General features: G+C 45.0%; 4 protein-coding genes across 8 annotated transcripts in view; 3 read left to right on the top strand and 1 right to left on the bottom strand.

The window, feature by feature from the left end:
* Window positions 1–5,116: 5,116 nt before the first annotated feature.
* Window positions 5,117–34,365, bottom strand: LOC116471103 (acyl-coenzyme A synthetase ACSM5, mitochondrial). Of its 3 annotated transcripts, none has more exons than XM_032157040.2 (14): window positions 34,234–34,365; window positions 32,249–32,467; window positions 28,370–28,580; window positions 27,207–27,414; window positions 25,199–25,342; window positions 22,462–22,615; window positions 18,659–18,738; window positions 16,412–16,535; window positions 15,165–15,245; window positions 14,918–15,019; window positions 9,381–9,508; window positions 9,193–9,292; window positions 6,542–6,661; window positions 5,117–6,108 (listed from the first exon to the last, which is right to left on the bottom strand). In XM_032157040.2, exons 2-14 carry the CDS (start codon window positions 32,450–32,452, stop codon window positions 6,025–6,027), a joined length of 1,740 nt encoding a protein of 579 aa, XP_032012931.1. In that variant the 5' UTR covers window positions 32,453–32,467; window positions 34,234–34,365; the 3' UTR covers window positions 5,117–6,024. The 3 variants fall into 3 exon arrangements, with proteins under 3 accessions (XP_032012931.1, XP_032012930.1, XP_032012932.1); XM_032157039.2 differs by having other exon boundaries at window positions 5,117–6,092; XM_032157041.2 differs by lacking the exons at window positions 5,117–6,108; window positions 6,542–6,661 and adding an exon at window positions 6,673–8,869 and having other exon boundaries at window positions 34,234–34,348.
* A 4,569-nt stretch (window positions 34,366–38,934) lies between these two features.
* PDILT (protein disulfide isomerase like, testis expressed) lies at window positions 38,935–84,220 on the top strand. Its single transcript, XM_032155919.2, has 12 exons — window positions 38,935–39,177; window positions 44,344–44,552; window positions 59,477–59,683; window positions 67,413–67,546; window positions 68,671–68,808; window positions 70,499–70,609; window positions 70,694–70,819; window positions 73,976–74,173; window positions 77,927–78,047; window positions 80,818–80,996; window positions 82,741–82,830; window positions 83,831–84,220. Exons 2-12 carry the CDS (start codon window positions 44,351–44,353, stop codon window positions 84,074–84,076), a joined length of 1,752 nt encoding a protein of 583 aa, XP_032011810.1. The 5' UTR covers window positions 38,935–39,177; window positions 44,344–44,350; the 3' UTR covers window positions 84,077–84,220.
* Window positions 84,221–92,954: 8,734 nt separating this feature from the next.
* On the top strand, window positions 92,955–110,576 carry UMOD (uromodulin). 2 transcript variants are annotated; one of them, XM_032755912.2, is made up of 11 exons: window positions 92,955–93,042; window positions 94,491–95,267; window positions 95,374–95,481; window positions 97,402–97,610; window positions 99,416–99,564; window positions 101,009–101,149; window positions 102,220–102,465; window positions 106,117–106,279; window positions 106,902–106,983; window positions 108,114–108,155; window positions 110,252–110,576. In XM_032755912.2, exons 1-11 carry the CDS (start codon window positions 92,955–92,957, stop codon window positions 110,311–110,313), a joined length of 2,067 nt encoding a protein of 688 aa, XP_032611803.1. In that variant the 3' UTR covers window positions 110,314–110,576. The 2 variants fall into 2 exon arrangements, with proteins under 2 accessions (XP_032611803.1, XP_032012927.1); XM_032157036.2 differs by lacking the exon at window positions 101,009–101,149 and adding an exon at window positions 93,818–93,916.
* Window positions 110,577–117,206: 6,630 nt separating this feature from the next.
* The window catches only part of GP2 (glycoprotein 2), a 15,236-nt gene continuing 6,430 nt past the window's right edge, over window positions 117,207–126,012 (top strand). The window contains exons 1-6 of one of the 2 annotated variants that reach the window (XM_032157035.2): window positions 117,207–117,300; window positions 119,386–119,826; window positions 120,690–120,800; window positions 123,184–123,395; window positions 123,899–124,047; window positions 125,234–125,479. In XM_032157035.2, coding sequence (XP_032012926.1) covers window positions 117,207–117,300; window positions 119,386–119,826; window positions 120,690–120,800; window positions 123,184–123,395; window positions 123,899–124,047; window positions 125,234–125,479 — 1,253 coding nt within the window. The remainder of the gene's footprint in view (window positions 117,301–119,385; window positions 119,827–120,689; window positions 120,801–123,183; window positions 123,396–123,898; window positions 124,048–125,233; window positions 125,480–126,012) is intronic. The other variant, XM_058440275.1, reaches the window with a different exon arrangement.

The raw sequence follows: 126,012 nt of genomic DNA, 5'->3' as shown, positions 1-126,012 counted from the left end.
GGAATCCTTTCCCCATTTCTTGTTTTTGTCAGGTTTGTCAAAGATCAAATAGTTGTAGATATGCGGCATCATTTCTGAGGGCTCTTTTCTGTTCCATTGATCTATATCTCTGTTGTGGTACCAGTACCATGCTGTTTTGGTTACTGTAGCCTTGTAGTATAGTTTGAAGTCAGGTAGCGTGATGCCTCCAGCTTTGTTCTTTTGGCTTAGGATTGACTTGGCAATGCGGGCTCTTTTTTGGTTCCATATGAACTTTAAAGTAGTTTTTTCCAATTCTGCGAAGAAAGTCATTGGTAGCTTGATGGGGATGGCATTGAATCTATAAATTACTTTGGGCAGTATGGCCATTTTCACGATATTGATTCTTCCAACCCATGAGCATGGAATGTTCTTCCATTTGTTTGTATCCTCTTTGATTTCATTGAGCAGTGGTTTGTAGCTCTCCTTGAAGAGGTCCTTCACATCCCTTGTAAGTTGGATTCCTAGGTATTTTATTCTCTTTGAAGCAATTGTGAATGGGAGTTCACTCATGATTTGGCTCTCTGTTTGTCTGTGATTGGTGTACAAGAATGCTTGTGATTTTTGTACATTGATTTTGTATCCTGAGACTTTGCTGAAGTTGCTAATCAGCTTAAGGAGATTTTGGGCTGAGACAATGGGATTTTCTAGATATACAATCATGTCATCTGCAAACAGGGACAGTTTGACTTCCTCTTTTCCTAATTGAATACCCTTTATTTCCTTCTCCTGCCTGATTGCTCTGGCCAGAACTTCCAGCACTATGTTGAATAGGAGCGGTGAGAGAGGGCATCCCTGTCTTGTGCCAGTTTTCAGAGGGAATGCTTCCAGTTTTTGCCCATTCAGTATGATATTGGCTGTGGGTTTGTCGTAGATAGCTCTTATTATTTTGAGATACGTCCCATCAATACCTAATTTATTGAGAGTTTTTAGCATGAAGGGTTGTTGAATTTTGTCAAAAGCCTTTTCTGCATCTATTGAGATAATCATGTGGTTTTTGTCTTTGGTTCTGTTTATATGCTGGATTACATTTATTGATTTGCGTATGTTGAACCAGCCTTGCATCCCAGGGATGAAGCCCACTTGATCATGGTGGATAAGCTTTTTGATGTGCTGCTGGATTCGGTTTGCCAGTATTTTATTGAGGATTTTTGCATCAATGTTCATCAAGGATATTGGTCTGAAATTCTCTTTTTTGGTTATGTCTCTGCCAGGCTTTGGTATCAGGACGATGCTGGCTTCATAAAATGTGTTAGGGAGGATTCCCTCTTTTTCTATCGATTGGAATAGTTTCAGAAGGAATGGTACCAGTTCCTCCTTGTACCTCTGGTAGAATTCAGCTGTGAATCCATCAGGTCCTGGACTCTTTTTGGTTGGTAAGCTATTGATTATTGCCACAATTTCAGAACCTGTTATTGGTCTATTCAGAGATTCAACTTCTTCCTGGTTTAGTCTTGGGAGGGTGTATTTGTCGAGGAATTTATCCATTTCTTCTAGATTTTCTAGTTTATTTGCATAGAGGTGTTTGTAGTATTCTCTGATGGTAGATTGTATTTCTGTGGGATCGGTGGTGATATCCCCTTTTTCATTTTTTATTGCATCTATTTGATTCTTCTCTCTTTTCTTCTTTATTAGTCTTGCTAGCGGTCTACCAATTTTGTTGATCTTCTCAAAAAACCAGCTCCTGGATTCATTAATTTTTTGAAGGGTTTTTTGTGTCTCTATTTCCTTCAGTTCTGCTCTGATTTTAGTTATTTCTAGCCTTCTGCTAGCTTTTGAATGTGTTTGCTCTTGCTTTTCTAGTTCTTTTAATTGTGATGTTAGGGTGTCAATTTTGGATCTTTCCTGTTTTCTCTTGTGGGCATTTAGTGCTATAAATTTCCCTCTACACACTGCTTTGAATGTGTCCCAGAGATTCTGGTAGGTTGTGTCTTTGTTCTCGTTGGTTTCAAAGAACATCTTTATTTCTGCCTTCATTTCATTATGTACCCAATAGTCATTCAGGAGCAGGTTGTTCAGTTTCCATGTAGTTGAGCGGTTTTGAGTGAGTTTCTTAATCCTGAGTTCTAGTTTGATTGCACTGTGGTCTGAGAGACAGTTTGTTATAATTTCTGTTCTTTTACATTTGCTGAGGAGAGCTTTACTTCCAACTATGTGGTCAATTTTGGAATAGGTGTGGTGTGGTGCTGAAAAAAATGTATATTCTGTTGATTTGGGGTGGAGAGTTCTGTAGATGTCTATTAGGTCCACTTTGTTTAGAGCTGAGTTCAATTCCTGGATATCCTTGTTAACTTTTTGTCTAGATGATCTGTCTAATGTTGACAGTGGGGTGTTAAAATCTCCCATTATTATTGTGTGGGAGTTTAAGTCCCTTTGTAGGTCACTGAGGACTTGCTTTATGAATCTGGGTGCTCCTGTGTTGGGTGCATATATATTTAGGATAGTTAGCTCTTCTTGTTGAATTGATCCCTTTACCATTATGTAATGGCCTTCTTTGTCTCTTTTGATCTTTGTACAACTATCTGATCTTTGACAAACCTGACAAAAACAAGAAATGGGGAAAGGATTCCCTATTTAATAAATGGTGCTGGGAAAACTGGCTAGCCATATGTAGAAAGCTGAAACTGGATCCCTTCCTTACACCTTATACAAAAATTAATTCAAGATGGATTAAAGACTTAAATGTTAGACCTAAAACCATTAAAATCCTACAAGAAAACCTAGGCAATACCATTCAGGACATAGGCGTGGGCAAGGACTTCATGTCTAAAACACCAAAAGCAATGGCAACAAAAGCCAAAATTGACAAATGGGATCTCATTAAACTAAATAGCTTCTGCACAGCAAAAGAAACTACCATCAGAGTGAACAGGCAACCTACAGAATGGGAGAAAATTTTTTCAAGTGTAATTCTTGCTTGACGCCTCTTCAGCTCCCTATTCCCCTCAGTTAGTATCTTATTTTTCATTCATTCATTCATTCAATGACTATTTACTGATACCTGCTAGGCAGCAGGTCCTGATATTGGCACTGGGATGACAGACAAGACTATGATCTAGCCCATGATTTAGAAAAGTCCACAATCTACTAGGAAAGACAGGCAAAACCAACCTAAAATAATAAGCAATAGCAATGAGCTATGACGCCCATGAAAGAGAATGTTAAATGGGACTTCCTCTGTTGTCTCAGAATCTTGGCTGAAGCTCCAAGTGGAGACCAGGGTAACAGATAGCCACAGTTTAAGGAGAGGGTGTTACGTGACATGCTCAGAAGTAATCCCAACTTGACTTTGGAGCTTCACTCACCTCCAGCCGGTGTATGACAAAAGGCTACTGATAAAACCAGCAGGTGGACTTGATGGAAGGGAATTGTAACTGCCCAGTGGGTTCACCTTGCCCACTGTCTAGACAGAGCCGATTTATGAAGTCTCATTGTGTCACCTAGGCTGGAGTGCAGTGGCGTGATCTCAGCTCACTGCAATCTCTGCCTCCTGGGTTCAAGCAATTCTCTTGCCTCAGCCTCCCGAGCAGCTGGAATTACAGGCGCACACCACCACACCAGGCTAATATTTGTATTTTTAGTAAAGGTGAGGTTTCACCATGTTGGCCAGGCAGGTCTCAAACTCCTGACCTCAGGTGATCCACCCACCTCAGCCTCCCAAAGTGCTGGGGTTACAGACATCAGCCACTGCACCCAGTCCAGGGACTTTCTTATAGAAGCCTCCCTGATACCCTCAATCCCTTGAAGTCTTGATCAGTCCCCCCAGTCTATGTCTTAAATGTATTCTTTTCTTCATGGCATTACAATTGTACATTTATTTGCATTATTCTGTGATAAATAATAATGACCTTCCTACTAGACTAAACTCTACAAGGGTTTGGGCTGAAATGTGTTTCCCCAAATTCTTATGTTGAAGTCCTAACCCCAGATACCCCAGTTCCTCCCAGTACCTCAGATTGTGACTGTCTTTGGAGACAAGGTTTTTAAAGAGGTGATTAAGTTAAAGTGAGGTCATGAGGGTGGGCCCTAATCCAATGACATGATAGGTGTCCTTAGAAGAAGAGGAGATTGGGCCCCAGACACATGTGCACAGAAGAAAGACCACGTGAAGACAAAGGGAGAAGTCGGCGATCTACAAACCAAGGAAACGTCCTCAGAATGAAACCAACCTTGCCAACCCCTGATCCTAGACCTCCAGCCTCCACAACGGTGAGGACATTAATTTCTGTTGTTTAAATGGCCCAGTCTGTTGTACTTTGTTATGGCAGCCCCAGAAAACTCACATAGGTAGGGACTAGGCTGGCTTTGGTATATCACTGCAGTCTCAGAGCTCGGTACTGAGTAGGTGCTCACTGAATTTTCCCTGGAGGATGTGGAGGTGCTGGGGGTGGGGTCAGCAGCACTGGGATTCCTTCCGTTTCCATCTGCTGCTTTTCCTCCAGGGTTGCTCCCAGAACCACCCTTTCCTGTTTGCAGGCCTGAGCCGTGGCTGCAGGTCCTTACGCCCCTCCTGGATAAGACATTGTGATGGTTAATGTTAGGTGTCAACTTGACTGGGTTAAGAGTCCCCAGATAGCTGTGAACATTACTTCTGGGTGTCTCTGGGAGGTGTCTGCAGGTGATATTAGAGATAGAGCCATAGACTAAGAAAATCTGCCCTCACCCATGTGGGCAGGCATCATCCAATCCATTAGGGCGTGAAGAGGAGAAAAAGGAGAAAAGAGGAATTTGCTCCTTCCTTTTGGGCTAGAACATCTGTCTTTTCTTGTCCTCAGACGGTGAAGCTCCTGGTTCTCGATCCTTTGCACTCGGACAGGGAGTTATACCATTGGCTCTTCTGGTTCTCAGGCCTTTGGACGCAGATGGAAATATACCATGGGCTTTCCTGGGTCTCCAGCATGCAGATGGCAGATTGTGGAACTTCTCAGCCTCCAAAATCGAGTGAGCCAATTCCCGTCATAAATCCCCTCTCCTATGTCTATATATGTCCTATTGCTTCTCTTTCTCTGGAGAATGCTGACTAATACAGACATAATACAGCAGCCTTTGGGGATGATGTGTGAGTATGTGCAGGAAGAACTAGACATGAAGCAGAGTGTGCTTTCTTTAACATAACTTTTTCATTAAAATAGTTGTATGTGCTTAGTACAAAAACTTGGAAAATACAGAAATGTAGTGGAAAAAGGAAGAAGAAAAACTACCATCCATTATTTTCTTTCCCTCCCTCCTCAATCTCCAGGAAAATTACAATTAACCACAGTTTTCCCTTTATTTTTCAGAGTTTGGATTCTCCAGTATGCAAATATTTTTATTCTGATTTTTAAAATTAATATAGCTTACACTTTTCCCAAGACTTACCAAACTACTCTTAAATATTTTAATGGCCACATCATATATTATTGAGTTAATCTACTACAATTTTGTTAATCATTTCTTTGTTGTTTGGATGTTAATTTGTTAATTTTTTTTTTTTTAGTTTTAATGCTGCGTGATCATCTTAGTGCACCACACATTTTCTGCATTTGGATTTTTTTTCTTTTGTGATGATTCCCGAAGGTAGAATTTCTGAGCTAAAGGATATTTTATTTTATGTTCCTGCATACTTTTACCAAATGGTTGCATACAAAGGATGAAGCCTTTACATTCCCACTGGCAGAGAATGAGTACCCACAAGTGCCCCAAGGCTACAGTAACCTGTTCTATGGAGGGAAATCTGAAAGCTCTTAGTGAGACCAGTGGGCAGATGCTAAGCCTGCCCCCAGACAGAGGGAGAAGTCAAACCACCAAGCATTTGCTAGGCGGTGCAGCATCTATGTGATCAGGGCCAATGATATTCTTTTGCTCTTTCCAGCATTGCCCAGTGATCCTGGGGATGCCGTTTGGAAGCTGCACGCCTTTGACATCTTTAGGGTTGAAGAGATGATGCTCCCCATGGGGGCTGACCAGTGATCCATTAGTTTCTCGTGGAGTCTTCAGAGGTCTATGGGGCCTTCCTGGGGTTGCACCTCATTTCCCCCACTCCTGACTTCGCAATTTACTCCTTTGGATCTTTCCAGAAACTGTCTTTGGCAGTTCTGAAACAAAGACCACCTAGAGACCAAACACAAAACAAAACAAAACAAAAACACTTGGAAATCATCATTTCTCAAACAGACTTTTGTTTTGAAAGAGACATTACTGTCTGCCTGTCCTTGGAAAGCGTCCCCGATTCAGGCTTTCCCCCTAAATGGCCAGTGGCAAAACAGCTGCAGCCTGGAGCACAGGATCATTTTGATAGCATTTGAGCACCACCTCTTGTATCTGATTTACGGTAGGGATTAGGCTGTTCTTAGAGCAAGAACAAAATGTGCTTTGGGGAGAACCCAAGTGAAGAAATACAGAAAAAAGCTGAAGCAGCAGCCAGGGTTACAAGTTTCTCCTTATATCCAGTGCCTGGCACAGAGCCTGGCCCTGAGTGGGAGCCCAGGCAGAGCGTGCCCATCTGATTCCCAGATCACTGTGCCCTGGAAACCCTGATGTTTACCTTCCTGGGGTATTTGTATGGAGCAGTCACCCTTTTCACATGCTCCTGGAGTTCCCGCACTAGTGCCTCTGGGTCATGAGAGGAGTAGGCTGGAGTAAGGACTATAAATGCCTTAACCACCTGCAGGAAAACAAAATACCCAGAAAAGATCAGGCCTCGTATAACAACTCTTTTCTCCTTAAGTGAGCCTTGAATAAGTGCCTACATTTATCTTTGCACCATGAAAGTTCTACTAGTTTTTTTGGGGCACAGCCAGTGACACAAACAACATCAATTTTTCTTTTGCTGCCCTTTCCAGGTGTGACTATTAGGAAGATTGACCTTTCTGGGATGATTTCAAACTCCTACCTATTTCTCAAATTACTCCCCATACTTGGAATGACACCATTTGAAGCCAACATCGCTTCTCTTAAGAAGCAAATATTTTGGAGAAAAGAGGTTCATAAACTCCTGGGGCCATTTTCTTCCATATTTTCCTAATGAGAAAGGTAGGTAGGCATGAGTTTGAACAGGTGGGATTGAGGAAAATGCAGTCACTTTCAAGGGGAACTAGGTCTTTGGGGGTCTGCACGGATGAACATTTGCAATCAGCAGACCCTGAACTGCACCACTTCTGTTCCAGACATCCCAAGGGACATTCTGCACCTTGGGTCTCTCTGCCTACATCTTTCCTGCAGGCTGTCTTATGCCAGGCAGGAGGAGGAAGTGTCCCAGACTCAAGCACAAACAAACAGAACATAGTTTCTGTTAGGAATGGAAAGTCACTTGGATGCTTATTAATTCCAGCATTCCTATCTGTTAAGAGTATTCTATTAAAGGGGTAGCTCACTGTCCTTGCATACTTCCCACAGGGAGGAAGGCCATTATCATTTCATGTTCAGACAGATACGCTTTTAGAAAGAGCTTCCTCTTACTACTGTAACTACTAAATATTTGTTGGACACTTTTTCTTTTTTTTTTTTGAGACGGAGTCGCACCCTGTCGCCCAGGCTAGAGCTCAGTGGCGCGATCTCGGCTCACTGCAAGCTCTGCCTCCCGGGTTCACGCCATTCTGCTGCCTCAGCCTCCCGAGTAGCTGGGACTATAGGCGCCCACTGCCACGCCCGGCTAATTTTTAGTATTTTTAGTAGAGATGGGGTTTCACCGTGTTAGCCAGGATGGTCTCCATCTCCTGACCTTGTGATCCACCCGCCTTGGCCTCCCAAAGTGCTGGGATTACAGATGTGAGCCACCGTGTCCGGCCCATTTGTTGGGCACTTTCTACACACCAGACTCAGTTCTAAGCACTATACATGGATTAAGTTTGAGCACACAGCCATTTGTCACAGTCCCAGTTAACTCACGGCATGCAGAACTAGGCGTACGTTTGAGGTATGATTTCTTCAGCACATCAGTGGGACTCCACACCTCCCTTATTCTATATTAATGGCTTTGGGTTTTAGAGGGGAATCACTTGGCCAAGAATGGCTGGCTAAAATGCACATTCTCTGGGCTGCATTCCCAGTCATTATGATTCGGTAAGTCTGACTTTAGGTCTACAAATCTATATTTTAAACAAGAATCTCAGATGATACAGTTACAAGCAGTCCAAGAACCAGACTTCAATAATCTCTCCTGCGGTCCTCATGCTTCTGAGAATGCAGGCTGCTACCGCACTAACTTTCAAAAGGTAATTGTTGTGCTTTAGGATTATGTTGGATGTAAGCCAGTGAAAAGTACCTAAGTCTGCCTGTAAGCTGATCTTGCCCATACTATGCATTCCTCTAGGACCCACAGAAAGATTTCTCCTGGCCAGGCACAGTGACTCATGCCTGTAATCCCAGCACTTTGGTTTCTCCTGGCCGGGCACAGTGACTCATGCCTGTAATCCCAGCACTTTGGTTTCTCCCGGCCGGGCACAGTGACTCATGCCTGTAATCCCAGCACTTTGGGAGGCCGGGGTGGGTGGATCACCTGAGGTCAGGAGTTTAAGACCTCCAGCCTGGCCAACAAGGCGAAACCCTGTCTCTACTAAAAATACAAAAATTAGCCAGGCGTGGTGACACGTGCCTGTAATCCCAGCTACTGGCGGGGGTGAGGCAGGAAGATCGCTTGAACCTGGGAGGCGGAGGTTGCAGTGAGCCAAGATCATGCCACGGCACTTCAGCCTGGGCAACAGAGCAAGACTCCTTCTCAAAAAAAAAAAAAAAAAGATTTCTCCTATGAAAGCCCAGCTTATTAAATTTGGCCCATCTTTCTGGTATATCAAGGTCATTTTGGATACATATTCTATCCCTCTCAGGTTACAGCCATCAGCAGCCATGACTGGTGTGCTCGCTATGTCCTCATCTGCAAATAGAAAATGACTTTTTATTAGACAGGATGGATAACAGAGGCTGCACCTCCCCCTAAGATCTCCTGCCCCATAGCCAGCCTCTTTGGGATGCAGTTGTGTCCACTTAAAAGCAAAGTGTTGGTGTTTTCCCATTATGTCCCTTTAGAGAGTAAGTATCTCTAAAGACATGAAGGCAACGTGTGTCTGATGGTGGCATTTCAACTTTGTGGCACATGAATGGAGGCGAAATACAGGACAATCTGAGCCTTCCTGCTTGTTCTGCTGGGTGCTAATATGTACAGAAGCAGGAGGCCATGTTCTTGGGTGCACTGGTTACCTCTCCCCTGATGGGGTCTGGGCTGCTGACCACGGCCGACTCCAGGACGGCAGGATGCTCTGCCAGGGCGCTTTCCACTTCAACAGGCCCGATCCGGTAGCTGGAAGGGAAAAACAAACTCTTTCAAGTGGGCTTCCCTCAACCCCCATGAAACTTCAAAGGGAGGAGGAAAGTGCAGACAGCTTGACCTTGAAGAATTGATCACATCATCATTTCTTCCCACGAACCAAAAGTAGCCATCCTTGTCCATGCGAGCTCGGTCCCCTGTGATGTAAAAGTCCCCTTGTTCTGATGCAGCTGTCTTCTCAGGATTGTCCTGAAAGACAAAGAAAACCCATGAAGGACCTCTGAGAACAGCTGCTAAGGCCAGTTACTGCCCCAGTAGCCCCCTGTAGGAAGCTGGAGACCACTCAACAGAAAGTTCAGCAGTTCCTAAAGTCCAGGCTGCCCAGAGTTCCCCAATGGACAGGGAGCTATGGCCCTATTTAGTTGTGGGATTTCCCGCTTTTGATTGGAATCAAGCTGCCAGCGAATGGTTAAGGGCAGCCACCCACCACTATCCTTAGAAGGGGGTCTAGAAAGCATAGTTGAAAGCAGGAGGGTGGGCACAGGGCCACTGGCTGTGTTTTTTAGGACAAGAGAACACATGAATACTCTTTGCATTCAAGAATCACTGAGGGTAGAAAGTGAAGGGCTAGGCCGGGTGTGGTGGCTCATGCCTGTAATCCCAGCACTGTGGGAGGCTGAGGTGGGTGGATCACTTGAGGTCGGGAATTCAAGACCAGCTGGCCAACGTAGTGAAACCCTGTCTCTACTAAAAATAAAAAAATTAGCTGGGTGTGGTGGTGCATGCCTGTAATCCCAGCTACTCAGGAGGCTGAGGCAGGAGAATTGCTTAAACCTGAGAGGCAGAGGTTGCAGTGAGCTGAGATTGTGCCACTGCACTCCAGCCTGGACTATAGGGCGAGGTTGCGAGATTGCACTACCGCACTCCAGCCTGAGCTACAGGACGAGATTGCATATTGTGCCACTGCACTCCAGCCTGGGCTACAGGGCAAGACTCCAAGTAGGAAACAAAGGAAAGGAAAGGAAGGGAAGGGGAGGGAAGGGGGGGGGGGGGGGAGGGAGGGAAGGGGGGAGGGAGGGAGAAGGGCTCACCAAAAAGCTCATTGGTGTGGGGCAAGAGTAGAGGAAAGAGAAAAACAATCAAACTCTGATTCTCAAAGTTTCAAAGAAAAAGCTACTACTCAGCAATAAAAATACATGAAACCACACAGATGACTTACAGAAACATCATACTGAGTAAAAGAACCCAGACAGACAAACTGGAATAGTTTGTGATTCCATTTGTATGAAGTTCTTTTTTAAAAATGCAAAATTATTATATACTGACGACAAACAATTTATCAATTGCTGGGTCTGGAGTGGAGAGGATTGCCTGTCAAGGGAGTGAAAAATGTTCCATATTCGACTGTGGTGGCAGTTACACAGGGGCGCACATGTGTTAAAAGTCATCGACTTACACACTTAACATGGGTGAATTTTACTGTAGGTAAATTATATCTCAATTGAACAAGGACCTTTTGAGAAAAAAGAAAAAATATAAGCTACCAATACCTAAAAATACATCTAACACAAAATCTCTGAGATGTGTATGGAGAAAACTTAAAACTCTACACAACATTAAAGAAGATATAAATAAAGTGAAAGAAAGACTTAATCAGCCTGGTGCAGTGGCTCATGCCTGTAATTCCAGCACTTCGGGAGGCCAAGGCGGGCGGATCACCTGAGGTCAGGAGTTCAAGACCAGCCTGGCCAACATGGCGAAACCCCATCTTTACTAAAAATACAAAAATTAGCCAGGTGTGGCAGCAGGCACCTGTAATCCCAGCTACTTGGGAGGCTGAGGCAGGAGAATCACTTGAACCCGGGAGGCGGAGGCTGCAGTGAGCCAAGATCACACCACTGCACTCCAGCCTGGGTGACAGAGCAAGACTCTGTCTCAAAACAAAACAAAGAGTTAATTAATAGAGATGTCAATTATCCCTAAGTTGTTTTATAGACAATACAGTTCTAATCAAAATGCTAGCAAACATTTTCCAAGGAACTTCACAAGTTGATTCTAAAATGTAAATGAATGAGCAAAGGGCTAAGAATAGGTAAAACACTTCTAAATAAGTTGAATAACAAGGATAGAATTGTTCTCCCACATACGAAGACTTGTGGTAATGCTTTTGTGGATAAGACTTTATGTTATCAGTGCAGGGACAGAGTAAGTGATCAAGGAAATACAAGAAAGTGCCAAAACCTATGTGTGACTATATCAAACTTTTAAAAATTTATTTATTTATTTATTTACTTATTTGAGATGGATTCCCACTCTATCTCCCAGGCTGGAGTGCAGTGGTGTGATCTTGGCTCACTGCAACCTCTGCCTCCCAGGTTCAAGCAATTCTCCTGTCTCAGCCTCCCAAGTAGCTGGGACTACAGGTGCCCGCCACCACACACAGCTAGTTTTTGTAGTTTTAGTAGAGATGGGTTTTCACCATTATTGGTCAGGCTGGTCTCGAACTTCTGACCTCAGGTGATCCACCCGCCTTGGCCTCCCCAAATGCTAGGATTACAGGGGTGAGCCAGCACACCTGGCCTATATTAAACTTTTATATCTGACAAAATTAGCATGACAGATAACTGGGAAAAGGAGGATTTATTCAACAAATTGGCTTTTCATATAGAAAAAAATAAAATAGACCCCTATCTCATACCATGCATACATTAACTACAGATGGATTATAAACTTAAATGTCAAAAGCAGAACTATAAAACTATTGGAAGAAACTATTGAATATGTGTATTTTCTATCCCAAAGTTGAAAATGATTTTATAAGACACAAAAAGCACTATCCTTAACATTTAAAAACTTAATGATTTGATGACATGGAAATAAATGCTTCTGTTCAACAAAAATAGCTTAAAGAAAGTGAAAGAAAGTGAAAAGATAAGCTACAACCAGGGAGGAAGATGTTAGCAACTCTTATAACAAACGAAGGACTGACATCAAGAATATATTAAGAACTCCTATAGGATGGGAGTGGTGGCTCATGCCTGTAATCCTAGCATTTTGGTGGGCTGAGGCAGGTGGATCACGTGAGCCCAGGAATTCAAGACCAGCCTAGGCAACATGGTGAAACCCCATCTTTACAAAAAATAATAATAATAATAATACAAAAATTAGCCGGGTGTGGTGGCGTGTGCCTGTAGTTCCAGCTACTCGGGAGGCTGAGTTGGGAGGATCACCTCAGCCCAGGAAGTCGAAGCTGCAGTGGCCATGATTGTGCCACTGCACTCCAGCCTTGGTGACAGAATGAGACCCTGCTTCCAAAAAAAATTGTATTAAATAGTTGCATAATATTTCTGTGTGGTGGTGATATTATATATTTGAATAAATTCCTGTTGTTAGAAATTTGGGTTCTTTTTTTACATTTTTTTCTCTTCTTTTTCTTTTTCTTTTTTTTTTTTTTTTGTTTTTTTCACAATTCTATAATATAATCCTTTACATAACTAATTTCTGGTATTAGAAATGTAGATAGTCCCTCCACCTTTTTTATCTGTTATAAACAGTCAGCACTATAACAAATATTTGTGCATTTGACAGTTTGTTTCCCTAGGAAAATAAGCACATTCCTTATATGGGATACAAAATTGATATGGGCATATTCATTTAACTGACGTGCAATTTCAGCTAAATGAGAATGACCAACATGAATCTGAAATGTTTATGTTTATTGTGGGGGGAGTATGAGCTTAGCTTATCAAAAATCACAGAACAATTTTGGTCTGAGATCCTCTATAATAATTTTCACGTTTCCTGATTCCCACGAAGAGATTTAATATTTTTCTCTTAATTAAGAATGAGCTGGGCTGGGCACTGTGGCTGATGCCTGTAATCCCAGCACTTTGGGAGGCCGAGGCGGGCAGATCACTTGAGGCCAGAAATTCCAGACCAGTCTGGCCAAGGTGGCGAAACCCTGTCTCTACTAAAAATACCAAAATTACCCCCGTGAAGTGGTGTGCACCTGTAGTCCCAGTTATTCGGGAGACTGGAGCACGAGAGTTGCTTGAGCCCAGGCGGCAGAAGTGCAGTGAGCCAAGATTGCACCACTGTACTCCTGGGCAATAGAGTGAGAAGACACTGTCGCAAAAAAAAAAAAAAAAAAAGAGGAATGATCTGGAAAGAAAACTAACTGTTGGTACAGGTGATGGAAAGAAACAGTCAAAAAAACTAAAGATTCTTGTCTAGCAAATAACTTTTCAAATTACTTTAGTACACTCAGTGGAAAAATCTCACAACCAGAAAGAAAGTGTACAAGTGCAGTAAGTACCAGAGTCCTGTTCCACACCCAGCAGCACAAAGTCCACAATAAATAATGAATGAATACATTTTTTCAGTGGGGTCAAAGATTTACTGATGTTTCCAAGACTGATTAGCAGAAAATACATTAAAATGTTAACATAATCTCAGCTTGGCATGATTACTGTGTTGTGGGTTTTTGTTAAGTTTCTGTGATTTTAAACAAAATAAAGTAGAAGATTATTTCTCTTGTAGTGACAGAAAAACCACTAAAATGCAACATTCCAAAAAGAAATGGACTGATTTATTTCTGCTCCTTCTAATTCTGTAGCTGATTGACAGCTTAGTAGACACATGAGATGGTATTTCTATTAAGCAGTGGTTCTGAGGCTTGACATTCGAATTGCCTGGGAAACTGATCCACACCATCAGAAATGTTGATTTTAATTAGACTGAGGTGAGGCTCAAACATCAGCAATAACTGAGGCTCGCCAGATGTTTCTAATGCACAGCCAGGTCTGAGAGTTTTATAGAGAAAGCTGTGAAGAAAAGAAAGCCCAACATAAACACCAGCCAAGGTGAATACAAAAGAGAAGCAGTTACTGAATCATCCCAGAAACTTGGACTGAAATCCCAGGTTTGTGCCCTGCTAGCGAACCACAAAGAGAATCCTGAAGACAGCTCTGACAATAGTGCAGTTTGACCTTATGTATTTATTTATTTATTTTATTATTATTATTATTATTTGAGACGGAGTCTCGTTCTCTCACCCAGGCTGGAGTGCGGTGGCGCGATCTTGGCTCACTGCAACCTCCTCCTCCCCAGTTCAGGCGATTCTCCTGCCTCAGCCTCCCAAGTAGCTGGGAATAGAGGCGCACACCACTATGCCTGGCTAATTTTTGTATTTTTGGTAGAGACGGGGTTTCACTGTGTTGACCAGGCTGGTGTTGAACTCCTGACCTCAGGTGATCCACCTTCCTCGGCCTCCCAAAGTGCTGGGATTACAGGTGTGAGCCACCGCAACCGGCTGCAGTTTGACCTTCAGAAGCTCCTTTCCTTTACTGCACCTCAATTTTCTCCTCATTAAAACCACGATGCTGCCCTCATGTCACATGTTTGCTCTTTCAGACACACCCACGTGTAAATCCCATGTCCTGCCTGTACTAGTTGCATGATGCTGGATAAGTCACTTCACCTTTGTAGTAGCTTATCAATAATAGTCTTCCTTATCAATAAGAGAACTTTATCAATAACAGTAGCAACCTACCTCATGCAGTCATTGTAAGGCTTAAACAAATAGATATTTACAAAGTGTGGTGCACAATGCTTAGCACACAGTCACTGTCATGAGAACGGCTGTTCCCCATCTCTTACCAAATAGCAATTGAAGAAACAGAAGGGCCGGGTGGGTCTGATACGGATGGCAACATTCCCCTCTTCTCCAGGAGGCAGGACGTTACCCTCATCATTCACAATCTGGCAAGGAGATCATCACAGAGGTGCATATATGAGTGTCTACACCCTGGGCCCCTCCAGCAGCCCAGCAGCCCATGACAGCCAGGCCTGTGTGTCTTCCTCCTCTCCACGCCAGGCCTTGCCAGAAGTTGGGGGAGGCTGCTACCTGCACATCATAGGGTGGGGATGCCTTCCCCATGGATCCAGACTTGATTTTCATGCCTTTTGGATTGGCACAGACGACAACCTGGGGAGAAAGCAGTATGGATAAAGAAGAGCCTTTCCACTTAGCTTCTTTCCTGGGCCCTGCCTTTCTCTCACCCTGCCTGATAACTCTTTCTCTCATCCTCTTTTTTCTCCTCCCTCACTTTCTTCTTTCTTTCCCTTCTCTTCTCTCCATTTCTCTCCTTTCTTCCTCCCTTCTTTTCTTTTTTCTTCCTCCCTCACTCCTTCCTTTCCTTCTTTCTTTTCCTCTTTCTTTCCTTTCTTTCCCCTTTCTTGTTTTCTTCCGGAAGGAAGTTTTTTCATTCCTTTCCCAGTTATTTCGTTCTCCATTTTCCTCTCTCCTCTCTTCTTCTTTGTTCCCTATTTCCTTCCTTCCTTTCATCTTTTTCCCCTTCCTTTCTTCCTTTTTCCTTTATTTCCTCTTTCCCTTCCTTCTTCATTTTCTTCCTATTTTCTTCCCTCTTTCTTGCCTTTCTTTCTTCTTTTCTTTCCATAGTCAACAAACAATTATGGAGCACTCCAGTGGATACTCAGACATAAAGAATTTAATGCATCTCTAAGCCAAAAGACTCGGTTGATCCCCAGATCTCTTCCTAGACGACTGTAGAGGACACTGCTTAGAATCTTGGGCTCTGAATAGCGGCAGATGTAGGCTGTCTTGGTAGAGATAAACAATGCCTTCAGCAGTGAGGGCTGGTTTGCTGGTCATGGTATAATTGTAAAAGTACTTTAAATTACCTTTTTTAATTTTTAAGAAGTGTGTGTGTGTGTGTGTGTGTGTGTGTGGCTATTTCAATAGCTTTTTGGGTACGCGCGTTTTTTGGTAACACGGATGAATTCTATAGTGGTGAATCCTGAGATTTTAGTGCATCTGTCAACTGAGTAGTGTACATTATACCCAATATGTAGTTTTTTTTTACGCTTACGCCCCTCCTCCCACCTTCCTCCTTCTGAGTTTCCAAAGTATTTTATACCACTCTATATGTCTTTGCATCCTCATAGCTTTGCTCCCACTTATAAGTGAGAACATATGGAAATCAAAAGGGAAGGAAAGCTGATGGAATTTTGTTATCAGCTTCTCCCCTGGGGGCAGGGTGGTCCCTGAGAAGCTTCAGGGAGGTGACAACCGGAGAGGCAGGAGGCTCTCGAGGGGACCTGAGGCAGGGACCTGGCCCCTCCAGCACTCACCGTTTCAGACTGTCCATAGCCTTCATACAGCTCCACGCCTGTCTGGCGTTTCCACTTCTCCCTCACGTCAGGGTTGAGGGCCTCTCCTCCAGTCAAACAGTGCCTCAGGCTCTGAAACTGGTACCTTTCTCAGGCAGGAAAACAAGGCCACCTATGGTCAGGATCTTCATACCACCCCGCCCTCTGGTGCCACTGCCCAGATGCAAACACCCACAGGCACTAGAGGGTAGATGCCCCTACTTTTTAATCTGCTCTAAGTGAGTCCATCCTCTGGCTTTGCAACCACGCTCCTCATGGACAGATAATTTCTCAAAGATCCATCCTATCTGAGTGTGGGATAAAATCAGAAGCTCATATAATAGGTTTTGGCATAATACAGTGAGTTCCAGGTAACTTGGCCAAAATAATTTAGTTGGAAAAAAATTGATTGATAATAAATTGGTTAGGACAATAATCTGATTGAAAAGGATAGATAGATCAATTAGAAATTGAAAAGATAGGCCAGGCACCATGGCTCACACCTGTAGTCCCAGCACTTTGGGAGGCCAAGGTGGGCAGATTGCTTGAGCTCAGGAGTTGAAGACCAGCCTGGTCAATGTGGTAAAACCCCGTATCTACCAAAAAATACTAAAAATTAGCCGGGTATGGTGGCACATGCCTGTAGTCCCAGCTACTTAGAAGGTTGAGGTGGGAGGAAAGCTGGAACCTGGGAGGCGGATGTTACAGTGAGCCGAGATCATGCCACTGCACTCCAGCCTGGGCGACAGAGCAAGACTCTGTCTCTAAAATAAATAAATAAATAAAAATAAAAGGAAAAGGAAAAGAAAGGAAAGAAAATTGAAAAGATAAAAATTAGCCCCCTAAGAATCCCAAAAATTCCTACAGATATTATGTTGCAAAACGCCCTCTCTGTTCAACAAATCATCCAAACTACAAAAAAAAAAAAATCAGTGATTGCAAGTACATTTTTAATCTTAGAGGAGAGGGGAGATCAAATTGGCTTGATTAAGTTACTTATTATTACCAAAGAGCATTCAACGACATTGTTCTTTTTTTTTTTTTTTTTGAGATGGAGTCTCACTGTCGCCCAGGCTGGAGTGCAGTGGCACGATCTCGGCTCACTGCAGGCTCTATCCCCCAGGGTTCACGCCATTCTCCTGCCTCAGCCTCCCGAGTAGCTGGGATTACAGGCGCCACCACCTCGCCCGGCTAATTTTTTGTATTTTTAGTAGAGACGAGGTTCCACTGTGTTAGCCAGGATGGTCTCGATCTCCTGACCTTGTGATCCGCCCGCCTCGGCCTCCCAAAGTGCTGGGATTACAGACGTGAGCCACTGCGCGCGGCCCGACATTGATCTTAACAAGGTACTTGGAGCTTGCTTTCAGCCAAAATCATCATGTGGAGATGCACACATCAGATCAATGAATGGGATGATTTTCTTACATTGGAGAAGAATTCACTTTTAGAAGCATGTAAGAACTCCCTCTTTTGGACACTTGGTGGGTAGATTCATGTGATTAGAAAAGACGAGAGGACGACTCCTCATGACTTGGGGGAGGACAAAAGAGGGAGAACAGGTCAGGGTTGGTGGATACTGAAGGACGGTGGGCCTCTCTCCATATATCCCAGCAACTAGCCTTGTTCTGCCAGAAGATGTTGCTTTGGCTTCACCCAGGATGGAGCCATCATCAGTGTCTTGTCCCTTTCTCTTGGGTGCCCAATGGCATGTGCTCAGAGAACAGTTGGCTGGGGTTAGTCTGAGGCTGAGAGTTGGGGCAGCTATTGTGGTGCGGGCTTGTTAGTTTCACCAGACCTGAGAGCCCTGGCCACAAACCCCACTCCATAGGTGGCTAACAACTGTCCAATCATTTCTCTCGCCTCACAGAAGTAGCAGACACACTGCTGACAGAATAGCCCATGGGTGTATGGTGTGAGGAGAAGCCTATCTCAGGTGCTAAAATTTCAGTCTGCCTTAAATCTATTTAGTTCCATCTGGATGCAAATTTTGGGGGGCCAGAAGCTTGTTCTTGAGGGGCATCTGTGAGATTTACAGGTATGTTGACTTGTCAATGTGTATGTGTATAAATGTGTGTGCGAGAGAGAGGCAAAGAGAGAGGCAGAAAAATGTATAGAGGGAGAGACAGAGAAAGAAAGAGAGTTGGAATGAGAGGGTAGTTGTGTGTGTGGATACCCATGCTGTGTATTCACATACTTAGGCCCTCAAAGCACCAAATAGATGGGCTGTACCTGGTCAGATCCTCCTGCACAAGCAGCCGAAAGATGGTTGGGACACAGCAGAGGGTGGTTATCGGGAATGTGGAGAGAGTCTAAACAAAAACAAAGGGTGAAAGATGTCCTTAGAATTACTGGGGTGAGACCATGAAGATGGAGCCAAATGCATCTTTATAGTCTCAGTACCAAAGCAGAGAAGCTGAAAACTATGTGTGGAATCCAGCAGCCAAGATGGTGCCCAGTGACCCCTACTTCCTGGCATTTGCACCTCTGAAGGAATCCCCTCTCACCTCATACCAAAGTGGGTCTGTGACAGCAATGGTATACTGCCAATGTGATGAACACCACTTTCAAGATTCAGTTATACAAAGACTATGGCTTCTGTCTTGGATGTTCTTTCTCTCTCCCTTTCTTGGATCCCTTGTTCTGGGGGAAGCAAGCCACCATGTTTTGAGTATGCTCAAGCCATCCTATGGACAGGTGCACACGGTGAGAAACTGGAGACTCTAGCAAACGCCCAGTGAGAAATTGAAGTCTACTAAAAACCACCAGTGAGGTTTTTGTTTTGTTTTGTTTTGTTTTTTGAGATGGAGTCTCACTCAGTCACCCAGGCTGGAGTGCAGTGGCAAGATCTCAGCTCACTGCAACCTCTGCCTCCCGGGTTCAAGCAATTCTCTGCCTCAGACTCCCAAGTAGCTGGGATTACAGGTGCCCGCCACCACGCCCAGCTAATTTTTGTATTTTTAGTAGAAATAGGGTTTCACTGTCTTGGCCAGGCTGGTCTTGAACTCTTGACCTCATGATTCACCCGCCTTGGCCTCCCAAAGTGCTGGGATTACAGGTATGAACCGCTGCGCCCGGCCACCAGTGAATTTTTAGGCGATTTTCCAGCTTCAATCAATCCTTAAGATGATTGCAGTCCTAGCAAATATCTTCTTTAAAATTATTGTGCTAAAATACACACAACATAGAATTTGCCCATTGGAACGGTTTTTAAGTGTATAGTCCAGTGGGATTAAATATTTCCACAGTGTTGTGCAAGCATTGCTACCATCCACCTCCAGAACTATTTTTATCTTCTCAAACTTAAACTCTGTACCCATTACACAATAATTTCCCATTACTCTCTCCCCTAACTCCTGGTAAACACCATTGTACTTTCTGTCTCTATGAATTTGACTACTCTTGGTATCTCATGTAAGCGGAATCATACAATATTTGTCCTTGTATGACTGGCATGTTTCACTTAGCATAATGTCCTCAAGGGTTATCCACATTATATCATACAACAAGACGTCCTTCCTTTTTAAGGCTGGGTAATATTCCATTGTACATATACACCACATTTTGTTTATTCATTCATCTGTGGATGGACACTTGTGTTGCTTTCACCTTTTAGTTATTGTTAATGCTGCTATGAACATGAGCATACCTTGCTGACCTCTTGATTGCAACCTCATGAGAGACCCTGCTCCCAAACCCCCCTCATTAAGCTGCCTCCAGCCTCCTGACCATCAGAAACTGTGAGATAAATGCTTGTGTGTAAAGTGCTAAGTTTGGGTATAATTTATTACATAGCAATAGATAATGAAAACACTATATGAGAGCTGGGGGCAGTGCAAGGAGAAGGTACATACATTGGCTGATCAAGCACTACATGGATAATGGTGGTGATGCGTTTGATCATGATGATAACAATCAGTATGGGTTAAGAATCTACTATATTTGGTCCACCATGCGATACCAGCTTATTCCTGCAAGAATGACCATAATCAAAAAATCAAAAAAAAATAGATGTTGGCATGGATGCAGTGAACAAGGAACACTTCTACATTGCTGGTAGGAATGTAAACTAGTACAACCACTGCGGAAAACAGCGTGGAGATTCCTTAAAGAACTAAAAGTAGAACTACCATTTGATCCAGCAATCCCACTACTGGGTATCTACCCAGAGGAAAAGAAGGCATTATATGAAAAAGATACCTGCACATACATGTTTATAGCAGCACAGTTTCCAGTTGCAAAAATGTGGAACCAACCAAATGCCCATAAATCAACAAATGGACAAAGAAACTGTGGTATATAAATATATATAATGGAATACAACTCAGCCATAAAAAGGAATGAATTAATGGCATTCGCAGAGACATGGATGAGATTGGAGACTATTATTCTAAGTAAAGTAACTCAGAAATGGAAAACCAAACATTTTATGTTCTCCCTCATAAGTGTGAGCTAAGCTATGAGGATGCAAAGGCATAAGAGTGACACAATGGACTTGGGGACTTGGAGGAAAGGGTGGAAGGGGGTGAGGGATAAAAGATGACAAATTGGCTGCAGTGTATATTGCTCAGGTGATGGGTGCACCAAAATCTTACAATCACCACTAAAGAGCTTACTCATGTAACCAAACACCACCTGTTCCCCAATAACCTATGAACATTTAAAAAAAAAAAAAAAGAACCTACTATGTTTTGAAGCAACCTAAGTGTCCATCAACAAATGAATGGATAAAGAAAATGTACATATACACAACGGATCCATAAAAAAGAACGAGGTCCTGTCATTTGCAGCAACATGGGTGGAACTGGAGATCATTATGTTAAGTGAAATAAGCCAGGCACATAAAGACTAACTTCACATTTTCTCACTTATTTTTGAGATTTAAAAGTCAAAACAATTGAACTCATCGAAATAGAGATTAGAAGGATGATTACCAGAGGCTGGGAAGGGTAGATGGGGGCTGGGAGAAAGATGGGGACGGTTAGTTAGTACCAAAATAATAGAATGAATGAATAAGAACTATTATTTTAAAGCACATCAGGGTGATTATAGTCAATAAAAACTTAATTGTAAATTTTAAAATAACTGAAAGAGTATAATTAGATTGTAACACAAAAGAGAAATGCTTTGAGGGGATGGATACCCCATTCTCTATGATGTGATTTTCATGCATTGCATGCCTACATCAAAATACCTCATGTACCCCATAAATATATACACCTACTATGTATCCACAAAAATTAAAAATTATTTCAAAAAAGAACCTACGATGTGCTGGCCCCTTTGCCTTGTATCATTTCATTCTCGCAAAACTCTATAGAGATATGTTATCCCTTTCTTACAGGTGAGGCTGAAGCTGCAGCTCAGGGAGGTTAGGCAACTTCCCCAAGGCCACACAGCTAGCGAATCAAAGGTGTAGGATCAGAGACCAGGTCTGACTCTTTGACTGATGGCACAGCCTGTGCAGTTAGCTACCATGTGATACAGCTTATCTCAGTACAAATAATAACAGCAGAAGGGTCCTCTGACATTTTAAGGAATGACAGTTAGGATGTGGGGGGCGGAAGAAAGGTGACCTGTGTCTTGAGTGGGGGCACCAATCTCCTCCTTCCCCATGAGAAGACCCTGGGAGGCTGAGCAGGAGTCACCAGGACTCTCTAGTTGGGCCAACTACTCATGTTAAGCACCATGGACAGTAGCATTTGGAGTTGAGGCATAGACTGATTTTGCCTAAGGGTTTGACAAATACCTAGGGTTTTGGCAGGAGCATTGGGAAGAAAGTGGTGGAGACAAGGGCACCCCATGCAGGAGAAATAGCAATGAAATAGTCTTACATCTAGGAATCTAGCTAGAGCATAGGCAATGATTGAAGGGAACCAGGTGGTCAGGAACCAGATTATGGAAGGCCAGGGAGCCACACCAAAGAAGCCTTAAATTCACTAATTCATTTGTTTTCTCCTGCAGCCTGAAATCTATATTCCACTCATCTCATTTGTACCCAACACATATGGGGTATTGTTGGTTTTTCCTCTTACATTCAGGATAACTTTGGCATCAACTCGGGGCAGCTCATGCACAAAAATGCAAGACCCATTAGGCCAGGCAGAGAAGAGAGTCCAGGCTGCCTTCACCCAGCCAGTGTCAGTCGTGTTCCAGAAGATGTCCGATTCGGTCAAAGCCACCCACCGCCTGCCAAAAATTAGAGAATGTCAGTACCCTTGGCAATGACTCTACCTTTAAAAAGGATTGTATTATCTATATCACCACATTTGGAGCCCTGCTCAGTGGGTACTCACTTATACTTGTGAAACCTGAACAAGAACCATCAAGTCAACTGTTGTCTCAACCAGCATTTATTGAGCATCTTCCATGTACCTATGCCCTAGGCTAAGAATACAGAAGCAAAAAGAGTTTCCAGAAAGTTCACAGTCCAATGTATGTGACACATAAGGGAAAAAAATTAACCTCAATACTCTGTGCTAAGGTCACTTTGTTTAGCCAACATTTATTTAGCATTTAGTCTGGACTTAGCACTAGGGATATAGAAATGAATGATTAGTCTTGCTTTGAGGGCCTTATAGTTTAGGAAGTATAAATATCTAGGAAGCCCCTGGAGAGCATGTTTTAATAGAGCTAAACACAAAGCCTTGTGCAATTATAGAGAATAGGCACCTAACCCAGAGCAATGATGGACATGGGTTTCTGAGAAATGCTCTGGTAGAGGAGGTGACACTTGAGTTAGACATAAACAATACATAGGGATTATATAGGTGAGGTAGAGAAGCAGGAGCATCCCAGGAATAAGAAACAGTGTCTGCAAACATGGAAGACAGAAAAGCGGTCATGCACTTGAATCCTGGGACACACGCACTCCTCATTCTCCCCCTTTCATTGGCTGTTCCCTTCTCAGTCTCCTCTGCTGAGTCCTCCTGGTCTTCCCCTTCAGTGCAGAAATGCCCCAGGCACTCAGTCCTGAGACCCATTGTCTTTTCAGTTTATATTGCACTTTGCTGATCTCATCCCATCTCATGGTATTAAATACTATCTTTACACTGATAAGTTCAGCATGAATCTTTCTCATTAACTTCAGACATGTGTATCCAAATGCCCACTCAACATCTCCACTTTTAACAAGGGGATAGAGATGTCTAAGAAGACTCTCGAATTGACAACTCCATAAACAAACTCTGTTTTCTTCCCACCGGACAGCTCATCCCACAGTTCTTCCCCAATCATTTAGTGCTTCCAGTTGTTCAGGCCATTCCTCTTAGAGCCATCCCTGACTCCTCCTTCTCATTCCACACTTATTCTGTCAGCAAGTCTTATTGGGTCTAGGTTGAAAACACATTCAGAATCTCATCTCTTCTCCCACTACAGCCCCTGGGGCAAGCTACCATGCTTGCCTCTTAATGCACCGGTCATCTTCTTTACCTGTTTCCCCTACAGTGTCATTGCCAACCCAACATCCTGAGTGAGCCTTTAAAAAACATATTAGATTATGTCAATCCTCTGCTCAAAATATCCAACGCTTCTCAAAAAAAATTAAACATAGAATTACCATATGATCCAGCAATTTCATTTCTGCATGTTTACCCAAAAGAAGTAAAAGTAGAGACTCTAACAGATACTCGTATGCCAGTGTTTATAGCAACATTATCGACAATAGCCAAAATGTGGAAGCTACCCAAGTGTCTATCAACAGGTGAATGGATTATTTAAAATGTGGTCAAGGCCGGGTACAGTGGCTCATGCCTGTAATCCCAGCACTTTGAGAGGCCGAGGTGGGAGGATCACAAGGTCAGGAGTTCAAGACCACCCTGGCCAACATGGTGAAACCCCATCTCTAGTAAAAATACAAAAATTAGCCGGGTGTGGTGGCGGGCACCTGTAATCCCAGCTACCTGGGAGGCTGAGGCAGGAGAATTGCTTGAAACCAGAAGGCAGAGGTTGCAGTGAGCCGAGATCGCACCACTGCACTCCAGCCTGGGCAAAAGAGCAAAACTCTGTCTCAAAAAAAATAAAAATAAAATAAAAAATAAAAATAAATAAAATGTGGTCTATCCATACAATGGAATATTTTTCAGTCTTAAAAGGGAAGGAAATTTTACACATGCTATGACATGGATGAACCTTGAGGACATTATGCTAAGTGAAAGAAGCCAAATTGCAAAACAAAAGGACAGACTGCATGATGCCAATCACATGAAATACCTACAGTATCAGATTCACAGAGATTGAAAGTAAAATAGAGGTTACCAGGGGTGAGAGGAGAGGGTAATGGGGTGTTATTGGGTAATGGGGTGTTATTGGGTAATGGCATAGTTCTCATTTGGAAAGATAAATTCTGGAAATGGATGGTGATCCTGGTTGCACAACAATGTGAATGTATTTAATGACATTAAACTGTACACTTAAAATGGTTAAAAGGGTAAATTTATGATATATGTATATATATGTTTGTATGTGTATGTATATATATGTATACATACACATATGTTTATATGTCTATGTGTATATATATATGTGTGTGTGTGTATATATATAGAGAGAGAGAGAGAGCCACGATTTAAAAAGAAACCTCCCGTGTCTTTTCACCTCACTCAGAGTAAAATCCAGAACCATCAAGATCCTTCCTAAGCTGCTCCTATTGGCTTCTCAGTGATTCTGTAGGCTCTCTGACCTCAGCTCCTGACACCTTTCCCCTCACACCACCCCCTCCAGACCACTCCCCACTTTCTGTTCTTGGATCCTCTAGGCAAGCTGCTCTGGTACCTTCCACTGGCCACAAAACCCAGTCCGTAGCTGCTCTGGGAGTGCTCGACCATCTTGGGGGCCCCGGTGGTTCCGCTGGTGAAGTAGATGGCCAGCGGGTCTCGACTCTTTGTCTTCACGCAGTTGTGCTCTGTAGATGCCTCCCTGTAAAACATAAAAACACTAGGTGGCACTACCGTGGTAAAAACAGTTAGTAGCACCAGTAATATGTATAACAACAATATGACTACCGTTTCATAAATACCACGTGTGAGGTGCTGTGCTGAAAGCTCTGGCTTGGGTAATCTGCAACCACCTCATGGGGTAGGTACTATCATTATAACCCTTTTGCAGACAAGGAAACTGAGGTTCAAAATGGTTAAATAACTCACTCAAAAGTGCTTTCTTACCAAGGTATGAGGACTTTCTGGTAGAACACACACATGTCCATGTCTATAATTCTGCACATTTAGGCACAGCTTCCACCCCCATCCCAATTTCTAGTAATTTAGAACTCTTTTCTAAAGGTTTTCCCCAATATGGGGTTTTGAGATCTGGGTAATTCCCAAAGTTCTGTGATCTGGATGATCAGCTAATCCACTGGCTCTCATCTCATCCCTGGCTGCATCATGAAGTCCCCTGGTAAATTTTTGGAAGAAACTTGTCTGTATCCACTCTGAATAAAATAAAATCAGAATCTTTGATGTTTTCTTAAATGCTTCTCAGTAATTCTAGTAACAGTCAAAATTGAGAACCACTGATCTAGGCCCACCTGACAGCTCGTCAAAATCATATGAGCTGATTTTTTTTTTTTTTTTTTGAGACAGGGTTTCTCTCTTGTTGCCCAGGCTGGAGTGCAATGGAGTGATCTTGGCTCACTGCAACCTCTGCCTCCCGGGTTCAAGTGATTCTCCTGCCTCAGCCTCCTGAATAGCTGGGATTATAGGCATGCGCCACCAGGCCCAGCTAATTTTGTATTTTTGGTAGAGACGGGGTTTCTCCATGTTGGTCAGGATGGTCTCAAACTCCCGACCTCGGGTGATCTGCCTGCCTTGGCCTCCAAAAGTGCTGGGATTGCCTCCAAAAGTGCTGGGATTGCCTCCAAAAGTGCTGGGATTACAGGCGTGAGCCACGGCGCCCGGCCCTATGGGCTGATTTTTTTAAAAAGCTCCCCAGGGCTCTTGCTCAGCTATGTCTGGTTAAGTAGGTCAGATGTGAGGCCTTGTCATCTGTATTCAAAACAGCACCCAGGTGAATCTGATGCAGCTGGTCTGTGGGATGAGCATTCGTGACTCAATGGTTCAGGCCCCTGAGAGGCTCCTTTTGGGTTCTGGCTTCCAATCAGGACAAAGTCTCAAATTCTGAGAGGGGTTTCCACCAGGCCCTTGCTCCAAGGCAAATATGGTCTCGCCTCTGCCCACTCCTGACTTGACTACTTTTTAGCACCTTGGGCAAGTCACTTTAGTTTTCCAAGTCTCAGTTTCCTCATTTGTAAAACTGGGTTAAAGGGCCCATCATAATGTCTTTTCCAGGGATTAAATTAGATGATGTTTTATCCATTATGGCGTTCTGAACACCAAACACAATGCTTGTCATGAAACAGATGTTCATTAAATCTTTGCTGCATGAATGAATGAAGGTGAAGGCTTACATAGCACAGTATCTAGCAATACACTAAGTACCCAATACATGGCCACTAGTTTATTATTAATTGACCACCTGCTATGTGCTAAATGCACCATATAGGTTATTTCATGTACTCTGAATGGTAGCTCTAATAACTACTACCACATTATAGAAGCAAATGAAGCACAGAAAAGCTGTTGACAAATCCAGCACTGACTGAATGAGGGACTTTGAACATTAAGGTAGGGACCAGGATTATGCTCAGGTCAATCTGGCTGCCAATGGGAGTGTTCCTCTCTGATTCACTCTCTATGTGTGAAATCAGCAATGCATTTCATCTTTTGTTGCTTAAAGGGGAAATGACTTCATTTTTCTGCTGTTCTCCTGGAGAGCCCCAACTCACTGGAGGAGTTCCCTGAAGTTCAACCAGCCTGGCCGATTGCTGTCTGACACCAGCAGCTTGATCTGGAGGGAGGGGCATTCGGCGCTGATGGCATCCACCCTTGGAGCTAGGGAGTCACTGGTGATAATGGACTTGGCCCTGGATGCCTGCAGCCGGTACTTGAGGTCCTTCTCCGTCAGCTGAGTGACACCCGGAATCATCACTGTCCCTGGCATAAAACAGAAGGGGATGTTGACTGGATAGTGGGGAAGACCTTGGGTATAGAGGTAAGAGATGAGGGCAGGAAGGGGCTGGGGAGGGTTGGAATGTCTGAACTGGAAGAGGTAACAATAATAATAACAACAGCCTAAAAACCCTAGCCTTCTGAATAAGTGCATGATCGCTTATTCACTCAGCATCAGCAGAGGCTTGCTAGGCTCACTGTGGCCTCTTTCCTCCTCTGTTTCTCTGCTGAAGGAACCATTCTAAGAAGATGTTTCACTGCCCTGGACATTCGTGACAACAGGAGGACCTGTCCCCCTAACCTCCTGCAAGGGATAATATCACTGGTTCTTTTATTTCATCTTTATCTTCCTTCCTTTGGGAGCTGGATGATGCTGTGATAATGAGAATCATAAAGTCTAAGAATGAAACTAACCTAGATTGGTTATAAGCGTCCCTCATCTATAACTGCATTGTTCGGGTAAAATTCTAGCAACTAAAGCAAGGCTCCCAAACCACAACTAGCAGAAAATATGCTTGATTTGTCCCAGTCAGGACTTTTTAAAATGATAGATGCCAACATTAAAAGACAGGAGGATTTTTCATAAAAATCCAGAGTTTTCCATTACAAGTCAGAAGTTCTGATAACACTGGTATTAATTCTGTAATGGGAACATTTGCTTCAAGTTGAGAAGCAGCGACCCCATTTGATAAAGCATGTGATCTCCAGTTTGCCGCAGTCGTCATCACTCCCTACTGCCTTGCACTGGCCTGCTTTTATCAATTACATCATTGTCTGGCCCCTATTATACAATCAAGTCTGTGATTGTTGGGCAAATAGGAAGTAAACACAACTCCACATAGGGTTTATTTTTGCTCCATCTTCAAGACCCTGTGGACACTGCAAAGCTCTGGCAGGTTGTGTCTGCCCCCAACTAGAATTCCCAGCCCTGCTTACTGACCTGTCCGCATACAAGCCACACTGACCAGCCACCACTCCGGGAGCCGTGGGAGTACCAGCATCATTCTGTCCCCAGGCTGCAGGCCGCATGCACCCCCCAGCACATTGGCTGCCTTCCTGGACTGCTTCCCCAGCTCCTCAAAGCTCCACTTGATCTCTGCTCCTGTGCCATTGACCCACCAGAAGGCAGGATTTGGGGGGCGGTGTCCAGCCTAGATGGCGGTACAGGCAGAAAAAAAATAGAAGCAATTTACTGAGAATTTTTGTTTGCTTGTTGCTGTTGTTTAATGTTTTATAATAGTTAATATAAAATTCACAGGGTTCAAAAAGCAAAGCAATATGGAAAGACATGCATTGAAAAGGCTTGCTCCCCTCCTTGTACCTATCTGCCCTGTTTTACACTTCCTCTGCCTCACTAAGTAACCAATTTTATTAGTTTTTTGCATATCCTTCCATAGTTTCTTTAGGCAAACACAAGCATATATATTTTTTTCTACTATCTTTTTAATGCAAAAGGTAGCACATGATTTGCACTGTTTTCTGTTTTTCCCTTTTTTACTGAAATATAATTCAGGCACCATAAAAATCAACATTTTAAAGTGCACAACTCACTGGTTCTTAATATATTCACAAGGTTGTGTAACCATCACCATTCTCTAATTCCAAAACATTTTTATTGCCCTAAAAAGAAACACTGTACAAATTAGCAGTCCCTTCCCTTTCCCTCCTCCTCCAGCTCCTGGCTACCGCTTATCTGCTTTCTGTCTCTATGGATTTACATCTTCTGGATATTTCATATGAATAGAATCATATGATATGTAGCTTTATGTTTGGTTTCTTTCACTTTGTACAATGCTTTCAAGATTTATCTATATCATAGCATGAATTGGTATTACATTATTTTGATGACTGAATAATATTCCACTGTATGGATAGACCATATTTTGTTTATCCATTCATCAGTTGATAGACATTAGGGTTGGTTCCACTTTTTGGCTATAATAAATAACACTGCTATGAGGATTTATGTACAAGTTTTTCTGTGAGCACATGTTTTCTATTGTCTTGGATATATACTTAGAAGTACAATTCCTGGGTCAGTATTATAATAACTCTATGTTAACCTTTGGAGGAACTGCCAAACTGTTTTCCACAGCACTGCACCATTTTACATTCCCATCCAGCCATGTCAGAGGGTCCTAATTCTCTGCATCATCTCCAACAGTTGTTATTGTGCCTTTTTTTTTTTTTTTTTTTTTTTTGCCATGCCACTGGTTATGAAGTGGTATCTCCTTCTGGCTAGGATTTGCATTTCCCTAGTGAATAAAGATGTTAAGCATCTTTTCATGTGTCTATTGGCCATTTGTTTATATTCCTTAAAGAAATGTCTCTTCAGATTCTTAGCCCATACTTTAATTGGGTTATTTGTCTTTTTCACTGTCTGGTTTGAGTTCTTTATGTATGGTAGATACTAGACCCTTAACCAATATGTGATTTTTCAGATATTTTCTCCTATTCTGTGAGCTTTTTACTTTGATATATAAATACTATTAATTTTCATGAAGTCCAATTAATCTATTTTTTATTTTGTTGCTTTTGCTTTAGAAACCATTGCCTAATCAGAGGTCACAAAGATATACTCCTATGTTTTCTTCTAAAAATTTTCTTATACTTTTTGTTTCTTCACTTAGGTCTTTGATACATTTTGAGTTAATTTTTGTATTTAGTGTCAGGTAGGAGACTCAATTAATTCTTTTGCATGTGAACACACAGTAGTGCCAGCATAATTAGTTGGAAAGACAATTATTTCACCCATTTAATTGTCTTGGTACTCTTGTTGAAAATCAATTGATCATAGATTTGTGGATTTATTTCTAGACTCTGAATTCATACCTATTTATCCAAGTCTATCCTTATGCTAGTGCCACACTGTCTTGGTTACTGTAACTTTGCAGTAGACTTGAAACAAAAAAGTGTGAGTCTCCTTTTTTTTTTTCAAGGTTGTTTTTGTCCCTATGGGTCCCTTGCATTTCCATAGGAGTTTTTGAATCAGATTGTCTATTTCTGTAAACAAGTCTCCTAGGATTTTGATAAAGTTTGCATTAAATGTGCAGCTCAATTTGGGGTGTATTTTCATCTTAACAATATTAATTCTTTTAATCCATGAGCATGGGGTGTATTTTTATTTGTTTACGTCTTTTCCAGTTTATTTCAGTAAGGTTTTGTCATTTTCCATGTACAAGCCTTATACTTCTTTGGTTAAATTTATTTATATGTATTTCATTCTTTTTGATGCTACTAGTAAATGAAATCGTTTCTTAACTTCATTTTTTATTGCTCCTTACTCGAGTATTGAGTATTAAGTTATCTGCTCTTAAAATACAATGATGAAGTAGGGATACCGTAATAGTCACAGACATATCCATTCAAACAATGAATTAAAATAAAAGGAAAACAATGAGTCACCAATCCCAAGCAACTCTGAATCCAACTGAGAAAACTCTATTATGTTTCAAAGCCCTTAATCCTCTGTGGTTGTGGCTTTGCTTTCTAGTTGCTCAGCTCCACCCTCTGGGCTCCCAATTCCACATTCTTGATTAACAACTCTGCCCTAAATCATCTTTTCTTTTACAAGAAGGGTAACACATGTTTGCAGCTAAGTAGATTTAACCACCTGTTTCCTGCCTGCAGAATTTGGGGAGTCCAACAGCCTTCTTTTATATTTTCCTCTCTCTGTCCAGTACAAGATGGCAGTGTTTCTGCTGATAAAACATTCTCAAGAAACTAGTGGTTCTCTCGTGTATGTCTCAGTGACTCACCCCATTAGGGAAGTGGCTCCTCCACAGATCTTTTCCAGAGAATCCCATCTCTATTGCTGGTTTCTGCCTCCATGGCTGAAGGAACTGAGGAACTTTGTCTAATCTCTTCAAAAAGCTCTCTGTGACTTTTTGATACTCAGATTGCTAGCAAAAGATTGTCCAACCACACTCTTGGATTTCCCCTTTGCAGCATACTTTTCTGACACTGAATATCCTAACTTTAATGTCTTTTATAATATAGGAAGGCTGAGAATTGTTCAAACCACCAGGTTCTGGCTCTATTTTTGCTTAACAATTCTTTCCTCTATCTATTTCTTTCCTTTAGCATTGTAATATAACCAGCAAGAAGAAATCAGGCCACATCTTTAACACTTGGCTGGGAAATCTCCTTAGCTAAATATCCGAGCTTATCCCTTATAAGTTATTCTATCCATACAGCTCTAGGACGCCATTCATCCAAAATTTCTGCCACTTTATAATAAGGATCCACTTTCCTTTGGTTTCTGATATTACATTTTTCATTTCCTTCTGAGTTTTTATCATCTGTGCCTTTAATGTTCATATTTCTACTAACAGTCTGTTCATGGTTCATGATTCTTTAAAACAATACAAGTCTCATCTATCATACTCCTCCTTTCTTTGTGAGGTCACACTAGCAAAATCATTAACATCTGCATTTCTACTAACAGTCTGCTCAAGGCAATCTAGGATTTTTTCTGTGCTCCTCAAAATTCTTCCAGCCTCTACCCATCACCTAATTCCAAACCTACTTTCACATCCTTTGGTATTTATTACAGCTCTCATTACTACTCTTGGTGCCAAAATCTGTATTGGTTTTGAATAATCCCATCTATTTCTGCTGTAATAAATTATCACAAACTTAATTCTGACTCAGAATTTTTTTCCTAAGTCTCAAATGCCAACAGTTTACATTTTAGAACTAGCAAAATTCCCAGGTCCAAATTTCCTCATCAACATGTCTTGGAGCCTTGAGTCTCATTGTGGTACGTGAGGGCAGCCTCAGATGCCCCAGATGGACTCTAGGATAGAACAGGCTTCACCTCTTCCAGCCGACTCCACACATCCAGCACGTCATGGGCAAAGTTGAAGTACTCAGGCACCGGCTGCCTTCCCAGGCTGATGGCTTCCCAGGTGGCCACGATCTTCTGAGGAACAGGTAGATGTGCTGGCTGCCCGCGAGACCCACAGAATGCCCTGGAGTTTCTCAGTGCCTGGAGGACTAGGTGTCTCAGCCATGGTCTCATGCCGTCGCCTCCTGTCTGTCACCAAAGAGAGGAAAGAGGGCAGTGTCATAAATTCTGGGCTTTGGGGACAACATGGAGGTTAGGAGAAACCTGTGGTCAATGCTGATGGTGACTGTGGTCCCTACTGACTTGTAGAACAAACTCTCCACCTTCAGTCTCAGTTCTGCTGTGTGATGGTCATTTCTCTCCTCTGACCCTGAGGTCCGTCCTTTTGACCTCTCACTGACTTGTGGGTCTCTGGGTCTGAGGTCAGAACTCAGAGCCCACTTCTCAAGGCTCAATACTTCAAAGGGAATCCCTCAAAAAGCTTTTGGCCAATCCTGAACTGACCTTGCAAAGCTGAGGACAGCTCTAGGGCAGCACCGTCCAATAGAAATAGAATGTGAGCCACCTGTGCAATTTACAGTGTTCTAGTACTTCCATTAAGAAAAGTAGAAACAGGTGAGATTTATTATAATAATCCATTTTATTTAACCAGATAGAGCCAAAGTATGACCATTTCAATGCATAGTCAATAGAAGAATAAATTGTTAAAGAGATATTTTACATACTTTTAATTATTTTTTGTTTTTTTGGTACTAAGTCCTCACAATCTGAAATAGATTTTACCCTTACAAACACATGTCAATTTGGACTAGCTACACTTCAAGCGCTCAAAAGCCGCAAGTGGCTGCTGTATGGCATGATGTGCTTTTAGTGTCTTTTTAATTTTTTTATTTAATTTTATTATTTTTACAATTTTAATTATTGTTGTTTTTGAGACAGAGTCTCACTCTGTTGCCCAGACTAGAGTACAGTGGTGCCATCATAGCTCACTGCAGCCTCCAACTCAAGCAGTCCTTCCACCCCAGGCTTCCTAGTAGCTGGGACTATAGGCACTAGCCACCATGTGTAGCTAACTTGGTTTTTTTGTAGAAACAGGATCTCACTATGTTGCCCAGGCAGGGCTTGAACCCCTGGCCTCAAGTGATCCTCCTAACTCTGCCTCCCAAGTGCTGGGATTACAGATGTGAGCCACTGTGCCCAGCCCAGTTTTAGTGTCTTTCTACTCAAAGTGTGATCTTGGGACCAGCAGATGAGACCCCACCCTACATATGTAGAATTAGAATCTGCAAGTTAACAGGATCTTCAGATGAGTCATATGCACCTTAAAGTTTGAGAGGCACTGGCCCGGGAGCTGCATGTGATCTCCGTTTCAGTTTCCTTGCACTAAATTCCACTTAGTAATAATAATAACAAAATATGATCATAACAACCAACAATAATAACGTGGCACAACGAGAAAAACTGTAACAGCTTCAGTCTATCGAAGGCCTACTGTGTACCAAGCATTTTAAAAGTGCTTAGAGGCATTATTTCTCATTAAATCTTTGTAACAACTCTATGCTGTAAATGTTATTTTCTCCATTTACAGATAAAGAAAGTGAGTCTTAAAGGGGAAAAGTGACTTTCAGGTTTCACTTCCTGGAAAAACATAGGCCCCAGCCTCTGCAGTGGCCACCAGGCCTAGGCCTGCAGCCTCAGAGACTTCCTTTCTCTGACCCACCTCTCCTGCCCCTCACCTCTCCTGCCCCTCACCTCCCCTGAACTGAACTCTGCCCGAGTCCTTTTCCTCAGTCTCCCACCCCTGAATTCCTCAGGCACCTAAACAGCTGATAATTTAGAATCCCCAGGCCTCCTTCCCATTCCCCGACACCATTTCAGATGTCACTTCTTGGTTTAATCAGCAAAGGCCTCAGAGGCAGCTGACACCTTCGTCTGAAAAATTTCTTCCAAATTACCTTCCTCTTGAACGAAAGCACTGCAGAAGGTCTCTGTTTTCTGCTTCAGCTGAGCGGAGCAGGCCTGAGTGCCTGTAAACACTCGGCTCCCTCAGAAAACAGCCTCCCACAGAGAACTTCAGCCCCAAATGCAGCCAAGAGTGGGCGGAGCCAGAACCCGGCAGCTGACACAGTGGCTTCAATTGGTCAGGGTGCGTTGAGCCAGTGACAGTGGCCCCCTGCCAAGTTTTCTCAGTACTCAGAGTGGCTGGAAGATCACACCTCAACTGTCGTGCCTGGTGGGTGCACCCAAACTGGTGGATGTATTCCCTAAAAATTCAGGTCGCCATCTAATCAGAAAAAGCAACAGGAAGATTATGATGTTTTAACAGAAAAGGTGCAATAGTGATAATAATATGGCAGACTTTGTTTCTTTTCTGCTTCGAACCCTCCAGTAGATACAGAGAGAATAGAGGAGTGATTCCAAGGAATGGCTCTAAGGTATCCCTTTGAAGTCATAGAATTGTTCTAAATTTGGATTGTGGTCATGACTGCACAACTCTGTAAATTTACTACAAAAAAATAGTAATAATAATTGCACACTGCCAAAAGAAGTTTTTCGGGTTTTTTTGTTTTTTTGTTTGTTTGTTTTTTGAGACAGGCTCTTTCTCCATTGCCCAGGCTGGAGTGCAGTGGCACAATCTTGACTCACTGCAACCTCCGCCTCACAGGTTCAAGCGATCCTCTTACCTCAGCCTCCCGAGTAGCTGGGACTATAGGCACGCACCACCACGCCTGGCTAATTTTTGCATTTTTTGGTAGAGATGGGGTTTCAACATGTTGGCCAGGTTGGTCTCAAATTCCTGACCTTAGGTGATCTGCCTGCTTTGGCCTCCCAAAGTGCTAGGATTATAGGTGTGAGCCACTGTACCTGGCCCAAAGGTGGTTTTCTGAAAAAGCTACCTACAGCTCCCTATCTCACTCACAGTCCAAGCCAAAGTCCTGACAATTGCCGGGTGGGATGTCTCACGCCTGTAATCCCAGCACTTTGGGAGGCCGAGGAGGGTGGATCAACGAGGTCTGAAGATTGAGACCATCCTGCCTAACACAGCGAAACCCCGTCTCTAGTAAAAATACAAAAATTAGCCAGGCATGGTGGCCCCTATAGTCCCAGCTACTCTGGTGGGTGCCTGTAGTCTCAGCTACTCTGGCAGGGGCATGTAGTCCCAGCTACTGGGGAGGTTGAGGCAGGAGAATGGCATGAACCTGGGAGGCAGAGGTTGCAGTGAGCCGAGATGGCGCCACTGCACTCCAGCCTGGGAGAGAGTCAGACTCCCTCTCAAAAAAAAAAAAAAAAAAAAAAGTCCTGGCAATTGCCTACAGGGCCCCACAGGAATTCCTGCAAGCCTTTCTCCTCAAACCTCCTGTCTCACTCTGCTGCAGCCATACCGGTCTTTTTGTTGTTTGTTCTCTGAAGTTCTTTTTAAATTATTTTTAATTTTTGTGGGTACATAGTAGGTATATACGTTTATGGGTTGCATGAGATATTTTGATACAGGCATGCGATGCGTTAGAATCACATCAGGGTAAATGGGGTATCCATCACCTCAAACATTTATCCTTTGTGTTACAAACAATCCAATTATACTCTTGTAGTTACTTTAAGTGTATGGTTACATTATTTTTGACGATAGTCATCCTATTGTGCTAGCAAATACTAGGCCTTATTCATTCATTCTTAACTACTTTTTTGTACCCATTAACCATCTCCACTTCTCCTCCAACTCCCTGCAACGCTTTCCAGCCTCTGGTAACCGTCCTTCTACTGTCTCCATGAGTTCATTTGTTTTCCCGTTTAGCTCCCACAGGTAAGTGAGAACACACAATGTTTGCTTTCTATGCCTGGCTTACTTCCCTTAATGTAATGACTTCCAGTTCCATCCGTGTTGTTGCAAATGACAGGGTTATGAGTGTCCTACAGAGAGGATGCTGAGCCATTAACTGCCTATATTTGCAGTGATTCAAACATCACCCTGGATTTTTATCCATCACTGTATGTTGTTCCCCCGTGACTCTGTCTCATTTCCTGGCCTGGCCAGTTTGGCCCATTTCCACACAGGCAGCTCCTCTCCCTTGCCATCAAGCTTGGCCACAGGGAACCATCTTCTGAGCCCTCAGTGTCCACTCGCTCAGCATTCAGTCCTCTACTGCGACCCAGGACACAACCTCATCTCTGAATCTGCAGCCAGATGTAAAGATACAATCTCTACCCTCAGAGGGGTGGACGGACTGTTGGACATTATTTTTCCGGCAGTCTAATCTCAGTATCACTACTCTCCATCAGTACTTTTTAGAAGAATATATAATCATAAGACATGACAAATGTTTCATAAATGTTCAATGAAAGAACTGGATACATTTTATAGACAATATAATCATAATTTTATTTTTAAAAAGTATATATTAATCCCATACATAATAAAATATGAATGTTTCTCTAAGTAAGATGATGTATGATTTTAATTAACTCATTTTTTCTGTATGTTCTATGTTTTAGAAATTAAATCCTGTTCTCTTCTAATCAGAAAGAAATTAATGTTATTTTATAAAAAAGCTTTAAGCTGGGCACAGTGGCTCACGCCTGTAATCCTAGCACTTTGGGAGGCCAAGGTGGGTGGATCACCTGAGGTCAGGAGTTTGAGACCAGTTTGGCCAAAATGGTGAAACCTCGTCTCTACTGAAAATACAAAAATTAGCCGGCCGTGGTGGTGCATGCCTGTAATCTGAGTTACTTGGGAGGCTGAGGCAGGAGAATTACCTGAACTCAGGAGGCGGAGGTTGCAGTGAGCCAAGATTGCACCACTGCACCCTAGCCTGGGCAAGAGAGCGAGACTCTGTCAAAAAAAAAAAAAAAAAAAAAAAAAAAAGCAGCAGCAGCTTTATCGGTAAATGAGTATCATCATAAAAGTGCCTATGTTATGTCAAGAAACAACTAACTGTGTGCAAGAGTGAAGCAAAATGAATGAAGGACATTTGGGATAATAACCCAAGTGTTTTAGTTTGTGATTAACAGTTGACAAGCGTGACAGATGTCAAAATAATATATGCCAGAGTAGATTGTTGATTTGGGCCTGGGAGAAAAAAGAGTCAAACACATCCCAGGAATTATTTGCAAACACAGCATCCAGAAAAGGAATAATTGGCAAGAAGAGTTGAAAGGGACATGATGAGTTGAAATTAAGACATTCAGGTATTCAGTGAGTGTGGTTCAACCAAAAAGAGTTTTTCTAATTGGCAGATGGAAAACGATCTTAATAGTAAATGTAATCAATTGATCAAATCCTGGGGAGTAAATGAGGGAGTAACTTATAAAGGGGTATATTTGAACTCATGCATTTAAACAAGCCAACAAAAGTATAGAAGTTAAGTATGGGAAGAGAAGAGTGGGGCCGCGTGCGGTGGCTCATCCCTGTAATCCCAGCACTTTGGGAGGCCGAGGCGGGCAGATCATTTGAGGTCAGGAGTTTGAGACCAACCTGGCCAAAGTGGTGAAACCCCGTCTCTACTAAAAATACAAAAATTAGCCAGACGTGGTGGCGCATGCCTTTAGTCTCAGCTACTCAGGAGGCAGAGGCAGGAGAATCGCTTGAACCCTGGAGGTGAAGGCTACAGTGAGTGAAGATCGCGCCACTACACTGTCTCAAAGAAAAAGAAAAGAAAGAGAAGAGCAAAGTGCTAGGACTAAAACCCACAGATGTTAAAATTTAGTGAAATGAATGTTAGTCATCTCCATCAGTATTTAATAAGAGTTGGGCAGCAGATAACCAAAGGCTGCAAACTCTGATAGTAATAACGATGCTAATAATATCAACAGCCTTTTCTTTATTCATTCAACAAATATTTATTGGGCACCTATCACCAGGTAAGCAAAGTAAATTATGTGGAGTTTAGAAGATAATTAATGCTATAAAGGAAAATAAAGCCTGGACGGATGATGAGGAACGCCTGAGAGGGGGATGGGGCATTTACAAGTTTAAACAAAGTGGCCAGGAAAGGCCCAACTGTGGAAGTGACACTTGGGCAAAGACTGGAAAGAGCTAAGAGGGTGAACCCTGAGTCCACCTGGGTGAAGAGCCTCCCTAGCAGGGGAAACCACAAGTGTAAAGGCCCTGACGTTGTATCGGAGGACTTGCAGGGACACCAGTGTGGCTGCAGCAGGGTGAGTGGAGATCTTTCTCCCCTAGGAGATGAGGCCAGGGTGGTGATGGGTGAGGGGGCTCCTGCCTTCTAGGTACTGAGCTGCTCATTTTTGCGTAAATCATCTTATTTTATCCTATCCCCCTCTCAGGCGTTCCTCATCATCCTTCCAGGTTTTATTTTTCTTCATATCATTAATTATCTTCTAAATTCCACAAAATTTACTTTGCTTACAACACCCCTATGAGTTAGATGCCATGTTACAGGCATGGAAACTGAACCTCAGAAAGAGTAAATGACATTCTCAAGGCCATACAGCTGTTCAAGACAGAGCTGGGATTCAAATTCCAATCTATAGGCACTGAGTTCAGAGCCCTCCTGGGCCATACCCAGCACCCCACACTGAGTTTTGTTTCTGGCCCTTCAAGCGATCTCAGCAAGGGCTACCAGGCAGGGCCCCCTCTTACTCAACAATGGCCCATTCTTCTCCAGGGTCACCCCTGGTCCTCTAGAACCCCAGAACTCAGAACTTTGCTGCTGAGGCTGCTGTGGCCTCTGTGTGCCCAGGAAGGGACTTCATTTCTGCCTGTGGATTTCTTTAGAATGCCCAGTCGTCTGCGGGTCCTGCCCTGATCACAAGGAGAAGCCAGGAGCCTCCTCTTCAGGCTACAACCTCCCTTCTTAAGGGCCACAGAGTTTGTGGCCCCACCCCCAGCCCAGCCCCAGCTTGGCCCCAGTAACCCGGGGAGTGGCCTTGGCTTCCTGCAGGTATGAGCTTCAGTGAAAATGGGAAATCTGACTGACGGGCCCTGCCTTGGGAGGCTTCTCTCTGCCAGGTGTCACCAGTTTAAGTTTTAAGTGTGGGTTTTGGTATAGATGGCTACAGATTAGGATCAACTTGAGGACTTTAAAATAATAATAATAATGCCCAGACTCACCCAACCCCAGACCAATTAAATTAGAACCTACTGGGTTTGGGTTTGAACATCAGTATTTTTTATTAAACTCTCCAAAGACTCTCAGCATAGTCATGGATGAGAACCACTGAAATGAACCAATTGAGGTTTGCTGTAAGAGTTAAATTAGGACATTCATTCATTCACTTATTCAACAAACATTCATTGAGCTCCAAATCTGGTACAGGCACTCTTCTGGAGGGGAGAAAACAGCTGTGAACAACGGCATTTACATTAAAAAGTTCAAAAGGACAACAACGACAAAGTACACTCAGAAATAATAATACCAAATATGACGCAAACAATGGTGTTATGGCAGAGAGTGCTGAAAGCTGAGATGGGGTGAGACAGAGCGGCCCAGGAAGACCCTTCTGATGATGAGCGTGGATTTGAGCCAGGACCCAGAGAACCAGAAAAGGCTGATGATGTGAGGGAAGGGTGCCCCAGAGAGAGGCAAAGGCCCCAGGTAGGGTGTGCTTGGGAAAGGGAAGAGGCCAGTGTGGCTCCCCAGAGTGCAGGAGGAGAAAGAGAGAGGAGGGCGATAAGGTCAGATGGATCCAGAGCCAGTGGGGCCTGGTAGACCACAGAGAACACTTTGGCTGGTGTGCGGTTTTGTGAAAGGATTGTAAAAGAAAAAAGAGGCAGAAGCTTTTTTTGCACAATATATAAAAGTGAGCACCCTTTGATAGGCAGAGTGGTGTGATGGAATTCCTGTGTCGAAAGGAAATCTCTGCTGGGCGTGGTGGCTCACGCCTGTAATCTCAGCACTTTGGGAGGCCCAGGCAGGTGGATCACCTGAGGTCAGGAGTTCAAGACCAGCCTGGCCAACATGGTGAAATCCCGTTTCTACTAAAAATACAAAAATTAGCTGGGCACGGTGGTGGGCGCCTGTAATCCCAGCTACTAGGGAGGCTGAAGCAGGAGAATCGCTTAAACCCAGGAGGCGGAGGTTGCAGAGAACCAAGATCATGTAATTGCACTCCAGCCTGGGCAACGAGCACAAAACTCTGTCTCAAACAATAAAAATAAAAATAAAGGAAATGTCTGATTGTTGCGTGGGGAATGGGTTGAGGTGAAGCACAAAGAGTAGAAGCAGAAGCAGGATCAGTGAGGAGGTTACCGCACCCTCTTGGGGGGAAACCATGGTGGCTGGGACACAGGGTCTCTCCACAGCATACTGGTGGAGGGAATGCACACAGTTGACACTCAGCACAATATGGCTGGTGACCAGCCCCTCAATTTTGGCTATTCTCATTAATAAAAGTTTCCCATCACAGCCACTCTCCTCTGTAGGGAGCTGATGTTGGAGCTGAGCTTGGACTTTGTGAGGCTGGGAAGATTGGGCTGGGAGACACAGCGGAGCCACAGTGGTGTCAAGCTAGAAAGGCAGGGGCCAGCAGAACCAAGGGCCAAGGCTGAGAGAATAAAGGGGCAGATCAGGGCAGGCTGCAGGCAGGATGGCTGAGAGCACAGTCCCAGGGCTGGACAGGGTGGGTGCTACAGTCTCAGGGGAGCCCTGGGATGCTGCAGAGCTGAGCCAGGTATTGTGGGGACAGATTGCGAGAAAAAACAGGAGCAGGGCAGAGAGAGACTATTTCTCCCACACTCCCAGAAATGCAAATACATTAGTTCACTTCTTTGCCTCCCTTAGTCAAATGTCAACTTCTAAATGAAGCTTTCCCATGGTCACCCTATATTAAAATATCAGCCAGGTGCAGTGGCTCATGCCTGTCATCCCAGCACTTTGGGAGGCCGAGGTGGGCAGATCACCTGAGGTCAGGAGTTCCAGACCAGCCTGGCCAACATGGCGAAACCCTGTCTCTACTAAAAATACAAAAATTAGCTGGGCATGGTGGCATGCGCCTATAATCCCAGCTACTCCAGAGGCTGAGGCAGGAGAATCCTTTGAACCAGGGAGGCGCAGGTTGCAGAGAGCTGAGATTGCGCCACTGCATTGCAGCCTGAGTGACAGAGCAAGACCCTGTCTCAAAAGAAAAGAAAAGAGAAGAGAAGAGAAGAGAAGAAAAGAAAAGATCAACACTCCTCCCTGACTCCATCCCTTTTGAATCTTCTCTTATCTACCTTTTCTCCTTTGCATTACCATCATCTGACACACCATTGATTGCATCTATTTATCTCACTGCGTTTCCCTCTACTAAGATGCAAGGAATATTGTTTGTATCCCTAGCACCTAGAATGGTACTTAACATGTTTTAAGACTTCAAAAATATTTGATGAATGAATGAGTGAGCGAGTGAGTAAAGAGGAGCTGTGGCTGGCTCCGTGGAGCCAAAGGGAAGCCTGGTGGCCAGAGTCTGACCGACTATGGAGGGCTCTCCTCGCCAGCCGGTGGGGCTTGATCTCCATCCTGTTGGACCTGAATCACTGGAAACATTTGAGGCTTATGATCCAGCCCGCCCAGGTTAGCAGGAAACCTGACACCTCCCACTGCCCCTTCCTTGATCAGGAACCCAGGGCAAACACTCTCAAAGGCCTGGGAGGTGAGGGCGTGAGGGCGGGCCCACTGTAGCCTCTCCCGCCTGGCTTTTGCTCAGATGCTGAGCCCTCCACAGTGGCTGAGCTAGGCCCATGGTTCAGCTCTGTACCCTGAAGGTGTCCAGCTGACTCAAGGTCACTGGCTCAGTCTCCTCTGTCCTCCAGCAAGTGCCATCCAGACCCCTCAGAGAGGGTCTCACAACCTTGAATTTCAAGGTTTCTGCTCTGAAGTCCCCTTGAGGCTTTTGCAGATCTGGCCCCCTCCTGCCAGGCAAGGGATTCTGGGCACCGAGGAGGTTTGGAAGGTTTGAAGGGACTGTTAGGCCTAGGATGGTTCTGGGTGACCCTCCCTATCTTACATTTATATCACAAAGAAGGGGTTATTCAAGTGATTTTCTGTAGAATAAAAACTAACTCTCTAGTACTTTGACGTCTCCAGCTGGGCAAAGAATTCTTAGGCAGCCATTTCTCTCACAAGTAAGTGAATCAATGAACAAATAAACAAGCAAGTAAATTATTTCTAAGAACAAGGGTTCTACCTAATAGTCATCATGCTGTACCAGACTCAGTCCAGGCTGACAAGTGGCATGACACCTGGTGAATCCTGAGACCTTGAGATCATCAGGGACTCAAGGCTGGGCTGACAGTAATGAGCCCTTTGGCCAAGACACAGATTTAAATGGTCTGTATCATTCAGCTGTCCAGAAAACCAGGTGCCTTTCTTCCTTTTCTCCACTTGCCCTTTGTTGGTTTCATTTGACCATGTGCTTCTCAAGCTACAAACTGAATGATAGATTTACCTGGGAGAGGGTTAGGAGACAAAACAATCAATGACAATTCATGGATTTCATTTGGGTCCTGATTTAAACAGAGTTAAAATTTATGAGGCCATCAGGGTAATTCGCACACTGTCTAGATATTTGATGATATGATGACATTGTTGTGCATTTCATTAAGTATGATAATAGTATTGTGGTTATTGTGTTGTTTCGAAAAATCTTTATCTTTTAAATATTTATAATAAAATATTTATGGGTGAAGTGACATGATTCCTGGAACTGGATTCAAAATAATCCAGGACAGAGAGTCAAGAATATAAATAAAATAACATCAGTCATGACAATAAGTGAAGATGAGTGACAGGTACCTTGGGGGCACATTGTACCATCTCTCTATTTTTGTACATGTTCAAAATTTCCCAAATAGAAGTTGAAATAAAACAAAAGAATCATCTGGGGAGCTTTTGAAACATGTAGGTATCCAGACCCCATCCTGGGCAATTCTGAATTAATTGGTCTGGAGTGAGATTGAGTGTCAGTACTCTCCTAAAAGCTCCCCAGAGGATTTTCATGTGTATCCAGGGTTAAAAAGAGCTAATCAAGCTGCAAAAAAAAAAAAAAAAAAGTATCATCTGATTCCATTTGTATTTAAAAATATACATTCAGGCTGGGTGCAGTGGATCATGCCTGTAATCCCAGCACTTTAGGAGGCTGAGGCAGGCGGATCACTTGAGATCAGGAGTTCGAGACCAGCCTGGCCAACATGGTGGAACCAACCCCATCTCTACTAAAAATACAAAAATTAGCCAGGTGTGGTGGTGGGCATCTGTAATCTCAACTACTTGGGAGGCTGAGGTGGGAGGATCACTAGAGTGAGCCTCTGGAACCCAGGATGTGGAGGTCGCAGTGAGCTGAGACTGTGCCACTGCACCCCAGCCTGGGCGACAAGAACAAAATTCCATCTCAAAAAAAATATATATATATAGATAGATAGATATAGATATATTGAAAAGTATGTTTACATAGGTATTTTCAACATCTATAAGGATTCATTCCATACTTCTAAGAGTCACTTTCTCAGCAGGGAGAGAATAGGAGAGATTTTTACTTTCTTCTTGACATTTGCATTGTATTGCTTGAAACTTTTACAAGTGTGTATTATAATTACGACTTTTTAAATATTTACACTGGATAAAATTTGTTCAAAAATTAAACAGGTTACACTGCAAGGTAGTGAGCTTCCCTTCACAGAGGCATTCAAGCAGGAGCTGGAGGAGGGTGAAGCGGGGGCATTGTAGGCAAGGGGATTCCTGGGGGGCTGTGATGGGGGATTGAACCAGCTATCTCTGAGATCCAGAGGCTCACCCTAGGACTCTGAAATGGTACCTTATGTCTGCACAAGTCTCACCTCGTGGCTGGGAAGTCAGTGGGCTTGAGTGGTCTGCGTTTGCTTCAGCATCCAGCTGCTCCCAGTGGGTTCTTGCTGCTTTAAGCTTCCCCCATACAGTCACTACTGGGCCTGAGGTCGACCTAATACTTTGCTTCTTCTCCAGGGCTGCTGCCAAGCTGCAGGCATTGCCAGGAGGCAATGCTCAGGCCACACTCACCCTACATGGACCGGCTGGACAAGGAAGTGGGGGTGATGACGTAGGGCTCCACCACTTGTATTGATAAGGTCTCTGTTCCTTCTCCGGCCCCTGCAGGGCAGCCATGGACCTACTCTGGATGCCTCTGATGCTGGTGGCCGCTTGTGTCTCTGCTGTCCACAGCTCACCAGAGGTTAACGCTGGTGTTTCCAGCATCCACATAACCAAGCCTGTGCACATCCTGGAGGAACGCAATCTCCTAGTGCTAACGCCCGCTGGCCTGACCCAGATGCTGAACCAGACCCGCTTCCTCATGGTGCTTTTCCGTGAGTGCCCCCATCCTGGGTGATGGATGATAGATGGGATGAGGCCTGCCTCCTTGTGTCTGGGGACCAGAAGAGTTTTATATATTGCTAAACACATAAGAACACATATTATTTAAAACAGACATTTAATATATATAGACAGCATCATCTCCAATCTCCAGATGAGAATACTCCAGGGAGTTTAAGCAAATTATAATATATTATGCCATCCCTCTACTCTTGGATTTGTATGTGGCTCCTCTGTCCCACTGAAGAGGAGCCAGGCTTTAACCCCAGGTGTCTGTATCATTCTGAGCCTCAGTCTTTCTCCTCTGTAAAATGGGTGTGAACCTAATGACACACTGGATTACAGTGAAGATTAAATGAGATGTGATAAGTTCCTGGAACACAACTAGAGAGAAATAAATGATGGCAGCCTGGGGCAAGCTCTGGAGACAGTTTTTAGACCGTCACTTTTTTGTTTGTTTTGAGACAGGGCCTTGCTCTGTCTCCCAGGCTGGAGTGCAGTGGCATAATCCCAGCTCACTGCAACCTCCACCTCCTGTGTTCAAGCGATTCTCATGCCTCATACATCCGAGTAGATGGGACCACAGGTACCCCCCACCACACCCAGCTAACTTTTGTAATTTTTGTATTTTTAGTAGAGACAGGGTTTCACCACGTAGGCCAGGCTGGTCTCTAACTCCTGGCCTCAAGTGATCTGCCCACCTTGGCCTCCCAAACTGCTGGGATTACAGGTGTGAGCCACTGTGCCCAGCTGAGACCATCACTTTTGCTGTCGGATTTGCATGGTCACTTTTGTTCTTTGGACATTTTGCATCAGCAGACTTTTTAGGGGACAGAGCAGGCTGCTTCTTCCTGAGGCATTGGGACCAAGCCATGCCCTGGGACAGAATGTAAGGGATTTTCCTAACAACTTCCCCATAGTGAGAATTCATGGTGTGCCAGGCACTGTCCTAAGCACTTCATTAAATGTGACATCATTTGATCCTCACAACTCTGTGTGATGGGTGCTATTCATCTCCCTATTTGACAGTTGAGGAAACAGAAACTCAGAAAGGATCAGCAATTTGCCCACGGTCACACAGCACAAGTGGGGACCACAGACCCCATGTTGTACCATGTTCTCTGTGGCAGGATTTGGAGAATTAGACCGCAGGTGTGAACACTGGATTTGGAATCCTGTGTTCAGAGCCACTCCTGGAAAATGGCTGGCTCCGTGTCAGTGCCCAAGGCCTGCTTCCAGGACGTGCCTGACCAGCACCAGGTTCCCAAAGGCAAGGCAGAGCCCAAGGTTCCAGGGAGGAGCAGGGCAGGGGAGGCAGGGGGGAGAGGCAGAGGCAGGGGCAGGGGAGGCAGGGGCAGGAGGCAAGGGGGCAGGGAGGGAGGGGGGCAGGGAGGCAGGGGGCAGCGGGGCAGGGAGGCAGGGGCGGAGGGGCAGGAGGGGTGGGGGGGTGGGGGTGGGGGGTGCAGGGAGTGGGGGCAGGGCAGGGGCAGGGGGGCAGGCATGGGGGGCAGGGGCAGGGGGGGGGGCTGTGGCAGGGTGGGTGGGGGGGGCAGGGGCGGGGGGGGGGGGGCAGGGGGCAGGGCAGGGGCAGGGCAGGGGCAGGGGGGCAGGGGGGCAGGGCAGGGGCAGGGGGCAGGGGGGGCAGGGGGGCAGGGGGGCAGGGGGCAGGGGGGCGGGGGGGCAGGGGAGCAGAGGGGCAGGGTGCAGGGGCAGGGCGCCTTTCCCTTCTTGGTTTTCACCCGCTTCCCAAGCTGCCCCTCCACCCACACTCCCCTTTGCTCCTCCTCTCGGCTGCTGTTCTGAGACAGCCCTTTCTCCCTTCTCTGTGTGCTGCCCTCTCACCAGAACCATTTACAGAGTCCCTGTTACTTCTAGTCCAACCGGTGCAATGTAGTGTGATAAGGTCAGCTTCAGGGCTTCACAGTCCTACGTTCAAAGGCTGAGTTCTGCCACTTATTGGACTGGTGGCCTTGGGCTGGTGACCTTGAGCATTCTGAACTTCTGTTTACTTGACTGTAAAATGGGGAATTTAATAACATTTATAGGCCGGGCATGGTGGCTCATGCCTATAACCCTGGCACTTAGGGAGGCCGAGGTGGGAAGCTCTCTTGAGCTCAAGTGCTCAAGACCAGCCTGAGCAACATGGCAGAACCCCATCTTTACCAAAAAGACAAATACAAAAGTCAGCTAGGAATGGTAGCACGCACCTGTAATCCCAGCTACTTGGGAGGCTGAGGCGGGAGAATCGCTTGAGCCCAGGAGGTCAAGACTGCAGCGACCCGTGATCGTGTCACTGCACTCCAGCCTGGCTGAAAACAAACAAATAAATAAATACATACATACATACATACATACATACATACATAAAATTTATAACTCCTAGGGTTACCGTGGGGATTAAGTGAAATAATGTGCCTAGCACAGTGACTGATGCGTAATAAGAACTTAAGAAGATGTTGGCTTCCACTATCATCATCCTTGCCAGTTTTCTCATCTGTACAACCAGGTTAATAATTCGTCCCTTGCAGGTTGTTGTGGGGATGAAAGTGGACTCAGATATGCAGTCCCCTGTCACAGTGGGCACTCCACAGGCAGAAGCTATCACCAATGGGTTCTTGTTCACCCCACATTTATGCAGCTCAATGCCGGGCCATGGATAGGCTCTATGAGTGTCTTGGTTTCTGCTCTGAAGGACTTTACAGTTTAAGCCAGGAATGTCACAAGGCACGAAAAACACTTTAAAACAAAGTGTGATAAAGTCACGCAGTTAAAATAGTCTAAAGTGTATACTTTGGGTGCTCTGAAGTGGAGAAGTGATGGTTTGAAATTGTCCTCAGAAGTGGTTCTTCCAACTGCAGCAGCTGAGCGACCTTCTCTGGCTTGGTTCCTGCTCCCTCGTGTCTTCAAGTGCACGAGAGATTCCCAGGCCAATGCAAACGCATGTGGAAGCTTGAAGTTTGCCTTGAAGTGAGAGACGTCATCTGTTGGGCTTCCCCTTAATGCCCAGTGATAGATAATCAAAGCCAAAGAGTTAGTAGAAGTCATTGAAATTTAAGGTTGTTGATGTCAATATTTAATCAAAGACTTCACACCAAGCACTGGTAAATTCTAAAGAATCTCGCTTAACCTGAATCACTCATGCATCTTGGTTCTTATGCAACATCAAGGTTTGGTGTAATGTACATTGGGATCCAGGTAAGCCTGAATGTAAAGCCGAGTTCTTCCATAAACTGGATATGTGGCCTTGGGTGAGTTTCTTTCACCTGTAAAGCGAGAATATTGAAAGTGGTATAGTCATTATAGGGATTAACTGAGAGGCTGTCTATTACCTGACATGTGGAAGTTGCTCAATAAACATGAGTTCCCATTCTCCCTTACCCTGTGGCACTGAGGCAAATGCAGTTCATCAACCCTGTGTCAGTTAAGACAGAGTTCAACTGCAAGTAATTAAGAATCTGCTAATGGTGATATCTTTGTTTGTGTTGCTACAAAGGAATACCTGAGGCTGGGTAATTTATAAACAATAAAGGTTATTTGGTTCACAACTCTGCTGGTTGGAAGTTGGGCATCTGGTGAAAGGTTCAAGCTGCTTCTACTCATGGTGGAATGGGAAGGGGGAGCTGGTGCATGCAGCAATCACATGTGAGAGGGGAACATGAGAGAGGAGTAGCGGCTGCCAGGCTCTTTTTAACAACCAGCTCTTGCAGAAACTAATAGAGTGAGAACTCACTTGTTACCTTGGTGACAGCATCGAAACATTTATAAGGGATCCACCTCTATGATCCAAACACCTCCTATTAGGCCCCACCTCCAACACTGGGGAACAAATTTCAACATGACATTTAAAGAAAGTCAAACTAACCAAACTATAGGAGGTGGCTTAATTCAAGAGTTGATCTCACACACTGTGTGAAGGGGGATAGGCAGTCAATGCCTGGCATAGCAGCTCCATAGTGTCAGGGACAAGGCTCCGTCTATTTTCTGACTCTCTCATCCTTGACACATTAAAACTCATGGTCACAAGACGGCTGCTGTGCTTCTTGCATTGCACTGCATGTTCCAGCTAGAAACAAAAAGGGATGGGCAACAAGAAAGAGATAAAATACGTCAGCCACCTATGTCCCTTTAAAAAAATAAAACTTTCCCGGAGCTGCACCCAGTCACTTTGGTAACATCTTATTGGCTAGAACTTGGACCCGTGGATGTTTCTAACTGAGAAATCTGGAATGGAGAATGTTTTAGGTTTCCAACCTCTTTAGTTGAGGAAGCAAAACAAAAGGAGGTTATAAATGGCTGATTTTCAGTATTTGCCATAAGATCCAAGGTTATAGGCTAACTTAAATGTCCCAAGCATCTTATTAGTTCTTTACATATCATGGGGTCAATTAATACGAGATCAATGAAATCCCTTGAAGAAATAAATTCTAGAATGTATTGCCCACTTTAATACTCAAACTTCTTCTTTGCTCTAAGTTTGACTAGTTATCTTAAAGATCACTGTGTTTACTGGGAAAGCTAACTGCTATAACAATCACCAAATCTAGGTTCATAAGGGTCCATATCATCTTAGTCCCAGGTGGGTCTGCAGAGAAGCTCTGCTCCATACAATCATTCAGGCAACCAGACTCCTTCTACCTAGGGCTTCAGCTATCCCTTAGGGCCTAGAGTACTCCACAGAAAACTCTGCCTCCAGCCAGCAAGGGGGGAGGGGGACGAGGATGTGCCTCTGGGTCAGGCTAGGCCTGGAAACGACGCCCATCTGTGCTACTCAATGTGTAGGCCATAAGCCAGCAATGTCAGCTTCACTCAGGAGCTCACAGAAATGCAGACTCCCAGGTTTCATCCTAGAAGCACTGAATCGGGATCTGCATTTTAACAAGATTCTCAGGTGATTCACATACATTAAAATGTGAGAAGCACTGGTGTGCATCCTTTCTACCCACATTCCATTGGCCAGATCACTGCCCTATAGCTGTGCTTATCTGTAAGAGAGGCCGGGAAATGTAGTATGGCTGTGTACACCAAGAGGAAAAAGAAACCAGGCCTGGAGAACCCACAACATTGCCTTCCTTTAGTCACATTGCACCTGCTTTTTGCTATAAAAGCCTTGAAATGACCTTTGTTCAGAAACAACTCAAAGCTGGGCAGGCTGAGAGGCAGCCTGGGGGAATAAGCTCTTTAAGACAGTGAACCACCAGAAAAAGATTTCTCTTCTGGGCAGGAATATCAAAAACTATTTTTTCCAAGAGATTGCCTTGGCTCAGGCTAACTTTCAAGGGACAGCTAGCTGTTTCTCAAATCCCATGGACACCTGACAGCCCTCACCTTCCTTGACCTTCTTTGCATATTCATGCCAAGACCTCCTAGTGCCTGGTTTCGGTGAACTCAGTCTCTTCTGGATCCTGTGTATCTCTCTGGCTCCTTTTTCACAGTTCTTTTCTATGACTTCTCCTCTTTCCCATAACATTGAAACTAAGGATATAACAGGAAGCCCAGGAACTGAGACCATGAGCTGGCAGCTGGCCCATGCAGTGTTTAAAAGAAATGAAACATGTCACAATTAAAACTGAATTTGCATCAGCTCTTCAAAAAATCAGAAGATCTGGAAGCACTGGCCCACAGTCCTGCAAGGTGACAATTGGCTGAAGCTGAGTTGTGATTTTTCCTTGTGGTCAGAGAACATGCTTATCAATTTGCCATATTCCTATCCAGCCAACCTTACACTGTCACACTCTCTGATTTATCCTCATGACATTTGAGTCTACGTCCCCTGCCAGAAATTCGGTCTTCCCAAGCTCTTTCCTCAATCCTTGTCCTTCTCATTTGAGGTATACTCTGTGAGTGGTGCCACTTAAATGAGGAAATTCAGGGACGTGGGAGCATCAACAACTCAGTCCCCCTGAGTCCTGGTGCCTCCCCAGCTGGGTTATGCTGTCACTTCATAGAAGCATGAATCACCTTCTTTTTGTACCCTTAACACTTATAGTTCCCACAAGGAATGTCCAAATTGGGTCATTTTTGCCTCCATCCAATATTGAACATGCCTGTTGCTTGAAGTTTCATCAGTGTAGTTCCAAGCTTGTGACCTCCCTCTAACTCAGGCTGTTCACCAGGATGCCAGCTTGATTTTACTTCAAAGCCCTTCGGGCAATACATTGTAAGACAAATCCAGCCGAGGCCATTTTCTTCACATGAGCCTGTGGGCAGGGCAGGCATTTCCACTTTGCTGAAAGACTCCTCCAGCTAGTTCTGCACATCCCTCATCCACACTAGAATTCAGGCCAGCACTTGTGCATCTGTTTCATGGTTACTTTTACAGGGAAGAGCAGAGAACCTTGCAGTCTTACTCCACTTGCTGTGGATGTGGTAAACTAATGGTTTACATAGATAAAACATCAAAACCATCTCTTTTGCTGTAGCTCTAATTTCTAATCTGAGACCCTCAATGGTGGTGTTGAAAGCCTTAGAGCCATACATTTACACAAACACTAAACACACCTCAACACATTTCCCTTCCAAAAATGGTGTAGTGGATGGATAAGACTGGGAAACTTGTCCAGTCCACATGAGAATAGAAGGCTCTGCCCTGTTTTAACCAGGGCAGAAGGCTGAGTTCATGGTTCTTTAATTCTTATGACTTAAGAACTGACACTAAATCTGGGGCTACAGAGGGAACCAATCAATTTCACATTCTTCAATTGCATTCGACACAACCAATGTGCATACTTTAAACCTAAAGCCTTTCCACTAGCAGGTATTCCAAAGCAGTGAACTCAACGACAGCAGAAATATTCTTATCTAAAAGGGACACTCAATTAATCTCATTACATTTGAATCTTTGATTCCTGCCAATACACAGTTAAATTCAAAATGAGTTCTCAAAAAAACTAGCCGGCCTTCTAAAGTGGCCTTTGGAAAAACAAATCACTTGGGGAAAGCACCATGAAAGCTTTCTTCAAGGGTAAATGGACTCTTCGCAAAAGAGATTATTTTCAGACACTGCCCCCAGGGACCGCCCCAGTCACTCAGATCCTTAACAGGTGACCAGCTTTCTCTTCTCTCTGAGAACTCCAGGCCAAGAGCCAGTGGTTGAGGGAGCTTTCCTCTCAATGTTCCTCGCAGTCCCAAATGCCACATGTCCACAACAGATCTCAGCATCTTTGATTTGGTCCCAACAATCTGCTGCTTTTTATGTCCTGCCTTCACTGACAGTACCACCATCCACTCAGTGTAAAGTCAGTACCCTCAAGGTTGTTCTTGATTCCTCTACTCTCACATGTAATCCATCACCACGTCCTGTGGACGCCACTTTCTAAATCCCTTTGCAATCTCTGTTCTCTCCATCCCACCACCACTACCTTGGTTCTGGCCTCATTATTCCTCACCTGAACCACTGCAGCAGCCTCTGAGATGGTCCCCTGCCTTCTCCAGTGCTGTCCTGCAATGCACCCAGAGAGACTTCCTCTAAAATGCAAATCTGATCAGGTCACTCAGTAGCTAAGGTCTTCTGCTTGATCTAGCCCACGGCTACAGCCTCTGGGCCTTTGCACTTGCAGCTTCCATAGTATCCTTCCTACACTCCTTCACCTGGATTGTGAAGTTTATGCCCCTCGTTGGTAGGCTGTGCCCACCTTCACTCCCACTTAGTCTGGCTGGGAGGCCTTCCTATGTTCCCACCACCTCCTTTTTACCCTCTCTCTCTCACAGCATTTGCCATATGGTATCAAAACTGCTTTTCATCGTGTACATTGCATAATGTTGGGGGCCAAATCTTATTTATTTCCTGATTCCTAACATTTAGCATTGTGCTTGGAGCATGGTAGGCTTCCATAGATGTTAAATGAATGAATAGATGAATGAATGAGATTTCCTTTGGCCCATAATTTTCTTCATCTACATTAACTTGAATGAATCAAGGAGATAAGGACTAACTAGATTAGTGGAGAGAGGTCAAGATAAAATTCTGAGCTGTCTAGGGTCCTTTATCACTTGTCCCTAAGGCAGAGGTGATAAGATTCTGTCCTGGGAGTAGGTTAGATGATGATGGTGAGCATGATGTGGAGATGGTAATGTGGATGGAATAATGATGAAGATGATGATGATGACAATGGTGATGATGGTGATGGTAATGATTATTAGCTGTGGTGGTGATGATGACAATGGCGATGATGGTGCTAATGATGATTATTAACTATGGTGATGATGACAATTTCGATGATGGTGCTGGTGATGTTGATTATGATGATGATGACGATGACAATGGTGATGATGGTACTGGTAATAATGATTATTAACTATGCTGATGATAATGACAATGGTGATGATGGTGCTGGTGACGATGATTGTTATGGTAATGGTGATGACAGTGGTGATGGTGCTGGTGATGATGGTTCTGGTGATGATAATGACAAAATGGTGATGATAACAAAGGCCATTTATCAAGCACCTGTGTTTCAGGCACTGCACTTGAAAACCTTGTCCCCATCTTGTATATGAAGCACATAAGTGTCAGAAAGGTTAGATCATTTGCCCAAGGTCACACAACTGGTTAGTGGTGAAGACTGGATTTGAGACTAAGCTTGACACCAAAACTGGTGCTAAATTCATCTTCTTGCACTGTGCTGATCATTGGAACCTTCATTCCTTCAGTATTTATTGAATACTGGTTATTTGCTAGATATATTGTAGGCACTGAGGTTATAGTGGTAAACAAAACAGGTGATCATCCTTGCCCTCCTGGAACTGCCATCCTGGAGAGAGAAGACAAAAGATAAATAAATAAGTAAAATATGTAGTATTTCCTATGGTTAAAAGTACTATGGAGAAAAATAGACAAGAATGATAGGGAATGCATGGGGTGGATGGAGATGCGGCTGTAGTGTTAAATAGGATGGCCAGGGACAGCTTCCCTGGAAAGGTAACACTTTAGCAAAGATCTTAAGGTGGTGAGGCAGTGATCCATGCAGATTTAGGGCAGAAGGAACAGCGAGTAAAAATACCCTGGGGTGAGGGAGATTGTGCCCATGTGGCTAAAGATATAGGGTTTCTGAAGAGAAGAGGAATAGGAAATGAGGCCAGAAAAATAGGGAGGTACAGATCTTTTAAAAACGTAAAGGCCATTGCGATGGTCAGAACAAATTGGTGGCTGGCCCCTGAGAAACAAGAAGAGATTGATGACAATCCTGAAGTCCCTATCAGCTGTGAGCACCTCTGTATACTGTACATGGCCCTATGGAATGGGGAGAGGGTTATTCTCAGAATATTTTTTTCATGTTTGTTCAGAAGTTGGATCTAAAGTAGGGTTTCTCATCCTAAGCCCTGTGGACATTTGACTAGATGATTCTTTGCTTGTGGGGCTGGGGGCTGTCCTGAGCATTGTAGAATGCTTAGCAGCATCCCTGGCCTCTACCCACTAAATGCCAGTAGCATCTCTTTTTCCAATTGTGACAACCAAAAATGCCTCCGGACCTTGCAAAATGTCCCCCATTGAGAACCACTGGTCTAAAGAAAGGCAGACTCGGCCAGGCGCGGTGGCTCACGCTTGTAATCCCAGCACTTTGGGAGGCCGAGGCGGGCGGATCACGAGGTCAGGAGATCGAGACCATGGTGAAACACCATCTCTACTAAAAAAATACAAAAAATTAGCCGGGCGTGGTGGCGGGCGCCTGTAGTCCCAGCTACTCGGAGAGGCTGAGGCAGGAGAATGGCGTGAACCCGGGAGGCTGAGCTTGCAGTGAGCCGAGATTGCGCCACTGCACTCCAGCCTGGGTGACGGTGACAGAGCGAGACTCCGTCTCAAAAAAAAAAAAAAAGAAAGGCAGACTCAAGTTCCTTGTGCTGGAATCAAACTCCATTCCCTATACTCATCACCTCCCCATCACCCATCAGCCCCTCCTCTGACTCACATTCACTGCTCAGAGAAGGAAACCTGGGGTTTTCTACTAAAGACCAGGCAAACATTAATTCTAGGTCCATTAGCCATTAACACATCTACACACCAAGCAGACAGTCACGGAGCCACTGCCTATTCTAACATGGCCCTGAGTCCCATGTGCTTACATTGAAACCCACGTGAGAACTCCATAATAGGCCTAGAACTTGAGATGGATGGTTTGGTGATGGTCACTGTTGTTCCCTCTCATCAGTAGCCGGAAGACCTTTGGGGTTCCTGACATCACCATGGGACCCTCCTTTCCCAGAGAGAATCTGGTCAGAGCAAGACCAAAGAGTCTCCACCTATGTCATCAAAATAGCTAATGTTTATTTGTACCAAAGTTTTGCACACCTTGTCTTATTTTGTAGGATCACTCTGAGATGTAGGATCTATTAATAACCCCACTTTTTATGAATGAGGAAACTGAGTCACAGAGACTTAAAAAAATAAAAACAACTTTCCTGGGCCACAGGGAAAGTAAACCACCATAACTGCCTCTGTTTGATGAGATAACCTAAGGAATTCACGTTCATTGAGCATCTAGTATATGGCAGACAATGAGCTAGGGCCTGAGAGCTCAGGGCCTGAGAGAAGTTGGGTCCATGGGCACTCTTGGCCTCTGCCTATCTACAGCCCACTGGGCACTGCCCAGCCTAAGTGCCAATATACACGTGAATTGTCTCCGTACCCAGCCAAACTGGCATTTCCAGTTGACCATGGCAGAATGTAGATGCTGAGACCTGAGGGGTGTATGCATTCATTTCACACCTACAAACTTGGAATTCAAGATTCCAGAGCCCAGAAGGAAAACCAATTTGCAATTTTTTTTTTTTTTGAGATGAAGTTTTGCTCTTGTTGCCCAGGCTAAAATACAATGGCACAATCTTGGCTCACCGCAACCTCCACCTCTCAGGTTCCAGCAATTCTCCTGCCTCAGCCTCCCAAGTAGCTGGGATTACAGGCATGTGCCACCATGCCAGGCTAATTTTGTATTTTTTGTAGAGACAGGGTTTCTCCTTGTTGGTCAGGCTGGTCTCAAACTCCTGACCTCAGGTGGTCTGCCCGCTTTGGCTTCTCAAAGTGCTGGGATTACAGGCGTGGAGTCACCACGCCTGGCCCAATTTGCAAAATTTTTAAAGAAAGAAGCCAGAAAATCGGACTCTAAATTTTAAAGAGTGGCGTTGGCTGTGTAGGTTGTCTCTGCTCTGATGGGAACCACCTGGAACAGAAGAAATGAAAAACATGCCCCCATCAATCTGCTCCAAGAAAAAGATTTTTCAGACCAGCTGGCCAATTTGGTCATTTAGAGCATGAACCTTGGAGCCAGTCAGCCTTTGAGTTGACTCTCAGCCTAACTGCATACTAGCTGTAAGACCGCTGGGCTTCCATTTCCTCATCTGTGATATTCCTGCTTGTAATCATAGATAACTCACAGGGTTGTTCTGAAGATTAACCAGGATAATGCATGGAACACTAAACAAAGTACTTAGCACAGTAAGAGATCAATATGTGTTATTATTATTACTATTCTCATTATCAACATCGCCATCAATATCATCATCATTATGGTGATGATAGTGACATCGTCATCATTATGGTGATGATAGTGACATCATCATCATTATGGTGATGATAGTGACATCGTCATCATTATGGTGATGATAGTGACATCGTCATCATCTTTCCATAGGAGAAGATCCTACATAATCCTAAGTCACTCAGATCAAAACCTCAGAGACACCCTTGACTCTTCTCTTTCACCATGTTCCATATCCAAACTCCTCCTCCCAAATCTCTCTAGCATGGAATCACTTCTCAGCTCCTCCATTACCACTCTCCTAGCCCAAAGCCATCACCATCTCTTGCCTGGATTACTGTAGTGGCCTCCAACTGGTTTACCTGCATCCATTCTTTTTCCCTTTTTGTCTAATCTCCATATAATATTCAGAGAAATCCAGTTAAAAAGTAGCTCAGATCACCACCTGAGGTCAGGAGGTCGAGACCAGCCTGGCCAGCATGGTAAAACTCTGTCTCTACTAAAAATACAAAAATTAGCAGGGCCTGGTGGTGCATGCCTGTAATCCCAGCTACTCAAGAGGCCGAGGCAAGAGAATCGCTTGAACCTGGGATGTGGATGTTGCAGTAAGCCAAGATGGTGCCACTGTACTCCAGCCTGGGCGACAGAACGAGATCCGTCTTAAAAAAAAAAAGAAAAAAGAAAAAAAAAAGTAACTCAGATCACATCCACCTCTGCTCCAAACGCTCTGGTACCATTCCATATTCTGGGAAAAGTCAAAGTCTATTCAGTGGCCTGCAAGACCCTACATCACCTGTCACCTGGCCCCAGCTCACTCTGCTCCAGACCCAATGGACTTCTTGTCATACCTTGAACATGTCACACATGCCCCACCTCAGGGCCTTTGCATACACTGACCCTTTACCAGGAATTCCCTCCTGCTAGATGTCTACATGGCTTGTGCTCTCATTTCTTTCCATCTTTAGTAAAACATTGCTTCTCAGTGAGTCATCTTTAGCCTCCTACTTTAACTTGCAATTTCCCTAATACTCCCAACCTCCAACTCTCCTGGTCTTTTCCAAAGCACATATTCTCTAACAGCACGTATTTTACTTTGTTATTCTGCTTATTTTCTGCCTTTTCCAGTGACAGCAGGGGTTTTTATCTGTTCACTGTTATATCCCCAATCCCCAGGACAGTGCCTGGCAAATGGCATATCCTGAAAGTTTCGTTGTATGAATGAATAAATGAATGAATGCATAAAATGAATGAATGAATCTCCATTACTATTACCATAGGCCCCATCAATCTAGCTCTCAGAACCCAGCACTCCAGTTGCCACAATCTCTTTCTGTCCCTTCCATTTCAGACACCCAGGGGCACTGGGTTGTGTGTGGAACCTCTAAAATTTGCTTTACCATCTGGACAATCATTCCAAGTGTTTCTCTTGCCCTGAGCTTCCGCCCTCAGAAACTCAGATTCGTATTCTACGTCAATCAGCAATCCTGAGCCCAGCATGGCCACATCCACGAGGAAGCCGGGGAGAGCCCCACAGACCAGAGCAGCCAGCAATTGGCCAGTGCATGCTGGTGATGATAGATGGGGGATATGGAAAGCAATGACGGTGACAAAGCAGGCAGTGGAGGGGCATCGATCCAGCAGGGAGGCACAAAGTCCCCGCTTCCCGTCCATTGACAGGGAGTTTAATGAAAGCGATCATTCACTTTCTGATCCCATTGCAGGAGCAGGCGTGCTGACCAGCAACGGGGCCCGCGCCAGCTGTCCCAGGGCCCTGCTTTCTGAGCGGCACTTTACAAAAGACCTCTCTATTGGACTTGGAACTTGCCCTCCGCAGCAGAGGTCATTTGCACTTTCTCCAAGTGCTCCAGATGGACCGAGGGGGTGGGCGGCAGTGAAAAAGATAAAATGTTCTGGCTTGAAAGGAAACCAATGACCCCCTGCCCTGGCTCAGCCCCCTTCCTCAGTCGTGGGGTAGCGAGGGACCTGCAGCCCCACAATGTTATCAGGAGGAAGAAAGGCAAACTTGGGCGCCTTTTAGTTCCCTCCGTTTAGCCAGAAAAGCCTCTTCCACTGCCAAGGTCGCGTGCCAGCTCCCTGATACTGCTTCCAGAAAAGGGCTTCCCCACTTGCTCCCCACTGCCCAGCAACGTAAGGGGCCAAGGCGTCCAGATCAGATCGCTTAATGGAGAGTTTCAGGTCTCTTCGAGACAAGAGGGTGGACTCGGGGAACACCACAACCTCCCCTATCCCCCCGCTTCCCACACCTGGTTTTCCTTACCTGCGAAAGTCCCCTGTCCAATTACATGCAGGGCAACTGCAGGGGCTCAATTTGGCCTGTCAGCTCCAGGACGTTCCACCAGATGGCGCTCATGAGCGCTCATGCTTCCTCTCTGTCTCTCCATAATTTCTGACCACAGAATTTTTTTAAAACAAAAAATTTTAATAGTTTGGAAAATTTCCTTCTAGACTTCTTTTGCCCTGTGCATACACTTTTTAACAATTCCATAAATGTGATCATCGTGTCTATGCTATTGAGTGGTTTGTTTTTGTTTATTTCAATAGCTTTGGGGGTACAAGTGGCTTTTGGTTACAGGGATGAATTGTACAGAGGTGAGGTCTGAGATTTTAGTGCACCCATCACCTGAGTCATGTTCATTCTACCCAATATGCAGTTTTTTTTAATCCCTCACCCTGCACCCAGCCTCCCCGCATCTGAGTCTCCAATGTCCATTATACCACTCTGCATGCCTTTGTGTAATCATTTCTTGGGTCCTGCTTTGAACAGAAATTTTACAATAATAATGGAAGCAGCAGTAAGAATGCATCATGTACTTAACTTGTGCCAGGCATTATGCCAAGTGTTTTACATGCCTAGTGGAGGTTAGAAAAGAAGAACTCTACAGCCAGACGGAATGGGCTCTTATCCTGGCCATACCTCTCACTGTCATAGGGCTTTGGGCAAGTAAGTCATTTGCTGTCCTTCAGTTTCCTCATGTATAAAATTGAGATAATAATAATACCTATCCCACAGAGTTATAGAGAGGAGTAAATGGCTTAATGCACATAAAGCTCTTAGAAAACAATAAGCAATTATAGACGATTGTGACATAAATCTCATTTAACTCTGACAATTCCTTGAAGTAACCACTATTATTTTCCCCCACTTTACACAAGAGAAAAGTGGAGCTCAGAGAGATGGAGTAAAGTTGTCCACGGTTGTATTGTTTCCAATGCTACTGAATCCAAAGAACCTTGATAGACATCTCCCAGGTTGTCCAATTTCATGAACCATTGTGTCTCACATCCTGTCACATTTATGAAAATTCAGCCATTAACAGCTGAGCAAAAGGAAGGTTCCGGGAGCTAAGCAGGCCCAACAAATAATCTACCGTTGGAGATGGGGAGCGAGGAAGGCTCTCTCGAATTTTGTCTTCATACTCTTTCAGACAACCCATCCTCAAAGCAATCCAGGAACTTGGCGGAAGAGCTGGGCAAAGCTGTGGAGATCATGGGCAAAGGCAAGAATGGGATCGGCTTTGGTAAAGTGGACATTACCGTAGAGAAGGAGCTTCAGCAGGAGTTTGGGATTACCAAGGCCCCGGAGTTGAAGCTGTTTTTTGAGGGCAACAGGTCAGAGCCCATCAGCTGCAAAGGTAATGGTGCTTGTGTGTCACACTTGTTTCATGCTCATGGGAAGTCCACTTAACAGCCATAGGGTAAAGGTGGGAGGCTCTGCTCCATGCAGCCTCTCGGGGACCCAGGCTTCTCCAGCTTGTGACTCTGCCCTTCTCTAGGGCCTTGGAGCCACCTGCTCTTTCCTCTGTGTCCGGCCAGCTGTTGAGGTAACGGGTAAGAGGTCACCATGGGTACTGTTCATGGCCCTGGCCGGATTCAGTGTTATTTGCAAGAAACACACATCCAGGGGCTGCAGGATGCTTTGCAGTTCTCAGAATGGACACAAGAGGGCATGAAAGACACAGGCTAGACCCAGAGCAAGGCGCCACAAGAAAACCTCGGAGAATCACCTAAGGGCAGGACTGCAGCTCCCAGCAGGCTTGTGGGAGGGTGGTGGCTGCGGTGGCGAGAGATGGGGAGGGAGGGCGGAGGCAGTGAGAGAAGCAACAGAGGCTGCTGTTTCCTATAGATACCAGGGGATGACCCTCAACAAGGGGTACTCTGTGACACCAGCAAGGAGCCCTTTGCGATGTGTTTGCTCTGGGGAGAGCTGTGAGGAAATGAGAGGCCCTAGGTCATGGGAGCACATGACTGCTAATGGAGTGGCCCAGGAGCTGCAATGACCTTCCCTCCTGAAGGGCAGGAGAGACCTGACTCCACTCAGAGGCGACAAAGTAACAATATGGCAACTTCCAGACTGTGGGTGAAACTAGCAGAGAAGGTCCCCAAGGCATTTGACCTCTGAGCCCCCTTCATCAGGGAAACCAGTGCCTGGGACCTCTTCTGCCATACGGTGCTCTTCATCGTCACCCCCTCTAGGAAGTCTCCCCTGACTACACAGGCCAGGGTGCCTGCTCCACCTCTTTGGCCTCACAGCATCTGTGTTTTCCCCATCAAGGCCCTCGCCTCAAAGAACTACATCTGCTACTTATTGCTTGTTCTCTACAGAGAGCATCACAAGGGCAGTGGCTGATCTCACTTGCACTCCTGGGTCCTCTAAAGAGACTGCCAGAATTGATAGCACTCCCCTCTGCATCCGAATCCTTACCACAGGCTTAAGAAACAATCACTGCCTCTCGTCAAATCTCAGTTTTTTCATCTGTTAAATGGGGATGGTGAAAAGATCTACCCTTCTACATTGCTGGGAAGATAAAATGATGTTTGCAAGGCACAGGGCCTGACACATACCTGTAGCATATACTGTGTTCCAGGCATTGTTCTAGACCCTTCTCCTATGTCATAACACCCCAATATAAGAGGTGCTTTTACAGATGGGGAAACTGAGGCACAGAAAGGTAGAATAACTTTCTCAAAGCTCCCCAGCCAGTAGTGGTGGAGTCAGCAAATGTTTTCTGCAAAGGCCCAGATCATTAATATTTCAGGTCTTAAAGGCCAGGCAGTCTCTGTTGTAACTACTCAGATCTGCTGATGCAGTGTGAAGGCAGCCACGTGTTAACAAATGGGAATGATTGTGTTCCAATAAAGTTTTATTTATACATTCAAACAGCAGGCCAGATTTGGACTACAGGCTGTAGTATGTTGAAATCTGCTTTACATTGCGCTGTACTCTAAGCAAGTGGCAGATGTGTTCGTTATTATTATCAGACTATTAGTTTTCTGATTCTAGTCCAATGCCTGGAACAATTAAGTTCTTAACAAATAGTTTTTGAGCCAGGTGCAGTGGCTCACACCTGTAATCCCAACACTCTGGGAGGCTGAGATGGGAAGATCACTTGTACCCAGAAGTTTGAGACCAGCCTGGTCAACATAACAAGACCCTGTCTCTACAAAAACCTTAAAACTTAGCCAGGTGTGGTGACAGATACCTGTATTCTCAGATACTCAGGAGGCTGAGATGGGAGAATTGCTTGAACCCAGGAATTTGTGGCTGCAGTGAGCCATGATTGCACCACTGCACTTCAGCCTGGGCGACAGAGTGAGATCCTGTCTCTAAATTTTAAAATGATAATAATAAAAGTGTTAGAGTTTGAATACAATGGAATTGGGAGCACCCACTGCAGGCAGGCATAGGGTAAAGTACCTACGCATATTTCTGCTGGGCTTACTTCCTCAGTATTACTTCCAACCATGGAAAGGGGAAAGGGAATGCCAGGATGAAGCTGGGACAGGGATTGAGGATGCCTGGATTTTAGGATGAGCAGTAGCCATGGGAACTCCAATGAGCATTTTACAACCAGGCTTCCAATTTCTCTTTTTTTTTTTGAGATGGAGTCTCGCTCTTTTGCCAGGCTGGAGTGCAGTGGTGTGATCTTGGCTCACTGCAACCTCCGCCTCCCGGGTTCAAGTGATTCTCTTGCATTAGCCTCCTGAGTAGCTGGGACTACAGGCATGCGCCACTACTCCCAGCTAATTATTAGTATTTTTAGTAGAGATGGGGTTTCACCATGTTGGCCAGGATGGTTTCAATCTCTTGACTTCGTGATCCACCTGCCTCGGCCTCCCAAAGTGCTGGGATTACAGGTGTGAGCCACCGCACCTGGCCCAATTTCTCATTTTCTAAACAGGATGAATAAGGCCAGTTCTGCCTACTTGCCAGGGCTTCTCTGAGCTGGGAGGAGATAGTGCTTTACACATCTTCTGCAATGTGACTTCGATGAAAACTCCTCTTAGGATGCTGGTGGGATTTAGTCCTTGCAGGGTCAAAGCCCCAGTCCCGTTCTTATCTAATCTCCAAGGATTGATGGCGGGAGACTTGGCCATGGCCACCACCCTGGAAGGAGGGAGACTTAGGTTGCCTCTAGGCCTCTATTAATGATGCAGCCACAGTTTGTGCCTAGAAATATGCAGCCCAGCAGCGGCCCTAGTCAATCATTGACATTGCATTCACACCTCAGTTGTCACCGTGTCCTCTGGCACAGAGCTAAGCACCAAAGGAAGTCCCCGACAAGGGCAGTGCCTGATCTGCAGGCACAAAGGAATCAACAATTTGCAGAGTTCATAGCTACCTTGGTCCCACAGGGGCCAGAGGGGCAAATGGAGCTCACACATCACCAAGAAGATAGCCCAAGATCAAGTTTCCTCAAGCCAAGTTCCCTGATGATTCATTCAGCCCATTCATTCATTCTAGAAAGATTTCTTAAGCATCTACTATGTGCCAGGCATTACAGGAGCTTACTGGGAGCTCACACTGAACAAGCTAGCAAAAAATCATTATAATTTTTTATAATTTCAAGAAAGGACCGACTCAATGAAGAAAATAGAACAGCTCGGCCGAGCACGGTGGCTCATGCCTGTAATCCCAGCACTTTGGGAGGCCAAGGCGAGTGGATCACGAGGTCAGGAGTTCAAGACCAGCCTGGCCAAGATGGTGAAACCCCACCTCTACTAAAAATACAAAAAATTAGCTGGGCGTGGTGGCAGGCACCTGTAATCTCAGCTACTCTGGAGGCTGAGACAGAGAATTGCTTGAACCCAGGAGGCAGAAGTTGCAGTGAGCTGAGATCACACCACCACACTGCAGCCTGGGCAATAGAGTGAGACTCCATCTCAAAAAAAAAAAAAAAAGAAAAGAAAAGAAAATAGAACAGGTCATAAGACAGAGAGTGACTGGCTAAAAGAAAAGAAGAACCAATTGAGAATTGAATAGGCAGAAGAAGGCACTGCCCTTGAAGAGCTGAGGAAAGGGCAGCCCATCAGGAGGGACGAGCCAAGGCTGAAGCCGGTGTTCTGGAAGATAATTATAGCGTTGGAGTGTGGACAGGGCAGAGGGTGGCACAAAATGACATCAGAGCAATGGTTCTGATGACCTGAAATTTAAATTCATTTGGCAGGTTTTGTTCTCCTTTTTTGGATATTTTCAGATTTTGTAAATCAATTCCTTTTGGATCACTTACAATATGCTTTTGCCAGACAAATGCATATAAGAGAAACCATTTGTTTCCATGTGTGCCTTATTTTTACCTAAAGATGGCTAGAAACACCGTAAAGAAACTCAGTGTTGAGGCTGATATCTCAGAGGAGGGAATTACAGCAGAGGTGGGATACCAAGATCTGAGAGTGGCATGATGCCTCCTCCTTCTCTCTTCTCTTGAAGCCACCATATCAGCCTCACATGAATTTCCACAGGCTTGACTCATTGTGGCTTTTAACATGACCTTAACTATATCTACTAAAGTTGAACATGGCATCTGCTATGACCAGAAATTCTCCTCCTGGCTATACACCCCACAGAAGTGTATACAGTGTGCCCCAGAGACATGCATGAGAATTCATTCAGAATAGCCCCAGCCGGGCATGGTGACTCATGCCTGGAATCCCAGCATTTTGGGAGGCTAAGGTGGGAGAATTGCTTGAGCCCAGGAGTTCGAGACTGGCCTGGGCAACATAGCAAAACCTCGTCTCTACTAAAAATAGCTTAAAAAGTAGCCAGGTGTGGGCTGGGTGTGGTGGCTCATGCCTGTAATCCCAGCACTTTGGGAGGCTGAGGTGGGAGGATCACCTGGAGTTTGAGACCTGCCTGGCCAATATGGTGAAACCCTGTCTCTACTAATACTAAAAAATTAGTGGGGTGTGGTGGCACATGCCTGTAGTCCCAGCTACTCGGGAGGCTGAGCCAGGAGAATCACTGGAACCCGGGAGGCAGAGGTGCAGTGAGCCAAGATTGAGCCCCTACACTCCAGCCTGGGCAACAGAGCAAGCCTCTGTCTCAAAAAAAAAAAAAAAATAGCCAGGTGTGGTGGTACATGCCTGTAGTCCCAGCTACTCAGGGGGCTGAGGTGGGAGGATGGCTTGAGCCTGGGAGATCGAGGCTGCAGTGAGCCACGACCACACCACTGCACTCTAGCCTGGGTGACAGAAGGATAAACTGTCTCAAAAAAAAAAAAAAAGGCCCTAAAATGAGAGCAACTTAATGCCCATTAGCAGAGAATGGACAAATAAGTTATGGGATATTCACAGCAGTGGAAATGAATCTTCAAGTACATCAAAAACTGTGGCTGAATCTCACAAACATAATGAAACCAGAGCCAAGAACATTTATATGAAGTTCAGGAACAGGCAGACTAATGTAAGCTGTTAGAAGTTAGGGTGGCAATGGAATACTACACAGCCATAAAAAGGAATGAGTTCAGTGTCCTTTGCGGGGACGTGGATGAAGCTGGAAGTCATCATCCTCAGCAAACTAACACAGGAACAGAAAACCAATCACTGCATGTTCTCACTCATAAGTGGGAGTTGAACAATGAGAACACATGGACACAGGGAGGGGAACATCACACATTGGGGCCTGTCTGGGGGTGGAGGGCGAGGGAAGGGAGAGCATTAGGACAAATACCTAATGCATGCAGGGCTTAAAGCCTAGGTGACGGGTTGATAGGTACAGCAAAGCACCATGGCACATGTATACCTATGTAACAAACCTGCGTGTTCTACACACGTATCCCAGAACTTAGAGTAAAATAAAAAGAAGAAGAAGGAGAAGGAGAAGAAGAGGAAGAGGAAGCAGAAGAAGAACAAGAAGGAGAAGGAGAAGGCAAAGGAGAAGAAGAAGTAGTTGGAGTGGTGGTTACTTTTGGATTAGGGGGAGTAGAGGCTGGGAGTGGGCACAACAGGGACTGCTGAGGATCTGGTGATGTTCTCGTTCTTGATTTGGGTTGTAGTTACACAGATGTGTTCATTTTGTAAAAATCCATCTAACCATACATTATCATTTATGCACCTTTCTGCATGTAAATATACTTTATTATAAGTTTTTGAAAAGCCTTCATGTTCTCATGAAATAAAACAAATATAACGAAGGTAGAGCCTTTGCAGTTGATTTAGTAGCTCAGGGTGCATTCATCAAGCCTCAGGTAGCAATTTGTCCTGCTGCAGGACTTTGTATAGGCTGTTTCTCCTAGAAGACTTTCCCTCTCCTTAACACCTCCTAGTTAACTCCAGAGCATTCTTTTCTTTCTTTTCTTTTCTTTTCTTTCTTTTCTTTTCCTTCTTTTTTTTTAGACAGAGTCTTGCTCTGTCTCCCATGCCGGACTGCAGTGGTGCAAACTTGGCTCACTGCAACCTCCACCTCCTGGGTTCAAACGATTCTCCTGCCTCAGCCTCCCAAGTAGCTGGGATTACAGGCGTGTGCCACCATGCCTGGATAATTTTTTGTATTTTTAGTAGAGATGAGGTTTCACTGTGTTAGCCAGGATGGTCTCGATCTCCTGACCTTGTGATCCGCCCGCCTCGGCCTCCCAAAGTGCTGCGATTACAGGCATGAGCCACTGCGCTGGGCCCAGTGCATTCTTTATTTTACAGCTCATCCATAATTTCCTCCAGGAAGTCCTCCTTGACTTCACAGTCTAAGTCAGGCATCTTTGCTACAGACTGGCAGAACTTTGATTTCAAACATTTCCTTTGGGTGTAATGATGCCCTTGTGCATGTATTTATTTGATTGTTGTCTTCCTCAACAGAATGAGAGCTGTGAAATGGTGGTAATGTGTTTGTTTCTGTTCATCCTTATATCTCCAGGGCTGAGTACAGCACTTGATAGTAAGCACTCGATACATATTTGCCAAGTAAATAAACGAGGGAAGAAATAAATGAGTGAGTAAATGAATAACAGTCTGTGGATGTAGTTCAAAGCTACTCACAACGAACATTGCTTTATCTCATAAATTTATTTATTTATTTTAGAGACAAGGTCTCACTGTGTCTCCCAGGCTGATTATAGCTCACTGCAGCCTTGAACTCCTGGGCTCGAGCAATCCTTCTGCCTCAGCCTCCCAAGCAGCCAGGACTACAGACACATGCCACCATGCCTGGCTAATTTTCTTTTGTTTTTTGTAGAGCTGAGTGTCTCACTATGTTGCCCAGACTGGTCCCAAACTCCTGGCCTCAAGTGATTCTCCTGCGTTGGTGTCCCAAAGTGCTGGGAAATAGGCATGGGCCACCATGCTTAGCTCATAAACTCATTTAAAATGTTCAATTTTAATGTTCTATAGCAAATACAAATATATAATATTTTACATTATTTTCCATCATGTGGAACTGATAATCCTAGAAAAACACACGTTCACCTGTGTATAGCCTTCTGTACTTTCTGGCTCACCAATTTGTCTTCCCAGATATGATATATGTGTCTTAATTTTAGAAGCTAAGACTTTTGTGTGCTTGACACCAACCATGTGATAGCTGAGAAATGGCAGTCAGGAGTGAATGACCTTAAAGGGCATTTGGATCTCAGCTGAGGAATGGGGGATGCAGGAAGATAATAGGATTTTCCCAAGGTTACAGAGCTATGTGGTCTTTCCAGTTATATTTTATTGAGATTTTAAAAAATAAATCAATCTTCCTGTCACCTTGGAGAGTTCATAAGAAAAGAAGTCTGGAAATGCCTCCTCCTAAATTTGATCTTCAGGTTCTCTAGTTGGGTGCCTGTTGGCAGTTGAACCTTGGTTTCTTCATCTGCAAAATGGGGAGAGGAAAAGTGTCTATTTCATAGGATTATTGTGAAGATTTAATACATGCAAAACGTTCAGCACAGCATCTGGGCCTTGGTGAGTGCTCAGTAACATTTAGCTGCTGTTGTTAATGTTCGTGCTTGGAGCTTGGGGAAGAGGGGAATGGAGGAACTGACTTTGGCCTTCAAGGGGTGGGAGCCTGAGACAAGAAGCTTCTATGCATTAAACTTGAGAAAGACCAGCTTCTTGCTTTGGTTCAAGAGGAAACTTCTCTGGTATCTATTTGACTATGTCTTTCTCCAGGAGTTGTTGAATCTACTGCCTTAGTCGTTTGGTTGAGACGACAAATTAGCCAGAAAGCATTTTTGTTCAACAGCAGCGAGCAGGTGGCAGAATTTGTGATATCCAGGCCTGTGGTCATCGTTGGCTTCTTCCAGGTACTGGGACCAAGAGGTGGGAGGAGGCTTTCAACTGGTGAGAAGTGCTGTGTCTGGGAGGGGGTGGGGTGAGGAGACTCTTCTGTTTTGGTTGCCCAATTTTCTCCATCCAGTGAGCTGGTTTTTAGGGGAAGCTCCAAGGGTTCAAATGAACAGGAATGGAGAGAAAAGAGAGAAGATTGGCATCTGTATTTAATGGGTTTTAACAGTATGGCTAATCATTTTAGGGGTCCATTTAGAACATCACTTAATAAAAGGATGTCTTAGTTTCTGGTTTCAGAGCCATTGTTCTCTATGAATCTGAAGGCCACCAGCCATGCTTGGGCCAGGCCAGTTTCTCTCCCTAACCTCTTTCCAAGCATCCTCATGTATTAAAACTGATAGCACAGGATAAACATGCACTTATTCGAAAATACACCAACCCTTAGAGATGCAGTAGGAGGAGATATTTGGGGAAGAACGGAAGTAACTTAGATATAATCATGAAATGTCTCATAATAGCCTTACATGTAGATTTTTTTCATATTTATAAATAACTTGCTAATTGTTTTTGCTTTGGGAGAATGAGTTTCTCATGTGTCTTAATTCTTTTGCTATAAGTTGGTGACTTCTCTCCTTCTCCCAGTAGAAGGCAGAACTTGGGCATTATATTTAACACAGAGAGACTATCTGCCTCTCTCCCTCACCCCTTGTTACTTCTTTGAGGGGTGTTTGGCCTTGATTTTCTCTCAAGCTAAAGAATGAAGGCTGAAATTCTTGATATTAAGTTCACATTTTGCATTACATGTGGTAAAATCAATTGCCTCTTCTGAAAGTAACTAAGGAATAAATGTTAAAAGTCTCAATCATTGGGTTAGAACAGCCTTTACTCTAGTGATTGGAAAAGGTCACATTTATCAATTCTCTCCATTGATCTCTGAGGACTTGCCTATTTTGGCTTTATTCATAGCCAGAGAAGCATTTTTAGTATGAAATACTCATGAAAGAGGATTTGGGTGACCCAGCCAAACCCCAGAACTTGAAAAAGTGAAGAGACGAATCAGCCAGCACTGCCGTCTTTCCCTTATATAAACCAGGCACCTTGATTTCTACCAAAGCCTTTCCAAACATCCTTTCCCAAACAGGATTTAGAGGAAGAAGTAGCAGAGTTGTTCTATGATGTGATCAAAGACTATCCAGAGCTAACGTTTGGAGTCATAATGATTGGCAATGTCATTGGGCACTTCCATGTCACCCTTGACAGCGTCCTGGTGTTCAAAAAGGTAGGATTTTGATCCTATTGCTAGTGAGGGGTCTCTAGTTCAAAGTAGTGGAATCGTATGAGCTTTGGGTACAAATTCTGGTTCTGCCACTTGTGAGCTCCGTGGCATTGGACTAGTTGACTTCTGTGAAGTCACAGTCTCCCTGTGTTGCTCCAACCTTTCTAGCCATTTACCATCTTAAGCTTCTTCTCTTTATTTAACTAGTAAATGCAGTTCATCAAGGCTCAATCCTATGCCCTCTTTTCTTCTACTCCATGCTACCCCTTCTACCCTTCATCAGCAATTACCACCTATGCTATACACACGTCTTATAAATATCCATCTCCAGTGAGATTTCTCTAATCTGCAGACCTTTATGTGCAACACCAGATATCTCCAAATGGCTAAGCCCAAAGTCATAATCTCCTCTCCAGGTCCTCTCCCAGTGTTTTCTCTTGCTCAAGGAATGATGCAACCACCACTCCCATCCAGTTAAACCAGCCAGAAAACCCAGGCAACATTCTAACACTTCCCTGTCCTTCACCTCTCATAAGCAATCCATCACCACAACCCTACTGATTTTATAACCAAAATATCTCTTTAACCATTCATTTCTATCTTTATTGATACTGTCCTAGATCAAGAGTATAAAATGAGGGAAGAAACCTTATGCGTAGGGTTTGAGACCAGCCTGGGCAGCATAGTGAGACTACATCTTTTAAAAAAAAAAGTTATTCAGGATGGTGGCAAGTGCTTGCAGTCCTAGCTACTCAGCAGGCTGAGGCAGGAGGATTGAATCTGGGAGGTTGAGGCTGCAGTGTGCTGATTAAACCACTGTACTCCAGCCTGGGCAACAGAACGAGACCGTCTCAAAAAGAAAAACAATACATAAAAAGAAGAACAATGATAAAAGAAAAACTTTAAACAAGTTAAATTGAAGAGCTTAATTGAGCAAAGAGCAATTCATGAATCAGGCAGCCTCCCAAGCCAGAGTAGGCTCAGACAGACTCCAGCAAAGCCACATGGTGGAAGAAGATTTATGGACAGAAAAAGTAAAGTGATGTACAGAAAAGAGAAGTGAGGTTCAGAAACAGCTGGATTGGTTACAGCTCAGTGTTTGCCTTATTTTAACAATGATTGAACAGTTGGCCACCTTTGGCCAAAACTCAGTGATTGGCACAAGTGTAGGCTATGATGGTCTATTTACACCTCCATTTAGGTTATAGTTCACTATGTATAGAGAAAAGTTTAGGCTGAACTTAAAACATGTAAGGAAGCAGCTTTATGCTAAACTTGATTTAACACCTATCAGAGAAGTCCTGAATCTCCTGGGACTGGGTTTGTCTTAATATGAATGAGCCATCAATCATTAGTTGGAGCAGTATGTGAGAAATTGCTCAGCCCTGGCACAGATATTTTAATATTTGATGGATTACACAGCATGACAATGGCTGGGGCCATTAAGTCAATTACACTCCTTGTGGCCTGCCTTAGATCTGAGATTTTCATGGCTGTCACCTACCCAGATTCTACCCACCAACTAATCTGGCCAGCCCCTCCTAGTTATTAACTACCTAGATTACAGACTACACCTGATACCATTCCTCAGTGCTTTCCTTTTATCCAAGGAGAAAATTGTGCTATTTATATTTATTAAGTGGCTATATCATGAAAGCTACTGTCCTCCAGTATGTTTCTCCTTTTGTCCAAGGGAAAAATTGTGAACCGCCAAAAGCTTATTAATGACAGTACCAACAAACAGGAACTCAATCGTGTCATAAAACAGCACCTTACAGATTTTGTGATCGAATACAACACTGAGGTCAGTGAGTAAAGGGTCCCCAGAGGAAGGGGAGCTGGGGCCACTGTGTGTGCTTGGGATGACATATTTTCCTGGTCATTTCAGAATAAGGATCTGATTTACGAGTTGCACATCATGAGTCACATGCTGCTCTTTGTCTCCAAAAGCTCCGAGTCATATGGTATCATAATTCAGCATTATAAGCTGGCGTCGAAGGAATTCCAAAACAAGGTTTGTAGCATGCGCCATTGCTTTCTGGGACTCCTGGATGAGGATCCGAGACATGCAGACCCTGAGCCCATTTGCCTGCCCTGCTTATTATAAATTGAATCAGGAAAGATTGGCATGTGCAATTGCCTGTCAGTTTTCTGATTTGCATGTCAACGCCACATATCATTTACTATTTAATTTTAAATATGCCTTCTCCATTCTTCCTGCCCAGTGTCTCTTCCATGCCAAATCTACACTTCTTCGCTCTTCTTTGTAATAAGTCTACTCTGAGAACATGAAGGTTTGGCTGCTTTTTTGATGGACCACTAAGTGGACTCCATACACTAAGAGTGGCATCATTTGGCCTGGAGGTGGGGGGAGGAAAGACCACTGCTGTCTGAGGTCAAGGACTATGAAAGCCTGAAAGTGGGGAGCAGCACAGATTGTCTGGCAAGAAATTGCTAAGATTCTGGGCTTTAACATTGTGCAGACCCAAGTTCAAATTCTCTTTCTCTGGCAAACTACACTGTCTTAGGTGAGTTTCTTAACCCCATATTGAGGTCTCCTCATGTATGAAATGGACAGTTGTCATAAGAATTAGAAAATATATATGTAAAGCAATGAGCTTTACAATCAATGGTGCTTTTTATTATCATCATCATCATCACCATTAGAAACAAATGTTTCCCCTAAGAGCTTATTCCTGTATTTAAGGTAGTTAGAAGTACCTGAACTACAGAAGCTATTTGATTAATTTTTCTCTCCATCTTTATAGGAAGTATAATCATGGCAGGGTTTTTTTTCTCTTTTGAAAAAAAAATTAATCTGAAATTAAATAAAACAATGAGAACTTTGTAACCTAAAATAAAGAAAGCCACTAGAGTATAACACATGTGATGGTCATGCTACATCCCACCACATTATTTTCAAAAAAGATGGTTCGAATCACAGAAATAATTCCTCTTGTTAAATATATTTCTTGGGGGTCTTTTTTTTTCCAATTTTACTCTAAGTTTTTGGATATAGTTAAATTGATTGCAACCTGATTGCTTTTTCTCTGTTTCTCCTATTTTATAGTAGTCAATGCTTAGCCATTATTTTCTTCCATTTTTTTTAACTCTTTAATCTTCCTGGTATTTATTTTGGCTTACATCAGAAGACGAAGTTCTAAATTTCAGTCACCCTAGTGAATTCCCCAAATGCCGTTTATAGACTGTGATCCATTTCACAGCCAATGATAAACAGTTGAATTAATACTGTTTCAACAGATTGCACCTCTTATCTTGTTCACCTCTGTGCTCCAGTGCCAGCAGAAGGTAGTGAATATTTGTTGAAAGTACACAAGGATGGTTTTAATATGTTTGCTGTGTTTTTCAATTTCCCTGGCACCTAGAAGAGGAGCACACAGTGAGGCCTTTAATATTCTGATGAATGAATGAACTGCAAGTATCTGACCATAGGTGGCTGCAGTGGCCTTTAACTCATCTCCCTACTTCCACTTCTGCTTCTTCTCTGCAACCAGAATAACCTTCTTAAAATTATTATCCTGTCACTTTCTAGCTTACCACCCTTCAGTGGCCCACCATTATATTCAGACTAAACCCAAGCTCCTTACTGGACCTCTGACCTCATCTTCGACAGTCTCTGACCTTGTCCCCTTTGTCTCTCTCCCTCATGGTGCTGAAGCTGTTACTGGAAAGGGGTCCCGATCCAGACCCTAAGAGAGGGTTCTTGGATCTCGTGTAAGAAAGAATTCAGGGCCAGTCCGTAAAGTGAAAGCAAGTTTATTAGGAAAGTACAGGAATAAAAGAATGGCTACTCCATAGACAGAGCAGCCCCGAGGGCGGCTGGTTGCCATTTTTATGGTTATTTCTTGATTATATGCTAAACAAGGAGTGGATTATTCATGCTTCCCCTTTTTAGACCATATAGGGTAACTTCCTGACATTGCCATGGCATTTGTAAACTGTCATGGTGCTGGTGGGAGTGTAGCAGTGAGGATGCCCAGAGGTCACTCTCGTCACCATCTCGGTTTTGGTGGGTTTGGGCTGGCTTCTTCACTGCAACCTGTTTCATCAGCAAGGTCTTTATGACCTGTATCTTGTGCTGATCTCCTATCTCCTTCTGTGACTAAGAATACCTAAACCATTTGGGAAAGCAGCCCCGTAGGTCTCAGCCTTATTTTACCCAGCCTCTATTTAAGATGAAGTTGCTCTGGCTTAAACACCTCTGACAAAGCCACACTGACCTTTCTTTTCGATTTCCAGAACACTCTAAGCTCTCTAGGTGTTTGTTTTGTTTTCAGGCCTTTGCACTGGCAGTTTCTACCTCCCAGAATACTGTTCTGTGACTTGTTACTATCAACCATGTCCCAGCTGAAATGTGACCTCTTCAGGTTCTCCTCTTGACCACCCTACCTAATCCTGAGCCCCTACCTTACCCCATCTGGGCAGTTACTCTCTATCACATTGCCCTGTTTTATTGTCTAATTGGCATTCACTGCTGTTTGACTTTATAAGTTCATTCACTCACTTGTTGCCTGTCTTCTCCACTAGAAGGGAAGCTCCCTGAGGGCAAGGATTTTGTCTGCTTTGGGCAGCATTGTGTCTTCAGTGCTTAGTAAAATGGCTCACACATAGTAGGCACTCCATGAATGTTTGTTTAATGAATGAGTGAATGAAGTCATGAATTTCCTTGATAGAATAATTTTGAATAATTATTCAAATAAAAAATAATAAGAATTGTCATGTATTGAATACTTTCTACCTGCCAGTCCCTGAACTAAGCCTTTCCATACGTTGTCCTGTAATTCTCACAGCAACCCTATGATACAGTTGTTTAATTCTGTTTAATTCTCACAGCAAACCTAAGATAGGCACTATGATAATCATTTTACAGATCAGGAAACTGATGAAACAGTTTGAAACAGAATGAAATCTCAGGGCTTCCTGACCTCCTGAAATTGTATGCATGGAGCATAGCACAAGGAGGCTGAAGCCAGGCTGGTGGCTACTGCCTGCCATGCATTTCGGTGCAGAGCTGCACCTGCCTTTGTTATATTTTGCAGAGGTGCTCCACAGACCCCACCGTGTGCATCCCCTTAGTCCGCAGCCTTTCAGCAGTTTTTCTCCATTGGCAAAGGATCCAGAGAGACAAGGGTTTTGTTTTCTTTGGTAGATCCTTTTCATCCTTGTAGATGCAGACGAACCCAGAAATGGACATGTCTTCGAGTACTTCCGTGTCACAGAGGTTGATATCCCATCTGTCCAAATCTTAAACTTGAGCTCTGACGCCAGGTACAAAATGCCTTCAGATGACATAACCTACGAAAACCTCAAGAAATTTGGCCACAGCTTCCTGAGTAAAAATGCCAAGGTAGGTTTGTTCTTGGACAAGGTTTGTCCAGAACCTCAAAATCATCTCCTTCTCATAATTCTGCTGGCTATGATAATTCTCCTCATCTGTATGTGGAGGCAGAATAAAGATCAACTTTGTGGCTCGATGTGGGGAAATCCCCCATCTCCCCACCTCAAATCTATCCAACTTCTGACCTATCCCAAGCCTTTAATTCCTCCACTCATTCTTAGTTGTAAAGTGGAGGCATTTCCTTTGCAGGAATTCACAGTAGAAATGCGGGCACTCAGTAGGGTTAACTTGCACTCTGAAAGGAGGCTCTTCTTCTCCTATCACCTCCAATGTGAAAGATCTACTTGGTCCAAGAGTAGATGCTTGCTTTGAGGAGGAGAAGGGGGATGCAGCCACAGGGCAATCAGGATGCAGCCTTAAAAGCTTTAGGGACCTTTTGGTTGAGTGGGGTTAGAAGGGGCCTAGTCTATTTCGCTGACAGGGAGGAGAGGCTGCAGAAACACATGGAACACGTAGTCTATGTCTCCACAGCTACTCTGCTGAGTAAGGTAACCATATTATTTATTTTCCAAATTGGGACATTATGGGAGTAAAGGATTCTGGAATGGGCCAGGTGCAGTGGCTCATGCCTGTAATCCCAGCACTTTGCAAGGCTGAGGCGAGAGGATCACTTGAGCCCAGGAGTTCGAGACCAGTCTGGCCAACATAGCAAGATCCCATCTCGACAAAAAATTTAAAAATTAGCCAGATGTGGTGGTGTACCTCTGTAGTCTCAGCTACTTAGGAGGCTGAGGCAGAAGCATTGCTTGAGCCTAGAGATCAAGGCTACGGTGAGCTATGATCACACCACTGCACTCCAGCCTGGGCCACAGAAGAAGACCCTGTCCACCACCAACCCCCACCAAAAAAAATCTGGAACAATTGAAGTAAATCAAGACTCTCCAGACAAACCGAATTGATGGTCCCCTCACCTGAGTCTTCTACTGCCTTTTGTCCATTCCCCCAGAGACACAGCTGCCCCTGCAGCCTTCTCTGCGGAAGCTGTGTCGTGTGCACAGCATTTTCATGGGCCGAGCAGTGACGCTGCTATCCTTCATTCCACTTCCAACCCATTTTCCTTCTTTCACCTTCAGAAACCCCAGAGGCCTTGGATCCCATGCTTTTTAACCCTGTGCTCCCACCCTCTTGTTGCTGTCCTCTGACTATCTCCCTTCACTCTCTGAGGACTTAGGCTCCTGATGGCAGCCTTTCCCTAAGCCCCAACTCTGCCACCATTTCCAGAGATGTCAGTGTCCACAACCCTGGTGTCTCTTCTCCAGTAGCTGATGTGTCCGTGCCATGTAAGCTCCCTGCTCCCATGCCTACAACCTGGAGATTGCAGCACCTCCCAATGCCTGACTTTTCCCTCCAGGATCCACATGGCTATGATTCCTCATCCTTCTCATTGTCCCCAACCTCCTGATCCCATTTCTCTTTAGTGCCTCCTCTGTGAACTTGCATTCCATCATTCATTGCTCTGATGATGATTCCCTTAACTCTTTTATCCCCTCCATCTTCCACCTCCTCTACACCCCATAGTACTCACCAGACAAAGTTCCAACTCTGGTTGAACCCCCTTAACTTCCCTGCTTCCAGACCAACATCGCCACGAGGGTGCTGGCTTCATGACATTGCAAACAAGCCTCCCATGGACCCTGAGAAATGTCCTGGCATCCATATGGAAATTTCTATTAGTGTGTTCATTTTTAAATCTCAGAGTCTCTCTCTCCTCATATCCCATTCCCACTCACTCTCAGCTGAGTACTCTACCCCTAGATCACCAAGAAAACAGATGTCTTCACATTGGGGCCTCCTGACTTTCCATCACCACATCTAAAATACTACCTGGAATACTACCCATCCTCTCTCTCTTTTCCTTGCAGTTAGATCTGAGGTGGTGTCTGTCTCCCTCTCAAAGGCCAACATGTCTTATGCTGTTAGAGCAGAGATGGGCATCCTCTACAAGATCTATGAGATCCACCTAATCTGAGCCATTCCCAATTCCCGACAATTGTCACCATTTTCTATCTCCCATGCCCCATGGCTGCCCCATGTGTGCTCCCATTGAAAGAATCTTTAAGTGCTTTCCAGAGGCTGGAGGGGGTGCGGTGAGGGAAGACGCTGTGGAAGAAGAGTCTGTGAGCCAGACAGAGGCTGCACAGCAAGGGCCAACATGGTGAAACCTCGTCTCTACAAAAAATACAAAACATTAGCCGGGCATGGTGGCACGCACCTGTAGTCCCAGCTACTCAGGAGGCTGAGGCAGGAGAATCGTTTGAACCCAGGTGGTGAAGGTTGCAGTGAGCCCAGATCCCACCACTGCACTCCAGCCTGGGTAACAGAGCAAGACTCTTGTCTCAAAAAAAAAAAAAAAATAGAATTTGGTTTCCTAAGAGCAAGGATAGAAGCCAGATTTGCACGGTGAAAAACAGAGCCCTGCTTATAGAGAATAAAGGTGTGCAAGGATTGGGAGGAGACACAGGGAGAACATCTGGAGGCTCTTCTGGCAATTGAGGTGAGAGAGGGAGGCTCACCTCAACTGGATTCAGGAGACATTTGGGAGGCAATGGCTGTAGATAAAAAATATGTTTTGAGATTTCCAACACTTACTTCAAAGAGAAGCAAAAGCTGAGCTCATTTTTTGTTCTTTCATTTGCGAAACATTTATTGAGGATCTACTATGTACCAGGCAGTGGATACTCAATGGCGAGGAAAGAAAAATCTCTTATGACATTTCCATCTAGTATGGTAGAGACACATTAATCAAATAATTAGAAAAATAAATAGTAAATGTGAATAAGTGATATAAGAAAAAGTGCTGAGTATTATGAGAATTTATGGCAGCGAGTCCTCATCTAGACTGGGGGAGGGTCAAGGAAGTCCTCCCTTGGGTCATTCTGAGGCATACATTTTGAGTTACCCAGATGAAGAAGGGAGGGTAGGAATCAGGAGCGGAGAGGCCTGTCAGCCAGAGGGAACGGCATTAACAAAGGCCTGAGCTGGGAGGAAGGTTGGCCATTTGGATAAGCTGAAGACCAGCATGGCTGAGGAAAGAAAAGAGAAGACTTCCTTTATTGCAGGGACCAATCAAAGTGTGATCAAGGTTTTATAGGTCATGTAAATGGTCTTGATCTTGATTCTTAGAGTACTTGAGGACTTTTTTTTTTTTTTTTTTGAGATGAAGTCTTGCTCTGTCAACCAGCCTGGTGTGCAGTAGCACAATCTTTGCTCACTGCAACCTCTGCCTCCTGGGTTCAAGCAATTTTCCTACCTCAGCCTCCCGAGTAGCTGGGATTACAGGTACGTGCCACCATACCCAGCTAATATTTGTACTTTTTCTTTTTTTAGTAGAGACGAGGTTCCACCATGTTGGCCAGGCTGGTCTCGAACTCCTGACTTCATGATCCGCCTGCCCCGGCCTCCCAAAGTGCTGTGATTACAGGCGTGAGCCACCGCGCCCAGCTTAAATCTTCTTTTTATAAAATCTGAGAATCCATCCCAGTTTGAAGCTTTGTCTGCTTCTCAGTCCCCTGACCCCAAATTGCCCTGAACCATCCAGGGTTGACATCAAGCTCATGATCCATGTCAGTATTTCAAACCCTTTCCTAAGGCTCTTGTGAAAAAACACGAGAAAATCTTTAGTGGTTTCCAATCAGGGTGGGGAGCCCCACAACTTCGAATCTCTTTCTGAAGATTCTTAGGCCTCTCAAATGTGCTTCCTAGAAACATCAGTCCAGTGAAGAGATTCCAAAATACTGGGACCAGGGACTGGTTAAGCAGCTCGTGGGGAAGAACTTCAACATAGTCGTCTTTGACAAAGAAAAGGACGTGTTTGTGATGTTCTGTAAGTACCTCCAAGAGGGGTTCGGAGGCAACGGGTGCCAAAATTATGTTTCAAGTGTTTCTCCTGAATTGTTGGGCACTGAAATCTCTAAAACCCATCGATGCACCATGCCAAGGATGGTCTTCAGATACCCAGAGACTGACTCAAGATGTTATCAGGGACAATGCAACTCTGTCCCCCAGAAATGTAATTATTGGAATGTATGCAATGCCTTCCACATAACCCAGGCCTATGGCTGTTTGTAAAAACAACAATGCTGATGGCTGACAATGTTTGCTTGGATGCTGTAGTATATTGGGCTTTATTCTAAGCCATTGCATACATTATCTCATTTAATACGACATCCTTTTGAAAGTAGCTACTTTTATTGCTCTGACCTTGCAGATGACTAAATAGAGTCTCAGGGAGGTGAAGACATTTTTCCATTATCTTGCAGCCAGTAAGTGCTGGAACTGGGATTTGAACTTAAGCATCTGACTTCAGCACCTACACTCCTAACTGCTGTACAGGATTTCTTTGCTTCTGGCTTTAGATGACTTATCAAATGGCCCATAGGAGGTGGGGACACCAATCCTCCATGTACAGTACTTAGCACAGCGTCTGGCATATTGTAAGCACTTGATACGTGACAAATTGCTACTGCTGTTGTTATTCCTATTATTATAATTACTTCCAGGGCTCACCTAAGGACTATTGCCCTTTTCCCATTGTTTCTGATTTGCACAGGGGAGACAAAGCCGGAGATGTTCTCTCCCACCCTGAGACACAGAGAAAGGTGACACTGAAGTTCCCTCAGACATTTCTTTTAACATTTAATGAGCCCTTACAATGAGTCAAGCATGAGTTTGCTGTTGACACACCTGCTCTAATGAGTTGTGTAACAAGTTTTTGAGGAAGGTATGGTGGTTTTCCCCATGTCACAGATTAGGGAACCCCACCTCAGAGAGGTTAATCATCTTACCCTAGGTCACACAGTAAGTAGCAAGACAAGAAGTTTAACGCAAGCTCTGGTGCTATTACTTTCTGGAAGGTAAGACAAGGGCTACACTGCATCATGTAGGCCTTTTACAATCACTCTGAAAGGGACTCCTATTCACAGAGCAAGGCGCTTAAGGTCTGTGGCTGAATCACCAAGATCTGCTGCCTTTCAATGAGAGGCTAGGTGCAGCTCTTCTGTACTTACGTCACACCCAGAGTTATGAGACTGTCCATTTCATTTTGATAAAAGGCAAAAGCAGCTTCATTTTCTTGGAAGTAGGGCCACGAGATTGGCCCCCTGGGGCTGCAGCCATTATGCCCCCTCCTGTTCTGACTCAGGACCCGCTGAGTGCTAGGGGGGCTGCCAGAGATGCTGCAGGCAGGGGGCATGGCCATGGAAACACTTGGCTTATAAATGGGATATGATCATCCAAAGCTGGCGTGTCTGGGGGCTTTTGAGGCCATTTCTCTTACAGAGCCAGAAACTGAGCTTTGAGCTCTAGTAAAAGGAAAGCAGGTAAGATTTGCTTTCCCTTGTGTTGGAGCTGGTCTCTGGTTTCCAGAGGCCCAGGAGCCTGGACCACACTCAAAGACCAAAGAACTGTCCACAAGAAAGTTCAGTGTCCCCTGTCCAAGAGTAATTATACCTGTCACACTTCTTGGGGATGTTCTCCTCCACTGAATTATATATGTATAATGACATGACATGTAATTACATATAAATGACATGACATAACATAATATATATATGTTATGTTATATTAATCCCTACCTGTGGTATAGTGGTCACAGGTCAAAGCAGCCTGTCTTTAAACCCCACTTCTTCTGCTTAATTACTCTGGTCTGAAAAGTACAATTACTGCATAGCTTTGGGCAAGTTCCCAAACCTCTATTGTGAAAAACCCCTGTGCTGTAACACACACACACAGAAACACACACACACTTTTTGGCAGAACATTAAAGTCATCTAGCATAAATATTGTTCTTGGCTTTCTTCTACTAGAGTGGAACACTATGTTAAAAGAAAGGAATTTGAAAAAAAGAAAAAAGCAAGCTGGGCACAGTGGCACAAGCCTGTAGTCCCAGCAACTCAGGAAGCTGAGATGGAAGGATCTCTTGAGCCTAGGAGTTTGAGTTTGAGCCTAACCTGGGCAACATAGCAAGACCTTGCCTCTAAAAAGCAAAACAAAAAAAAAGAAGAAAACATGAACACACTAAAAGTGTTAGTATTTAGGTGGAAGAGGGCTAAGCTTTTTCTTTTTGTTTTCTTTTTCTTTTCTTTTTTTTTTTTTTTTTTTTTTTTTTGAGATGAAGTCTCTCTCTGTCACCCAGGCTCGAGTGCAGTGGCGCAATCTTGGCTCATTGCAACCTCCACCTCCCAGGTTCAAGTGATTCTCCTGCCTCAGCCTACCGAGTAGCTGGGATTACAGGAGCACGCCACCATGCTCGGCTAATTTTTGTATTTTTAGTAGAGATGGGGTTTCACCATGTTGGTCAGGCTGATCTCGAACTCCTGACCTTGTGATCAGCCCGCCTAGCCTCCCAAAGTGCTGGGATTACAGGTGTGAGCCACTGCACCCAGCCAAAGCTATTTTTTTCTAATTTATTGAATAACAACTGGGTACTATGGCTGAAATGTAAAAATAACCTAATATATGATTAAAAGAAAGAGGGAGTGCAATTGGCAAAACAGCAGGACCACAAGTGGAACACAGTGATGCCATGTGTAGGGTGGCGCCAGCTTTCTGGATCTTCATCAATGTGAGCCTGAGCCATGGTCCTTCTCTTCCAGATGCACCCTGGTCTAAAAAGTGCAAGATGCTGTTCCCACTGTTGGAGGAATTGGGCAGAAAGTATCAAAATCACTCCACGATCATCATTGCCAAGATTGACGTCACAGCAAATGACATTCAGCTGTTGTACCTGGACTGGTACCCATTCTTCAGGCTGTTCCCCAGCGACTCTCAACAAGTGAGGGGCTCTTGGGATGCACATGGCTGAAAACAATGTTATGTTATTATCAGGGACTCAGTTTCTCCCTACCTCCAGCTGCGCTTTCTACCAAACCAGTTTTATTCTCAGCTACAGCCACTATCGATCCTCTCATTCAAGTTCAAAGAATATTTTCCAGTAGTTTGCACCAAAGTCCTGAGACTCACTATCACTGGGTGTAGCTTGCATATCCCTGACCCAATCACTGTGGCCAAGTGGATGTGGGTGTTTTGATGGGCAGGCCTGGTTTATATGGTTCCTGCTAGTATTGGGGCTGAGCTCTACCCTAACTATATGAAATAAGGTGGGAGGAATCTCCATGAGAATATTGGATGTGGGGTGTTACTAGGTGAAGGCAAAAATACATGCTAGAGACAAACAATGTCATTTCCACCTTGGGATTACAGTCATCAACCATAACCAGTGTTGATACAACCCACACTCCATGCCACGTCCATGCATGGGAAAGAGCATCAGTCAAAGAAATGTGAGCCCAGGTTCCTGCTCCTTAGAAGAGTATGGATGAATGCAATTGAAATCAAGGGGGAGGAAGAGCTTCTGGAGGGCAGATATGGCAAGTCTCCATGCAGACCCAGGACTCCGGAGAATGGTGGGAACTTAAGTCAGGTTAGAGGAGGGACTATGTACTACAGGTAGGAAGTGTAGTCTGAACAAAGAGGTGGGCAGAAGGGTGACCCCAGCACTGCGACAAGATTCCGTTGTGACCCACTCTTTGCTCAGTCTGCACTGCAGAGGATGCATGTCGGGGAGTTGTGTAACTGAGGCTGTGCTGAGAGGATGAGGCTAAGGTCATAATCTCAAATTATCTGAAAAGAAGCTTAGGTGACCCGTGGGCATTAAGCAGCTTCTAAACTTTCCTAAAGAGGAAAACGGGTCAGGCGCGGTGTCTCAACGCCTGTAATCTCATTATTTTTGGAGGCTGAGGCAGTTGGATCACGAGGTCAAGAGATCAGACCATCCTGGCCAGCAGGGTGAAACCCCGTATCTATTGAAAATATAAAATTAGCCAGGCATGGTGGTGCATGCCTGTAGTCCCAGCTACTCAGGAGACTGAGGCAGGGGAATCGGTTGAACCCGGGAGGCAGAGATTTCAGTGAGCTGAGATCGCGCCACTGCACTCCAGCCTGGTGACAGAGCAAGATTCCGTATCAAAAAAAAAAAAAAAAAAAGAGGAAAGGGAACTTGTGATAATGGAGCACTGACCATGTGCCAGATGCTTCTGAAAAGAACTATTCTTCCTCTTATTATTGTCGCTATGATAGTAATAATAATAATAACAAACGCCTATAGTGCTTATCATGAACCAGGTGCTGTTTTCAATACTTCACATACATTACCTCATTTAATCCTTATAACAACCCTACGAGGTAGGTACTATTTTCTCTCCATATTAGAGATAGGAAAAGTGAGTCAGAGAAATTAAATAAGCAGACCACACTGCAATAATGCAGCCAAAGTTTAAGGCTTTGCTGTGTGGTTTTACAGTCCATGCTTTGATCCACTACATAACAACCCTATGTCAGAGGCATTTTTATTATCCTTCCCTTGGAGCCACGGCACTGGAGGCTAAGAGAGGTTAGGGAACCTGCATAACATACCTGGGGTTGTTAGGAATTTGACCCTGGGTTTATCTAGGTAGCAATCCTCAAGCATCTCTGCGGGAAGAGGATCCCATCCTGACCCTGTTCCATTTTCATCCTAGGCTGTCCTGTATAAGGGAGAACATACCCTGAAAGGCTTCTCTGACTTCCTGGAAAGCCACAGCAAAACTAAGATTGAGGATGAGGATGAGGTAAGGGGCAACAGAAACACCCTGGATTATTCTGTCCCACACAGAATCCCTAGGAACTCAATGGACGACAAGAGAGTATGCCTGGAGTTCCGTAATCTTGGGAGATGGTTGAGGATGGATGGAGAACCATCCAGTTTGGGTGACTCTACTAGTCACCTTTATTTCAAAGGCACTTACTATGGGAAGCAGAAATGGCAAACTTTAGAAACATCTAGAAAGACCAAGGCTCCGAGGTAACACATAGCTCCTTGCCTTGGGCCAACACCCTAGGACTGACCAGATGTCTTGGTGGGATTCTGCCCTCTGGCATTACTCTCCTGATGCATGGGACCACAGTCCCTTTTCTCCCCTAGCCATGCCTCAGTGAGGCCCTCTGCTGGATGGTGCCATCTGTATTAATTAAGACTTCCATTGGAAATTTCAGGCACTACTCTTTGCTTTAAGCAACAATGGGAATTTATTCCATATAACTGGTAGAACATCAGGTGTGGGTGGATCCGGAACGCTGACTTGCTTTCTGTCTTCCCATCTCTGTTTTCCGCTATGTTGGTTTCATTCTCAAGTAGTCATTTCCCCACAGAAGTTCAAAGATTACGCCACAGCTCCGACCTAACATCCTCCCAGTTTAGAAAGCAAGCATCTACTTCTTAGATGTCCCAGAAAATGTCTTGGACAGAGATCTCATTGGCTAAGACTGGTCACCTGTCCAGTCCTGGAGCTAGTGGTGCAGGAGCCACATCTATAGACTTAGAACCTTTGGTTCCCCCAAAGATCCTCTTACCTGAAGGGTGAAACCACAGTTGGGCACTTTACCACTGAAACCAAACGGATCTTTAGCATCTAGGAAAACCCTGCAGTCCAAAGACTGATTCTCTCTGGGCACTTTCAGAAAAAGTAGACTTGACTATTACAACCACAATGATCACATATTTCTTGCCTCTTTATTTCTTTCTCCCTTTCTTCCCTCCCTCCCTTCTTCCTTCCACCTTTTCTTTCATAGCTATTGTCTGTTGAGCAAAATGAAGTGACAGAAGAGGAAGTGCTAGCTGAGGAAAAGGAGGTGCCTATGATGAAGAAAGAGTTACCTGAACAGCAGTCGCCTGAGCTGCAGAACATGACCAAGTATGTATCCAAGCTGGAAGAGCCTGCTGGGAAGAAGAAAACGTCTGAGGAGGTGGTGGTGGTGGCTAAGCCAAAGGGACCTCCAACGCAAAAGAAGAAACCAGAAGTCAAGGAAGAATTTTAGCTTCTCCAATACCAGGAAAAAAGATGCTCATTTTCCAGATCCTGGCATCATTTTCTGAATGGATTGATTCCAATAAAAGCATATATCATTGTGGTAGGGTAGGTGGGGCGGGGGTAGGGGTGGATAATAAAGCCTCTGAGTGTCCTTGGCTCTGTTTTACTCATGACCTCTTTTTCCTGGTTGGTGCTGTCTTAGAAGAACTGTTTGACCTAGAATTCAGACAGGACTGCAAGGGAAGCCACAGTAGCAACATTCAATGAGCGTGTGCAACATGCTCAGTATTCATCTAGTTCTCACACCATCACTGAGCTGGGGTTCCTTATCCCCATTTTATAGATGGGAAAAACTGAGGCACAGAGAGGTTAAGCAACCAGTCAGGATTACACAGGTAGAAAGCTGTTGAGATGCAACCAATCCCAGGCAATCACACTCCAAAGACTGTGCACTTAACCACTATGCTACAATCTCCTACCAGGTTAGGTGTCCCCAGAGTTTGGCTCAGTCTTTCAAATAAGGTGGATTGATTGGCTTATGCTGCATTTGGGCACAGTAAGAAAACGATCAAATCCCAAACCTGTCCTCAGACTTCCACATCTCAGTAAGTGGCCCATTCACTCAAGCAATCACGCCAGAATCATCAACAGCTGACTTTTTCTTTCTTTCTTTCTTCCTTTTTTTTTCTTTTTTTTTTTTTTTGGAGATAGGGACTCGCTCTGTCACCCAGGCTACCCTATCCAGCCACCCACCTACCCTACCACAATGATAAATGCTTTTATTGGAATCAATCCACTTAGTGCAGTGGCATGAACATGGCTCACTTCAGCCTCAACCCCCTGGGCTCAAATGATCCTCCCGTCTCGGCCTCACAAGTAGCTAGGACTGCGGGCACGCACCACCATGCCCAGCTAATTTCTGTATATTTTTGGAGAGATGGGGTTTCGCCATGTTGCACAGGCTGGTCTTGAACTCCTGAGCTCAGGCAATGAACCTGCCTTGACCTCCGAAAATGCTGGGTTCAACTGCCTTCTTTTACTATCATAAAAGTAGCTTATCCATCCATGTGATTCTACCCACTTCCCTTCATCTCCACTGACTGTCACCCACCATTTCTCAGCTGAAGTCTCCTAACTGGTCTTTTTGCTGCCCCTCTGTGCCTCCCTCCCAGCCCCCACCCCAAACGCCTCCATATTCCATACAACCACTGAGGCTATCTTTTAAAAACCCATAGCCTTAAGCACTTACAACATCACCTTGTCTAATTCTGTAATGCAGAACTGATCGCTGACCTGTATGGGTAGGTGTCCTGTCAGGAACCCGGCGGCACAGCAGGAGGTGAGTGGTGGGTGAGTGAGTATTACCGCCTGAGCTCCGCCTGGGTATTAGATTCTCACAGGAGCCCAAACCCTACTGTGAACTGGGATACGAGGGACCTAGGTTGCCGGCTCCTTATGAGAATCTAATGCCTGATGATCTGGCATTAGATCTGTGCCGTGGAACAGGTTCATCCCATTTCTTATTTCCTAGTTTCATACCATTTCCCTCCTGACCCCCCACTACACCCTCCTACCCCCTCCACCTTCCCACCCCATCCTTGGAAAAATTGTCTTCCAGGAAACCGGTCCCTGGTGCCAAAAAATTGGGGACTGCTGCTGTAATGGCATCTTTATTGCTTTTAGAATAAAATCTAGTCTGCCTACCATGCCTTCAACACCTTGAAAGATCTGGCCCCACAGATCTCCTCCTCTCCCTCTCCCCCTCACATTCTAGGCTCCAGCCATGCTTCCTGTCTACTCTATGAACAAGCCAAATTCACTCTCTCCTCATGTTCCCTCTGCCTAAATGCACTCCCTTCAAAATACATTTCCCTCAGGTCCTCACACAGGCATGTTCTTGTCTTGGTTCAAATCTCAGCTCACTGTCACCACCTCCAAAAGGCATTCCTGGAGACCAATAATTGAAAGCATCTTATTTTGTTGTGCAATGATACATTGCCTGATTTTCCAACTAATATGTAAGCGCCACGAAAGCAGATATATCTGTTGTTTTTTTTCTTGCCGTATTCCCTTTGCCTAGAACTCTGCTTGGCACATAGTAGATGCTCAATAAATGCTCATGGATCAATCAAATATTCCCTTTTAGGTGAGAAATACGTAATTTCATAGTCATCCCAAAAGGCAGAGGTGCTGACAGTGTTGTTCCCAGATCCAAACTGGAAGCTGTATTCGTTCCCTATTGTTGCTCTGACAAATTAACACTTAGTGGCTTAAAACAACACAAACTTACTCTCTTAGAGTTCTGGAGGCTAGAAATTAAAAATCAATTCCACTGGACTAAATTCACGAGTTAGTCCCTTTTGGATGAATTCCCTGCTATGCCTTTTCTAGCTTCTGGGAGGCCCCTGCATTCCTTGGTTTATGGTTGTGTCCTAGAATCACTCTGACTTTTTGTTTCATCCTCACACCTACTTCCTCTGACTCCTCCTGCATCACTTTTATAAGCACCACTGTGATTGCATCCAGCCTGCCCAGACAACCTCTCCATCTCAAGATCCGTAATCACACCTGCACAGTCCCTTTTGCCATATAAGGCAACACACACAGGTTTGGGGATTCAGAGGTGGACGTATTTGGGGGTCATTATTCAGTCTATCACAGATTTAACTCACAGATTTGTGTCATTCATTTCAGCCAGCCCTTCTCTTGAGAAAAGAAGGGCAGCATTCTTTTAGAAATTGAGGTCTCTAGAAACCACCGGTGTCTCTCCACTCCTCACCTGTCATGTTAAGGCAAAGGCTGTTTGTGCTTTCTCATACCTCCAGAGCCAGCTCCCCTACCCGTCACCCTGAACCTGGCCTGTCCACAACCAGAGGAAGCAGGGAACAGCCTGCGGCTCTGGAACTCACCTGAGCCAAATTCCCCAACAGGAGCAGGTGTTAGTATTCAGGACACGGTGTGAGGCTCACCTGCTTCGGCCTTGAGGTCATGTGGCTACCAGTTGAAGGAGGGTTACAGGGGTGCTGACTAGACCAGATCATGTGGCATAGAACCCCTGACAGGCCACGAGCCAGAGAATGGGTGTGCCACCTGCAGGTCCCCCAGGCATAACTGGAGCCTCAGGAGGTGTGTGCTCAGAGGTGGGACAGGTGATACCCCTCTGTTGGGGGATCTTCTCCCTTGGCTCATTTTTTGCCCCTTTCTGACACACACCAACCTCTCATTCTAATTCTTTGTGTTCTGTTTGATCAATTTTTCAAAACTCTCCACCCCTTAGTTTCACTCTTTCCAAAACTACCTAAAACCACTTATCCCTCTAAGACCCCGTCATGGCTGAGCATGGAATGTTCTTTACCCAAGAAATGCAGGTAAATCTGAATGAGATTTGAGTTTTGGTCTGGATTTAGCACTAGCTAGCTGTGTAATCTTGCGGGAGTTACTCCACCTCTCTGAACTTGCCTTCTTCCCTGTGACATGGGTTGCTGTGTTTCATTGTTTGAGACAATGGAGGTGAAAGCACTGAGCACAGTGTCTGACCCAAGAGGTGCTCAGTAGGTGATTGTTCTCAGCATTATTGAGATCAAGTCTCAATGAGATCAAAAATGACTTATCTGTGAATGTGCCTTCCCACTGCAAATCAATCAATCCAGACCACATACCCCCAACCCTTGGCCTCCTTTATGGGGCTTTTACACTTAGGGTCACTACTTGCTGCTTTAAATCACCCCAAGGGACCAGGTACCAGACAACTAGAGACAACTCTATGGCCCAGAGGTCTCTGAAATTATTCAAACTAAGCCCATCCTAAATCTGCTTACCCTGCCTCTCCCATTTCTTCCTGCAGAAACTACAATAAAGGCTCTTTATTTCAAACCCATGTTTGAAAGTTAAGAGAGAAAAGTGTTTCAGGCTGGGTGTGGTGGCTCATGCCTGTAATCCCAGCACTTTGGGAGGCCGAAGCAGGCAGATCACCTGAGGTCGGGAGTTCGAGACCAGCCTGGCCAATGTGGTGAAACCCTGTCTCTACTAAAAACACACAAATTAACCGGGCATGGTGGTGTGCACCTGTAATCCCAGCTACTTGGGAGGCTGAGGCAGGAGAATCACTTGAACTTGGGAGGTGGAGGTTGCAGTGAGCCAAGACTGAGCCACTGCACTCCAACCTGGGTGACAGAGCAAGACTCCATTAAAAAAAAAAGAAGAAGAAAGAAAGAAGAGTGTTTCAAGAGGGAAGTGCTGAGAGATTAAGGTTCGTTCAAAAACAAGTATTTATTGTGCACTGTCCTAGAGGTAAGATAAAGAGAAAAATATTGATTGAATTTGGTAACGTGGAGGTCTTTGGTGAACTTGATGAGCAACAGAGCAGGAAACTGTGGCCATTGACAACTTGTTATACTCACAGATCCCAAGAGAAGGGGACACACCACACAGGGTAGAGGGGCTGAAGGGAGAGGAAGAGCTGCCGGGAAGTACCAGGGTTGGTCAGGAAGTAAAGAGAGCAAGGGAAAAGGCAGGAAAGAGCCTTTATTGTAGTTTCTGCAGGAAGAAATGGGAGAGGCAGGGTAAGCAGATTTAGGATGGGCTTAGTTTGAATAATTTCAGAGACCTCTGGGCCATAGAGTTGTCTCTAGTTGTCTGGTACCTGGTCCCTTGGGGTGATTTAAAGCAGCAAGTAGTGACCCTAAGTGTAAAAGCCCCATAAAGGAGGCCAAGGGTTGGGGGTATGTGGTCTGGATTGATTGATTTGCAGTGGGAAGGCACATTCACAGATAAGTCATTTTTGATCTCTAGTAATTATTGAGCCCTGGGAGGGGCAGTCCCTCCATGATCAGTAAGGCCCCAAAATGTAAAAGCACCAAATACAGAAACTAGAAAGCATGGTGATTACACTTATGAATAGATTCCAACCCAAACTCCCCATTTTCCTGCCCAAGTCTTTGTCAAGACAACTCCAGAAGCCACCTGGGGTCACCGTCTTTAATCCTTTGAAGACACCCATACTAAGGTTTAGACAAGGCCTCATGAAAAAGGTATAGGATAAAAACGACTAGTTCAGAAAAAAAAAAAAAGAACAGTAAATAAATGAAGAGATAACTTCCTTTTTCATCAAAGAATTGCAAAAATGAGATCATTGCAAAAAAATAATAATGAGATCGTTTCCACTTAGCCTTTTGGCAAAGATGAAAGCAAGTTACCGATGCTCAGAACTGGTGAGTAGTGTTGGTGGGATTGTAAACCAATTTTTAATAATCTCTCTGGGGTGCTGTTTGGGAAGAGGAGTCAACATCCCTACAGCTGTGCTACCTCTTTGACCCAGAATTTCCACTCCTTGTACATAATCCTGAGGAGATGACTGCACCAGTGCCAGTGGTTACCCTACCACTGAATGGGACAGGATGGAGAAATGTCCTGAAAAGAGCAATTCACAATAGCAAAGACTTGGAACCAACCCAAATGTCCATCAATGATAGACTGGATTAAGAAAATGTGGCACATATACACCATGGAATACTATGCAGCCATAAAAAATATGAGTTCATGTGCTTTGTAGGGACATGGATGAAGCTGGAAACCATCATTCTCAGCAAACTATCACAAGGACAAAAAACCAAACACCACATGTTCTCACTCATAGATGGGAATTGAACAATGAGAACTCATGGACACAGGAAGGGGAACATCACACTCCGGGGACTGTTGTGGGGTGGGGGGAGGGGGGAAGGATAGCATTAGGAGATATACCTAATGTGAATGACGAGTTAATGGGTGCAGCACACCAACGTGGCACATGTATACATATGTAACAAACCTGCACGTTATGCACATGCACCCTAAAACTTAAAGTATAAAAAAAAAGATCAATGCAGTGATCATGGTGATATTTTCCTGCTCAGCCCAAGTTCACACATATTTTATTTTTCTCAACATGATGACAGCCACTCTCACATTGATTTTTGGAATGCCATGTATGTCGAACTGGGTCTGAAGACACAGTTTTAACTCAGGCTCTGTCATTTTCTACCTCAGTGATTGTACAACAGCAAAGCAGAATTTTCAGGACTTCCATGAATATAATCATTACTATATGACTTTACTTGCATCATCTCCTTTGGCTACTATTACTACTGTGGGAGATGGGTATTCTCATTTTATAGACAAGGAAATTGACCTCTGGACTTCAGGAAGGTTAAGAAATGAGCCCACTGCCACACAACAAACACCAGATAAAGGAGGCAGACTGACTCCAAAGTCAGTCTATTTAAGTGCAAAGTTATTTTGCCTCCAAAGGGATCTCCCAGTCATCAGACCCGATTCTTTGTTTTACAGAGTGGGTCAGGTCCAGTGATGTCTGAACTACCTTCTGGTTCTGACTTTCAGCCATTCTCAGCTCCTCTCTTGCTTGTGTCTGGATTCTAAGGCTGATCTTGTGAGAATGGGTGTTTCAGAAGGGTGCCCTCTCCAAGACAGGTGCACCTCCCATCTGGGGCAGTGAATATCCCTTTTGTCCTTATGCAGCCTGGCTTCAGATACTGGCTTCTGCCTGGCTTCTTGGGCCCACCCTGCCCTTGTCAGTGACCAAGAAGAAGCCCAGCACCTTGGCACTGCTTTCCCAGTTAATTTCTAACTAAGGAATCTCTTGCTGTGAGAAGGTGCGAAACAGTGACCTTGTATTTCCGGGCACAGGTGTGACCCCCCAATGTCAATCATTTGGGGTCTCTAGCTATTAGGAAAAAGAACAACAACAACCTCACAGCTTGGACAAAGCAAACATTATGCCAGGAGGAAAAAATATTCCACCCCCAAGAAAACAATATCAAAAAACAGAACTAGAGACTAATTGGAAGAGAGATTGCCAGCCTGGGGCAAATGTGTATATATAAGTATCAGGCACATCGTGACCAGACTAACTCTACCTTTCTGGCTTCAGGTAAGGCTATCTGTAGCTGTCTTCTCCTAACCCAGCTTCTGCCCATTCTATTTGAGGGAGGTAGGAGAGGAAATTAAGACCTTGGACACTGGGGTCAGACCTGGATTTGAGTCATTATTCTTCCAATTATTGACTTCATGATCTTTAGTAAGTTAGTTTTCCTCTCTTTGATCCTCTCTGTCCTAGTAACAATGACTACTATTTTTTTACTTATTCCATGAATATTAGTTATGCACCTATTATGTGCCAGGTACCAGGGATACAACAATGAACAACTTGCTATGTGCTGGGCCCTGCTTGACGTATGTCATCTTAGTTAATCCCAATGACAATATGCAGTGTTTTAGGTCGCAACTCATTAGCGGGTCATAAAATCATTCCTTTTGTGAGTTATATCCAGAGACTTCTTTTAATTAAGTATAATAGAATATGTTAGTAAGCAATACACATTTGAGGCAAGCAGTTAGCCTCTTTGTTCCCTGGTTTTCTCATCTGCAAACTAGGATAATACTTATCTCATAGGGTTGTGGTAAGAATTAAATGACTTAATATAGTAAGGATATCAATTGTCTTATAAAACTTTTATTTTATGTGTGTGTACACATACATGCAGAAGCGACTGCACTAGACCATGACATAAAATGTTTTTCTTTCTTTCTTTCTTTTTTTTTTTTTTTTGGGGTGGGGGCTCTATCGTCCAGGCAGGAGTGCAGTGGCACGATCTCAGCTCACTGCAAACTCTGCCTCCCAAGTTCAAGCAATTCTTCTGTCTCAGCCTCCCCAGTAGCTGGGATTACAGGCGCCCACCACCACGCCTGGCTAATTTTTGTATTTTTACTAGAGATGGGGTTTCACCATGTTGGCCAGGCTGGTCTCCAACTCCTGACCTCATGATCCACCCCCCTCGGCCTCCCAAAGTGTTGGGATTACAGGCATGAGCCACTGCACCTGGCGACATAAAATGTTTTCTTGTAGTACATCATGGTCACAAAGATCTGGAAAACATTGCTCTAGGACCCAACATCTTTGAGCACATGGACGTCTTTGAACTGAGCCTGGCCCATCATAGATATTCAGTTCGTGAAAGCAACAATCTCCATTTCACAGACAAAAACGGAGACTTAGTGAACTGAAATACCCAACATCACAGTGTTAGTGTTCAGTAAAACAGGGATTTGAACCCCAGGTGCAGGCTGCAGCTCCTACATACTTAACCAACATGCTACCCTATTTTGCTGCTATAAATACTGGGGTAATACTGGCATCCACCCTGGACTATTTTTCCAGTTGAAAGAAATAGTAAGTGACCACTCCAAAGACATTAAAATGCATTGTGAAGGTTAATTACCTCTCAAGTTGCTTGTCTCAAACCACTTCTTTACAATATGTGAGTTGCATGAAGGAGCAGACTTTGCCGTGTTCATTGTTCTCCATGGTGACTAGATCCTTGTTTGGCACAATGTAGCTACTCAACAGATGTTTGTTGAATGAATAAGTGATCCAGGCAAACTGAAAGTTTCCAGGCAGAGAATCAGTTAAAATCCAAGGCTGCCTTCAGTAAAGTGGTGAGTCCAGAACATTATTCCATCTTGCTACTTCCTGCTCCAAATGACTGAGTTCTTCAAAATGTGCAATGTGCCGAGACTTGGGGAGCCAAGACTGGGATGTTGGTGAGGTAAGGAGGGGGAGTACAAGGGGTAAAGTCCCAGCAAAACAAGGGCTGCAGTGTTATGCAATTTTTTAGTCCATATAAGTGACACCTCCTGGAGTTGTATGCTGTACAATCAAAGCACTCCTCCCAGCTGTGGGGAGGAGAGTTAGATCATGCAGTTGTCCCATTCATCTCTGTTCACAGGACACCAGACATCAGAGACAGACAGAAAAATTCAAAGGGCCAACCCGTCTTGCTTTGGGCAGGTGCTCTCTAGAACAGAAGGAGCTGGGAAGAGCAGAAAGGATGCAGCAGCCGTCTCTGACTTGGATGCTAATGGTGGTGGTGGCCTCTTGGTTCATCACAACTGCAGCCACTAACACCTCAGAAGCAAGTAAGTGAGAAGTTTGTGCGTTGTGTATGTGTGTGTGCACGTGTATGTGTGAATGTGTGGGGGGAGCAATGTAGCACCTGTCAGAGGCGATCTCAATCCTCCTGTGGCACTGGAGACTTGCATTGTCTTCATTCTAAGTCCATTTCTTAGACTCAATATGCACAGGACTGACTTAGAAATTTTGCTAAGATGCAGATTCTGGTTCAGCAGATCTGCAGTGGGACCTGAGATGCTGAATTTTTAACAAGCTTCCAGGCGATGCTGATACTGGGGTCCCTGGAGCACACATTGAAAAGCAAGGGGTTAGAATATCTCTAAGGCCTGCGGGCCCTTTATTGGAAGTCAGAAACATACTCTATCACATAGGAGATTTGAACCCACGCAGGAGGTTCCCAACACCTTCCCTTTCAACCTTAAGAGGTCATTCCATTGAGTTGAGATTTGCTCTCACCCCACTTTCACTTTCTCCCTGGAGTACATTGGGGCACGATGAATACTATTGTGGTGTCCTGGTTAAAAGCACATATTTTGTGGTCCTGCCATCTGCGTTTTTATCCTGGTTCTACTTCTTACCAAAGGAGTAAGGGGCTTAATCCCTCCGAACCTCAGTTTCCTCATTTTTAAAATAAGGATACATAAAAAACTGACCTCACGAGGCCGTTGGGAAGTATTCAACAAGACAGTGAGTGAAAAGTGCACACCCTATTGCCTGGCATATAGTAATTGCTTAATAAACAACAGCTTATTTTTTTTAATGGTTATTTTTATTACGGAGGAACAAAGTACAACTGCCCTGCCAGGTGGAGTTGGAGGACTCCTCAGAGAGGAGGTGACACTGAGCAGGGTCCTGATGAAGCTTTCACTAGCCAGGGAAGCAGATCTGGCAGAAAACATAAAATATGCAAAGGAAGGGAGGGGCAACAGGTTCACTGTAAATCCTACCAAAGTATAGGAATTCTGCACATTACTTTTCTGAATGTTGGAATGTGGCTATTTTAAAAGAAGACAGGTTGAAAGCAATGCTTAACACAAAAAATGAATGGTGGAGCTGGGTGTGATGGCATGTGCCTGTAGTCCCAGCTTTTTGGGAAGCTGAAGCAGGGTGCGGTGGTGGGGGAGGGAGTGGAACGCTTGAGCCCAGGAATTGGAGGCTACAGTGAGCTATGATCGCACTACTGCACCCCAGCCTGGGCGACAGAGCAAGACCCCTCTCCAAAAAAATAAATAAAGTTAAAAATATATACAATGAAATAAACACAGAATGAATGGTGGAAGCTTGACATCATCATCAGAGTTTTGTTTTTTTGCTTCTTTCCTTGTTTTGGAGGGAGCCCTCTAGGGAATAAGTCTTAAAAATAATATGAGTTCCCTGGAGAATGAGGGAAGGATCTCTGGGTGGCCACAGGCCCAGCTGCCCACACTCTGAGGCTGGGCTCTTCTGTCCACAGGATGGTGCTCTGAATGTCACAGCAATGCCACCTGCACGGAGGATGAGGCCATTACGACGTGCACCTGTCAGGAGGGCTTCACCGGCGACGGCCTGACCTGCGTGGACCTGGATGAGTGCGCCATTCCTGGAGCTCACAACTGCTCCACCAACAGCAGCTGCGTAAACACGCCAGGCTCCTTCTCCTGCGTCTGCCCCGAAGGCTTCCGCCTGTCCCCGGGTCTCGGCTGCACAGACGTGGATGAGTGCGCGGAGCCTGGGCTTAGCCACTGCCACGCCCTGGCCACGTGTGTCAATGTGGTGGGCAACTACTTGTGCGTATGCCCCGCGGGCTACCGGGGGGATGGATGGCACTGTGAGTGCTCCCCGGGCTCCTGCGGGCCGGGGTTGGACTGCGTGCCCGAGGGCGACGCGCTCGTGTGCGCGGATCCGTGCCAGGCGCACCGCACCCTGGACGAGTACTGGCGCAGCACCGAGTACGGGGAGGGCTACGCCTGCGACACAGACCTGCGCGGCTGGTACCGCTTCGTGGGCCAGGGCGGTGCGCGCCTGGCCGAGACCTGCGTGCCAGTCCTGCGCTGCAACACGGCCGCCCCCATGTGGCTCAATGGCACGCATCCGTCCAGCGACGAGGGCATCGTGAGCCGCAAGGCCTGCGCGCACTGGAGCGGCCACTGCTGCCTGTGGGATGCGTCCGTCCAGGTGAAGGCCTGTGCCGGCGGCTACTACGTCTACAACCTGACAGCGCCCCCCGAGTGTCACCTGGCGTACTGCACAGGTCAGCCGGGAGTCTCCCCGCAGTCCTCATCCTAGGCCTGGATAGGCACTGCAGAGGACGGGGGTGCGTCCTTATTCATTGTCTGTCTGTCCCTGTGACCCTGCAGACCCCAGCTCCGTGGAGGGGACGTGTGAGGAGTGCAGTATAGACGAGGACTGCAAATCGGATAATGGCAGATGGCACTGCCAGTGCAAACAGGACTTCAACATCACTGGTGAGGCCAGTGGGGAGGAAGCGGGTTGTTGAGAAACCCGTCATTGCCTGGGGGAGGGACACATTCCTCCCCTGTGAGATTGGGGCCATATGGGTATGACGCAGGGGATACGTATCCAACCTGAGTGAAAACAGAAGATCCACTGATACCCATTAAAGCCGGCAAGAGGCTCTCTGGGGCTCCCCGAGTCTCCCTTTAGTTGACTTCAAAGCTCCCAAAGATTTGGGGACCTCCTCGCACCCAGCCTTCTTTCTGAGGCCCACACCACAGTGGGCACACATGTTGCTGCCATCTGGGAGCCAAAGACCATCTGAGCCCTATTCCTGCAGCACCAGAACACAGGCCCGGTGAGCAGTCCACCAGTCAGCTCAGGCCTGGTGACCAGTCCACCAATCAGCTCAGGACTCTGGGCCAGGCACAAGCCTCAGATTTCTCATAGGTACAATTATTGAAGATGAAAATAGTATTTTCCAGACTTCAGTCATGATTTTAGTTACATCCAAGTGCCAACTTTACAACTGGCACCCTGGTTCACTTGCTTTATCCAAGTGTTACCTGTGCCATGACTTCTATTAAGTCGTTTTTCTTCTAATGGACGGAATCTCTTAAGCAAATTTGGAATGTTGATGGTCACGACTTCATCTGTCTGTGGCAAGTTATGCTTAGATAGAAAGTTAACTGTAAAAATAAAAGTTACTAAAAAGAAAAGAAGGTTACTAAATTCCAGCACTTGTGTAATACTTCAATAAAACAAATTTTAAAAAACAAATACTAAAAATTAGAAAAATACTTTAATTTTTAAAAAATTAAACAAGAATTCTAGCTGGATGTTGTTTCCTGCTCCAAACTCTGAGCCCGAGGACTGCTCTCTGTTTGAGAGGGAAGTTAGTGGGCTGGGCGCAGTGGCTCATGCCTGTAATCTCAGCACTTTGGAAGGCCACGGCGGGTGGATCACCTGAGGTCAGGAGTTCAAGACTAGCCTGGCCAACATGGCAAAATCCCATCTCTACTAAAAATACAAAAATTAGGCGAGTCTGGTGGCAAGTGCCTGTAATTCCAGCTACTCAGGAGGCTGAGGCGGGAGAATCACTTGGACCCAGGATGGGGAGGTTGCAGTGAGCCAAGATGGCACCTCTGCATTCCAGCCTGCGCTTGTCGCCCAAGAGAGAAACTCTGTCTCAAAAAAAAGAGAGAGAGAGGGAAGTTAGTGAGTACATGGCATTAAAGACATTAGTGGCAAGCTGGGACTGTCTCCTTGATGTGAAAAGGGTAGAAAGCAGTTGCAGCTTTCTTTCTTTCTTTCCTTCTTTCTTTCTTTTCTTTCTTTCTTTCTCTTCTTTCTTTCTTTCTCTCTTTTCTTTTCTTTCTTTCTCTCTTTCTTTTTTTATTATACTTTACGTTCTAGGGTACATGTGCACAACGTGCAGATTTGTTACATATGTATACATATGTAACTTACATCGTCTCCTTTGGCTACTATTACTACTGTGGGAGATGGGTATTCTCATTTTATAGACAAGGAAATTGACCTCTGGACCTCAAGTGATCTGCCTGCCTCAGCCTCCCAAAGTGCTGGGATTATAGGCATGAGCCACCGCATCCAGCCTTTTTATTTTTTTAAACTAGTATTCATTGTTATTTAATGCTGGGACATCAAAACCCCCCAAAACCCTCCTGCATTTGGTATATAACCCACATTTAGGGGAACCTAGGACTGAGTGGTTGGTCAATGGGTGTATCCATTGATGTCAGAGGTCCAATCTTGAGTCCCCATCACATTGGGAGGGGAGAGATCAGCTCAAGGCTATGCTGAGCACTTCCAGATGGTGGTCAGCCCAGCCAGCTGGACCTGGCCCCTGGGGATGTGCTGGGCCCCCAAGCTACAGACACAGGCCCTCAATCCCACCTAACCTGTTTCAGATATCTCCCTCCTGGAGCACAGGCTGGAATGTGGGGCCAATGACATGAAGGTGTCGCTGGGCAAGTGCCAGCTGAAGAGTCTGGGCTTCAACAAGGTCTTCATGTACCTGAGTGACAGCCGGTGCTCGGGCTTCCATGACAGAGACAACCGGGACTGGGTGTCTGTTGTGACCCCAGCTCGGGATGGCCCCTGTGGGACAGTGTTGACGGTACGTCCTGGCCAGTGGGGGATAGAACCAGAGCACTGCCTGGTTCAAGCTTCAGCTCTATCACTTCCTAGTAATAGATGCTTTGGGGAGTTATTTAGCCTGGCTGTGCCTCAGTTTCATCAACTGTAAAGTGGAGAAATAACGGTACCTACTCCACAGGTGTATTGAGAGGATTGAATGAGTTAACGTGTTAAAGTGATTAAGACAGTGACTGCACACAGTAAGTGCTCAATAAACATCGGCTTCAAATAAAGAGAGCAATTCATGGTGATAGTTCTCCATTTTACAGATGGGAAAAGTAGGGCCATAGTAGGGATTGTCCCAGCCAGTAGGCATCAGCATTGGGTTCAGAAAATGGTCTATTTGTCTCTAGTGGTCCTGGAAGGCAAGGTCTGTATCCTTAATGTACAGAGAACCAGAACCTCACCTATAGAGGCCTCCTCAAATGAAACCCAGAGGTAAATGTTTGTGTGAGTGGAGCATTATCTCCTGCCACCTCTCTCATTACCAGAGGAAGAAAGAAAGAGAAACAGAGGAAGAAAGAAAAAGAAAGAAAGAAAGAAAGAAAGAAAGAAAGAAAGAAAGAAAGAAAGAAAGAAAGAAAGGGAAGGCAGGAAGGCAGGAAGGAAGGAAAGAAGGAAGGAAGAGAAAGAAAGATTTAATGTTGGCAGGGCATGGTGGTTCACGCCTGTAATCCCAGCACTTTGGGAGGCCGAGGTGGGTGGATAACTTGAGGTCAGGAGTTTGAGACCAGCCTGGCTAACACAGAGAAACCCCATCTCTACTAAAAATACAAAAATTAGCTGGACCTGGTGGTGGGCACCTGTAATCCCAGCTACTCAGGAGGCTGAGGCAGGAGAATCACTTGAACCCAGGAAGCAGAGGTTGCAGTGAGCCGAGACTGTGCCACTGCACTCCAGCCTGGGTGACAGAGTGAGACTCTGTCGCAAAACAAACAAACAAAAAGAAATAATTAATGTCATTTTCCAAGGATGGCATTTGAAATTCCATTGATGATGACTTGGCATATGGTTTTCAGTTTTCAAGAGAGGAAGCATGGGGTGCTGAAAACAGTCTAGGCTTGTGAGATGTCACATACTGTGGGCAATCCCTCAGTGACTCTGTTACTCTGAACCTCTGTCTTCTTGTCTGGGAAGCAGGGATGTGGCAGTGCCACTTGCTAGGGTCACTGAAGGGACTAATGCAATGACTCAGGAGGGGTATTCCACTTGGGGTCTGGCACATGACATGTGCGCATGAATGGTCATTGCTGTTGTAACTTTTTTTTTCTAATTTATAAAGAAAAGATGATTAATTGGCTCATAGTTCAGGCTGCACAGGGAGTTTTTAACTGTTGTGGGATTTTTTTTTTTTTTTTGAGATGGAATCTCCCTCTGTCACCGAGGCTAAAGTGCAGTGGCATGATCTTGGCTCATTGCAAGCTCTGCCTCCCGGGTTCAAGTGATTCTCCTGTCTCAGCCTCCCAAGTAGCTGGGATTACAGGCACCCGCCACGACGCCCAGCTACTTTTTGTATTTTTAGTAGAGACAGGGTTTCACCATATTGGCCAGGCTGGTGTCGAACTCCTGACCTCAGGTGATCCACCCGCCTCGGCCTCCCAAAGTGCTGAGATTACAGGCATGAGCTACTGCGCCCGGCCACAGGCAACTTTTTATCAAGGAGACTAGGAGAGCGGCTCACAAGTAGCCAGACGTGAGACCAGCAGATTTAGCTTTGAAGTCCTCCTCAGATTCTCATGCCCCTTTCTCTCATCCCCACCCGCCCACCCCCATTCCCTGCAACAGAGGAATGAAACCCACGCCACTTACAGCAACACCCTATACCTGGCAGATGAGATCATCATACGTGACCGCAACATCAAAATCAACTTTGCGTGCTCCTACCCCCTGGACATGAAAGTCAGCCTGAAGACCTCCCTACAGCCAATGGTCAGGTGTGGCCAGAGAGGGTCCCTGGGGCCCCTGGATGATTCTATCCCCAAACCCCTTAACCATGAGCTTCCCTGTAAACTGCCACCCACAGGGAGCTGGGAGTGAGGGCTGGGAGTCAGGGTTGCCCAGTGGAAGAGCCAGGAATTCTGGAGCCCAGGTTCAAATCTAGACTTTGTCATAAATGATGATTATGCCCTGGCCAGTGGGGGACAGAGTTAGAGCACTGCCTGGTTCAAGCCCCAGCTCTGTCACTTACTAGTTGTATGAGCTTGAGTGAGTTATTAAGCCTGGCTTTGGGAAGTTGATAGTCCCTCTCTAGGTGTCAATATTTTCATCTGTGAAATGGGTTTAGCCATACTTGCACTGCTTGAGCCCAGGAATTTGAGGCTGCATAGAGCTATGATTGTTATGTGAATCAGATTCAACTGTTAAACTGATGTAGCTGATTCAGATTTGAATCAAATATTAGAGTCTCTGCTTTTCAAAGGGGCAGGGTGGTTGTGCCAGAGAGCACGAAGGGTCTCAGTCCAGACTGCTATGGAACTCTGGGCAAATCATATTTCATATTTGGACCTCAACTTCCTTCCTTCTCTGTGAATGAAAGGAATTTGATTAAAGAGGGTTTTAAAAATTACGCTCTTTGCAAGTGTCTTGGTAGGAGCCAAGGGAGGTGCCCTGGCAGAGTGCCTACAGGGGTAAACTATTCATACTGGGTGCCACATAATATTTTATTTTTTTTTAAAAGGAACCTGTTGCTAAATAAAACTGAAAATCTTCAGATAGGGTGAATCACAGGCCAATGATGGAAAATTATAGTTGTAATAAGAAATAAGATTTATTGATTATTTATTTGTTTATTTATTTATTTTTTGAGATGGAGTCTCGTACTGTCGCCCAGGCTGGAGTTCAATGGCATGATCTCGGCTCACTGCAACCTCCGCCTCCCAGGTTCTAGCGAGTCTCCTGCCTCAGCCTCCTAAGTGGCTAGGATTACAGGTGCCCACCACCACACCCAGCTAAGTTTTATATTTTTAGTAGAGACGGGGTTTCCCCATGTTGGCCAGGCTGGTCTCAAACTCCTGACCTCAGGCAATCTACCCACCTCGGCCTCCCAAAGTGCTGGGATTATAGGCATGAGCCACCATGCCCTGCCAAGAACTAAGATTTACTGAGAGCTTACTATATCTCAGGCATTATATCCAGTGTTCTGCCCGGAACATCTCATCAAACTCTTACAGCAGCCCTAGGACATAAAGGTATCATTATTATTATTGCTCCCATTATACTGATGTGGAAATTGAGGCTCACAGAAGTTTGAGTGACTTACCCAAAGCTGTAAAGTCTAGCAAGTGATAGAGCTGGGATTCAGACATCAGGTCCAGAGCCTCCACTTGACCATGACCTTCTCTTCGAAGCTTGTCCATGGTTTTCTGCTCTCTTGGCCAGCCAGACTCAGGAAAGGATGCTGGGCACTGATGAGGGTGCACAGCTGACTTGGAGGAAGAAGGGTGCTCATTGCAAGCTGTTGGCTGGAGCCTCACCTGGCCTAGCAGTGTCCTGGAGCAATGTGGCCCTGTCCTCGGCCTGGTAGGCTCTGGGGAACAACAAGTGTGCCCACATCTCGCTGTTTTATGGTTTTGTTTTGTTATGAATCCGGGTCTCACTCTGTCACCCAGGCTGGAGTGCAGTGGCACAATCATAGCTCAATGCAGCCTCAAATTCCTGGTCTCAAGCAATCCTCCCACCTCAGTCTCCCAGGTGGCTAGGACTACAGACACATGCCACCACCCTGGGCTATTTTTAAAAATAATTTTTATAGGGACAGGGTCTTGTTAGGTGGACCAGGCTAGTCTTAAACTCCTGGCCTCAAATGATCCTCCTGCCTATGCCTCCTAAAGTATTGGGATTACAGGCACGAGCCACAGCACCTGGTCCCTCTCTCTGTCTCGAGTTAGACATCTCACCCCAGTCTTCACTGATAACTCAGTTCTCATCTGTAAAATGGACTTCCACATTTAGGAGTATTTCTCATGTGCCTTATTTCATGAGGCATCAGCCTTACAATGTCCTTTGTTGGATCATACAGTGAAGTTCACATCAGTGTGGCTGTTTTCAGTGTGGTTAAAAATAACTCATTTATAAAGCTCAATCTTCTGATGTAGATGTTAGTACATCATGATGGAGGCCAGGACGCAAGTTGTAGGCCTCATGATAGCTCAATCCCTCTTAATCTGTTCTAGATTGAGACCAAAGAAGGAATCCAGGTGTTTCTGTCAATAATTTGTTTTTTGCCATCTTGAAAGCTACAGGGGTAGCAAAGGCTACAGCAGTAGCAAGCGAGGGACTGGACATGTTACTTGAGATGTGATTGATCCATAGAGCAGCAGCATCAGCAGCATCCAGGCACTTGTCAGAAATGCAGGACCTTGAGCCCCACCCTAAACTCACCAAATCAGAGCCTGCATTTTATCTAGATCCCAAGTTGACCTGTGTGTACTTATTGCGGTTTGCAAAGCAACAGTTGGTGGGTTCCAGTCTTATTGCTGGATAAAAATGCAAATAACTGCAAGGGACTGCCCAGGAATGCAAATCAGAGAAGATGGCCTATCTGCAGATGTTCTCAGCCTGGTCCTCTCGCCAACCCTTCTCCCCGGCAGTGCTCTAAACATCAGAGTGGGCGGGACCGGCATGTTCACCGTGCGGATGGCCCTCTTCCAGAACCCTTCCTACACACAGCCCTACCAAGGCTCCTCTGTGACGTTGTCCACTGAGGCTTTTCTCTACGTGGGCACCATGTTGGATGGGGGCGACCTGTCCCGATTTGCACTGCTCATGACCAACTGCTATGCCACACCCAGTGGCAATGCCACAGACCCCCTGAAGTACTTCATCATCCAGGACAGGTAAGGCAAAGGTTCCTACATGGGAACCCATGGGTAGAATTCAGAGGGGGTCTTTGGACTTGGATGGAGGAAAATTTCATCTTTTTTTTTTTTCTTTTTCTTTCTTTTTTTTTTTTTTTTGACAAGAGTCTTGCTCTGTCGTCAAGGCTGGAGTGCAATGGTGTGACCTCGGCTCACTGCAACCTCCACCTCCTGGGTTCAAGTGATTCTTCTGCCTTAGCCTCCCGAGTAGCTGGGATTACAGGCACAGGCCAGCAGGCCTGGCTAATTTTTGTATTTTTAGTAGAGATGGGGTTTCACCATATTGACCAGGCTGGTCTTGAACTCCTGACCTCAAGTGATCCACCTGCCTCGGCCTCCCAAAGTCCTGGAATTACAGGTGTGAGCCACCATGCCCGGCCGGAAAATTGCATCTTTATATTCATTACCCTTTAGCTGAACCTTAGCATTCCCATCCATTATAAATACAGGCAACAAACTACAGAAATATTAGCAGGTTGTGTGAAGCCACTTATAGTCATCAGTACTTTTTAGTTACTATAGCATTAGAATTTTCACTAGACCTTATTATTTAATGAATTATCAAATACATATGTATTGGGAAATACATATTTGTATTTTTTTATATATATATACATATATATACACACACACACAAAGATATAATGCATTTTGTATTTCAAATGTCTTATTTTTTTGTTTGTTTGAGTTGGTTTGGTTTTTTTGAGACAGGGTCTCACTCTGTCACCCAGGCCGGAATACAGTGACTTGATCATAGCTCACTGCAGCCTCAACCTCCCAGGTTCAAGCGATCCTCCAGCTTTAGCCTCATGAGTAGCTGGGACTACAGGCAACACCAACATACCCAGCTAGTGAATGTTTTTAATATTTTGAGAATGGTGCGTCAATTTAATTGATTTCCTTTATAATCTTTTAAATATTTTATTTTAGGCATTTAAAAATATTATTTCTGAGGAGGGATGTACAAGCTTCACCAGAGAGCTGAGTAGGGTTTATAATTCAAAAAATGGTAAGAAACTTGATGCAAAGGCTTGCCCAGGGCAGCAGGCAGCCCAGCACCTGGGGGAGGAGTAAGGCATGGGCATGGTTAGCCAAGGGCCAATGGAAACTAGGACACAAGTGTGCTACCTTTTACTCAAGAGGCACTAGATGACTATGCATCTTACCATGAGAAGGTGGTTCACTTTCTCATTCATAAGTTGAAAAGATATTTTGGAAGCTTGCTGTGTGTCGGGCTCTGTGGATTTCACAGTAAATAGAAGGAACAAAAACCTCTGCCCTCACACAGCTTATATTCTAAAGGGGGAGGGCCAACGATTAAATGAAAGTGAAATATATAGTATGTTAATGACAAAGAGGTTACAGAAGAAACAAAGCAGGAGAAGAGAGACACTTGCAATTTTAATTGCATTGTCAGAAAAAGCATTCCTGAGAGACAGTGGTTTGTTTCTGCCTGGTTATATCAAGGGAATATTTTCAGGTGAGTGCCAATGTGATGTTCACACCTCTTTGTTATCTGGAATCTCCCTTTGCAATAAAAATAAAGCAGAAGTCTGTTTTAGAGCATTTTGCAATTAACAGTGTCTAACTCAAACTTAATACAACTCTTTTGTTGATCTTGTCCTCATTGTATGGTCCTGTTCCATTTATGGCAAGTGATACTTGTCTGCCATTTGAAGTCATGAGCTAAAGATTCTTCTAGTAAATAAATGTATTTCAGTAAAAAATACAAGTGGATTTAAAGAAAAATAGTAAGTAAATAATAATACAGATATTGGGACACACAGGAAAATGCTCATAAAGGTGGTATCTCAATAAAGAAAAAAGCCGAACTGAAAGTTGGAAACTGTTGGCATGACCTTGATTGGAGTATCACAGAGATTTGAGTTCAAATCTTGGCTTTGCCATTTCTTAGCTTTAAGAAACAGGTTAGCTCATCTCTCTGGGTTTTCCTGTTCTCCGACATAAATGGGGATAAATAATACCTGCTATGCTGGGATTTTAAAACTTGTTTTTCATGAGTATAATGGGCACGGTGGCTCACACCTGTAATCCTAGCACTTTGGGAGGCTGAGGCAGGCAGATCACCTTAGGTCAGGAGTTCGAGACTGGCCTGGCCAATACAGCAAAGCCCGCCTCTACTAAAAATACAAAAAAATTAGACAGGCACGGTGGTGGGCACCTGTAATCCCAGCTACTCTGGAGGCTGAGGCAGGAGAATCACTTGAACCCGGGAGGCAGAGGTTGCAGTGAGCTGAGATCGCACCATTGCACTCCAGCTTGGGCAACAAGAGTGAAACTCCACCTCAAGAAAATAAAAATAAAGTACAGCAGGGAGGCCGAGGCAGGTGGATCACAAGGTCAGGAGTTCAAGACCAGCCTGGTCAACATGGTGAAACCCCGTCTCTACTAAAAATACAAGAATTAGCCAGGCATGGTGGCACACACCTGTAATTCTAGCTACTCAAGAGGCTGAGACAGGAGAATTGCTTGAACTGGGAGGCAGAGGTTGCAGTGAGCCAAGATTGCACCACTTCACTCCAGGCTGAGTGGCAGAGCAAGACTCCGTCTAAAAATAAAATAAGATAAATGTACAGCAAGGACATTGTGGAAAACTTGGAAAGTTTTGAAAAAGAAGCAGGAAAAAATGTAGGGTGTGTCTATAAGTTTCCATCTGGGTGTGTGTGGGAGCTGGGGTGAGAACTACCAGTCTATAATAGGTGTCAGAACATCACAAGGCATGAAAAGAGGAGACAAGTCGGGGAGACAGTGAAAGTGACTGGAGGGGACACATGGATGTCCAGGTTGGCTTGAGCATGTGGAGCCCTCACAGGCCGTACTATCTGCCTTTCAGGAGTTGAGTCCACTTGACCTCAGGGCTTTTCTCTTGCCAGGTGGAGTCCGCACTTTTTGAGCCAGATCTGAATTATGGGAGACACAGAGCTAAGAGTGAAAAACACTCCCAGAAGGTCCCTTGTTAGTTTTGCAGTCAGTGTTCAGCCTCCCTCCTAAATCAACTTTGAGGAAAGAGTGCGGAATGGCAGAGAGGGTGCCCAGTTTGCCTCCCCAGAATGCCCATGGGTATCCTGACCCAGCCCAGCACATGTGGGAGTCTCTGCATGCTCTATTTCGGGTTTTTTGTTGTAACTATGTTTGGGTGCAATTGTGTATATGTGCAGATGGGTGCACACACTCCAATTTCATCAGTGGCTCTCGGTACCCAGCGGTTTCCATGGTTATAATTATACCAGGAATATCATAGATAGCACATAGCAGCTAATAATTTTTGAATGTCATTCCTGAGAAATCAGGAAGTGCTGACTTTGGATAGTTTCAGTTCTGCACTGATGACAGTTTCACTTTAGTATCAAATATATAAAGCAGCTATGGCATGCTACACACAGTTCTACACACTTTGAGAAATTAACGAATTTAATCCTTACAGCTCTCTTATCACATGGGCTGCAATTATTTCCTATGTACAGATGGAGAAATTGAGGTACACAGAGATTAAGTAAGTCGCCCAAGGTCACACAGCTAAAAGGTGACAGAGCAATATTTGAATCCAGGAAGTCTGACTCCAGAATCTTTGTTTAACCAACCACATTAAATGATGTGTAACCCTCCCAGATGCCCACACACTAGAGACTCAACTATCCAAGTGGTGGAGAACGGGGAGTCCTCCCAGGGCCGATTCTCCGTCCAGATGTTCCGGTTTGCTGGAAACTATGACCTAGTCTACCTGCACTGTGAAGTCTATCTCTGTGACACCATGAATGAAAAGTGCAAGCCTGTGAGTTGCCTCCCCTCCCCCAGCCCATCTCTTATAACCAAAGACATTTGGCAACAAAGAAAACAAATCAATATTTCTTCCCTGTTTCCCTCTTTTACCACAGGGATAGAATGAGCAATAAGATGAGGTGGGTGTGGCTAGGCAGGAAACCTGCAGGGGAAATCAGGAGGGATCAGTGAAGTGCCTCAGGCTGGTAAAAGCTCTGGCTTATCTGCAAGCTTGTATTCAAATAACAGGAGCTGACATTTTTAATGTATTCAAATAACAGGAGCTGTTATTTGAATTGTATTCAAATAACAGGAGCTGACACCTCTCCTGAAAGGTGCCCACTTTATTTGTGTTAGTTTTTAATGCTTCACAGCAACTCTATAAGGGAGGTATTACTAGTTCCCTTTCCTCATGAGGAGAGGGGCTCAGAGAGCTTCAGTGGCTTGCTTGAGATCATGCATCTATCTAACAAATGGCAGAGCTGGACCTGCATGAGCCCCAGTATACAGGTCTCCGAACAACTTCTGCCTGGGGCAGGAGGAGGCACCTGTGAGGTGGGCAGTCCACTCCACGTGGCAGAACCACATTCAGGCTCCTTCATGGAGGGTGTTTTTCTATTGCCCTCTCCCTGTAGACCTGCTCTGGGACCAGATTCCGAAGTGGGAGTGTCATAGATCAATCCCGTGTCCTGAACTTGGGTCCCATCACACGGAAAGGTAAGAGAGCCACTCGCTCCTCAACATTCCTGGCTGGAAAGATCTCTGGAGAGGAAAAGGGATAACAGAGCCTGGCACCTTGGCACCTTACTGAGCTCTGAAGAACTTGGAGCAAGTGGATCCTCTGGGGCAAGGTGGAATACAGACTGCCTTCCTTTTACTATTCCCATTCATACACCCATTCATTGCACAAATATGATTTGTAGATGAATGTGACACAGGACACAGGAGAGGCCAGACAGGCAGGTAGGAATATAGATCATCCAGACATGTTTGCACACACGAGGCCATACATACATTCATATTTGTAGTAGATGTGTGCCTACTCTATGTCTGGAGGTCTTGTGGTGAGCAGAATTAGATGGCCCTGCTCCCATGGAGCTTGTGAATCAGTGAAGAAGGTGCCATTTGAATAATCCCACGTAGATGTGTGGGATCTGGGTGGTGCCAGTTGATCCATCAAGTGCAGGGTCTGCAAAATATCTCAAGCACTGATCTTAGGAGTGGTTTAGGAAGGGTCAGAATCTTGTAGCCTCCCGCTGCATGACTCCTAAACCTTAATTTCTAATCTTGTAGCTAATTTCTTAGTTCTACAAAGGCAGTCCATCCCCCAAGGCAAGAAGGAGGTTTGTTTTTGGAAAGGGCTATTATCGTCTTTGCTTTAAACTATAAACTAAGTTCCTTCCAAAGTTAGTTCAGCCTACACCCAGGAAGGAACAAGGACAGCTTAAAAGTTAGAACTAAGATGGGGTTGGCTAGGTTGGCTCTCTTTCAGTGTCTCAGTCATAATTTTGCAAAGGTGGTTTCGAGAGTACAGCTTGGGCAAAGGGCCTGTGGCAGGAGGGAGCCTGGCCTGTTAAAGGAACTCAGAGAAGGCCAGGGGAGTTGTGCGAGATGAGCCGCTGCAGACCTCATGGGGCCTTGCAGTTCTTGCTAAGGGTTGGGACATTTCTCCTGAAAGCAGTGAGAGCCTCTGATGGGTCTGAAGTAAGGGAGTAACATGGTCAGATTTGGGTTTTGAAGAGATCAGTCTGGCTGCGAAGTGAAAAGTAGATTGAAGGGGTTTCTCCCAGGCTGCTTGCCAATCTCATGCATTCTTTTTTCACTGATCCTTCTGTTTTCCTCCAAAGGTGTCCAGGCCACAGTCTCAAGGGCTGCTTTTAGCAGCTTGGGTAAGTTCAGGCCCTTTCTGCTGTGGGACCTGTTCTAGAACTCTCCTGGGGGGCTTCTATCTGTTAACTTCTAATGCTTCATAGCAACTCTATAAGGGAGGTGTTACTAGCTCCATTTTTTAAATGAGGAGAGTGGCTCAGAGAACCTGAGTGGTTCTACTGAGATCGTGCATCTATCTATCAATTGCAAGAGCTGGGACATGTGCCCCGGTATACAGATTACTTATTTTATACACACACTTATTACAAACCTGTACCCAAAGGATGTGCACACACTCCAGATCCGCATCTTGGGCACCTACTGAAGCTCCAAGGCTCTTCTCTAACACTTTTTTCTAGATTCATTCAATAGGTGACAAATAGGCCAGGCACAGTGGCTCACGCCTGTAATCCCAACACGGGGAGGCCGAGGCGGGCGGATCACGAGGTCAAGAGATTGAGACCATCGTGGCCAACACGGTGAAACCCCACCTCTACTAAAAATACAAAAGTTAGCTGGGTGTGGTGGCGCGCACCTATAGTCCCAGCTACTTGGGAGGCTGAGGCAGGAGAATGGCTTGAACCCAGGGGGCAGAGGTTGCAGTGAGCCAAGATCGCGCCACTGCACTCCAGCCTGGCAACAAAGCAAGACTCCATCTCAAAAAAAAAAAAAAATAATAAGTGACAAATACTCCTTGAGTGCTACCATGTGCCAAGAGCCATGTTTAGTTCTGGGGTGAACACAACAAACAAGAAACCCCACTTCTCTGCTTCTTTGCTCTTCTAACTCCCTGGGGTCCCAGTGTGTGCTGGAGGGCTGGGCTTGAGCTCTGAAGAGGCAACTGTATCTATGGAAATGCCTGGAGTGCCTGGACCTAGGGCTGTACACATGCACACATACCTATGCTGTGTCCCAGTAGTACATATGTGCACACAGACACAGGCATGCCCAGATAAGCACATGAGAATGTAGGTCATCCAGACATGTTTACCCACACACACAAGGTCACATACATGCATTTATATTTGCATGTACAGATGCACAGAAAGCTGCAATTGTCTGCATGCATATTTGTGTGTGCAGGTGTAAACACAGTTATTGGAAACCTGTACCCAAAGGATATGAACATACCCCAGATCTGTATCTTGGGCACTTCCTGAAGCTCCAAGGCTCCTCTCTAACACCTTTTTCTAGATTCATTCAACAGGTGATGAATATTCGTTGAGTAATACTGTGTGCCAAGAACCATGCTCAGTGCTGGGGTGAACACAACGGCCAAACAGAACCCCTACTTCTCTGCTTCTTTGCTTTTTCTGACCACAAAGGCCAGGGACAGGTGGCATTTTTATGGCCCATGGTTTTCATGGCTATACTGAATTGTCTAAAAATCTAGGTGAAAAGCAAATCTATGCAACAGCTACTGGTACCTGGATCCAAGGAGGTTCTTACACTAACTTGGCTTTTTTTTTTTTTTTTTGAGATGGAACCTGCTCTGTCACCCAGGCTGGAGTGCAGTGGTGCAATCTTGGCTCACTGTAACCTCTGCCTCCTGGGTTCAAGCGATTCTTCTCCCTCAGCATCCCCAGTAGCTGGAACTACAGGCATGCACTACCACACCCGGCTAATTTTGTATTGTCTAGTAGAGATGGGGTTTCTCTGTGTGGCCAGGCTGGTCTTGAACTCCTGATCCACCTGCCTTGGCCTCTCAAAATTCTGGGATTAAAGGGGTGAGCCACCCCACCCGGCTAACCAGGCATTTGACCTGAACTGGTTCAGCCCAGGACTGGTGCGCTCAGAGATGGAGAGTCACAGCACTCCTAAGAGGCTTGCCCTCTGTGACTATCCCCCAAGGTCTCTAAGGATGGTTGAGTAGGTTGGGCACTGCATAAGAGTGCCCTTTTGAGGAGGTACCAAGCCTAGTGCCAGAGGAAAGACTACCTTTTTCAAATTGGTCCACCTTTTTCAGGGCAGATAAAGAGGAAGCTTCCTTTTTCTAGGAGAGCAGCCCAGAGAGGGTGTCCTCTTCTGATTGGTCAGTCTAGAGAAGGCAGCTTATGTTAAGTTGCACAAAAGTACAGCAGTACTAGCAGTTTCCCTATAACTGTTTTCTTTTCAGGGCTCCTGAAAGTCTGGCTGCCTCTGCTTCTCTCGGCCACCTTGACCCTGACTTTTCAGTGACTGACAGCAGAAAGCCCTGTGCTCCATGGCTGCCATCTCACTTCCTGCTGGGCGGGGGGCATGATGCGGGCCAGTGCTCCAGCCACAGAAAAGAAAGTTCATGCTTTGTTCAGCCTGCCTTCTTTTCTCCCTTTTAATCCTGGCTGTCAAGAAACAGCCTGTGTCTTTAAATGCTGCTTTTTCTCAAAATGGGACTTGTGACTGTGTACCTGAGGCCCCCATCTCCTTAAAGAGTGTGGCAAAATAATAATTTTTAAATCTCAGTCTTTGAAGTCATCCATTCATTCAAGTATTTACTGAACTCTACCATGTAGGCACTGTGTATGGTGCTAAGGATCCTATGGTGTGAAAAAATAACCCCCCACACTGTCCTCATGGAATTCACAGTCTGCTCAGTGAGACTGGGTTCTGCTGTGTGACCTTAGATAGGATACACAATGTCTCTGAGCTTCATCCATTTATTCATTCGTATTTGCTGAGCATCTACTATGTGCTAGCTGCCAGGGATATAGCAGTGAACAAGCCAGACACAATCCCTGCCCCCCCTTGGAGTTTCCTGTCTGGTAGGAGAGAGGGAACTTGAACAAGTAATTCTAAGTAGGTCAGGCATTTCAGAAATGAGAGCATAGGCCAAGTGCGGTGGCTCGCATCTGTAATCCCAGCACTTTGGAAGGCCGAGTCGGCAGTGGGGATCGCTTGAGCCCAGGAGTTTGAGATCAGCCTGGGCAACATAGCAAGACCCCGCCCCTACAAAAAAAATTTAAAAATTAGCTGGGCATGGTGTCATGTGCCTGTAGTCCCAGCTACTCAGGAGGCTGAGGAGGGAGAATCTCTTGACCCTGGGAGGTCGAGGCTGCAGTGAGCTGAGATTGTGCCAATGCACCCTAGCCTGAGTGACAGAGCAAAACTCTGTCATTAAAAAAAAAAAAAAAAGGAAAAATAAATGATAGTATACCAGGGCCTGCTGGTTCTGTATCATGGAGACAATAGTGATGCCTTCAGAGGGTTCCTTCAGTGTTCCAGAAACATTTATCTGAGCATGTCATATGTGCCAGGCACTGTTCTAGGTGCTGGAAAACACTGATGAATAAGACAGACAATTAAATACTGATGAGTAAGTCCCTGCTTCCAGGAGTCTCCCAGTCCTTAGGGGTAATAAGGAGTATGCAAGTCAAGCTCAGGTGCCTGGAATGTCCTCAGGACTCCCTCCAATCATTGGACATCTCCCTCACAATCCAGAAGATTCCCTGGAAAACCAACTTCCAGGGACACATCAGGAGTGGAGAAGAGATCAATGATCCCCATTGGTAGGGGATGCTTTGTGGGGTATGGGGGTCCTCCAGGATGGGGCGGCTGGTTCCAAGAGACCCAGATACCCCACGGGTCTCTGGACATCTGTGCCAAGTGGATAGAAGAAAGCCAGTTTCGATGGGAACTGTCTGCTCTGCTACCAGCTGCTGCCCTGGACTCCAGCTGTGGCTTCTCAGGAGAGGCCAAGGCCCTCCTTGGTATATTATTAGAACTTTCTGATCCCAGGGAAATCCACACGTGTGTATCAGCAAATGGGGGCTGCTGGGACAGTGTGTCTTAAGTCAAGGGCCTCTTATCACACAGACATGCACAGAAAACCTTGGCATAAGAGCTTTGTGGAGGAAGACTATGGGCTGATCCCAGCCCCTGTCCACTGTCAGGCCATGGTCAGTCGATGGCTGATGGTGTACACATCCATCTGTGCTTGCACTCCAATACAACAGAACATAAAGGAAAAATCTGGGCCAAGATCAGTAAAGACAAGGACCAAAGACAAGAGCTGGGATAAAAAGAAAGCACATCAGAATTACTCTTTCAGTCCCTCAGTTCTTTTTCTTTGCCTTTCTTGTTTTCTATCGATTATTCAGCTCAGTATATTCAACAGATATTTGGGGCATAAATTCAATGCCAGGCAATTTTATACATACCATGGAAACAGCAAATAACCAAAAGAGAGCCTTTGCTGGTAGAGAGCTTACATTTAAAAGGCAGATACATTTAAACAACAACTATGTGCAATGTGATAGATGGTGACAAGTTCTGAGGGGGACGAAAAAACAAGGATGAGGGATAGAGAAATGTGGGTGTTATGTGACATAAAATGATCAGAGAAAGTCCCTCTGCTGAGCAGAGGCTAAAAGAAGTAAAGGAGTGAATCAGGGGCATATCTGAAGAATAGCATTGCAGGCAGTCAGAATAGCAGGTGCAAAGGTCCTGAGGTAGGATCGTGTGTCTTTCCTGCAAGGCTGACTTCCTGCACTTGGACAGCCATAAGTTTGAAGAATTGGTCACTGCAGAGGGTCTGGGGATGCATTTTATGAATTTGTCCATGTGTTTACTCAAGAAATACTTACTAGGTACTGATTAAGACTGCAGAGACAGGCTTCCTGTCCACAGACATCTTTTTTTTTTTTTTTTTTTTGAGACAGAGTCTTGCTCTGTTGCCCAGGCTAGAGTGCAATGGTGTGATCTCGGCTCACTGCAACCTCCACCTCCTGTGTTCAAGCGATTCTTCTGCCTCAGCCTCCCAAGTAGCTGGGACTATAGGCATGCAACACCATGCCCAGATAATTTTTGTATTTTTAGTAGAGATGGTGTTGCGCCATGTTGCCCAGGCTGGCCTCGAACTCCTGACCTCAAGTGATCCGCCCACCTTGGCCTCCCAAAGTGCTGGGATTACAGGCATGAGCCACCACACCTGGCCTCTGTCCACAAAGATCTTAACAGCCTTCAGAGGGAGGCAGATAAGTTGGCAGGTGAGTGTAATTGGAATCAGCCCTGAGAGGCCTAGGAGCAGAGAAGAGGAGTGAGTAACTGTGGAGTTAGGAAAGGCTTCCTGGGCTGGGCACAGTGGCTCACGCCTGTAATCCCAGTACTTTGGGAGGCTGAGGCAGGTGGATCACCTGAGATCAGGGGTTCGAGAACATCCTGGCCAACATGGTGAAACTCTGTCTCTACTAAAATACAAAAATTAGCTGGGCGTGGTGGTGGGTGCTTGTAATCTCAGCTACTCGGGAAGCTGAGGCAGGAGAATCGCTTGAACCTGGGAGGAAGAGGTTGCAGTGAGCCAATATCATGCCATTGCACTCTAGCCTGGGTGACAAGAGCAAAACTCCATCTGAAAAAAAAAAAAAAAAAAAAAAGGAAAGGCTTCCTGGAAGAGGTGATAACGTAGGAGGAGGCTGGATGAAGAGTGATGCAGGCTGAGGGAATAGCGTATGCAAAGGCTTGAAGATGAGGAAGAGGCCAGACAACCACAGATTGGCTGGAGCGTGCAATGTGTGGTGGAGAAGTTGTAGGTGAGGTTGGAACTATGAAGAGGGGTCAGATCCCAGGGAGCATAAAGTGCTGGGAATGGGAGATAATGCTGACAGGTGGTACACTGGCCTCTGGCTGCAGGGGAGAAAACAAACAAAAATGGTAAGAATGAAAGCAGGGAGACCTGTTAGGCAGCTATTAAAATCACTCTGGACAGGGCGCAGAGGCTTAGGCCTGTAATCCTGGCACTTTGTGGGGGCCAGGCAGGAAGATAATTTAAGCCAAAATGTTTAAGACCAGCCTGAGCAACATAGCAAGATGCTGCCTCTACAAAACAATTTAAAAATTAGCCAGATGTGGTGGCCCAGAACTGTAGTCCCAGCTACTCAGGAGGCTGAGGTGGGAGGATTATTTGAGCCCAGGAGACCAAGGCTGCAGTGAGCCTATGATCACGTGACTATACTGTAGCCTGGGCAACAGAGCAAGACTCTTGCTCAAAAAACAAAATTACCTTCATAAGGAATGGTGGCCTGAATTTGGATTGGTGAGATGGAGATGGAGAAGAAAGGATTATTGGAAATGGGAGCAGAGGGAGAAAGGAAGGAGCTTAGAAAGGAAGGGCCAAGTTTCCAGCTTGGATGACTGTGATGCGAGTGGCACCTTTGATTAAAATAAATTATACAATGAGGAGGAGGAGATTTAGGGGACTTGATGAGCTCAGAGTTGCACTTGCTGAGTTTGAGGTGTCTCAAGCATCTCAGCGGCAGTGAGAGGTCCAGCAATCAACAGGTAGATGGAACTGAGTTCAAGGGAGTAGCGAAAGCTGGGGATACGGATTCAGAACTCACCAGCCTGGAGATGGTATGTGAAACCATGAGATAACTTGATACCTCCCAGGGAGAGTTTATGAAGTGACAAGAAAAATGGGACCTAATCAGCATTCTTAGGGACAGGATCTTGTAGCAACAGAGCGGAAATCTCCAAGTGGAAATAGGAGAATCAAGAAAATACGATCATGCGGAGTCAAGGAAATGCAAGGTACCCGGAAAAAGCAGTAGGCAAATCCAATCACAAAGGAGCAGAAACAAACTACCCAGTGGATTTGGTTATAAAGTTGTAGCTACATGGTTCAGATTGGAATGGAGAGGCCAGAAGAGGGATGGAGGAACTGACTTTGAAAAGGAGGAAGATCGCCTTATCACAAGTTGGAGGGGGAAGGGGTGGAGGATGGAGACCAGTATTTATATGTTTATAGGGGAAGGAGCAAGGTCAGGTGTTGTGGTCTAAATTGTTTTTAAAGTAGGGTACCAGATATCTGCCGAGAAAGGTGATGTGAGTGGGTGATGATAGCTGCAGAGACCATTTAAGAGGAATGGGAAGGTTAAGAGTGGCCACTGGGGAGACTGGGATGGGCACCTGGCCAGACTGAATGGAACAGTGGGTGATTTAGTGGGCCCAGTTGTCATAAGTTCCACATTTTAGAGACTTTTCTCCAGTTGCTCTGGGAGTAGAGAAGGTGGCTTGTAGCACCTTTTCTTTTTCCAGGTTGAGGTTTTTTAGAAGGTGTTACCAATGCCAAGACCCTCCTGCTCCCTTGACCCCAGTTGCCTTGACTCCTTAAAGAGTCCCAGAGTGACAGAGAAGAAGCAGTGGCCATTTTTTCTGCAAAAGCTTTGGCTCTTTTATGAAGTCCATGATTTCTACCATGCGTGAAAGCCAGGGCCAAGCCTGGAGTTAATAAGTCCATGATCCTCTACAGCCTCTTCCCAGTCTCATGCCTTCCAATCTCTAGGGCAGCCTACATATCAAAAGGGATTTACAGGGGCTACTCTGATGCTTCTTTTGTCCAAGAACCTTTGTCTGTCCTTTGCCGTTCCAAAATCCATCATCACCAAATTAGCCATTCCAAAACTCCTCAGCATTAGAAATCTGGAGTTGGGTAGATTCTATGGACCAAGAAATGGAATTTTACGGAAACATCCACACTCCCTTCCTTCCTTTCCTATGTGTCCTCTTAGTCTAACTGGCCCCAAGCTCAGTGGCCTTCAGACAGAAGCAGAAATGTTCCAAGATGATTAGCTAGGAACACAAGGTACAATTGAAAATCCATTGTGCAAACAAGTGCCTGTTTGATTTTCTCTTCACTTCCCTTTGGGTATTAAGCTATCTTTCAATTCCTGTTTGGTTTCTGGTAATAAATATGGCACCAGTTTCATTGATTGATTATGAAGATTAAATGTAAGAAGTCAGGGATGCAAAACAGTGCCCAGCATGTTCAGCATTCTGCACACAGCACTATTGTTTGTAGGAAGCATTCCCACATGCTGAGACAGCTGGAAGGGTTTACACTGTGAGGGGAGGGCCCTTCTTTCACCATCCTTTGTGTAAGTGGCTTATCTCACCTCCACTCAACAAGCCCAGTGTATGGCCTAGAACTCCCATCATACCTGTGCACCAACCAATTGAGGAGAGACACATGGGTGGGAAACTGCAATAAAAAGACGGCCCACAGCAGGCTGCATTCCCACGGCTGGCCAGAGGTGGAGGAACGCTTTGTGTTCTCATCCGAGGTAAGGCCTGCTTTAAGCCCCAGGAGGCTTCCTCCTGATCCTGGGAAATCTTGATCCACTGGACATGCTAGGATTCTTTGTTTCTGGAAATTTTTAGAACTCAGAAAGGAGTTTGGACCCTGGCCATTGTCAAGTGCTCCAGGTACCACTCTATGTCCAACTCAGCCATGCTTCCAGTCATCTGTGATGCTCCAGGCCTACAGATGCCACCCTCTTCCTTGTCCCAGATATTCCCACCAGGGAACTAGGTCACTATTGGGATCTCATCTCTAAGAATCACCAATCCTGGATGCTCCCCTATCCCTGCTGTCTCATAGCATACTCATGATATCCCTGGCCGAAACCGATCTCTATTTTCCACTGAAGTCTTCCAGAGGTTGTAGGAAGTTATCCAAAGATTTGGTCATTTAGGGAAAGGATTTCCCAGAAAAGCAAATGCCATCCAAATGCTGGCAGGCTTTTTTGCAGCTCTTTCTTTCTGCCTCACTACCGCCCCCAACCCCCATTGATTTTTTTATTCATCGTTAATCCTCTACTGAGTACTCCTTGTGTGCCAGATTCTGTACTAGGAGCAAGGAACTTGGGGCTCGGTTTGGCATGGTTCCACACTCACAGAAATCTACATGCATAGAGGACATTTCAGGGGGCTCTTAGCAGCACCCAGTGCATAAAACTAAGAAAGGGCAGCCATTACTTTTGTGTGCAGGTATTCACAGGTACCATATCCCTCTTTCTCTATCCAATCTCCGGAGAGCCTCTACTTCCACCTGAGCAGGGACCATCCTGAGACCTTTCTAGGACATTCTGCAGTACTAGCCAGCTCTAAGCTTGCCTTTGGTTTGCTTACTGTCAATTTTGTCACCCATTATCTCACTCCATCTGTCCACAAGTCACACCTACTTTGAAACAATGCAGCTCTTTATGAAGGAAGTCAATGGATCTGTTTCTAAGAACATAGACATATGCCCTAGGCTTATCTGGGTCTTTCCTTTCCCATAGCTGCATGGGAAGTCTGCATAAAGCAAAGTGACCTGCATGCCTCACCTTATGGAAAGGATGGTGGGCTCTGGCCTCCTGTGGCTGGCCTTGGTCTCCTGCATTCTGACCCAGGCATCTGCAGTGCAGCAAGGTAAGTATTCTGCTTACCTGGCATCTCAGATGTCAAGGAAGACCTAGCAAGTGAGGATAGAAGTGTAAAGAAGGTGGCTCGGGTAAGGAAGAGGAATTGGCAGTTCTAAAGCAAAAACTCAGAGCTAGAAGTCAAGGGAAACATAATGAGAAACAATGGAAATCAAGTCACAGTCTCTCAAAGAGCCTAATCAGAAATTCCCCTGAAAGGGCAGTGGGAGCCAGTTAACATAACTTCCCATGCCCATATCTTTGGGAGATCAGAGAGCCCAGATTAAAGAAGATCAAGAAATACATAACTCAGTCACCTTGTACTGGCAAGTGCCTTCTCCTTTTCCTGAAAGGGCTAGATTAAGTGATCTCTTTATGAAGTGGGCAATTCAGATACTTGCAGAAAGGAGTCTCAAGCTTAGAATTAGAGCGCAAATTTCAGCCCTGTGGAGGAGGGTGGGAGAGGGAACTGAGCTCATTGGAGGCCTCCAGTGGAAAAATACAGGGTGTGCAAGAAGTACTCTAAGAATAACAAATGCAGTGATTCCTTGTCTTAAAATAAGTACATGCATGAGCAAAGTCTGAAAATCTCTTTTTCCGAAAGGCCCTTCTAATGTGTATTATAAGCATGTGCAAAGCTTGAAAATCTCTTGTTTTAGAAAGCCCCTTTAATGTGTATTGTAAGCACATGATCCTGTGTGTGCACTTAGCTCCTCTTCAGGCATCTACAGCATTCAACAAAACAGAACTAGAGAAGAGAATTAGCTTGACCCTGGTGCTGTGCTTGGCATTTTACACATATTATCACATTTAATCCTCTAACAATCTTTTAAGGCTTTCTTTCCCCAAATGAGGTGTATATATTCCAAGATGATTCTGGGGGTGCCTGGCAAACTCTTAACAAGCTTTTAATGGCTGTATGTTTATTTTGTATGCATATCTAAAAAATATAACTAGCACATGATATCTATGTTATCACAGATATTATTCTTTAAGATGAAACTAATTCTTAAAAGATAATCATTGAAAGAAACATTTTAAGTCAATAGTAAACACATGTATGACAAAGGTCATGACCCAAAGCATAGGAATGGATAAAGTTCGAGAACCACTGGTTCACAGGTGTGGTTTTGCCAACGAGTCTCAGGGGACTTAAGTCACCTGCCAAGGTCACCCAGCCAGCAGGTGTGGAATTGGATTTAAACTCAGCCTGACCAGCCTGTGGTCTTCCTCCTTCACTTCTCTGCCTCTTCATACATCACAGTTTCTAAAACTGTTTTTAAAAGTGGTAGATCAACAATCAGAAATGGTCTTGTTAGATCAGTGGTTCTCAATTGGGGGCGATGCCCCCAAGAGGACGTTTGGCAATGCCTGGAGACCACTTTGGGGCATGCTGCTGGGATCTGGTAGGTAGAGGCCAAGGATACTCCTAAACATTCTATAACACACGGGATGGCTCCTCCAATGAAGAATGACCTAGCCAAAATGTCAATACTGCCAAGGTTGGGAATTCTTGCAATGGATTGTGCTACTGGTATGGAAAAATGTCTATGTTATATTAAGTAAAAAACACAAGTGGAAAAAAAGATGTTGCACAGAATTAAACTTATTTTTATTTTTAAGAAAGCAATATATTTTAAACTTGCCTAAGAAGAAGGCTATATAACAAATTTATTGTTACTTCTGAGGATGAGATGGGCTTATGACAACTTTCATTTCTGCTTTATTCATTTTAATGATGTTTGAGGTTCTTTTTCAGTGAGCCTGTATTACATTTATAATGAGAAAAACAAATATTGGTCAAACAAGGCTGCTGTGCATGGATGCACAGGAAAGTACTTTGTTACTCTGAGTCAGGGAGGGAGGCTGTGCAGGACGGTGGCCCTAATGTCCTCAACGCCTGTAAAATACCACAGAAGGTCCTCACTGATTATTCTGCCCCCAAGGTGATGAAGTTGATGTTTAACTAATGGATCATGTGTGTATTGTCCTCACTGGAGTCCTTAGCACAGCCAAAATAGAGCATGGAGGGGAAAAAATCCTGTAGGTTCTGGCATTGCTCAGTAAACCCAACTGCACTCTGTCACTTTCCCAGGTTACGGAAATCCCACTGAAGCCAGTTCCTATGGGCTGGACTTGGACTGCGGAGCTCCTGGCACCCCAGAGGCTCACGTCTGTTTTGACCCCTGTCAGAATTACACCCTCCTGGATGAACCCTTCCGAAGCACAGAGAACTCAGCAGGGTCCCAGGGGTGCGATAACAACATGAGCGGCTGGTACCGCTTTGTAGGGGAAGGAGGAGTAAGGATGTCGGAGACCTGTGTCCAGGTGCACCGATGCCAGACAGACGCTCCCATGTGGCTGAATGGGACCCACCCAGCCCTTGGGGATGGCATCATCAACTACACTGCCTGTGCCCATTGGAGTGGCAACTGCTGTTTCTGGAAGACGGAGGTGCTGGTGAAGGCCTGCCCAGGGGGGTACCATGTGTACCGGTTGGAAGGCACTCCCCAGTGTAATCTGAGATACTGCACAGGTGAGCAGCAGAGCCCTGGAGAAGGCAGCTATACAGCCAATGAGATGCCCCCAGGCTCAGTAGAGTGAGTGGAGCAAGTCAAGAGGAGACAGGAAAGGATGCAGAGCAGCCTCGACTCAGCTCCTGCCCAGTGAAAACTCAATACAGTGGTTGTCAGACCTTCCAACATTTCAAGCCATAAATTCCCATTCAAGGGTGAAATTTCCCAGTTTATAAATGTGCGTAGCATAAAATCCAGAACTCATGTTCGTTCCAATTTTGGCTCCATTTGAGAAGCTTAATTGGCCTCCCTGAGCCTCAGTGTTCTGATCTGAAAAAAAAAAAAAAAAAAAAGTGGGGGTAACAGCAAAAATAACAGCTAACACATAATGCTCACAATGTCCTTGCTGCTATCCTAAGTACTTCAAATGTATTAACTCGTTTGATCCTCTCCTCGGTTCCATGAGATAAGTGCTACCTAATTACCCCAATTAGGGGCACAGAGAGATTAAGGGACTCTCCTAGTATCACAGAGCTGGAGCATGGTACAGCTGGGATTTGAACTTGGCATTCTAGCTCCAGCATCCATGGGCTTAACCACCATGCTGTCCTTTCTCATTTTGATTGAACAGGCTAATACATTCCTTGTCCTTAGAATAGAGTCTTGCCTATAGTAAGTGTTCAGGTGGCAGCTTTAGGGCTCTCACTTATCCCATTGGACTGGGAGTCAGGAAACCTGAGTTTGAGGCTTGACGCTTCCACTAAGTATCACACAACCTTGGCAAGATTCTTGTGCCCTGGTGGAATGAGAGGATTGGACTTGGGGGCCTCAAGTCCAGCCCACACTGCATTCTGATCTTCTCTCTCCATGCCCTATCACCTAGACCCATCCACCGTGGAGGACAAGTGTGAGAAGTCCTGCCGCCCCGAGGAGGAGTGCCTTGCCCTCAACAGTACCTGGGGCTGTTTCTGCAGACAGGACCTCAATAGCTCTGGTGAGCGGCTCACTGGGCAAGTAACTACCATCCTGAGTGGGCAGGGCAGGAGGGAGGGAGCTTTAGAGGGTCAAGATAAGGTATAAAGCAGAGTGAGTGGCATGGACCTGAGGCCAAGGGAATGTGGGCTCTCCAATCCATTTGCTGTAATGCCAGTGGGTTTGCAAGGATAGGAGGGCAGGGTTGGAGCAAATTTCCAGGTCAGCTGCTGGGCCACGGCCTCAGGAAATGTTTCTGACATGGGCAGGCTTGACCCCTGAAGGATGAAGGCACTGAAGATGATAATTCTGCAAATGTAGAAGCTATGTTTTCATAGCCACAGGGTCTTCATGTCAGGGACATGGGCAGACTTCTGGGGACAAGTCACTGTCTCTGAGCCTGAATGTCCTCATCCGTAAAATGTGGATAAGGTAATAATAATACCCACCATACAGGACTATTATGATAACTAAATCAGAGCAGTCCAATTGGGCAGGCTCAGGGGGTGATGAATTTCTCGTCCCAGGAGGTAAGCAAGCAGAGTGTGATGGCACATGGGTAGGGATGTCATAGACAAACAAGCGCTAAGCCCTGGACAGGGGATGGATGAGCCTCCCGCTGAGATTATTTCCCTCCATCACTGAACTCTAACAAGGGCCTTTGATCTAGCCCTTGGCACAAGCATGCCTTCCTCTGAGCACACTACAAGTCCCTATGGAAGAGAGAGTGTTTTAGGCAGCAGGACAAGAAGGAGCATGACACATTTGGAATACGGAGCCACAGTATGAACAGGGCGATGCTTAGATGTGCCCGGCAGGAGCACCCTGAGAAATGAGGGGTAGGGAACAACCAACAACCTTGATCTCCTTGAAGACTCTTTCTGCTCATTGAGTGGATGAGGCCCCAGAGAATCAGTGTGGTTTTCTGGGGTTTGGGCTCATCACAGAGTCAGACTTTGGGCTTTAAGGAGGCCCTCCCTGTACCTGGATGGGCTCCAAGGACAGCCTCAGCTGACTGAGTGAGCAGGTGGCCTGCCTCAAGTCTTCATCAGTGGCCAGCACAATGATGACTGTCCAGTGGACCCCATTGCTTGCAGACACATCCCTCTGTGATCTGACTTTCACTTCCTTCTCCATCTCCCACACCCCGCTCTCATTGTAGGTTCCTGCGCCTCTGAACTCTGAAATTCCACAAATGCACACTGTCCCCTCTATCCCATCTCCATGCTTTTGCCTCTCCTGTTACCTTAGCCTGGGATGCTTTCACTTGCTTTACTCACTTGCAAAACTCCTACCCTCCTTTCAAATTTCATACCACTGTGAATCCTTCCCTGGCTTCACCAAGAGACTTAGATAGACCTTCTTCTCTGCTCCCCCTCCATCTGTACATACTTCTGTCTGTATATTTATCATATTGAAGTGTAATAAACTGTTGATATGTTGGTGTTTACACAAGACCAAGAAATCCTCATGGGCCGAGTCCATGCCTTATTTACTTCGTGTTGAATGCACCTAGCATTTGAGACGGTGGTTGGTAAAGTGGCTCATGCCTGTAATCCCAACACTTTGGGAGGCTGAGGTGGGCAGATCGCTTGAGGTCAGGAGTTTGAGACCAGCCTGGCCAATATGGCAAAACCCCATCTTTATAAAAATACAGAAATTAGCCAGGTGTGGTGGCGCATGCCTGTAATCCCATGCCTGTAATCCCAGCCTTGGGAGGCTGAGGCAGGAGAATCACTTGAATCCAGGAGGCAGAGGTTGCAGTGAACTGAGATTGCACCACTGCACTCCAGCCTGGGCAACACAGCAAAACTCTGTCTAAAAAAAAGAGAGAGAGAGAGAGAGAAGGTGGTTGGTAAATATATATTGAATCAGTGCATTAATGAATGCAATAGAAACTGTCTTCCTATTAGTTTACTATTTGTCTCCCCTATTCAAATGTTAGCTCTATGAGAGTGGGAATTTTGTCAGTTTTGATAAGTGTTGTAGTCCCAGTGCCTGGCAGATAGTAGATGCTCAAGAAGTTGTGTGTTGAATAAATGTTGAGTTAAAATATGATAGCTCTGAACTTGGTCAGATGTGCTGACTCAACAAGGTAGCATATATCTAACTTCGATTCTAGTATGGAATGCAAGTCCGTCCTGCCTCCCCAAATAACACAATCCCCAAGGGGATCTAGACCAAAAAACCTTAGCCAAGCCTGCACATAGTACGCTTGGAAATCTTGAATGAGGGGCCCCCTTTGCCAACCTCACCTACTGCCGGCCTAGGCATGAATTCCATCTGGATCCCTGGGACCTTCTAGTCTATGTAATCTTCTGGGTCATGGAGACGTTACCAAAGAGTAGGGAAAGTAGGCTTCCAGACTCATGTCCATTCCACTTGCCTTCATCTCTGCTTTGCAGATGTCCACAGTTTGCAGCCTCAGCTAGACTGTGGGCCCAGGGAGATCGAGGTGAAGGTGGACAAATGTTTGCTGGGAGGCCTGGGTTTGGGGGAGGAGGTCATTGCCTACCTGCGAGACCCAAACTGCAGCAGCATCTTGCAGACAGAGGAGAGGAACTGGGTATCGGTGACCAGCCCCGTCCAGGCTAGTGCCTGCAGGAACATTCTGGAGGTAAGTGGCTTTCACACCACTGCTGCCAGAAGGTATGTGTTGGGCTGATGGGACCTATCATAGTAGCTCTGAGATCTTGGACAAGCCATTTAGCTTCCCTGAGCCCCCAGGGTTATGTGAGAGTGCACAAGTTGGTTTACATAAAGAGCTTAGTATAAGTCTGACATGTGAGTTTCATAAATGTAAGCTACAATTATGATAATTTTAATTAGGGATGGTGGGGGAGGGATGCACAGAGAAGCAAGTTTGTTGGTTCCTGACTCTTCCCAAGGGTCGATAATTTATCGTTCTAGTTTTTTTCCTGGTGTCCTCATTCCCCTTCCCATAAAGTGTCAGTAACACTGAAGGAGGAGGTCCCTTGACCTCCATGAGCTCAAGAAGGTAGGGTGGCTGCATGGTTAAGCAAATTGACTCTGGAAATCAGATCTGGATTTGATATACACCTACATACACATACACATAAACGTCTGTGTGTTTTTGTTTTTGTTTTTGTTTTGCCAAAGAGAAATCAAACCCATGCCATCTACAAAAACACCCTCTCCTTGGTCAATGATTTCATCATCAGAGACACCATCCTCAACATCGACTTCCAATGTGCCTACCCACTGGACATGAAAGTCAGCCTCCAAGCTGCCTTGCAGCCCATTGTAAGGTATGGCATTGACCCTTGCCCTTTGACCCATAACCCTGGCAATAGTCACATCACGCTTACTTCAAGTGCAGACTATGATGTCCACACCATACTGCCAGTCTCCTTCAGGAGCCTCCAGTCATTCAGTCATTCATTCCACAAGTACTCATTGATTGTGTATTAAAGGTGTTCAGCATGAACAAGGCAGACATAGACTATTCTGTGGATATTAAAGATTGTTATAACTAGACAATGCAGCAACGTGAAACAGTGCTTACTAAATGTGCTAGAAAATAAAAACACAGGACAAGTTTATTCACCTTGAGGAACAAAGGTATTAAACAACTAATTAAATCAATAATTACTTATAAGCAAGATGAGTGCAATGTAAAAGAAACGTGGGGTACTTTGGGAGCAAGCAAAAGGGGTTCCAGACCTCTGTTGGTGGTGGGTTTGATGGGGACAGAAGAGCTTCCCTGCAGACGTGAGATTTAAGCAGAGACCAGCTTTTATCGGATAAACAGGTACCCCCGTCCCCAGCAGAAATAGCAACAGACAGCAATTTGGGCAAGGGCTTTTCTCTGTTTTGTTGTGTTTCTGTGCCTGAAATGGGGCCCTGTTAAATCAGTTCCTTAGCATCCCTAGACTTGCCAGGGGACTTTCTGAGATGTCAAAAATCCAGAGTGCCCATCTTATTCCCTATTGCTCCCTGGGATCACAAAGCAACAGGATCAGAAGATCAGACATTTTCTAATTCAGTGGTTTCCAGATGGTTTGGTGCTGGGGCTCCTGGTTCATAAAAAATCAAAATGAAAGCCATTTATCTTGTTAAAATTGGTGCTTCACTGAAGACTGTGGGTGGAATGGAGGGAAGAGATCTGTTGCTAAAAAACGTGAACACACAGAACTGGTTCTCAGCCCCACTCTCCAGGTGAGAAGATGGAGGTGTACACTCAGTTACTCCCTCAGCAAGGGAGATGTGTGTAACCTGTCCTGCGGGGAGGATAGGTGGAAATCCCGGAGACAGACTTGTCTGTCAAGTTGAGTGCCTAGAAGCTAATAAATGCTCAGTTTAAACGACTGAGTGATTAGTTCACTTAAGGATCCAAGATGTGTGTCTTTGCCTTCGTAAGTGTGTTAAGTAAGTGCAGGGCTTGATTTATGTTGTTCTCTGAGGTTTCCACTCCTGTGGCTTTCTTTTTCTCAGTTCCCTGAATATCAGTGTGGGCGGGAATGGAGAGTTCATTGTCAGGATGGCCCTCTTCCAAGACCAGAACTACACGAATCCTTACGAAGGGGATGCAGTTGAACTGTCTGTTGAGTCCATGCTCTATGTGGGTGCCATCTTGGAACAAGGGGACACCTCCCGGTTTAACCTGGTGTTGAGGAACTGCTATGCCACCCCCACTGAAGACAAGGCTGACCTTGTGAAGTATTTCATCATCAGAAACAGGTAACGAGCAATTCTGGAATTATCATTTGGCCTTACTAACGTTTACAGGAAAGTGTTCATCTCATCCATCCCCAGCAGACATGTAAGTTGTATTACATATCATAACCACAATCTTTGACCCAGAAATATCACTCCTGAGATTTCAGCCTAAAATATTAATACTAAATAGGTGGGTAGGGTAAATCAATGTCAATATTTTCCATTTCAATATTGTTGATAACTTTGGCAACAGGCTCATTGTTCAAAAATAGGGAATCAATTTGGTAGTGATGAATTATTACACAGAAGTGAACACTGGTCAATATGAAAACAATATGATAAATGTTGTGGGGTGAAATATCATTAAACATGCCCAGCTGACAAAAACAAGGGAAAAATGCATTTCTATAGATCATGATTTAAATTATAGTAATAATCCTAGCTAATATTTGTCATCGAGCTTAGCTATGTGCCAAGCAATATATGTGGATTATCTGATTAAATGCTCACATCAGTCTCATAAAGTGTATATTACTGTCTCCACTTTACAGATA

The sequence above is a fragment of the Hylobates moloch genome, unplaced genomic scaffold (assembly GCF_009828535.3).
Source record: "Hylobates moloch isolate HMO894 unplaced genomic scaffold, HMol_V3 SCAFFOLD_6, whole genome shotgun sequence".
NCBI lineage: Eukaryota > Metazoa > Chordata > Mammalia > Primates > Hylobatidae > Hylobates > Hylobates moloch.
Note: the sequence above shows the minus strand (reverse complement) of the source record. Positions and strands in the feature narration are given on the sequence as shown.

Excerpts from the sequence above, each read along its gene's own strand:
- LOC116471103 (XM_032157039.2), bottom strand. The coding sequence starts at position 32,452 with ATGAGACCATGGCTGAGACACCTAGTCCTCCAGGCACTGAGAAACTCC. Across the intron at positions 15,020-15,164 it reads CCCCACCCTATGATGTGCAG|ATTGTGAATGATGAGGGTAA; the intron begins GTAGCAGCCTCC and ends TCTCCTTGCCAG. Across the intron at positions 9,293-9,380 it reads GATGTGATCAATTCTTCAAG|CTACCGGATCGGGCCTGTTG; the intron begins GTCAAGCTGTCT and ends TTTCCCTTCCAG.
- UMOD (XM_032755912.2), top strand. The coding sequence starts at position 92,955 with ATGCAGCAGCCGTCTCTGACTTGGATGCTAATGGTGGTGGTGGCCTCT. Across the intron at positions 95,482-97,401 it reads ACAGGACTTCAACATCACTG|ATATCTCCCTCCTGGAGCAC; the intron begins GTGAGGCCAGTG and ends AACCTGTTTCAG. Across the intron at positions 101,150-102,219 it reads GTGGCCCTGTCCTCGGCCTG|TGCTCTAAACATCAGAGTGG; the intron begins GTAGGCTCTGGG and ends TCTCCCCGGCAG.
- PDILT (XM_032155919.2), top strand. The coding sequence starts at position 44,351 with ATGGACCTACTCTGGATGCCTCTGATGCTGGTGGCCGCTTGTGTCTCT. Across the intron at positions 67,547-68,670 it reads TCATCGTTGGCTTCTTCCAG|GATTTAGAGGAAGAAGTAGC; the intron begins GTACTGGGACCA and ends TTTCCCAAACAG. Across the intron at positions 82,831-83,830 it reads AGATTGAGGATGAGGATGAG|CTATTGTCTGTTGAGCAAAA; the intron begins GTAAGGGGCAAC and ends TTTCTTTCATAG.